The sequence below is a fragment of the Pollachius pollachius genome (genome assembly GCF_949987615.1).
Source record: "Pollachius pollachius genome assembly, chromosome: 2".
In the NCBI taxonomy this organism is placed as follows: Eukaryota; Metazoa; Chordata; class Actinopteri; order Gadiformes; family Gadidae; genus Pollachius; species Pollachius pollachius.
Genome location: NC_136935.1, coordinates 46,709,667 through 46,848,801, shown reverse-complemented (window position 1 = coordinate 46,848,801; position 139,135 = coordinate 46,709,667). Strand labels below are relative to the sequence as shown.

At 46.9% G+C, this 139,135-nt stretch overlaps 12 protein-coding genes and 1 long non-coding RNA gene across 24 annotated transcripts in view; all 13 read right to left on the bottom strand.

Moving 5' to 3' along the window:
• The window catches only part of slx4 (SLX4 structure-specific endonuclease subunit homolog), a 14,207-nt gene extending 7,615 nt beyond the window's left edge, over positions 1 to 6,592 (bottom strand). The window contains exons 1-9 of the mRNA XM_079729342.1: positions 5,865 to 6,592; positions 5,210 to 5,450; positions 4,302 to 4,541; positions 3,524 to 3,738; positions 2,720 to 3,021; positions 2,153 to 2,375; positions 1,346 to 1,536; positions 533 to 679; positions 1 to 143 (exon numbers count right to left, since the gene is read on the bottom strand). The exon at positions 1 to 143 is cut by the window's left edge and continues 30 nt beyond it. Of these exons, the coding sequence (XP_079585468.1) occupies positions 1 to 143; positions 533 to 679; positions 1,346 to 1,536; positions 2,153 to 2,375; positions 2,720 to 3,021; positions 3,524 to 3,738; positions 4,302 to 4,541; positions 5,210 to 5,450; positions 5,865 to 6,306 (2,144 nt within the window). The 5' untranslated portion in view covers positions 6,307 to 6,592. The remainder of the gene's footprint in view (positions 144 to 532; positions 680 to 1,345; positions 1,537 to 2,152; positions 2,376 to 2,719; positions 3,022 to 3,523; positions 3,739 to 4,301; positions 4,542 to 5,209; positions 5,451 to 5,864) is intronic.
• Positions 6,593 to 9,646: 3,054 nt separating this feature from the next.
• Positions 9,647 to 27,598, bottom strand: LOC307070942 (uncharacterized protein). 6 transcript variants are annotated; one of them, XR_013811597.1, is made up of 22 exons: positions 27,511 to 27,598; positions 25,862 to 26,104; positions 25,068 to 25,335; positions 22,294 to 22,407; positions 21,135 to 21,395; positions 20,400 to 20,502; positions 19,900 to 20,037; positions 19,390 to 19,507; positions 19,051 to 19,222; positions 18,573 to 18,675; positions 18,073 to 18,210; positions 17,563 to 17,680; positions 17,224 to 17,395; positions 16,746 to 16,848; positions 16,246 to 16,383; positions 15,736 to 15,853; positions 15,404 to 15,575; positions 15,007 to 15,069; positions 14,758 to 14,879; positions 14,102 to 14,224; positions 11,960 to 12,169; positions 10,273 to 10,413 (listed from the first exon to the last, which is right to left on the bottom strand). XR_013811597.1 is itself a non-coding variant. In XM_079729731.1 (20 exons), the coding sequence occupies exons 2-20, from the start codon at positions 26,072 to 26,074 to the stop codon at positions 9,976 to 9,978; spliced, it is 3,072 nt and encodes a 1,023-aa protein (XP_079585857.1). In that variant the 5' UTR covers positions 26,075 to 26,104; positions 27,511 to 27,598; the 3' UTR covers positions 9,647 to 9,975. The 6 variants fall into 6 exon arrangements, 4 of the variants coding, with proteins under 4 accessions (XP_079585857.1, XP_079585858.1, XP_079585859.1 ...); XR_013811598.1 differs by lacking the exon at positions 14,102 to 14,224; XM_079729731.1 differs by lacking the exons at positions 11,960 to 12,169; positions 14,102 to 14,224 and having other exon boundaries at positions 9,647 to 10,413.
• A 953-nt stretch (positions 27,599 to 28,551) lies between these two features.
• On the bottom strand, positions 28,552 to 29,766 carry LOC307071904 (histone lysine acetyltransferase CREBBP-like). Of its 2 annotated transcripts, none has more exons than XM_079731031.1 (2): positions 29,512 to 29,766; positions 28,552 to 29,118 (listed from the first exon to the last, which is right to left on the bottom strand). In XM_079731031.1, the coding sequence occupies exons 1-2, from the start codon at positions 29,587 to 29,589 to the stop codon at positions 28,759 to 28,761; spliced, it is 438 nt and encodes a 145-aa protein (XP_079587157.1). In that variant the 5' UTR covers positions 29,590 to 29,766; the 3' UTR covers positions 28,552 to 28,758. The 2 variants fall into 2 exon arrangements, with proteins under 2 accessions (XP_079587157.1, XP_079587158.1); XM_079731032.1 differs by having other exon boundaries at positions 28,552 to 29,115.
• Positions 29,767 to 30,601: 835 nt separating this feature from the next.
• LOC307070495 lies at positions 30,602 to 31,467 on the bottom strand. The gene is made up of 3 exons (XR_013811563.1): positions 31,389 to 31,467; positions 30,896 to 30,964; positions 30,602 to 30,740 (listed from the first exon to the last, which is right to left on the bottom strand). It is a non-coding gene; the product is annotated as an uncharacterized lncRNA (long non-coding RNA).
• A 20,149-nt stretch (positions 31,468 to 51,616) lies between these two features.
• Positions 51,617 to 56,235, bottom strand: LOC307070748 (histone lysine acetyltransferase CREBBP-like). Its single transcript, XM_079729368.1, has 3 exons — positions 56,149 to 56,235; positions 54,540 to 54,677; positions 51,617 to 54,172 (listed from the first exon to the last, which is right to left on the bottom strand). Exons 2-3 carry the CDS (start codon positions 54,645 to 54,647, stop codon positions 52,751 to 52,753), a joined length of 1,530 nt encoding a protein of 509 aa, XP_079585494.1. The 5' UTR covers positions 54,648 to 54,677; positions 56,149 to 56,235; the 3' UTR covers positions 51,617 to 52,750.
• Positions 56,236 to 57,064: 829 nt separating this feature from the next.
• LOC307070753 (histone lysine acetyltransferase CREBBP-like) lies at positions 57,065 to 58,354 on the bottom strand. Of its 2 annotated transcripts, none has more exons than XM_079729376.1 (2): positions 58,149 to 58,354; positions 57,065 to 57,753 (listed from the first exon to the last, which is right to left on the bottom strand). In XM_079729376.1, exons 1-2 carry the CDS (start codon positions 58,224 to 58,226, stop codon positions 57,394 to 57,396), a joined length of 438 nt encoding a protein of 145 aa, XP_079585502.1. In that variant the 5' UTR covers positions 58,227 to 58,354; the 3' UTR covers positions 57,065 to 57,393. The 2 variants fall into 2 exon arrangements, with proteins under 2 accessions (XP_079585502.1, XP_079585503.1); XM_079729377.1 differs by having other exon boundaries at positions 57,065 to 57,750.
• Positions 58,355 to 62,610: 4,256 nt separating this feature from the next.
• On the bottom strand, positions 62,611 to 67,276 carry LOC307070747 (histone lysine acetyltransferase CREBBP-like). 2 transcript variants are annotated; one of them, XR_013811574.1, is made up of 4 exons: positions 67,183 to 67,276; positions 65,583 to 65,720; positions 63,720 to 65,215; positions 62,611 to 63,281 (listed from the first exon to the last, which is right to left on the bottom strand). XR_013811574.1 is itself a non-coding variant. In XM_079729367.1 (3 exons), exons 2-3 carry the CDS (start codon positions 65,688 to 65,690, stop codon positions 63,788 to 63,790), a joined length of 1,536 nt encoding a protein of 511 aa, XP_079585493.1. In that variant the 5' UTR covers positions 65,691 to 65,720; positions 67,183 to 67,276; the 3' UTR covers positions 62,611 to 63,787. The 2 variants fall into 2 exon arrangements, 1 of the variants encoding a protein (XP_079585493.1); XM_079729367.1 differs by having other exon boundaries at positions 62,611 to 65,215.
• A 7,472-nt stretch (positions 67,277 to 74,748) lies between these two features.
• LOC307071397 (histone lysine acetyltransferase CREBBP-like) lies at positions 74,749 to 95,505 on the bottom strand. Its single transcript, XM_079730377.1, has 16 exons — positions 95,419 to 95,505; positions 93,763 to 94,005; positions 92,969 to 93,236; positions 90,194 to 90,307; positions 89,035 to 89,295; positions 88,300 to 88,402; positions 87,800 to 87,937; positions 87,290 to 87,407; positions 86,951 to 87,122; positions 86,554 to 86,616; positions 86,305 to 86,426; positions 85,649 to 85,771; positions 81,546 to 81,974; positions 80,293 to 80,310; positions 78,610 to 78,747; positions 74,749 to 78,096 (listed from the first exon to the last, which is right to left on the bottom strand). Exons 2-16 carry the CDS (start codon positions 93,973 to 93,975, stop codon positions 75,952 to 75,954), a joined length of 4,425 nt encoding a protein of 1,474 aa, XP_079586503.1. The 5' UTR covers positions 93,976 to 94,005; positions 95,419 to 95,505; the 3' UTR covers positions 74,749 to 75,951.
• Positions 95,506 to 96,333: 828 nt separating this feature from the next.
• On the bottom strand, positions 96,334 to 98,425 carry LOC307070751 (histone lysine acetyltransferase CREBBP-like). 3 transcript variants are annotated; one of them, XM_079729371.1, is made up of 3 exons: positions 98,335 to 98,425; positions 97,414 to 97,673; positions 96,334 to 97,022 (listed from the first exon to the last, which is right to left on the bottom strand). In XM_079729371.1, the coding sequence occupies exons 2-3, from the start codon at positions 97,489 to 97,491 to the stop codon at positions 96,663 to 96,665; spliced, it is 438 nt and encodes a 145-aa protein (XP_079585497.1). In that variant the 5' UTR covers positions 97,492 to 97,673; positions 98,335 to 98,425; the 3' UTR covers positions 96,334 to 96,662. The 3 variants fall into 3 exon arrangements, with proteins under 3 accessions (XP_079585497.1, XP_079585498.1, XP_079585499.1); XM_079729372.1 differs by having other exon boundaries at positions 96,334 to 97,019; XM_079729373.1 differs by having other exon boundaries at positions 96,334 to 97,673.
• A 3,107-nt stretch (positions 98,426 to 101,532) lies between these two features.
• LOC307071396 (histone lysine acetyltransferase CREBBP-like) lies at positions 101,533 to 122,305 on the bottom strand. Its single transcript, XM_079730376.1, has 15 exons — positions 122,197 to 122,305; positions 120,539 to 120,781; positions 119,745 to 120,012; positions 116,953 to 117,066; positions 115,794 to 116,054; positions 115,059 to 115,161; positions 114,559 to 114,696; positions 114,049 to 114,166; positions 113,710 to 113,881; positions 113,313 to 113,375; positions 113,064 to 113,185; positions 108,332 to 108,733; positions 107,052 to 107,069; positions 105,369 to 105,506; positions 101,533 to 104,855 (listed from the first exon to the last, which is right to left on the bottom strand). The coding sequence occupies exons 2-15, from the start codon at positions 120,749 to 120,751 to the stop codon at positions 102,711 to 102,713; spliced, it is 4,275 nt and encodes a 1,424-aa protein (XP_079586502.1). The 5' UTR covers positions 120,752 to 120,781; positions 122,197 to 122,305; the 3' UTR covers positions 101,533 to 102,710.
• An 807-nt stretch (positions 122,306 to 123,112) lies between these two features.
• On the bottom strand, positions 123,113 to 125,244 carry LOC307070750 (histone lysine acetyltransferase CREBBP-like). Its single transcript, XM_079729370.1, has 3 exons — positions 125,176 to 125,244; positions 124,359 to 124,496; positions 123,113 to 123,804 (listed from the first exon to the last, which is right to left on the bottom strand). The coding sequence occupies exons 2-3, from the start codon at positions 124,464 to 124,466 to the stop codon at positions 123,442 to 123,444; spliced, it is 471 nt and encodes a 156-aa protein (XP_079585496.1). The 5' UTR covers positions 124,467 to 124,496; positions 125,176 to 125,244; the 3' UTR covers positions 123,113 to 123,441.
• Positions 125,245 to 128,272: 3,028 nt separating this feature from the next.
• LOC307070749 (histone lysine acetyltransferase CREBBP-like) lies at positions 128,273 to 132,921 on the bottom strand. The gene is made up of 3 exons (XM_079729369.1): positions 132,843 to 132,921; positions 131,232 to 131,369; positions 128,273 to 130,864 (listed from the first exon to the last, which is right to left on the bottom strand). The coding sequence occupies exons 2-3, from the start codon at positions 131,337 to 131,339 to the stop codon at positions 129,449 to 129,451; spliced, it is 1,524 nt and encodes a 507-aa protein (XP_079585495.1). The 5' UTR covers positions 131,340 to 131,369; positions 132,843 to 132,921; the 3' UTR covers positions 128,273 to 129,448.
• Positions 132,922 to 133,758: 837 nt separating this feature from the next.
• LOC307070754 (histone lysine acetyltransferase CREBBP-like) lies at positions 133,759 to 135,051 on the bottom strand. 2 transcript variants are annotated; one of them, XM_079729378.1, is made up of 2 exons: positions 134,845 to 135,051; positions 133,759 to 134,447 (listed from the first exon to the last, which is right to left on the bottom strand). In XM_079729378.1, the coding sequence occupies exons 1-2, from the start codon at positions 134,920 to 134,922 to the stop codon at positions 134,088 to 134,090; spliced, it is 438 nt and encodes a 145-aa protein (XP_079585504.1). In that variant the 5' UTR covers positions 134,923 to 135,051; the 3' UTR covers positions 133,759 to 134,087. The 2 variants fall into 2 exon arrangements, with proteins under 2 accessions (XP_079585504.1, XP_079585505.1); XM_079729379.1 differs by having other exon boundaries at positions 133,759 to 134,444.
• Between the last annotated feature and the right edge of the window lie 4,084 nt (positions 135,052 to 139,135).

Sequence of the window (139,135 nt, the reverse complement as noted above, 5' to 3'; positions counted from 1 at the left end):
AGGGGCCCAGGGGCCGCAGGACACCGGCCAGTGTAGAGGTACTGCAGCAGGGCCAGCACGGCCTCCCCGGGACTCTCTCCGAGCAGCACCCGCTGGGTGCTGGGCAGGCCCTCCTCCTGCACCCCGAAGCCGGCGTCATGCACCTGGGAGACCCAGAGCGAACACGCAGGGTATATTGCTGTTGCTGGGGGTGCTGGGCGTGCTGCTGGTAGTACTGGTAATGCTGGGTCTTTTCCTGGTTTGATCATGTCAATACCGTTTCCCCCAAGCAGTCTTTTGTATAGCTAGCTTGTGCGTTAGCATTACTGCATGTTACTTTTTTTATTTCAGGTTATAAATTGCTGCATAATAAAAAGGGAAAATAAGTCCTATTTTCTCATTTTAAATGGTTTAACTTTGAAATGTACAGTTAATTGCAGTACATTGACAATATACCACCAATATATTGTCAATGTAAGAAGATACAGATATACACTGTATCAAAACTACAAATCTGCTTCCCTGTACAAATATATGCTGCTACGTAACTCACCATTTGGGCCAGCAGGGGGCAGCGGGCGTACAGCATGAACGAGTGGACGAAGAAGACCTCTCCGCTGTCCACCTGGACCTGCACGTCGCTGAGCTGAGGGTTGTTCACCATGCTGCTCAGGTCACATGACAGCCTGGACAGCGCCACCTAGTGACCAACATATCATTACACGTCACTCGTGTCATTAGGAGAAAGTACGATAAGTACGAAAGTAGGATAGAAGTGCTGTTTTCAAGAGCTGGCAGTGTCTACGGGTTACTTTGTTGACCTGGATTGAATCAAATTGAGCACATTCCTGCACAAAAAATGTTTGCAGTATTTCATTGGTCTAAGTTGTGTGACACAATAAAGTTTACTTCACTGGGGCAGTACACAATAACAACATTTCTTAAAAATGTGTCCGAGTTAGTCAAGAATTAACATCTGGATTCCGCGGGCCAATCCTACATTAAAATGTGTATGAAATAAAATCCTCAATATGACTCGCTCAAGAGACGAGATGCAGCAGAGAAGATAAGGACTATACACAACAAACGTCACAACAAACCCACAGCGGTAAACGAGAGCCTGGTTGATTTGAGTGAGTGCATCTTCGATCGTGAGTGATTCCTGATCTCTACCGCGTGAAGGAGGAACAGTATGTGCTGTGGCTACAGACAGTGTGTAACTGGTAAGTGGTTCCATTCCTGGGTTGCAGTAACTGAGAACGTGGATCCGCTCAACTTAATGTGTCTAAACGCTCCCTGACCATCTCTCTAACACAGGCCCTGGTGGATCCAGCCAATGGGTGCTGAAAGTGATGGGTCTCCTTACCGCCTCTCGCCGGCTTCTCTCTGGTTGGCCGCCCGGCCTTCCGGAGTCCCTGATTGGCTGGTTGGAGGCGGCGGTGTCCCCCCCCCCGGGGAGAAAGCCGCTGAGGCCCATCCTGGCGTGCGCCTCGCTCTTCTCTGGGACGAATCCGCTGAGCGGGAAGTCAGAGATGACGGCGGTGCCACCCGCCTCGTCTGGGGACAGATTATTACTGTTTACTCCTTTAGGAGGAACCTTCATCCAAGTCTAGTCGCTATGGAAACCAGTCCAGTGAGTATGAATGAAAGTCAGTTAATGACTATTTTCCATCCTGTGCGTCCGTGCTCGTCTGAACACGGGCCTGTGAGCCAAGGCTGCTCAATTATGGAAAAAATTATAATCACGATTATTTTGGTCAATATTGAATTCACGATTATTCAAACGCTTATTTTTTAGTTTGAAAACGTGATGCATTTATACTGCATTTCTCTCCAAAAAAAACACTTTGTAACTGAGAACTTAGAAATTTCCCCCTAAAAAAATACAAAATGTACTTCAAAAAAAAAGTTCAAATAGAAAATGATGTACAAATATGTAAACAGCTCTTCTGCAATTTCGAAAAACATAACATAATGAATAAAAAAAAAAAAACTACTTTTAAAAAAGATTCCTAAAAAAAAATCTCCATTATATTAGAAGGTCCGTCTGAGGGCGGGCTCCCCCCCTTATATTATATTATATTATTATTATCACGCTAAAAATTGGATTAATTGCACAGCCTTTCTGTGAGCAGAGCCCTAACCCTGTTCCTATGCCGTAGCAGACGTGTACCTCTGAGCCACTGGGACAGGGACCGGCCCTCCTCAGCCAGCTCCATCACGTCTCTCAGGGCCTGGCTGCCCACAGACAGCCGGCTGGTTCCAGACAACGATGGGGATGGACACCGGGGTGTCGGGGAGGGGAGAGGAGGAAGAGGCGTCATCTGGGGGTCTGCTTCGACGGGGGACTGGATGGAGGGTTCCGGAGGTACCTTGGCGATGGAGGCCACGGTTGTCTAGGAGAGGAGGGGGATTAAACGAAGCTTGGATCAAAAGGATTCTTAGGTATTGCCAAAGAAAGCATTTGAAGCTCCAACACCAATGTGCTTCATTTCACAGCGTTTCATGTCGGAACACAAGCTCAACAAACCGTTGCATACCAATGTTGGAGGGAAAGATAGACTTGGTGCACGACTATAAGTATAAAAAAAATCCGGAAACGAAGTCAAACAGTGCATCCCATGTAAACACAAAATGCATACAAATTATTGATCATCAGTGCTATGGAAATCTCCTGAAAAGAGCGACACTAATGCCCTGAGCATCTACAGGGTATCCGCCCCGGTCAGGTCAAACTCACCCCGGGGGGCTCCCTGGGCAGCAGGAGGTCCCGGAGCTCCAGGGTGTAGAACCGGGAGGGGTCGCGGGGGTCTGCGTCCTGCAGTGCGCTCCCGCTCCACAGGGGGCGAGCGGGAGCGGAAGGCAGCCTGCTGGGGGAACGGGGCGGCGTGGGCAGGGCGGGGGCGCGCTGCCGCAGCAGGAGAACACCGACCCGCTCCTGCACCCTGGTCCGAGCGGCCAGGGCGTCCTGGACGAGCAGGAGCGGCGGCGTCCTTGGGGGCCCGCCCTTCCTCCTCTTGCCTCCCTTCCTCCGGCCCTGACCTGCAGCCAACGGCAGGAACGCACGGCTTCAACGCCACCTCCCCTCTGACCCGGGGGTTAGGGCTGTGTGCGACCCATCGAATGTCGATCGCGATTTTGGTTTCTGAGGCAAACGTTCTCCAAACTAATATGAGCGAGTTTTACGTTTTTTTTTTTGCAAAAAATTAAACAGCTGGATACATTTTTGTACATTATTTGGGGATTTCTACATTTTCTATTTGGACATTTTGTGTCTTTTTTAAGGGGAGATTTCAAAGTTCTCAGTTACAAAGTGTTTTTTTTGGGGAGAAATTCGGAATAAATGCATGCAATGTTTTCAAACTCAAAAGTGATCGTTTGAATAATCGTGATTTCAATATTGACCAAAGTAATCGTGAGGATGACTGACGCACGCACGCACGTGCGTGCGTCAGTCATCCTCACGATTATTTTGGTCAATATTGAAATCACGATTATTCAAACGATCACTTGCACGCACGCACGCACGCACGCCCGCACGCACCTGCTTCTGGTCTCCACTGGAGACGAGGTGCCACGGCGGCCAACGCAGCGGCCGCCTCCTTCTCCAGCTCCTTCTCCCGCTCCAGCAGCGAGGAGGACAGAGCCAGGGCCACTTGGGTCTCCTCGTCCAGCGGCTGGGGCTTCTTCCTGGGCCTCTTCCTGGTGGGCAGGCTGGGCTCCGCTGGCTCTTTCCTTTTGGAGCCTCTGGATGCCCCACTGAGGAGGGACGGAGATACTTGGTACAGAGGTCGCTGGTTCAGAGGCAGAGCCGCAGCCTCTCCTTGGAGGTGTGGTGGCAGAAATACTTGTCGGATATGAAGTATTTTACACATTTTATAGTTAAGTATTCACGTACTCCGTTGCAAAAACAGCCGCGCACTGGTCAAACCCCCACAAGCCCCCAACCCGTACGTGCCAAAGCAGCGGTGACCAATGACGACGCACGGATGGTGCACGCATTTACATTTTACATCCAGGACATTTTGCTGACCCTTTTATCCAAAGCGACTTACAACAGTTAATGCACACATTCACACACCGACGGCGGAGTCGGCAACGCAAAGCGACAGCCAGCTCGTCGGGAGCAGGTAGGGTGAAGCGCCTTGCTCGGGGACACCGCGACGCTCAGCCAGGAGGGGCCGGCGATCAAACTAGCAACCTTACCAGCCGGTTACCGGCCAAACCCGCTCTACCCCCGGAGCCAAGCCGACCCCCAATGCATGTGTGACACTCAGAGCGTCCGGGACGCCCGGTCGTCATAATGACCCACGCCGGCTCACCGCAGGGGGCCGCTGCCGCCGCCGCCGCCGCCGCCGCCGTCGCCGCCCTGCACCTCGGCCGCCTGCCTCTGGAGGCACTGCAGCAGCACGGCCGGGGCCACGCCCATGTCTGCGGAGCAGCGCTTCAGGTGGGCCGCGCGGCTCTTCGGGGCCTTGAACCTCTGCCCGCAGATGGGGCAGTCGGCCACGCGTGGGGGGGGAGGGGGATGGGCGGGCCCTCGCTCCGTCTCGTCCAAACACCTGGCCGGTTGTGGGTGGACAGGAGCACACAGAGAACAAATGTGTTTAAAGGACAATAATAATAATAATTTGGCACTTGCAGAGTTGTAACGCTTTGTTTAACTTCATTCTTTATCGATTTAAAATGTTGTGATTTCGATATTTTTTCATATTCATTTATTTAATACATTAATACATATACATATTTATACATTATTTGTGAAAGGCACAAAGGAACGGATGGGGTTCAACCACATGGGGTGTATGTCCGGCTAAGGATTCCCAGGGTCTTAGGGCTTCAGAATTCATTTCTTCACTATAGCATATTATATATGCATACTTCAATAGACAAACTTTCCAAATGTAACTTTAATCCTGTTGTGAATCCTGTCATTTAACATTTTACAGTGAGAATAGAAAGAGAGAGAAAGAGCGAGAGAGAGCGAGAGAGAAAGTGAGAGAGAGAAAGCGAGAGAGAGTGAGAGAGAGAAAGAGCGAGAGTGAGAGAAAGCGTGAGCGCTTGGATAAGGTTTCTCAGGAATTCATGCTGGCACCACCACAGCGGACCTGCTTGTCACTCTACTTTGTTGTATTCTACTTCTGACCAAGGACTGTTTAACTGAATGCAATAGCAGCAACCATCACCCGCAGTAATACACGCTGAACATATGAAAGTGCTGACGGCGTACCTGTTGAGGTGCTGCCTGCGTCCCTCGGGGGTCATGTGGGACAGGTTCCGCTGGCACAGCTGACAGAAGAACAGGCCTCGGTCCTCCAGGGAGTCAATGCACTGCTGGTCCGGGTCCTGAGGCAAACAGAGGTCCAGTGGGGCCTGCCGCTCAGGGTCCTGGGGTGCCTGGGGGTCCTGGCCCGGCTGTAAACGGAGGGCCAGAGCGGCATCGCTGGACCCAGTCTCCCGCGGAGGCTCGTCTAGCAAAAACAAAGAGGAAGAGTTGGAAGATGTGATGAAGAAGATCCAATGGAGGGGAGGGGAGGGACTGGGGCTACGAGTGTTTGGCAGTTCCATGAGGTAAACAATGGAGGATTACTGGGGCTGAAGGGTGACTGAATACCTATTCAACACGCTAGATAGGGATGGAGGATAGGGATGTTATGATGCTCATATGATGGGTTGTGTACCCTAAGCAGATATCCTAATCCAGTAGGAATGTGGAAACAGGGAAAGAGAGATGGTAACTAGGGCTGCATCGGAAAATATTACAAGTGCCAAGATCCTAAAACATATAAAATGAAGGCAAAACAAATATACTCAGACATGCATCACTTTTAGCCGTGAAGTTCATTGTTTGGGATTATACGTTTGGTGGTTTTGTGGCTTCTGACCTTTTTCTTTTGGTTGCTTGGGGACCGCGTAGCTCCTGTCATCGTGTACCAGCATGTGTGGGCTGGCTCTCTTAAACTGCTGCATTCGCAACAGTACTTTGTCTTTGGCACGTTGGCCTCCCTCAACGACGTGCAGTGCTTCACCCGAATCCGTGGGCCCAGGTGGCCCACCATCTCCCGCATCACACAGGGCATATCCATTGACTAGGCTTTGCTCGGGTCGACGTGTTGGAGCCCAATCGCCTCCAGGACCGGGCTTGTATTCCGAAACAACGTCCTTCTTCTTGCGCGTCCTCTTACTCGGATCAGCAGTGACGTTCCTGGTCTGGCTGGAAGACTGGGGCTCTGCTTTCCTTGACAACACGGGATCACCTGCTTTCTTACGAACTCGTTTTAACAATTTAGAACAGATGTCTGCGAAATCCTGATCGGAGTCATCCATGAGACGCGGATTTCCCGAGGAGAAGCCTTCCCGTGTCTTTACGTTTGAGTTGTAGCTGCTATCTGCTCATGCTAACACACTACAGGAGACGGGGAGATCTTACTTTACTGAACATGATTTCATGATTTAGCATCGGCCCTCGCAGGGAGGTCAACTAAACGAAGCGGCGTCTGATAACGCTGATTCATATCAACGCATTCAGTGTAAGACAGTGCACAGCGATGGTTTGTTTTCAAACTACTCGGTTCGACCGCTTCGTTTCGCGTTTCCTGTCACGTGACCGCTCTTTTACATCATGTGATCTAAATGAAACGATGTACGATGCTGAAGATCTCTTCTACTCTGAGAGATGCGGGATGAGGTCCCCCGACGATGTGCTACGATATAAAGTTATAACAACGTTCAACCAAGCCCCAACCACAGCGAGATATACCAGCATCCAATGCGGAAGTAACAAACATTGCAGTAGCACCGGGTGGCCACTACGAGGTGGTACCAAAAGGGAGCACATCTTCGTTGACTCACATGTTAAACAGGCCGTTTTCACAGTCTTATTAAACCTATTTACAGCCTGGTCCAAAAAAACATTCTAGTCAGTATGTTTAGTTCATATCTCCATGACAACGCTGAGGGGGGTGAATTTTTTTTTAGGAGGCTAGTTTTTATTTTATTGGATGTTAAAATGTATGAATAATTAGGGGCGCGGCCTCTTGAGTGACAGCTAGCCGCTGACTCGCACTCTCTGTACGTCACCTAGATGGGCGGGAGACCAATGCCCTTTTTTGGTTAAAGGAAATGAGGCGGAGTCAAGCTATGACGAGTAAAACTATGACGAGTCAAACTAAGAGACGCGCATAAACCAAGAGAATTGGATGCAGTTGGAATAACTGAGGTCTGCCCGGACGCTACATCTATTTTATATACTATCTATGCGTTCAACACGCTGTAAACATTTATAGTATGATCGTTTTGACCACAGATAACACTTTCATGACAACGTGGAATGAACCGCGGTGAAGTTAGTTTCAGGTTAGATATTATTCTACGGATATTCAGTCCGGTTCCAGCCGCGACTTTACTGAGGTTTGCCCAGTGTTGGCAGCAGGAGAACGGTTAGCCACCTCCTTGAGCCTGGCGCTGAATCTCTGGGAACTGATTTAGGCAAGGACGGATTAACATGACCACGGGCCCTGGACACAAACCAGCCATGGACCCCTACCAACACGCAAATACACGCACTAGCACACCGAATTTGATCGAATATAACTCATGCAATCCACAATCACACACATTATAATGCAGCGCGCAGCCAGGAGAGAGATATGGAGCCAGTATCCTGCCATAATTCAAACCTGAAAAAAAAAGTGGAAAGGTTCGTAAAAACACCTTGTAAAAAAGGTTTTGCAACACTGAAAAAAGAGATTATAGCCTGGAAAAAAAATTAAAACATCTGCAAACATGATTTTGTGTTCTATTTTATCTTCTTCATCATTTTCAAATCTGGCACTGTTCTAACAGTGTATTTCATTGTTTCCCGGTTTTGAAACCTTGTAAATGGGATTGTGCAAACAGGTGTTCATACATTGAGAAATAAGTTTTAAAATGTTGAATATTTATTTTAAAAAACTTGTAAAGGTGTAAATTTACACCATTGCAATGTATTTTTTCAGAACTGACTTTTCAGCACTGACTTTTCAGAGATTTGACCACACAGGCGCAAGCTTTGAGTCACGTGATTATTGGCAGTGTTTTGTCGCGCATTCGTTTTGAAACTCCCTGACAGTCGAAGGTCTGAAATCGTTGATCGGCAAAAAGGAAAAAAAAAAAACGTTCCTGGGGGCGGGACCATTTGGCTCTAAACCTATTGGTTGCTCTCTGCTGACGTACATTCCAATCACGTGTGCCGTTGACCGGGCTGTGCGTGATTGACAGTGCTCTGCCGATGACAAGAATAACAAGCGACCTGCGCAGTTGATTTTGTTTTCCATTTTCTGGAACCATGGCTGGGTACGGAAACCGTAAAGGGACACCGGGGAAAATAAATAAAAAAATAACGTTTCTCGTGAGCACGAGAAAGTAACTGGTGAGCACGAGAAAGTGGCTTATAGGTCGGACTATGGTTGGAATGAAGCGGCCACCCATTCTTGACAGGCTGGGAACTTGATTCTTGCACACAACCGGACTCGTTCATTACTTCACTAAACTGACACGCACGCTATCGCTTAGGGTGACCAGATGTCCCGCTTTGTGCGGGACAGTCCCGCATTTCCATGACTTTGAACGCGTCCCGCAAATTGAGACGTTGTCCCGCATTGTTATTGACAGTCTGACTCGATTTTTTTTTTTTTGGAAATGCGTGATTTATCTTCTAGCATTTAATAAATAGCTGCGTGCGGAGACAGCAGGGCTGTCATCAGGTGCAGGGGCTGGTTGTTTGATCATGTCAGTCAATCAAACTGGGACGCGGGCGCCGGTTAAGGGCACGCCCACCACCAAGAAGCAATGCAAGGGCGATCCTAGTCAATCGCCTAGGGCGGCAAATGCGTTGAAGGCGCCCTCTGGTGGCGGCCTTTATTAATTATGAAATATAACTAAATAAGCGAAATAAAACACGTTTATCAAATATGTTTCTAAATAGAACGGACAAGGGGGGAACGGGGGATTATCTGTTATTGCGGACTGAAACCCCCACTGAAGGTCCCAGGTCGCCTCCTCTTCCCCCCACTTTGTCCCGCATTGTCCCGCTCAAACGTAGTCTTTGTCCCACTTCTGGTGAATTGGGATCTGGTCACCCTACTATCGCTCGCTCGTCGACCCCACACACACACACGCACACACACACACTGCCAGTGATATACGCACGATACTTCCCCGTGCTCATGAGATACTTTCTCGTGGTAGGAGGTCTGGCCCTTAGATTCTTTTTTTATTGCACACAGTTCATTTAAAGTTCAGTGTGCAACTTTTCAACCGGCTTTTATCTTCAAATGACATGTACACATCTGTAGTCCATGCTGATCGATAGTAAATTCAATGTTATCAATACATATACATACTCTACATTTGTATTTACAATTGATATATTAAACAAATAAAATATGTTGAAGCGGACGGACGCCTCTTTGTTTAAGATAATCATACATTGGGCCTCCCTCCCACTCACGCCACCCAGCCGATCGCGCTGCGCTAGTTGGTGTCCAACAGTCGCAGTAACAGTTACACTGTTACTGAAGTTTTAAATTCTGATAGTCATGGGGAGGGAGTCATTCTGAAGCCTTCAGAATTTACCAATATGGTTACAACCTAGTGAAACCACAGTAATAGAGGGAGACCATCCGGCTTAGAGACAAAGACAAAAAAGTATCCCATTTTATTTTAGAAATGAATGGATAACAGAAGAAATATGTGAATGACAGCGGGCGTGTAATGCGTTGCATGAGTGGTAGATATGGAGGGAAAGAACTGTGTGATGGTTAAGTAAAGCAACAGAAACCGATCCCAACCCAAATCCACGGGAACCAATCCCAACCCAGGGCAAACCAACGCCAAACAAACGGTCTCCATGAGGGAGACGTGCAATGAGCGTCGGGGAAAGAAGGGGACATGAGCGCCGCTGCACTGGGGGTCTGGGGCTGGTTGGAGAGCGGTTGCTGGGGCGTCTGAGGGGTGTTAGGCTGCGGGAGGGTGATGGGAGTTCGGCATGACCCGGCCCTGCATGGCGGCCATCCTCCACCTCATCATCCCCGCCCGGTGTAGCCGGTGCTTCCGAAACTTGTGCTTGATGTTGAGGCAGAAGGGGACGGGACACTTGTTCTCCTGGCAGTGCTTGGCGTGGAAGCAGCACAGGGCGATCAGCTGCTTGCACAAGGGGCAGCCGGTGTTGTTCTTGCGCTTGCAGCTCTTGTTGTGCTTCATCACCCTCTTCATCTTCTGGCAGGACGGCAGGGAGCAGTTGGCGTTGCGACACTGGCAGGCGTGGACCAGCGACTGGATGCAGCGCTGGATGTTCAGACGCCGGAGATCCTGGGGGCTCTTGGAGGCCACATCATCACTATTGGCCATTTTATGCTCCTCCATGATGTGGCAATGAACACGCAGGTCAATGTTCTGTCGGCAGAGAGGGAGAGAGGCCGAAAGAAACCATGAGTTAGTGTGGGGAAAAAGGGGTGATTTTCTATTTTGCAATCTATGAGCCAGGGATGCCAAGTGGTGCTCAATGCAGAACAAAAGGGGCGGAGCTTGACCCTCCACCTCTCTGGACCTAGTCCAGCTGATTGGGTTGTAGGTTATAGCCAATCAACCTAGTTATGGTGAGAGTAATGGTATGCAGGTTATGGTTAGGGTTTAGGTGATAGAGTATCAGTGAATCCACTGTTTCTGATGGAATCGAACACTATGGTTGACCACCATGGTCTCAATATCGAGAATGCAAAGAACGGACTTGTGGTCTTGGGGAGAACGTACTTGCTCTTCATACTTGGAAGAAGGAACTTGCAAGATCACGCAGAACGATGTTGACCGTTTGAGAAGGTGTTCTTGCTGGTATTGCGCACAGCACAGAGTCATAGTTGTAGTCATTACTCCTAGACACAACTATGCTTCTGTCTTTCTTCAACAGTTTGTTTTTTTGCTCCCATAACCCATAACATAAGACAGAGACAAACAAAAACACATACACTGGTTTAATAGTAGATGCCGTTTATGTGTTATTCTATGCAACCTGCACAGCCAAACTGTTTGAGGATCTATTTCCTGGGAATAGAAATGTCAAGCGTGAAAATTATGTGCAATCAGGGGCTGAGATGTAAACATTACCAATCCGGAATATGAATAATTAATACAGTTGCAAGCAACGATAACCGGGTCCTTCTATTTGGCGAGCATGGTGGCCATGGCCTAATGAATTCATCATAGTAAACATTGTTTGATTTAGATAGGTATGATACAATTGCATTTGTATGCCTTATAACTGGTTTACCGGAAGTAAACATATCAAAGTATTCATCAACAATGTTTCTAAAGTATACAGTGTCAAAATACACGTCAAAACGGACTTTTGAGAAATGATGTGTGTACCCCTTTAAGGCCCGGCCTGCGTTGGAGAGTGGCCTCGGTTGGCATAGGCAAACTTCCAACCAATGCATCCAATTATTATATTTTGTATATTTTGAAATATTAAAAAACAGATACACAAACGCACGGGTTTAATAGTAGATGCCGTTTATCTGTGATGTTCTGCCACCTGCTGGTAAAGTGGTGCATTAAGCTTAAGAGCAATTACTGTAGCTGACACTGTGACGTCATGGAATGAGATATCGAAAGCAAAGTTACAGGTTTCCGGTACCTTCTGAAGCTATGCTAGGTTGATAGAATAATGTTCGATAATTAACATAGTATATGTTATGAAACATCGTTGCCAGACTTAAGATCAGACAAGTCTATAGATCATGTGGCCCGCCGCATTTTGACCTCAGCTGTTTCTGAAAACATTATTGAAGTTTTTCCGAAAATATCTGAGCGCTGACGCAGAAACTAAGCAAAAGAAAACCTGCTGCTCATATGACGCTAACACACACACACACACACACACACACACACACACGCACGCACGCACGCGCGCGCGCCTGTTATACTATTATACGTGTCGTCTTACCCTCTTTCGGCAGCGATCCTCCAAATCAACGGTGGGTCGAGATCAGCTTCACACAGATTAAACTCCACACATCCACATACAGTTTCGTTTTAGGATGGGCTGGACCTGAGCCGGGAGGTGGAGCTGGACTAGTTCGTCCCTCTCCACCGAACAGCCTCCCACAGATGATGCGCCCAATGGTCGCCAATTATTCGAAATAAGTGTAAGATGCTGTTGGGTAGAGGAGAATTTTTCTAAATGTTAAATATGAGCGCTTCTCTTTCAGATGCACTTACTTTCTCTCTGACTCTCTTAACCTACTCACTTTTTTTTTATATAATCTGTTTTTAGAGATTCTTCTGTAAAACCTTTTGTGTAAGTGACTTGATTTTCTCACTGAGTCTGTGCTCTGTCTCTGCATCAAACAAGGCTCTCTGGGACATGTGGTAGGAGGTCTGGCCCTTAGATTCTTTTTTTATTGCACACAGTTCATTTAAAGTTCAGTGTGCAACTTTTCAACCGGCTTTTATCTTCAAATGACCTGTACACATCTGTAGTCCATGCTGATCGATAGTAAATTCAATGTTATCAATACATATACATACTATACATTTGTATATACAATTGATATATTCAACAAATAAAATATGTTGAAGCGGAAGGACGCCTCTTTGTTTAAAATAATCATACATTGGGCCTCCCTCCCACTCACGCCACCCAGCCGATCACGCTGCGCTAGTTGGTGTCCAACAGTCGCAGTAACAGTTACACTGTTACTGAAGTTTTAAATTCTGATAGTCATGGGGAGGGAGTCATTCTGAAGCCTTCAGACTTTACCAATATGGTTACAACCTAGTGAAACCACAGTAATAGAGGGAGACCATCCGGCTTAGAGACAAAGACAAAAAAGTATCCGATTTTGTTTTAGAAATGAATGGATAACAGAAGAAATATGTGAATGACAGCGGGCGCGTAATGCGTTGCATGAGTGGTAGATATGGAGGGAAAGAACTGTGTGATGGTTAAGTAAAGCAACAGAAACCGATCCCAACCCAAATCCACGGGAACCAATCCCAACCCAGGGCAAACCAACGCTAAACAAAGAGGGCCACCATCATGCCCTGGGCCTGGGACATCCGGGACGGGGACATGGCCATCTAAACGGCAGCACAGGAGGGCTGAGGTTAAGGACCCAGCAGGAGATTGTGATCTCCTTCTGCACCAGTCGTGCCAAAGCTGACGAGTCATGTGCCCGCAGTGACGATTTACATCCTACTGAGTACCCCCCAGCATCACGGACAGCTCACGAAAAATGTCTGCTCACTGAATTCGGCTGCATAAAGAATAAGAGCACACGCAAATACACACATACATATAGACGACTTTTAGACCAAACGTCTGTTTTCATGGCAATGTTTATCAACGGCCAAGAGCATGCCGTGTAGACCTTTCAGTGCGTGACTTTCCGTCCTGGATAAGAGGAAGGGGAGTGTATACTTTTTTTTTTCGTACTGATGCGTCAGTCAGCCACAGGACTGTGTGGGAAGGTAAATCTCAGATTCCTTCAGAGTCCCCCCTAGATCAATCCATGTACCCCACTTTGACAACCACTGCTGTATACCAAGAGCCGGTTTGGCTCCATTATAGACTATGGCCTTTTTTACATTATACTAAACTGGCCTAGCTCAACTCCGTTTGACTGGTCGTCCGTTTGCCCAGAGCGGCTGGGATATGGATCTCCATTCCAAAAGGGTTAGCAGCAGACTTTTTATATTACGTTTTATATTTATCTAAACATGTTTAGTTTCCTCATGTTGTTCTTGTTTGCATAAGGGATGCAAGAAAACCTCCAAAAACTGTGGTCCAGACCTAATGCTCTGAAGGCACTTTTATGGTGATCAAAAAATGTTCACGTAGTTTTCACCATCTGACATATCGAAAGTCAAATTTAATATGTTCTTTAAACAGTGGGGCTTTTTCTGTCACCTGCCCTTTACGATTTACTGCTAGCAGGACACACTTCTAAACTGAGATTTTAATGTTTCAGACATTTGGAAATATAGGGTTTAATCGCATTTAAGTGAGGCTCCTTAATAGGCAGGGTACTTTTTTATTTGCCTTTTGTGTAGAAATATTGACCACAGATGGCTCTATAGAGATTACCGTTGCCCAATGGCTCCTCGGCTGGGATGAACTGTTGACACACTGTGACACGTACCAGTCATCCATCTTTAGTGATCGGGAGGGTCGTTTGGAAAGTGAATATCTGCTAAATATCCAATTTCTCTTTAACAAAAACAAAAACAAAAAAAATGTAAAAAACGCATGAACTGCTATTGAAATGTGTGAAACTCTAAATACAAAAAACAACAGCCTTATGCTGATTTAAATTTCACTTTCAGTTTTCTTGCTGGGTGTTCCTGGTTCATTGAACGCGCAGGGAAGTCCTCCCACCCGGACCTGCCAGTAAGCCAACTAACCTTTTTCAGTTTCAACCACGAAGAAACCCTGGGAGACTATCATAAAAATTAGGGCACCTGCTTATCTTAGACTACTTGACCAACATTGGTTGAAAATAAGAAGCATGTTTTTTGTTATGATAAGCACATGCCCTCATTTTTTATGATAGTCTCCCGAGGTGAGCAAAGAGCCCGGTGACTAATTTGTCAACTAGCAGACTATTGGGCTCAGCCCTACTTGTAATAACCAGCACTTTGAGTGAATACACTCGAGTACCTCCCATTCGATTGAGCCTGCCGTCTGCTGTGCGTCTGTATGATAAACCAGCCTTGACAACCGGTGTCGGTGTGGCTACTGACCGCTGGCACGGAGCTCATGGTGATCTGCTGTGGGTGGTTCATCAGGGACGCGGCCCGCTGTGCCATGGGGGCCTGGGACATCGGGACGTTGGGAAGAGCCATAGTGTTGAACTGGTTGATCCCTGCAAAGAACAGTCAACCAGTCAATCAGTCTCATGAGAGCACATTATTCTTTGGCAGCAGTCACACACAAACAAACCAGATTGTACGGTCACAACGTGTGTTTACACAATAGGACAAGTGGCGCACCTTGGGGGACCTGCATGCGGTTCAGGATCTGATTTGGCACGTTGGGAAGAGGCACGGGACCGTCTGGAGGTAATGAAGGACAGCAGGAGGCATAATCAGAGGACCACAAGGACATTGTTTAACAGTCGTTGCTGCAAAGACCTTTCAGCCAGTCAAACTAAGCTGCGCGATGCGCTACAGTTGGATTTGTATGAACAGATATGAGTCGTAGAGTTAAACATTGAGCTCAAATCCCACACAAACAATAGATCTTTATCACTGTCACTTATCACTGTCACTCACAGAAAATGCTTCATTTTAGTTCTGGGGAGAGCCATTCCCTTAATGACTAACTTCTCCAGCTAACCTGCAAAATCAAAAGCACCCTCCCTGGTGGAGGTAGGGAAGGTCTACTTACTCTGTGGCCTGGGGCCCATGGCACTGGGCAGGGGGAGGCCAGGCGGCTGGCCCCCCTGTGCAGTCAGGGGGGCCTGATTAATGATCTGCTTCTGCAGCCGCGAGCGTCTCTTCTCCTCCAGTTCCTTCTGGATTTTATAGATCTTCTCAGCCAGGAAGTTGTAATACTCGTCCTACGGTGAGAGGAGGGAAATAAACCAGAATATATCAAATCAACTTTAGGAGTGTCTTTTGCTTTTCTTATCACTGCTTCACTGCAGAAGAGTCCGATGCCTTCCCAGAAGTGAAGCGGCCAAGGTTTGTCCTTGTGGCAGCCTGTTTCCAGAGACTCACCCTGCTGTTCGCCGACTCATACATGTCCCCTTCCACCTTCTTGGCGTAGGCCACCAGGTTCTCCATTCGCCTGTCCTTCAGGGCTACCGGGTCCGGAGTGGGGAATATGGCTTGTACTCTGTAGCCCGGGGAACACGAGAGAAGAGAGAGAGAGAGAGAGATAAGACAAAAGAGAGAGACAAGACAAGAGAGAGACAAAACGAGAGAGAGAGAGACAGAGACAGAGGTGGAGACGGAGAGGGAGAGATAGATGGAGATGAGATTCAGCAGTGTTACTTACAACAATACAAATGCACATATCCCAGGCCAACAACTTCCTCAGCAAATGACAAAGCCTGCAGTTGATCCAACTTCCCCACAAGAACTCTCTTACCGACAAGCATTCTTTGAACGCAATAAGAGATGATTTACAACCAGATATTGATAGCTGTTCCACTGTTCATGGGTGGTGCATGCAGTAGCCATGCATTGAAAGCATATCGAACATCTACTGCAGGTGTGTGTACGTACAGCTTGTGGACCAGGTGATTGCGGAGGTCCTGCGTCACGTGTTCATGCCACGTTTTCCTGGTACTGGTGGCGGAGAGGGGAGCTGCCGTGGGTAGGTTTCCCTTAGAGGCCACAGAAGAGCCGTCCGAGAGAAGCTGACTGGAGAGCCAAAGGCGGGTCGGTGGGAGAATCATAGGGAAAAACAGTGCATGTCAGTGCAGATCACTTCTAAAGCCTGTAATCCGTTAGATTCTTTAAGGGCTTGTCTGGCCCACATTATACAACACCCTGCAACCCTACAGCCAGAAACAAGTCCACAAGTCCAAGGGAAGAAACCTTGAAGAGGGAGCCCTCCTTCTTGGGATAGTTAGGAGTGCACTAAGGGTCAGATGTCTTTAAACTAATTTGATCATCCACTGTTGCATACGAAGAAGCTCTATAAATATATCCATCCCAGCAAAGTATTATGCAGAATGAATGAGGTTTCGGAAATTACAAAGACCCAATGATACAGGACTGACTTGTTAGTGTTGAACGTGTTGGGGAGGGAGGGGTCAGCATGGAGGTTGCTCGGGTTGGACGTGGGCCCGCCAATCCCTGTGCCTCCGGGGGCCATCTGGTTTCCTTTAATGACAGAGACATAGCATCGCATCATTTGAGATCCTTTGGATAAGGAGAAGAATCCTAGTTATTGTCATTGCACATGTACTACACAACAAAATGAGATCTCTGCATTTGACCCATCGGCAGCCTCTATTACTGCTGATGCCTTGGTCGAGTGCCCAAGCTGGAGTATAACCCAACATGTACATCTCAATGGTCTTTATGGTGCAGCCTCTTTGACTGCTGGTGCCTTGGTTGTGTGCCTTGGTTGATACACAGGTGTATAAACCCAACATGCATGTCTCTATGGTCTTTATGGTGTGCAAGGAAACTGGAGCATCCGGAGAAAACCCACGTGGGCACCCTCCCTGGTGGAGGTAGGGAAGGTCTACTTACTCTGTGGCCTGGGGCCCATGGCACTGGGCAGGGGGAGGCCAGGCGGCTGGCCCCCCTGTGCAGTCAGGGGGGCCTGATTAATGATCTGCTTCTGCAGCCGCGAGCGTCTCTTCTCCTCCAGTTCCTTCTGGATTTTATAGATCTTCTCAGCCAGGAAGTGGTAATACTCGTCCTACGGTGAGAGGAGGGAAATAAACCAGAATATATCAAATCAACTTTAGGAGTGTCTTTTGCTTTTCTTATCACTGCTTCACTGCAGATTCTACAAGAGTCCGATGCCTTCCCAGAAGTGAAGCGGCCAAGGTTTGTCCTTGTGGCAGCCTGTTTCCAGAGACTCACCATGCTGTTCGCCGACTCATACATGTCCCCTTCCACCTTCTTGGCGTAGGCCACCAGGTTCTCCATTCGCCTGTCCTTCAGGGCTGCCGGGTCCGGAGTGGGGAATATGGCTTGTACTCTGCAGCCCGGGGAACACGAGAGAAGAGAGAGAGAGAGAGAGATAAGACAAAAGAGAGAGACAAGACAAGAGAGAGACAAAACGAGAGAGAGAGAGACAGAGACAGAGGTGGAGACGGAGAGGGAGAGATAGAGGGAGATGAGATTCAGCAGTGTTACTTACAACAATACAAATGCACATATCCCAGGCCAACAACTTCCTCAGCAAATGACAAAGCCTGCAGTTGATCCAACTTCCCCACAAGAACTCTCTTACCGACAAGCATTCTTTGAACGCAATAAGAGATGATTTACAACCAGATATTGATAGCTGTTCCACTGTTCATGGGTGGTGCATGCAGTAGCCATGCATTGAAAGCATATCGAACATCTACTGCAGGTGTGTGTACGTACAGCTTGTGGACCAGGTGATTGCGGAGGTCCTGCGTCACGTGTTCATGCCACGTTTTCCTGGTACTGGTGGCGGAGAGGGGAGCTGCCGTGGGTAGGTTTCCCTTAGAGGCCACAGAAGAGCCGTCCGAGAGAAGCTGACTGGAGAGCCAAAGGCGGGTCGGTGGGAGAATCATAGGGAAAAACAGTGCATGTCAGTGCAGTTCACTTCTAAAGCCCGTAATCCGTTAGATTCTTTAAGGGCTTGTCTGGCCCACATTATACAACACCCTGCAACCCTACAGCCAGAAACAAGTCCACAAGTCCAAGGGAAGAAACCTTGAAGAGGGAGCCCTCCTTCTTGGGATAGTTAGGAGTGCACTAAGGGTCAGATGTCTTTAAACTAATTTGATCATCCACTGTTGCATACGAAGAAGCTCTATAAATATATCCATCCCAGCAAAGTATTATGCAGAATGAATGAGGTTTCGGAAATTACAAAGACCCAATGATACAGGACTGACTTGTTAGTGTTGAACGTGTTGGGGAGGGAGGGGTCAGCGTGGAGGTTGCTCGGGTTGGACGTGGGCCCGCCAATCCCTGTGCCTCCGGGGGCCATCTGGTTTCCTTTAATGACAGAGACATAGCATCGCATCATTTGAGATCCTTTGGATAAGGAGAAGAATCCTAGTTATTGTCATTGCACATGTACTACACAACAAAATGAGATCTCTGCATTTGACCCATCGGCAGCCTATATTACTGCTGATGCCTTGGTCGAGTGCCCAAGCTGGAGTATAACCCAACATGTACATCTCAATGGTCTTTATGGTGCAGCCTCTTTGACTGCTGGTGCCTTGGTTGTGTGCCTTGGTTGATACACAGGTGTATAAACCCAACATGCATGTCTCTATGGTCTTTATGGTGTGCAAGGAAACTGGAGCATCCGGAGAAAACCCACGTGGGCACCCTCCCTGGTGGAGGTAGGGAAGGTCTACTTACTCTGTGGCCTGGGGCCCATGGCACTGGGCAGGGGGAGGCCAGGCGGCTGGCCCCCCTGTGCAGTCAGGGGGGCCTGATTAATGATCTGCTTCTGCAGCCGCGAGCGTCTCTTCTCCTCCAGTTCCTTCTGGATTTTATAGATCTTCTCAGCCAGGAAGTGGTAATACTCGTCCTACGGTGAGAGGAGGGAAATAAACCAGAATATATCAAATCAACTTTAGGAGTGTCTTTTGCTTTTCTTATCACTGCTTCACTGCAGATTCTACAAGAGTCCGATGCCTTCCCAGAAGTGAAGCGGCCAAGGTTTGTCCTTGTGGCAGCCTGTTTCCAGAGACTCACCCTGCTGTTCGCCGACTCATACATGTCCCCTTCCACCTTCTTGGCGTAGGCCACCAGGTTCTCCATTCGCCTGTCCTTCAGGGCTACCGGGTCCGGAGTGGGGAATATGGCTTGTACTCTGTAGCCCGGGGAACACGAGAGAAGAGAGAGAGAGAGAGAGATAAGACAAAAGAGAGAGACAAGACAAGAGAGAGACAAAACGAGAGAGAGAGAGACAGAGACAGAGGTGGAGACGGAGAGGGAGAGATAGAGGGAGATGAGATTCAGCAGTGTTACTTACAACAATACAAATGCACATATCCCAGGCCAACAACTTCCTCAGCAAATGACAAAGCCTGCGGTTGATCCAACTTCACCACAAGAACTCTCTTACCGACAAGCATTCTTTGAACGCAATAAGAGATGATTTACAACCAGATATTGATAGCTGTTCCACTGTTCATGGGTGGTGCATGCAGTAGCCATGCATTGAAAGCATATCGAACATCTACTGCAGGTGTGTGTACGTACAGATTGTGGACCAGGTGATTGCGGAGGTCCTGCGTCACGTGTTCATGCCACGTTTTCCTGGTACTGGTGGCGGAGAGGGGAGCTGCCGTGGGTAGGTTTCCCTTAGAGGCCACAGAAGAGCCGTCCGAGAGAAGCTGACTGGAGAGCCAAAGGCGGGTCGGTGGGAGAATCATAGGGAAAAACAGTGCATGTAAGTGCATTTCACTTCTAAAGCCCGTAATACGTTAGATTCTCAAAAGGCTTGTCTGGCCCACATTATACAACACCCTGCAACCCTACAGCCAGAAACAAGTCCACAAGTCCAAGGGAAGAAACCTTGAAGAGGGAGCCCTCCTTCTTGGGATAGTTAGGAGTGCACTAAGGGTCAGATGTCTTTAAACTAATTTGATCATCCACTGTTGCATACGAAGAAGCTCTATAAATATATCCATCCCAGCAAAGTATTATGCAGAATGAATGAGGTTTCGGAAATTACAAAGACCCAATGATACAGGACTGACTTGTTAGTGTTGAACGTGTTGGGGAGGGAGGGGTCAGCGTGGAGGTTGCTCGGGTTGGACGTGGGCCCGCCAATCCCTGTGCCTCCGGGGGCCATCTGGTTTCCTTTAATGACAGAGACATAGCATCGCATCATTTGAGATCCTTTGGATAAGGAGAAGAATCCTAGTTATTGTCATTGCACATGTACTACACAACAAAATGAGATCTCTGCATTTGACCCATCGGCAGCCTATATTACTGCTGATGACTTGGTCGAGTGCCCAAGCTGGAGTATAACCCAACATGTACATCTCAATGGTCTTTATGGTGCAGCCTCTTTGACTGCTGGTGCCTTGGTTGTGTGCCTTGGTTGATACACAGGTGTATAAACCCAACATGCATGTCTCTATGGTCTTTATGGTGTGCAAGGAAACTGGAGCATCCGGAGAAAACCCACGTGGACACGGGGAGAACATACACACAGACACACACACACACACACCAACACACACACAAGGTCCCCCCGGCCTGGGTTCAGACCCAGGGCCTTCAGGCTGTGAGGCAGCACTGTGCCCCGGGCCATGACATCAATGTTTAACATTGTGAGATGTTAAATGGGTTTCCCTTTCACACCCTAAATATATAACGCAATAAACCAGGCGAAACAGGGAATAATAGTAGTTTGAGATCATTTAAGGGACTGTGGTATTATGAGTATTATGGGAATTGTTGGTGAGGTGGTAAACAAACTTTACCAATTGCATTGATGGGTCTCAACTGCTGCGGCAGTGTTTGCTGGGTTTGTGCGTTGGTCGCTCCTGACGTCTGCCCGGCCCCTTGAGCCTGGGTTTGCCCTGGTGTCTGGCTGCTGTAGGGCAGCCCCAAGGCCGCATAGGCCCTCTGCATGGAGCTGGGGTCTATGGGGGTTGAGGTGTTGATGGAAGGGGTGCTGGTCTGGCCAGCACCCACTGACGACATGGGATTGGGAAGACCTGTGTTGGGAGAGCTCAGCATGGCTGTGGAGGGAAAAGGAGTGGTTCAATACATTACTTTTGCATTGGAATCCAAATTGGGTAATTTGTATTGGCTGGAGAGAACAAGTATATTTTGCATCGAATCCAACTTGATCAAAGCATCTGGATTGCATTCTTCAAGTATTGATCATGTCTAATACATAGACGCTTAGAGACAAGCTACACACCCCTAGTATAATACCGTTGGTTTGAGACGCCAGAGCCTTAATCCAGTGCTTTGAACGGCAGAGAACTGAATAAATGCATAAATCCCTTTGGGGGACGTACCATTTACATATTTCCCTGGGTTCAGTTCTTGGAGAGAGCAATGGAGGAAACAGAGCGAAGAAATCTCAGAGTGGTTATTTGTTTTGGGGAAAGCACAAGCTGTGGCGTTGTTCTCACCCCCGTGCGAACAAACTAACGACCATAGAGGCTGGAGCACAGTGCCGAGTGCTGAAGGACACGTCGCAGAACATCAAGAGGAAGACAAACAAGGCCACAGGGCAAAAGTGAAGAGCAAGGCGGGTTGCACCCAACTCATTTTACAGAATAAACTGCAAATTGGTTTTGAGGGGGCAGCAGTCGAGAGAAAACAAAGACGTTTATACGTTGGGCCAGAGCCAATTAATCCACGATATAAGCGAACTTGAGACAAAAATAAAGACCATGAACAAGCATTTCAGTTCAGTACAGAGGAGGGCAGACGGCCAAAGATATGGTTCATGTGGAGCGTTTTTAAATTGGTACTAAAGTTGGGAGGACAGAAAGTTTGTGTTAAACATATGAATAATATAACATGACTTGTACGACTTCATCAGTATTTTTCTTCCATTATAAAGACAGACTTGTTTGATTTATTTGCTGTTGCAGACATGGGCCCAGGAGGCGGTGTACTCACGCTGCTGGGTGCGTTTGTCACTGGCGTTCTTCAGCGGCAGACACACAGGACAGTCGTGCCGTGTGCAGTTCTTCCAGTGAGAGATGATCTGTCTGGACGACGCACAGTGAGCCACTAGAGAGCGAGGCAGAGACAGAGAGACAGAGAGACAGAGTGACAGAGAGAGAGAGAGAGAGAGAGAGAGAGAGAGAAAGAGGAGTCAGAGAGCCAGTGAGCAAGCAAAAGGGAGGCAAAAGTTCAGATCTGCAGGTTGCCAGCATTCATCAAGGTCTCACTCACTTTTTCCTCACATTTTTTGATGTATGCCTGGAGTGACCGGCACTTGTTTATGCACAGAACACACCATCCAAACTCTTGCATGCTCCTCAGTAATACTCTAGGCAAAACAATAAGAACTAGATCTGCAGCAAAAGAATCAACTTGAGGCCACGGTCGGATGAACGTTTCCCACACGAGAAAAGGAATGTCCATGGTGTGAGATACAATCGCTTGTTCTGCTTTGGAGCTGTGGCTTGCTCAACAGTCTAGTAGCTAATCTGATGAACGATAGCAGCCTGGACATATGAGAGCCAGGGCCTGGAGCACATTGCCTCGCTGCCCAGCGAGCTGCTGCTGCATCAGCAGAAGGACAACGATTATGATGGCTTCAAGCTTTGTGGACAATGCGCAAATACATACAATTACACTGTTTACGCTTTCACAAAATGGAAACACTTTTGGCAGCTCCTCAAATTAAACTGACCTACGGGCCCTTTGCCTGTTTGGCTTCACTGAGCAATCACCTCATATTTAGACGACTCGTCCAAACTTAACAATAGCATCAATGAAGAAAAGCTCCCTCAGGTGAATTGTTAACCGACTACCAATGTCCTTGGTAAAAGCCGTAAAGGCATCAACAATTCAACCATGAGCTGTGTCTCTTTGGTAATTTGGGTAAAATTTTGATGATGAGGGCCAGGTTTACAGGAAATGAGCTGGCCCATTTGTTAGCATGAACACGGCCACATGAATTTAAACCTCGGTCTCCAATAGTTTGGCTCGCAACCATGTGGAGGGTGCCAGCGCAAAGCAGCAGATGACGCCAAATGTAAATGAGACTAGCTTCAGGGGAGTTGTTTAGCGCAATACTGGTAGTGACCAAGAAGGGTTAGGCGATGTAAAATCTCAACATTGCTAGCTTAAAACCTTGTGTGTGCAGGTTGGGACAATTAAATGGATGGAAATAGAATGGAATGAATACAATTATAAAAATGGGATTTTAAAGAGTTTGGACATCCCCAATGTCTGGACTGTCTTGAAAATTTCACACATTATTAGCTCCATGGATTGAGCCAGAATAAGGGCTGTCTCCAACTTAAGAATTGCGTTAGTTGACTAAAAGCATTCCATCCCGACTATTATTCAACTAGTCATCATCTAGTTTTCATGATCATGCTCTGATTCAGAGTTTTCTCAGAGAGGAGGGGCTACTCCTAGACAGTTGTCAGTGTGATTGAATCAATGTATTGCTCACAGCTCTGCAATGAAATAAGATTTGCCAATTTTAAATAGTAAAATATTTTCAATGTATCGCTCGATAACAAAATATATAAACAACTCTCGTTTTCAGATATTTTTGTGTGGAAATGTTATGCATGTATTCCAAAAATAATGTCTTCATCTACGACATCATCGAGTAGCCAAGTATCAAGTTTTGAGTTTATGATTTTTAATAGAAAAAGCGTCCTGTTTGTTCTAGCCTACACTCAAAACATGCATGTTCAGAGAAAGCAGTCCCCTATGTAGATATAAAGTATTCTTATGTATATATTAAACCATACTTCTCTCAAGTATGTTCCGCTAGGTGTTTTTCACCCATTGCAACTATACAAAATGTTGGTCTTAAATGTTAACCATTTAGATTCTACATCTGCTTCAAGTTATTATTTGAGATCAAATAACTGACAAGGAACTATAAATCAAGGCCTTCTTGTTTTGAAGGCGCCTCACAAAAACCAAAGATTTGATAGTTTCCAATGAACAAATACAGAAGTTCTATTTTAATGTTTGTTATACAGTCCATGTGCGCATCACACACACTGCTGATTTTTACTGCTTTTTAGGTTGACTGCCAGAGGGATACACAGAGATATCAATTTTGTAATCATTGGAGAATTCTCGAAAGTTGACTCATCAGGTTTAATTGCATTTCAGTTGTTGTTCAGTTGTACCCTGCTGTTCAGGGCTGGGTACTTTGTAAATGGCCTATCCTGTAGAAATATTCACAGAACGAAGACTTTAGAAAAGTGCTGCTGCCTGACTCCATGGCTGTTATAAAAAACTAGACACACTAGGACTCACTACAGGGATTGTGTCTTTAGTTCCCCGCGTCAGATCGTGGTCATTTGCAGCCTGAATCAGTGTTAAATATGATAGCCAGTAGGGTGGGTGAGGCCGCAGGGTGGGTGAGGCAGTAGGGTGGGGGAGGCACCAGGGTGGGTGAGGCGGCACGGTGGGTGAGGCCGCAGGGTGGGTGAGGCTGCAGTGTGGCGAGACGCAGCAGGATGGGTGAGGCAGTAGGGTGGGTGAGGCAGTAGGGTGGGTGAGGCAGTAGGGCGGGTGAGGCCGCAGGGTGGGTGAGGCCGAAGGGTGGGTGAGGCAGTAGGGTGGGTGAGGCAGTAGGGTGGGTGAGGCAGAAGGGCGGGTGAGGCTGCAGGGTGGGTGAGGCCGAAGGGTGGGTGAGGGTGCAGTGTGGGTGAACGTTCGGAACAACTGTGTGATGTGGAGACACTCACCCTGGCAGGACTTGCCGGCCTGGCAGTGGGTCATGTGGTTCAGCACGTTCTTCATGGTGCGACAGTGCGGGAGGGCACAGGCCCTCACCTCCCCGTTGGCCTGCTCTCGACGCTGGCACTTGTGTGCGTGGAGCAGCAGGACCAGCTGCTGCTGGATCAGCTTGCGCTTCTCCGGGTCAGCTGTGGGGACGGCCGCGGGCGCCGGCACGCCACTTGTACCGCCTCCCAGGGCCAACATGGCCGCCTGCTGCTGGGGTTGTTGCTGGAGCTGCGGAAGGAGAGGGGGACAGAAGGAACATGATGAGCCCGATACATTTATGTACCTCGGTGTCCAGATCACTGATGATCTGACGTGGTCTACCCACCTGGACACCATGGTAAAGAAAGCCAGACAGAGACTTTTCCATCTCAGGAGGCTGAAGAAATTCAGAGCATCAAAACCAGACCTGCAGAGCTTCTACACCTGCACCATTGAGAGCATGCTGACTGGGAACATCACCGCTTGGTATGGGAACACCACCATGCAGGACCATAAGGCTCTGCAGAGAGTTGTGCATTCAGCTTAGCGTATCATAGTGGGGGAAATCCCTAATCTAGGAGACATTTATATCAAGCGGTGCAAGGGCAGGACCACCAGAATACTGAAAGACCCCAGCCGGAATTACACTTCAAGTTAAGCAAAAGAAACCAATCCCAACCCAAATCAACAGGAAGCAATCCCAACCCAGGGCAAACCAATGCCAAACAAACTGGCTCCATCAGGGAGAGGCTGATCCACAATCAAGGGAATTTACCAGCTGTTCTGCAGGGGGGGGGGCCGTCTCGGCCTGCTGCAATGGCTGGTACTTGGCTTTTCTCTGCTTGATGAACGCTAAGGATGTTGAGGACTTGCAACTTGCCCTAGGCATGACCCTGCCCTGCATGATTGCCATCCTCCTTCTCCTCATCATCGTGGCCCGCTGCTGCTTCAACTTGGGATCCCTGTTGGCCATCTCATGCTCCTCCATGATGTAGCAATGAACACGCAGGTCAACGTCCTGACGGCAGAGAGGGAGAGAGGCCGAAAGAAACCATGAGTTAGTGTGGGGAAAAAGGAGGAGCAAAAGGGGCGGAGCTTGACCCTCCACCTCTCTGGACCTAGTCCAGCTGATTGGGTTTTAGGTCAAAGCCAATCAACCTAGTTACAGTGAGGGTTATGGTAAGGTTTACAGGTTATGGTTAGGTTTAGGTGATAGAGTATCAGTGAATCCACTGTTTCTGATGGAATTCGAACACCATGGTTGACCACCATGGTCTCAATACCGAGAATGCAAAGAACGGATTTGTGGTCTTGGGGAGAACGTACTTGCTCTTCATACTTGGAAGAAGGAACTTGCAAGATCACGCAGAACGATGTTGACTGTTTGAGAAGGTGTTCTTGCTGGTATTGCACACAGCACAGAGTCATAGCTGTAGTCATTACTCCTAGACACAACTATGCTTCTGTCTTTCTTCAACAGTTTGTTTTTTTGCTCCCATAACCCATAACATAAGACAGAGACAAACAAAAACACACACACATACACTGGTTTAATAGTAGATGCCGTTTATGTGTTATTCTATGCAACCTGCACAGCCAAACAGTTTGAGGATCTATTTCCTGGGAATAGAAATGTCAAGCGTGAAAATGATGTGCAATCAGGGGCTGAGATGTAAACATTACCAATCCGGAATATGAATAATTAATATAGTTGCAAGCAACGATAACCGGGTCCTTCTATTTGGCGAGCATGGTGGCAATGGCCTAATGAATTAATCATAGTAAACATTGTTTGATTTAGATAGGTATGATACAATTGCATAAGTATGCCTTATAACTGGTTTACCGGAAGTAAACATATCAAAGTATTCATCAACAATGTTTCTAAAGTATACAGTGTCAAAATACACATCAAAACGGACTTTTGATAAATGATGTGTGTACCCCTTTAAGGTCCGGCCTGCGTTGGAGAGTGGCCTCGGTTGGCATAGGCAAACTTCCAACCAATGCATCCAATTATTATATTTTGAATATTTTGAAATATTAAAAAACAGATACACAAACGCACGGGTTTAATAGTAGATGCCGTTTATCTGTGATGTTCTGCCACCTGCTGGTAAAGTGGTGCATTAAGCTTAAGAGCAATTACTGTAGCTGACACTGTGACGTCATGGAATGAGATATCGAAAGCAAAGTTACAGGTTTCCGGTACCTTCTGAAGCTATGCTAGGTTGATAGAATGTTCGATAATTAACATAGTATATGTTATGAAACATCGTTGCCAGACTTAAGATCAGACAAGTCTAAAATAGCTGACGCAGAAACTAAGCAAAAGAAAAACCTGCTGCTCATACGACGCTACCACACACACACACACACACACACGCGCGCGCGCCTGTTATACTATTATACGTGTCGTCTTACCCTCTTTCGGCAGCGATCCTCCAAATCAACGGTGGGTCGAGATCAGCTTCACACAGATTAAACTCCACACATCCGCATACAGTTTCGTTTTAGGATGGGCTGGACCTGAGCCGGAGGTGGAGCTGGCCTAGTTCGTCCCTCTCCACCGAACAGCCTCCCACAGATGATGCGCCCAATGGTCGCCAATTATTCGAAATAAGGGTAAGATGCTGTTGGGTAGAGGAGAATTTTTCTAAATGTTAAATATGAGCGCTTCTCTTTCAGATGCACTTACTTTCTCTCTGACTCTCTTTACCTACTCACTTTTTTTTTTTATATGATCTGCTTTTAGAGATTCTTCTGTAAAACCTTTTGCGTAAGTGACTTGATTTTCTCACTGAGTCTGTGCTCTGTCTCTGCATCAAACAAGGCTCTCTGGGACATGAGGTAGGAGGTCTGGCCCTTAGCTTCTTTTTTTTATTGCACACAGTTTATTTAAAGTTCAGTGTGCAACTTTTCAACTGGCTTTTATCTTCAAATGACCTGTACATATCTGTAGTCCATGCTGACCGATAGTAAATTCAAAGATGAGGACAAAGATGATAAATTCAAAGATGATTGATAACTAGTAAGTTATCAATACATATACATACTGTACATTTGTATTTACAATTGATATATTAAACAAATAAAATATGTTGAAGCGGACGGACGCCTCTTTGTTTAAGATAATCATACATTGGGCCTCCCTTCCACTCACGCCACCCAGCCGATCGCGCTGCGCTAGTTGGTGTCCAACAGTCGCAGTAACAGTTAGTTCACTGTTACTGAAGTTTTAAATTCTGATAGTCATGGGGAGGGAGTCATTCTGAAGCCTTCAGACTTCACCAATATGGTTACAACCTAGTGAAACCACAGTAATAGAGGGAGACCATCCGGCTTAGAGACAAAGACAAAAAAGTATCCGATTTTATTTTAGAAATGAATGGATAACAGAAGAAATATGTGAATGACAGCGGGCGTGTAATGCGTTGCATGAGTGGTAGATATGGATCGAAAGAACTGTGTGATGGTTAAGTAAAGCAACAGAAACCGATCCCAACCCAAATCCACGGGAACCAATCCCAACCCAGGGCAAACCAACGCCAAACAAACGGTCTCCATGAGGGAGACGTGCAATGAGCGTCGGGGAAAGAAGGGGACATGAGCGCCGCTGCACTGGGGGTCTGGGGCTGGTTGGAGAGCGGTTGCTGGGGCGTCTGAGGGGTGTTAGGCTGCGGGAGGGTGATGGGAGTTCGGCACAAGTTGCTGCAGCTGCTGCTGCCGCAACTTGTGCTTGATGTTGAGGCAGAAGGGGACGGGACACTTGTTCTCCTGGCAGTGCTTGGCGTGGTAGCAGCACAGGGCGATCAGCTGCTTGCACACGGGGCAGCCGGCGTTGGTCTTCTTCTTGCAGACCTTGGTGTGCTGCACCACCCTCTTCATCTTCTGGCAGGACGGCAGGGAGCAGTTGGCGTTGCGACACTGGCAGGCGTGGACCAGCGACTGGATGCAGCGCTGGATACTCAGACGCTGGAGATCCTGGGGGCTCTTGGTGGCCACATCATCACTATTAGCCATCTTAAGCTCCTCCATGATGTAGCAATGAACACACAGAAAGAAACCATAAGTTAGTGTTGGGAAAAGGGGGTGACTTTCTATTTGTATATTGTAAATATTGCATATTTTGCCATGTTAACAGTTTGAGACCATGTTCTTCCTGGTATTGCCCACAGCACAGATATATATATATATATAAATACATCAGATTGTATTTTAGCAATTAATGAAATATGTGAATGACAGTGGGCTTGTAATGCTTTGCATGAGTGGTAGATATGGAGGTAAGGACCTTTGTGTGGGTTAAGTAAAGCAAAAGAAACCAATCCCAACCCCAATCGACAGGAAGCAATCCAAACCCAGAGCAAACAAAAGCCAAACAAACGGTCTCCATCAGGGAGAGCCAGAATCAGGTGAAGCTACCAGCTGTTCTGCTGGGGGAGGAGCCGTCGGGGCCTGCTGCAACCGCCTGGCTGCTCTCTGCTTGACGAAAGCTGCCATGAGATGGGGGTTTGACCTCAGGATGTTGAGGACTTGCAACTTGCCTTAGGCATGACCCTGCCCTGCATGATTGCCATCCTCCTTCTCCTCATCATCGTGGCCCGCTGCTGCTTCAACTTGGGATCCCTGTTGGCCATCTCAAACTCCTCCATGATGTAGCAATGAACATGCAGGTCAACGCCCTGACGGCCGAGAGGGAGAGAGGCCAAAAGAAACCATGAGTTAGTGTGGGGAAAAAGGGGTGACTTTCTATTTTGCAATCTATGAGCCAGGGATGCCAAGTGGTGCTCAATGCAGAACAAAAGGGGCGGAGCTTGACCCTCCACCTCTCTGGACCTAGTCCAGCTGATTGGGTTGAGGTTATGTGTGTGTGTTATATAACACACACACACACACACACATACTTGTTTCTGTGACATGACGGGACACATGACCAACCACCTACATATGGGGACGTGCCTTTCTGAAGGTCGTAGAGACAAGTTAAAAACAGTTTCCTTTTTAAAAAAAAATCCTTATTATAGCCATTTGTTTATATTTTACCTAAGTCCTTTTTTTCAATTAAATGAAATTTACCTACATATGGGGACATTGTCAGATTTATATGACTTTTTGGGACTAGCATACACACACACAATTTTTCTCATCCAAACTAACAAATCAGGACAAAAATTAAATCTGGGTACTATGGGTACAACTTAATCAAACCATGTCGCAAACAAGTTAATCCCAATGAATGTTTTATTCAAGGTTTCATTTCACTTTGTGTTATGCATATAGCGGCTTTCAAGTTAATTATGTTTTCACTTGTATACATATACATAGACATGTATAAAAAGTCACAGTTGTCTGTAAATTAACAAAACTAATTTAGAACATGTTGCGTTGAGCAAAAGCAGAAGGGCAAGAACAGCCCTGCTCTGCTCGGACCTATTGGCTCATTTTTCTTTTCAGGGCAACAATACGGTTGTTGACGTAATACTTTATGCCAGACCAATTCCGATGTTTCAGTGCGACGGGTTCACTCAACAGACAAGACATGCAATGCCTCTTTCCAGGAACTTTACATCCCCTTATGTAGTCCATTAAATGTCTTTCAATTGCTTGGACTTCAGCAGTCTCCCACTTCCTCCTCAAGTTTACATTTGCACCTGGTAAGGAACATACAACAAAGAATGTTTTCACTCGAATTGTATATGCCAATAGACGCCTCAATTGATCGTTATCATTCAAAGCCATAATATACAATTGACCTCTTTAAATTTCTGAATCAACTGTCACTGTTACTCTGAATGTATTTCATTACTTGGTTTTGTGTGGCTCATGGTGGTTTGTAGGGTGGAATCAGGACTTTCTTCAAGTCTTTTCTGGGACCCTGTGAATAGATAAGGAAGTAGATTTCCTTAAGTTTCAAGCTTTAACTGAAGATGTGCATTAGTGAATGTTAAACATACAATTGTTTAAGTTTGCATTTATATTCATGTTAGAAACACATACAATAACAATACAGAATACATTACAAATAAAATATAAATAAATAAAATATCACTGAAGAGTAGAATTTGTGTTGGTACATCTAAACTCTGTAGCAGTGAGGAGGACTCCTATGTAGCAACTTAATCTGCTACTTTAAGTCAGTCACTATCATGATGACCCCCCCCCCCCCTCCCCTTCATGATTACGCCCAAAATATATTATCTCGATAGATCAAATAACACTGTGTAAGACCGGGCCTCTCAACAGTTACAAGGCAGAATACCAGCCCTTGGGGTTTACACCTGACTTGCTCCCCAACTCACGTTTCCGCGCTACACCTTGAGTCCTCTCACTGTGGATCGCACGCAGGTCAGCAGACTCCATCTCATCACTGGAACAATCTAACACATTAAATAGGATCATCAGATGGCGGTGCACAATGTAACTGAAAACCTTAAGTTAGACATTAACCCTCTCAAATAGACAAATACCAATTACATTGCTCAAAAACGTTTTGATTACCAATCAGGTTTTCGTCCTTGGAATGCGGCATTGAAGAGGATCCTTGATTCATTTTGTTCTGGGTCTGATGTAGGCCAGAAAACCCCTCCTCATCACTGGAAACACCACTGGACATGTCTAGCTCATCTAATTTGACAAAGCACAGGCCGCTTTGTTAAGTGACACTTATACAAAGTTTTAGGCTTGATATGACTTGACGTATAGTATCATTTTTAAGTAAGGTAAACTAGTAATGAAAATCAGGCATATTTCCCACAAAAATTACCTTGTGGGTTTATGATTATGTCATCTAGTCCTTTCCCTTGCAGCTCTGGTAGTCTTCCCTTTTCCATGGCAATGAGGATTTTACTGACTTTGGCCAATTCAAGAGTGCTCTCTGGGAGACGGTAGAATTCACGATGAATTCGAATGTCGTGCCCAAGAAAGCCGGCAAGTTGATCCAATTCATTTTCTTTCATATTGAGCATGGTAGATAAGGTTGCAACTTGCTTGCGTAGTTTGGTAGAAGAGAGGGTACCTGGGTTTTCTGCACCACAGGCCCTTGCATACTCACGAAAACAGTCTGCACCTCGATAATGTGTGAGAGCAGCTGGACGAGCAAACAGGTACTCATTTTCCATGGGTACTCCACATTTTTCCCTTTCCTCAATGAGGAGGTCTATGGCAGAAACCATATGAGGGGCTAACAGAACAGGGACCTTTCTCGCTCTTTTCCCACATATTTCCACCCTTTGAAAGTAATCACAAAGCTTCTTCTCATAAGCACTGAGTCCCAAAGCAATGTCTTTATGCATCTGTGTGTGATCCCTAGAAACATATGATTTCATCATCATTTTTGAAACCTCACCCTCCCTTCTCCTGTTAAACAGAATGACCTGGGTCAATGTCACTTTCGAGAGAATGGCAAAGTTCCTGGAATTTGGCTCAACCTGCAGGGCACTCGTTGCATTTTTCTGTTTGGAGGCAAGGAAGGAGTGTAGCTTCTTGACGTCTTCTGTGAAAGGCAGGACTTGAGGCTTGTTCCATTTAGCTTGAGCAAGAGTATTCAGTGCCCCAGCTGAAATGCACTCATTCCATTTTTTGTCGTAAATTGTTGAGAAGTTGCGAGCAGACTCTGCATCCTCTGCATTACCTACCATGAGTGCATTGCATTCTAAGATGTTTGCAATCTTCTTTAAACTATGTCCAAGTTTTACTGCCAGAGACCCAATTCCGAATAAGTTGCTTTCCTCATTGTATCCAGCCACAGATCTCACTGCATTTATTACATATCGGAAGTTGCAAGGCATGATGAAGTCTCGTAAGGTCTTCAAGGGTGTCACAGATCTCGCAGTGATGAGTAGTCTGGCTAATTCTCTCATCTTTTGACGTATGTTTTCTTTTCTTCCAGAAGTCGTTTTGCTTTTGTTGTACATCTGCTGTCCAAGAAGTAATATGTATCTTTCCCCTCTGACTACGGATGCAACCTCATCATTATTCATCTCACAGGCAATGTTCCATACAGCTTTACTTACATCCTCCGGTGGTGGTAGGGACAAGTAAGGGAGTGACTGAACCCTCTTTTTCCCAGTTTGTTGTTCTTGAGCTTTAGGTAGCAAAGGACAGTATCTCATGTGTCTCCACAATGTCTCTCTTGCATACATGCCTTGACAATGAATGCAGTGCTTGTAGTCTTCAGCTGTTTTTGCTTTGGTGGGCCGCCGTCGTGCCACCATCTCTCCTGTACCAGTGCTTGACACTTTTGCATTGTGTAAAAAGTTTCCTCTACTTGTCAGAATGCGTAAAAGCACTCTTCTTTCATGCGATTTCTTGTCAAAGCTAAATGCTTTTGCCACATCAGGCTCCCTGGAATGGACATGCTCAAGGTGTCTTGCTAGTTTAGATTTAGGCTTCTTACAGTAAAGACAGAATTGCTTTTTGTTGTATCTTCCATATTTTGCACTTGTTGATGACCTGTTTGGAATTGGTGTGACAGAAGGTAAGCTTTCCTCTGGTGGGCTACAACCATCCATGGGTTCTGAAGAAGCACAGCTCAAGCTTACTGATGTATTAGCCTTTGGATTGTGTGATGCAATTCTTGCTACTTTATGGCCCATAGCATTAATGTTGTTGAACTCTTTGCTGTGAGAGCTATCTGAAGAGTCACCATCTGTATCTGGGATGTAGTCTTTGTCACTATAGTCACTATTGTCACTATATTCATCCGAGATATCCAGGTCACCTGACACCTAAGGAAGAAAACAGTAGTATATTAGCAGATGCAATAGTAGTAGCAGTAGTAACACTAGCAGAGGTGTGTCCAACGTGAATAACTAGGACTCAGAGGTAGCGGTAGTAAATAAGAAGTAGTATAGTAGCAGCAGCAGTGGTGTTAGCAGTGGTGTAGTCTACGTGATATGCAGGTATACGCCGTATAACCACTAAGAAAGCTCCAGCATTTCCGTATGCCCACTTAGAAATGCGCAATGACAATCAATCAATCTATCAATTTCGATAGAGACAGAATTTCTCTTTATTTCATGAATGATAGTATGACACTTGTCACAGAACTGTCATACTTTCATTCACAAATTCAACCTGTTGCGCTGCCTCTGTCAAGAGTCGCACTTTTCAATGGAACGCAGCATCGTAGAGCGAGAGGCTTCGGTCCATCGCCCGTGCCCCGTCACCTAGCCACTACTGTGCGTTCACACCAAACGCGACGGGGCGACAAGATCCCATAGAAAGTAAACGTTGAGACGCGAATCGGGCGAATTTTTCACGAGAGAAAACCGGCGACAAGTTTGTCGCGCCACACTTTCGCCGTGCACAGGCGAGCGCGTTCACGAGGATTTGTGCCACGACAAATTCGCTCGAGTTGAAATACTTGAACTTCGACGCAAATTTTGCGTGATTACAGCCAATCAGCGTTCAACAGCGTGGCCACTGAGTGACATGTGTAACAGCCAATCAGCGTTCAACCGTCAAACTCAGTGCAGTGCAGTCCGGGGTGAACTGCAGCATGGAGAATGTGATTGCTGCCGTTTGCGACTCCCGGAGCTGATATACAGTAGTATAGGGTTTATATAGAAAACTTTTTTTTTTTATTGATGCTTTATAGTTTATTTGATGCTAGTGCCTAATGGTGATTTTAATTTGACTATTCATTGTCCTAGAAACTTATGATTAAGTGTTGAATAATCTGAATTACTTATGGTGGTTGTAGGCTACTGTATGCAACAGTGAGTGTGGCGGTGTTTTTAGGATCGGTGTCGAAGAGGCTAATAGGGAATCATCACAGTATACCCACTACAAAAACCTAGACTACACCACTGGGTGTTAGCAATGGTATAGTAGTGGCAGTAGTAGTATTAGTAGTAGCAGTAGTAGCAGTAGTGGTAGTAGCATAAGTAGTAGTGGCAGTATTAATATAGTATTAGTAAAAGTGGTAGTCAGACCAACTAGGACTCTCCTGCCATAGACATTTCATATCAAAACAATTTCAGGATTTAAACATACTGATAACAATCTCACACAATGCTTGGTTGTACCAAAATTGGGACATAGTAGTGAAGTAGTAGTAGTAGTAGTAGTGTTTTAGTAGTAGTAGTCCTAGCATTAGCAGTAGTAGTAGTCTGACCAATGTGAAAACCTAGGACTCTATGCCATATACATTTCATGTCAAAACAATTCCAGGACATACACCTACATATCTCACACGCTTAGACAATCCTTATAATCCATGTAATGTCGAAAACAGTTTAGGAAATAATGTTACATATCTCACACTCAAACATTCATTTAGCTGCAGTAGCAATTTCAATAGTATAGTCATTTTAGTGGTAAGTAGTAACAGTAATACTACATTAGAAGTAGCAGTAGGAGTATAGTTGTAGTATAGTTGTAGTAGGAGTAGTCAGACAAATGTGAATAACTAGGACTTAATGCTATTGACATTTAATGTCAAAACAAATTCAGGAAAAATGTACATATCCAACACTAGTTAGTGTCCCAACACTGACTATTGGGACATAGTAGTGTCATAGTCGTAGTAGTTACATACTAATACTATACGTAGTAGTAGTATAGTATTAGTATGTAATACACTTTTATACTTGAAGTCAGACCAACGTGAATAACTAGGACTCCATGCCATAGACATTTCATGGCAAAACTATTTCAGGACATAAACTTGCATTCTTCACACAATCCTTGAGGGAACAATATTTGGACATCAGAGTCAAATTTGGCAGCGGTAGCCGTAGTAGTAGGAACATTAAATGTAGTAGTAGAAGTAGTAGGAACAGTAGAAGTAGTAATAGTATAGTATTACCATACTAGTTGTATTAGTGGTTGTAGAAGTAGGAACAGTAGTAGTAGTAGTAGTAATAGTATAGTAGTAAAAGTACTACACTACTAGTTATTCGCAATAGTAGTAGTCAGAACCACGTGAATAACTAGGACTCTATGCCATAAACATTTAATGCCCAAATGATTTCAAAGCATAAACTTGCATATCTCACACTCACACAATCCTCGGTTGAACAATATTGGGACACGGAAGTGGAGTAGTAGCAATATTAGTGTAGGATAGTAGAAGTATTATAGTAGTAGTAATAGTAGCAATAGCAGTAGTCAGACCATTGTGAATAACAAGGACTCCATGCCATAGACATTTCATTGCAAAACAATTTCAGGACATAAACATACATATCTCACACACTTACACTATCCTCGGTTAAACAATGTTAGGACATCAGGGTAAAATTTTCATTCTGACAGAAGTCACACACTCTGGACAAAGTCAGTACATTTTTTACTTGTGACCATTTTTCACTAAGGAATGTTTATGTCAGTGTTTGAGGCAACCACAGTAGCCATATTTGGAGGTCCTTTCCAGCTCCCCATGGTAGTATCAAACGGCCACAATGTTGGACAGAATGTGTATAGGATCTAAGAATAACATGGGGGGAGTAGTGAAATAATGTGTGTACTCCTATATAGTCCTAGTTATTAGGAGATCATACCTGTGCATTTGCTGGAGGTTCACCGATCAGGGATCCATGGGTCTCGACAGACGTGCTGGATGCAGGTTGAGGCAAAGGGCTTGGCAGCTTTTCATAAGGAAAAAATCGGATTATTGAGTGCAATAGACACCAGCTTTACACAGTTGATCATTGTGGACCAAGTGATTGAATTGTATCATCTTTTCATCAACATTATTCAATAGCAGGTTGCTCCTCTTTATAAAATCTTGTATTCCTTCACAAAATCCAGATCACTTCCACCATGTGATCCCACACACACTGATGAAGCCTGTATGAAATCCCAGCCTCAAACACAAGCTAGAGGCATCAAATTGAAGATGGCATTCAAACCACAGAACCACCATTCTCAAATCAGTCCTTACCTGTACTTCCATGATGTGTGGTGTGCTAACAACTTCACAAGAAGATGTCAGATGCTCCTCTCCAACCTTGCGGTTGGCTGGAAGAAGAGGGGAGCTTGCAATCTATTTAGAAAAAGATGAATCCAATTAAGGGAGTACACACCAACTATTCAAACAGCAAATACTCAGTTCAATAATAAATACACTTTTATACTTGAAGTCAGACCAACGTGAATAACTAGGACTCCATGCCATAGACATTTCATGGCAAAACTATTTCAGGACAAAAACTTGCATACTTCACACAATCCTTGAGGGAACAATATTTGGACATCAGAGTCAAATTTGGCAGCGGTAGCCGTAGTAGTAGTAACATTAAATGTAGTTGTAGAAGTAGTAGGAACAGTAGAAGTAGTAATAGTATAGTATTACCATACTAGTTGTATTAGTGGTTGTAGAAGTAGGAACAGTAGTAGTAGTAATAGCATAGTAGTAAAAGTACTACACTAGTTATTCGCAATAGTAGTAGTCAGAACCACGTGAATAACTAGGACTCTATGCCATAAACATTTAATGCCCAAATGATTTCAAAGCATAAACTTGCATATCTCACACTCACACAATCCTCGGTTGAACAATATTGGGACACGGAAGTGGAGTAGTAGCAATATTAGTGTAGGATAGTAGAAGTATTATAGTAGTAGTAATAGTAGCAATAGTAGTAGTCAGACCATTGTGAATAACAAGGACTCCATGCCATAGACATTTCATTGCAAAACAATTTCAGGACATCAACATACATATCTCACACACTCACACTATCCTCGGTTAAACAATGTTAGGACATCAGGGTAAAATTTTCATTCTGACAGAAGTCACACACTCTGGACAAAGTCAGTACATTTTTTACTTGTGACCATTTTTCACTAAGGAATGTTTATGTCAGTGTTTGAGGCAACCACAGTAGCCATATTTGGAGGTCCTTTCCAGCTCCCCATGGTAGTATCAAACGGCCACAATGTTGGACAGAATGTGTATAGGATCTAAGAATAACATGGGGGGAGTAGTGAAATAATGTGTGTACTCCTATATAGTCCTAGTTATTAGGAGATCATACCTGTGCATTTGCTGGAGGTTCACCGATCAGGGATCCATGGGTCTCGACAGACGTGCTGGATGCAGGTTGAGGCAAAGGGCTTGGCAGCTTTTCATAAGGAAAAAATCGGATTATTGAGTGCAATAGACACCAGCTTTACACAGTTGATCATTGTGGACCAAGTGATTGAATTGTATCATCTTTTCATCAACATTATTCAATAGCAGGTTGCTCCTCTTTATAAAATCTTGTATTCCTTCACAAAATCCAGATCACTTCCACCATGTGATCCCACACACACTGATGAAGCCTGTATGAAATCCCAGCCTCAAACACAAGCTAGAGGCATCAAATTGAAGATGGCATTCAAACCACAGAACCACCATTCTCAAATCAGTCCTTACCTGTACTTCCATGATGTGTGGTGTGCTAACAACTTCACAAGAAGATGTCAGATGCTCCTCTCCAACCTTGCGGTTGGCTGGAAGAAGAGGGGAGCTTGCAATCTATTTAGAAAAAGATGAATCCAATTAAGGGAGTACACACCAACTATTCAAACAGCAAATACTCAGTTCAATAATAAATACACTTTTATACTTGAAGTCAGACCAACGTGAATAACTAGGACTCCATGCCATAGACATTTCATGGCAAAACTATTTCAGGACAAAAACTTGCATACTTCACACAATCCTTGAGGGAACAATATTTGGACATCAGAGTCAAATTTGGCAGCGGTAGCCGTAGTAGTAGTAACATTAAATGTAGTTGTAGAAGTAGTAGGAACAGTAGAAGTAGTAATAGTATAGTATTACCATACTAGTTGTATTAGTGGTTGTAGAAGTAGGAACAGTAGTAGTAGTAATAGCATAGTAGTAAAAGTACTACACTAGTTATTCGCAATAGTAGTAGTCAGAACCACGTGAATAACTAGGACTCTATGCCATAAACATTTAATGCCCAAATGATTTCAAAGCATAAACTTGCATATCTCACACTCACACAATCCTCGGTTGAACAATATTGGGACACGGAAGTGGAGTAGTAGCAATATTAGTGTAGGATAGTAGAAGTATTATAGTAGTAGTAATAGTAGCAATAGTAGTAGTCAGACCATTGTGAATAACAAGGACTCCATGCCATAGACATTTCATTGCAAAACAATTTCAGGACATCAACATACATATCTCACACACTCACACTATCCTCGGTTAAACAATGTTAGGACATCAGGGTAAAATTTTCATTCTGACAGAAGTCACACACTCTGGACAAAGTCAGTACATTTTTTACTTGTGACCATTTTTCACTAAGGAATGTTTATGTCAGTGTTTGAGGCAACCACAGTAGCCATATTTGGAGGTCCTTTCCAGCTCCCCATGGTAGTATCAAACGGCCACAATGTTGGACAGAATGTGTATAGGATCTAAGAATAACATGGGGGGAGTAGTGAAATAATGTGTGTACTCCTATATAGTCCTAGTTATTAGGAGATCATACCTGTGCATTTGCTGGAGGTTCACCGATCAGGGATCCATGGGTCTCGACAGACGTGCTGGATGCAGGTTGAGGCAAAGGGCTTGGCAGCTTTTCATAAGGAAAAAATCGGATTATTGAGTGCAATAGACACCAGCTTTACACAGTTGATCATTGTGGACCAAGTGATTGAATTGTATCATCTTTTCATCAACATTATTCAATAGCAGGTTGCTCCTCTTTATAAAATCTTGTATTCCTTCACAAAATCCAGATCACTTCCACCATGTGATCCCACACACACTGATGAAGCCTGTATGAAATCCCAGCCTCAAACACAAGCTAGAGGCATCAAATTGAAGATGGCATTCAAACCACAGAACCACCATTCTCAAATCAGTCCTTACCTGTACTTCCATGATGTGTGGTGTGCTAACAACTTCACAAGAAGATGTCAGATGCTCCTCTCCAACCTTGCGGTTGGCTGGAAGAAGAGGGGAGCTTGCAATCTATTTAGAAAAAGATGAATCCAATTAAGGGAGTACACACCAACAATTCAAACAGCAAATACTCAGTTCAATAATAAATACACTTTTATACTTGAAGTCAGACCAACGTGAATAACTAGGACTCCATGCCATAGACATTTCATGGCAAAACTATTTCAGGACAAAAACTTGCATACTTCACACAATCCTTGAGGGAACAATATTTGGACATCAGAGTCAAATTTGGCAGCGGTAGCCGTAGTAGTAGTAACATTAAATGTAGTTGTAGAAGTAGTAGGAACAGTAGAAGTAGTAATAGTATAGTATTACCATACTAGTTGTATTAGTGGTTGTAGAAGTAGGAACAGTAGTAGTAGTAATAGCATAGTAGTAAAAGTACTACACTAGTTATTCGCAATAGTTGTAGTCAGAACCACGTGAATAACTAGGACTCTATGCCATAAACATTTAATGCCCAAATGATTTCAAAGCATAAACTTGCATATCTCACACTCACACAATCCTCGGTTGAACAATATTGGGACACGGAAGTGGAGTAGTAGCAATATTAGTGTAGGATAGTAGAAGTATTATAGTAGTAGTAATAGTAGCAATAGTAGTAGTCAGACCATTGTGAATAACAAGGACTCCATGCCATAGACATTTCATTGCAAAACAATTTCAGGACATAAACATACATATCTCACACACTCACACTATCCTCGGTTAAACAATGTTAGGACATCAGGGTAAAATTTTCATTCTGACAGAAGTCACACACTCTGGACAAAGTCAGTACATTTTTTACTTGTGACCATTTTTCACTAAGGAATGTTTATGTCAGTGTTTGAGGCAACCACAGTAGCCATATTTTGGGGTCCTTTCCAGCTCCCCATGGTAGTATCAAACGGCCACAATGTTGGACAGAATGTGTATAGGATCTAAGAATAACATGGGGGGAGTAGTGAAATAATGTGTGTACTCCTATATAGTCCTAGTTATTAGGAGATCATACCTGTGCATTTGCTGGAGGTTCACCGATCAGGGATCCATGGGTCTCGACAGACGTGCTGGATGCAGGTTGAGGCAAAGGGCTTGGCAGCTTTTCATAAGGAAAAAATCGGATTATTGAGTGCAATAGACACCAGCTTTACACAGTTGATCATTGTGGACCAAGTGATTGAATTGTATCATCTTTTCATCAACATTATTCAATAGCAGGTTGCTCCTCTTTATAAAATCTTGTATTCCTTCACAAAATCCAGATCACTTCCACCATGTGATCCCACACACACTGATGAAGCCTGTATGAAATCCCAGCCTCAAACACAAGCTAGAGGCATCAAATTGAAGATGGCATTCAAACCACAGAACCACCATTCTCAAATCAGTCCTTACCTGTACTTCCATGATGTGTGGTGTGCTAACAACTTCACAAGAAGATGTCAGATGCTCCTCTCCAACCTTGCGGTTGGCTGGAAGAAGAGGGGAGCTTGCAATCTATTTAGAAAAAGATGAATCCAATTAAGGGAGTACACACCAACTATTCAAACAGCAAATACTCAGTTCAATAATAAATACACTTTTATACTTGAAGTCAGACCAACGTGAATAACTAGGACTCCATGCCATAGACATTTCATGGCAAAACTATTTCAGGACAAAAACTTGCATACTTCACACAATCCTTGAGGGAACAATATTTGGACATCAGAGTCAAATTTGGCAGCGGTAGCCGTAGTAGTAGTAACATTAAATGTAGTTGTAGAAGTAGTAGGAACAGTAGAAGTAGTAATAGTATAGTATTACCATACTAGTTGTATTAGTGGTTGTAGAAGTAGGAACAGTAGTAGTAGTAATAGCATAGTAGTAAAAGTACTACACTAGTTATTCGCAATAGTAGTAGTCAGAACCACGTGAATAACTAGGACTCTATGCCATAAACATTTAATGCCCAAATGATTTCAAAGCATAAACTTGCATATCTCACACTCACACAATCCTCGGTTGAACAATATTGGGACACGGAAGTGGAGTAGTAGCAATATTAGTGTAGGATAGTAGAAGTATTATAGTAGTAGTAATAGTAGCAATAGTAGTAGTCAGACCATTGTGAATAACAAGGACTCCATGCCATAGACATTTCATTGCAAAACAATTTCAGGACATCAACATACATATCTCACACACTCACACTATCCTCGGTTAAACAATGTTAGGACATCAGGGTAAAATTTTCATTCTGACAGAAGTCACACACTCTGGACAAAGTCAGTACATTTTTTACTTGTGACCATTTTTCACTAAGGAATGTTTATGTCAGTGTTTGAGGCAACCACAGTAGCCATATTTGGAGGTCCTTTCCAGCTCCCCATGGTAGTATCAAACGGCCACAATGTTGGACAGAATGTGTATAGGATCTAAGAATAACATGGGGGGAGTAGTGAAATAATGTGTGTACTCCTATATAGTCCTAGTTATTAGGAGATCATACCTGTGCATTTGCTGGAGGTTCACCGATCAGGGATCCATGGGTCTCGACAGACGTGCTGGATGCAGGTTGAGGCAAAGGGCTTGGCAGCTTTTCATAAGGAAAAAATCGGATTATTGAGTGCAATAGACACCAGCTTTACACAGTTGATCATTGTGGACCAAGTGATTGAATTGTATCATCTTTTCATCAACATTATTCAATAGCAGGTTGCTCCTCTTTATAAAATCTTGTATTCCTTCACAAAATCCAGATCACTTCCACCATGTGATCCCACACACACTGATGAAGCCTGTATGAAATCCCAGCCTCAAACACAAGCTAGAGGCATCAAATTGAAGATGGCATTCAAACCACAGAACCACCATTCTCAAATCAGTCCTTACCTGTACTTCCATGATGTGTGGTGTGCTAACAACTTCACAAGAAGATGTCAGATGCTCCTCTCCAACCTTGCGGTTGGCTGGAAGAAGAGGGGAGCTTGCAATCTATTTAGAAAAAGATGAATCCAATTAAGGGAGTACACACCAACAATTCAAACAGCAAATACTCAGTTCAATAATAAATACACTTTTATACTTGAAGTCAGACCAACGTGAATAACTAGGACTCCATGCCATAGACATTTCATGGCAAAACTATTTCAGGACAAAAACTTGCATACTTCACACAATCCTTGAGGGAACAATATTTGGACATCAGAGTCAAATTTGGCAGCGGTAGCCGTAGTAGTAGTAACATTAAATGTAGTTGTAGAAGTAGTAGGAACAGTAGAAGTAGTAATAGTATAGTATTACCATACTAGTTGTATTAGTGGTTGTAGAAGTAGGAACAGTAGTAGTAGTAATAGCATAGTAGTAAAAGTACTACACTAGTTATTCGCAATAGTTGTAGTCAGAACCACGTGAATAACTAGGACTCTATGCCATAAACATTTAATGCCCAAATGATTTCAAAGCATAAACTTGCATATCTCACACTCACACAATCCTCGGTTGAACAATATTGGGACACGGAAGTGGAGTAGTAGCAATATTAGTGTAGGATAGTAGAAGTATTATAGTAGTAGTAATAGTAGCAATAGTAGTAGTCAGACCATTGTGAATAACAAGGACTCCATGCCATAGACATTTCATTGCAAAACAATTTCAGGACATAAACATACATATCTCACACACTCACACTATCCTCGGTTAAACAATGTTAGGACATCAGGGTAAAATTTTCATTCTGACAGAAGTCACACACTCTGGACAAAGTCAGTACATTTTTTACTTGTGACCATTTTTCACTAAGGAATGTTTATGTCAGTGTTTGAGGCAACCACAGTAGCCATATTTTGGGGTCCTTTCCAGCTCCCCATGGTAGTATCAAACGGCCACAATGTTGGACAGAATGTGTATAGGATCTAAGAATAACATGGGGGGAGTAGTGAAATAATGTGTGTACTCCTATATAGTCCTAGTTATTAGGAGATCATACCTGTGCATTTGCTGGAGGTTCACCGATCAGGGATCCATGGGTCTCGACAGACGTGCTGGATGCAGGTTGAGGCAAAGGGCTTGGCAGCTTTTCATGAGGAGAATGTGGTTAATTTATTGCAAAGTCCACCAGCATGCAAAAATTCAGTCACAGTTTTATACTGTGAAAGTGGCTGTATTTAGCTGTTTGATGACAGCCCATCAACCCACTCACTTTAACATTAACACTTCAATACACTTCAATACACTTCAAACACACGCTGATCCTTAAAGATTGATACAATTCAAGAAATAGTCATATTTGTGTATAAATACAATTACTGTATGTATATAATTAACATTTACTTACTAATGCACGCCATGGCCAGTTGCGATCCCCATAGTTAAATCTGATCTCTGACCCTGAGGCTATATTGTCAATAGCAAATAAACAGAGATGAGGTTTGCCTCCAACAAGGATTATTTTGTATCTGCCATTGGGCGATTTATGGTCATCATTGACCAGCCGTCCCAATGATCCGTCTTCCTTCGATGCATCAATGCTAACAGGGAGATTATATATAGAAAAATGTACAGTGAGACAAACACAAAATTCTAATGGAAGTCAATTCATCTTTCACGATCCATTCACAGTTCTAACTCCCAGGTAACATTTGAACATCAAAGTTATTGAAATTCTTGTGCTGTAATGGCTGAGTACAATACAGAGGATATCAGATCTAACCAAATCTATTACTTATATTTACTGAGAATTTTAGCTGATGGTGTCCAACTTACCACCAGTAACCACCGTTCCACTGAAAATCAAACAAGAAGGCTTGCTCTTTGTCTGAGTATTTCTTCTGTCTTGCACTGCACTCATGCTGTGAGATAAGTTCCCCTCGATATTCGGCTAGAAAACAACCCCTTTCAATGGGTACACGTGCAAAAACACCTCTTCCTATTAAAAGGGCATACAAGTATTCACTAGTTTAGTATAAAACAAGTCCCTGAAATGCACGTTCATTATGTCCAACCATTTTTACATTTAAATTCATGTTTACAAGTAATTGTCTGTAAATGCACACAATGACTTGTTTTACAGATAATTTTCATGGCAATATAACTTGACAGATTCCTTACATTTGCTAAGGAAAAAATAGGATAAGGTATAGAGTATGTATAGATATATCAATAGCATATAGAGCACAGCTCACTAGCACAAGTAATGACATCCACTTCTGATCCCTACAGATAAGAGAACAGTAATAGAAAATGTTAAATTATAAATGTCACCAACCTTTATTGGTGTCAATGAACCTCTCCTCCAAGAAAGGTTTATCAATGGCAGATATGACATGTTCTAAAGCATCCTTCTCTGGAGTAAGACGTTGTCTTCTTTTTGACATATTAGGTACAGAATTTCTAGCGGGAAGAAATATATACCAAAGTAAATTGCAGAACAGGCACAATATTCAAAATATTGACCAATCGGGAAAATTGGTCAATATTTTGGGAAAATTGACCAATCGCGGTTTGATTTTAAGCTCCCGCTCTCTCGCTCTCTCTCTCTCTTGCAGCGACACGCTGTCATTCATTCATATTTCAGCGCTGACAGAGCGGACAGCGCTGGCTCTTCGTCGTATTTGACTCCGTACAGCAACAATATAATGATGATAATTTTAATAAGTGTGCCCCCAGACCCCCCTACAGTGGTTCAGTTTGCAAGCATGGTGTGTGTGTGGGTGTGTTAGATAGATAGCGCGTCTGGCACACGCGTGCCAGACGCACAGAGGCATGCGTAAAACAGCAATTTTGACCTTCATGCTGTTTAGTAAATTTTCGTTTCTGTTGGATTTTTGTGCCTAATATGGAGCCGTTTTGGTCCATGTTTGTAAGTCTTTTTCCCCACATATTTTCATATAACAAACAAACGGGGTCGGAGTGTGTGATTTGAAAACCACCACGGTCTGCTTCCCGTTCACGCATCGCCTCCTTCAGATGCCTGCCGAGACTTTGTGTTTATTTGTTTTAAAACATGAAAATGTAAGAACAGGAGCCGGTCGGACTACTGAAGGCCTAGCTGTAGTGCTCACGGTTCGCCACGAATATAATGTCACTATTTTACGATTACTTTGCAGCTACGCTGCGCTCGTTAGTAGGCCTATGATATAGGCCTACTGAATATAATCGATGTATTTATCAAGTCAAAGGCTATATTGTACAATTTGAAAGACTTTGAGAGACATTGGGTAGCCTATAATTGATAGATGCGTAGAGAATATTAATATTTTTTTCCGTTGCGCACTTCAGAAGCACTCGTGACTAAACTAGGCCTACTGCAGGCTTGGTGAATGACAAAACATAGAAACATACAAATTGCGGTTGAGGTGAACAAATATTGGACAAACGTATTGCTGCATATTTACATCAACACAAGTATAATGATGAACATACCTCCGCTTGTTCTGCGTCTGCTTCTCTTCTAAGGTCAAGGACGGTATTCTTGTCGTTTTCGCGGGAAATGTAAGGTAGGTCAATTTTCCCGCCAACCTTTCCCCGCGTCGTGGTCTAATAGGCCTATCTCACAAAAATCGGAAATGACGTCACACCGGGTAAACATTCTTCCGCGAAGTCATTTTTGTATTGCCGTCAATGCAAAAATGGACCGTTTCTTCGCCACTTCTCTGGTGGGTTTTCCCAAGTTGCGATTTGAGGATTTGCGGCAGCTTTTCAAGCTGACACCCGTTTATACACATCTGTTTTTTTCAGGGCTGTGGTGTAGCTGTTCCAGTCAAAACGACTGGGAACAGCTCCAGTATTTTTATTTTTTTTATATTCATATTTATTTTATTATATTCATATTTATATTCCCGCACTACTCAGACACATATTCATATTTATATTTATATTCCCACACTACAAATTCCACGCTGTCACTTTACTGGTTACATGTAGCATGTTGTTGTTGTTTTTAATGTTGTTATTATTGTCGCTCTATGTTGCACCTTATGTTCTTGGGAAACGCTATTTCATCTCACTGTATACTGTGTATATGGCTGAAATGACAATAAATTATCTTGAATCTTGAATCTAGTATTCAGCCTAGCACTCCCGTCGGTATAATCAGCCGCTGAGAAATACCGACTACAGACCAGTGTACTCCCCTTCTGAATCACGAAATTAACTCTTTCATCCCGTCTGATCGCCCTGACCCACTGCTGTCTTTGGTCTGTATTAGTTGGGAAGTCGTGGATATGCAAATACGGTTGTTTTTGTTTGGAATTGGCGCATAGAGGTACACAACAGAAGCTCTTGTTTTTTGACTGCGCCATTGTCAAATATCATGGACTACGCGACCGGAAGTCACTTTACCCGGTGAAGGCAAAATCGAACGCCGAACCAGGAAGTTGTGAGATAGGCCCATTGTTGGGGGAGGAGTTACCCTACAACCAGCCTAGCGAGACGATGATGCAGGACGCCGATGCGCGAGAATCTAACAGCATGATGGCGGTCCAACGGTCGTTTGAAGCGTTGCCACGGTGCCGGGGTCTAAATATAGCTAACTTTGACGCGAAATTATTTCAATCAATTTTGGTTATGGCGATATTGCCTGGACTGCAATGTTGTTGTAGTCTTGTATTAGTATTAATAGTATTAATACAATGCGAATTTCAGTTAGGAGGTAGGAGTGTGTGATCAGGAAAATATGAAATGTCAGGACATAAAGTCACGTGACCGCAAAGTGTTTGAAAGTCCCAAATGTCACCACTAGTTGGCGTTCACACAGTTAAGCAAAAACCTACACACACTTACACAAAATATTTCCGGAAATCATGAAAATTTAGGACAAGTGAGATTCTTGCACTAGATGCATTATTTAAGGCTGGGGATCACTGTGGTATGGTCAGAAAAGTCAGGACCATGATTTTGTCCTGAGATTTCAACACGTCCTGACTTTGTTGGTGTTTGTCCAGAGATTTGTCCCAACTTTTCATGAAAACAAACACACACACACACACACACAATAGTAGATGCCGTTTATGTGTGATGTTGTGCCATCTGCTGGTAAGATGGTGCATTACGCTTAAGAGTAATTACTGTAACTGACACTGTGACTTCATGGAATGAGATATCGAAACCAAACTGTTGTTTTTTGGGAGGGGCCCTCTATGTGAATGGAAAGTTACAGGTTTCTGCTACCTTCTGAAGCTTTGATAGGTTGATAGAATAATGTTCGATGATTTACATATATGTTATCAAACATCGTTGCCAGATTTCAGATCAGACAAGTCTATAGATCATGTGGCCCACATTTTGACTTTAGTTGATTCTGAGAACATTATTTAAGTTTTTCCGAAAATATCTGAACCCTGACGCGGAAACTAACCAAAAAAAACACACGCGCACAAACACACACACGTTATACTATTATACTTGTCCGGGAAGCCTTACCCTCTTACGGCAGCGATCCTCCAAATCAACGGTGGTCCAGATCAGCTCAACACAGATTGAACTCCAAAAATCCGCACACACTTTCGTTATAGGATGGGCTGCAAACGTGTTTTAGGTGCCACCTATTGTCAACTAAAAGGAATTACCCGATTATATTAGACATTAATATAAAACTATTTACAAACTCTTCCCCACAACCCAAAGCGGATCCTAAACAGGAGGACCCATTTATAAAAATGTATTCTGGATTAAATCTAGGTTCAGCTCCAGCCGCAGGCATGGCCTCCGGTGAGAGTCATATGTACCTGCCGTTAAGGCGGCTGCAAGCAGGTACGTGTGTGGCCTGAAGAGTCTGCAGAGGCACTCAAGGACTGTTTCAACACCACATATTGGAATATGTTTAAGCAGGCTGCCACCCACAATCACTCCACTGACCTCCAGGAATACAGTGACACTGTCACTGCCTTCATCACCAAGTGCACTGAGGATGTAACAGAACTGAAGACCATCACCGTGCGGGCCAATCAGAAGCCGTGGCTGACAGGGGAGGTGTACAGGCTCCCGAAGGCTCGGAACGCTGCCTTCACGGCAGGAGATGTGGAGGGCCTGAGAACAGCTAGGGCCAACCTGTCCCGCGGCATCAGAGAGGCAAAGAGACAGTACTCCAAGAAGATTTCCCACCGCTTCAGCAACAGCGGAGACACACGGAGCCTGTGGCGGGGGCTACAGATCATCACAGACTACAATCCCCCACCGCGGACCTGCGATAGCACCATCTCTCTGCTGAACGAGCTGAACACCTTCCTCGCTCGATTCGAGGCACAGAACACCACACCTGCACAAGAGTCCCCTCCCCCTCCTGATGACCTGGTGTTGACGCTGTCCCCAGACAGTGTGAGGAGATCATTCTGCAGGATCAATGGTCATAAAGCCACTGGTCCTTATAACATCCCTGGTCGTGTGTTGAGGGACTGTGCGGGGGAACTCACAGATGTCTTTACAGACATTTTTAACATCGCGCTGAGGCAGGCTGTGGTCCCCACGTGCTTCAAAGCCATCACCATCATCCTGGTCCCGAAGAAATCGACTCCTACCGTCCGGTTGCACTCACTCCCATCTTAATGAAGTGGTGAACGGCTGGTCATGCAACACATTGTCATGCAAGACAAAGCAGGTACAAAAATACACACTCCCTGATTGGCCTGATTGCGAGCAGGTGCCCGCAATCAGACCCAAACAACCTAGCAGATCCGGTGTGCTCCCAACATGTCCATACTCCACCTGCAGGCCAGACGCCGCACGCCCCCCCAAATAGATATAGCTAGGGTGTATTTGAAATTGAAGGTTTTTGATACAGGTTTTACAGACCTCTGATATGTTTAAATTGGTGGATACAATTCTAGACCTGAACTACGAGAGTAACGTGAAACGTTTTGTTTTTTTGTGAAGGGGAAGTATCAATAAATGGTGACAAGTCTCTCCTCCCCCCCCTCCCTGGACCCCTTCCAGTTTGCATATCGGTCAAAACGCTCGACCAATGATGCCATCTCCACTGCCTTCCACGCAGCTCTCACACACCTGGACACCAAAGACCCCTACGTCAGAATGCTGTTCATCGATTTTAGCTCAGCATTCAACACCATCATCCCCCAACAACTTATTCACAAACTGGACCGGCTGGGGCTGAACACCTCACTGTGCAACTGGCTGTTAGACTTCCTGACTGGAAGACCACAGGCTGTTAGGGTCGGCAGAAACACATCCAGCACAATCACAGTGAATACGGGCCCCCCGCCCCCCCAAGGATGTGTACTCAGGAAGCGGAGGAGAGCTAAAGCCCCGGGCCCCCATCATGCGCACTTTTCATAGAGGCACTGTCGAGAGCATCCTAACCAGCTGCATCCCGGTGTGGTACGGCGCCTTGCACCTCATCCTGCCGCAGGTCCCTCCAGCGCATCGTGAGAGCGGCCGAGGAGATCATTGGTGCCACTCTCCCCTCCCTTGAGGACATATGAAGCACCCGCCTCACCCGCAAAGCCCTCTGCATTGCAGGTGATCCCACCCACCTGCCACAATGCCTCTTCAACCTGCTGCCCTCAGGGAGGAGGCTGCGGATACTCCAGGCCAGGACCACCAGACTGAAAAACAGCTTCATGCACCAGGCTGTCAGAATGCTCAAACTCCCTCCCCACTCTGCCCCCCCCCCCACCGTTCCCCTTCTGCCTCCTTCTCACTGAAAGCCATGGACTCTGCCCCCCCCCCCCCCAATCAACACTGAAATCTGTAATTTGCAACTTTCCTTTTTTGCACTATGCACCAATACCAGTCTCGTGTCTGTCCTTGTGTATGTACTATGTATATTTTTAAACATTTATTTATTTGATGTATTTTGCACCATTGGGGTTGGAGAGTATTGTTATTTCGATCCTCAGTATGTCCTGTACATATTGCTGAATAGACATAAAAAATGACTGAAGTTTTAGGTTTTCTAGGACCCTGGTTTTTCGTGACAGACATGATTGGCGAAGGAATCTCGTGAGAAACCAAATAATTCATGAACGTATTTTGCAACGCCACCCTACGACCAATAAACTTGGCCTTGCAGGCGCACATGGACAGGATGAACGGCAGCTGTCATTGTTTAAGGTTAGGACTTGAACAGTAAGGTCAACGCCAGCGAGCCGAGGGGCGAGTTATTCACTCTCAGTGGCTGGGTCATCTCATTCATTTGGAGAGGTCCCGTTCTATTTCATTGGAGTTATTATTAAGGATGTATTATTGACGAGTTTGGGTCAGCTACCTGGTTAGATATAAACAACTAGAATGCAATACATTTTTCCTCCACTGTCTTATAATTAACTCAGGGGTTCGACTGTCATTCGGGGTTGCCGAATATGCAGTCCTTATCTCACAAGATCCGTAGTTTGCTTAATCAGAGTCAACTGAGGGGGTCCATGCGACACAGCTCTCCACCACAAACATTATAAGCCTTATTGTTTCTATTTGCCACTCAAACGTTATCTTCCTGCACCACTGATCATGCAGAAATGAAGATAAAGGTGTGCAACTCAAGCATTTGACCCCATCTGAACAAGAATGTGCTCTGGCCAGTATGATGTACCTACGGCTCAAACTCCAAGGTCCCCATAGTGGGCCGTTCAGTTAAAGCTGCTTACTTACAAGTTGTTTTTTTCTGTTGCACAGTTTATTTAACAATATGGTATACAAGTAAGAAATGAGTCTTTAACCAGTCTATACAGTGATTTCATTCTCTCTTCCTTATATTTATAGTATTTTGCTTAATAACTTGCATGATTTACAATAGGAGAAAAGCTTATCCCCCAATTCAAGTTTTTCGTGGGAGAGGAATAAGGGTTGATAACTTTCCGTTTGTCCGCGTTCATCTCCAAACAGACAGCCATTCCATCTCAGCTTAGAGGGCTGGTCTTTTTTCGAGCTCTTTACAATTTACATTTTAGTGACAAAAAAAACAAAACAACGCACGTTCCCCCCCACGCCCCCACATTAAAGCAATCATGTTCACCCACACAATGAATGATCTGTTCCCCAAGCCGCCGACGTTGCGGACAACAATCAGTTTGTTTTCAGCTTGCGAAGTGGCATCACCGTGTCGGGGCTTGGAGTCTGCGTCAGTGTCATCATGTGCGCCTGCATACATGTCCTTGTGTAACAAAAAAAAATAAACTGACTTTGTCCATTTCCTATTTCAGTATTATGAGCGAGTGCTGCTCAGACACAACAAGAAAAGGGGGAATTCTTCCTTCCTGCACCACGCGTCGTCCGGCAGAGAGCTAGAGACACAAGGCTGCAATGACCAGGAATGAGTTTAAAGAGAACCTGGCCCATAACAAAAACAAATCATTTTACAGTTTCAAACACAAAAACGGTACTTTTTTTCCCAAAAGGTACAAAATAAAAACGTATGAATAACATTAATTGCAGTTTGCGCATTTTTTTTCTTAAAAAAAATACATGAGAAAGGCATGAAAGCATACCAAAACAAAACCAAAATAGAACAAATATCGAGCACATTTGGTCTCAACCAAAAATATATATATATATTCTTTGTGATTCAACTGATTTTAAGTTTTATTTGCAAATCCCTCAACATTTTAAGAAATGTTGATATTGGTTTCTCATCATCTCTCCCCCCCCCCACCCCCCAACGTATCCCGTGTACAACTGTTTCAACTTTTTACACGTCAGTACAAAAAGTGTTCTCAACTTTAGAAAGACGAACAGAGCCCTCTGACAGACGGAGAGTCCAGGGTGCAGGACGGGGAACAAATGGCACACAACTCGGTGCTGCTACAACCCCTCCACAAACTTCTCTAAAGTGTCCCCGGTCGCGTCTCCCCCCGACCCCAAGTCCCCGCCGAGCCCCCCCCTGGCGGGGGTGTTGAGCTGCGGCAGCATGGCGCTCTGCTCCGGGGCCCCCATGTGTCCCGGCTCCAGGGGCCCTCCGAGGCCCGGCCGGGGGGACCCTGCGTGTTGGGGGGAGGGCTGGGGCTGCTGCAGGGGGCTGGAATGTAGCGGTGGCTGTTGCGAGGTGGGACACGGGGACTGGGCGGACACCGGGGATCGAACCTGGTTACCGAGCGTGTTGGCCAGGGCGGGTGGCCCGGGCAGGTGGGCGCCGCCCTGGGGCTGCAGGTGTGACTGGGGGCTCATGGCGCCCGGCGAGCCCATCTGCTGCTTGAGGACGGCTTGTTGCTGCTGGGGGAGCTGCTGCTGCTGCTGCTGCTGCTGCTGGAGCAGGCGCTGATGGAGCAAGTTCTGGGGGGAGTCCATCCCGATGCCGGCCTGGCCGATTTGAGCCATGGGAGGGAGCTGGCCCATGGCTCCTGTGGCTGCTCCTGAACCTGTCTGCATGGCCAGCTGCTGCTGGATGCGGAGCTGGGAGTAGGGGGCTGCCGTGCCCTGGGCTTGCGGTGGGAACTGGCCAGGGTGCCCTTGAGGCATCACTCCCTGCTGCTGCTGCTGCTGCTGCTGCTGCCTTAAAAGCTGCCGACGGTAGAGCTCCTGGATCTGCGCGTTGGAGTTGTGAGCTGGGTTTATCAGCTGTCCCTGGGGGCCCAATGCAGTCATGCCTGGGTTGGCGGGCTGCTGTGTTTGTTGCAGGGGCATTCCAGGCCTTTGCACAGCCACTCCCTGCATGGCCAGGGCCTGCAGGGCCGGTAAGCCTGCTGGCTGCTGCTGTTGCTGCTGCCCCACTTGCTGTGGCGGCTGGGGCTGGTTGGCGTTGTACCTGGCCGTTCTCTGCTTGATGAAAGCTGCCATGAGCTGGGGGTTGGACTTGAGGATGTTGAGGACTTGCTGCTGCTGCTGTGGTGAGCTGGGAGACTTGAGCGTGCGGAGGAGGTCCTGGAGCGCGTTGGGGGCGATGTTGCCGGGTCTCTGCGGGGTTTGTGGCCGGACACCGGGCTGCTGAGGAACCAGCATCCTCTGGGCCTGCTGCCCTTGGGGCATCATGGCTCTCTGCATGGTCAGGGCCTGTTGTGGGGACTGACCGGGAGCCAGGCCTGGTTGCTGAGGCTGTGCCCCCTGCATTTGGCCCCCGCCTCCAGGCCACTGTCCTGGGGCTATGTTGGGTTGCATCACCTGCGGGGCCCGGGGCCCTGGTACCATCTGCATCGGCGCTTGCATGGGTCCGGCCGTACGCTGCGGCTGCTGCGGGCTGATGGGCAGGCCGTTCACGTTGACTCGGTAGTTCTGCTGGTTCTGCTGGGCCTGAGCCAGATATATATATAAATACATCAGATTGTATTTTAGCAATTAATGAAATATGTGAATGACAGTGGGCTTGTAATGCTTTGCATGAGTGGTAGATATGGAGGTAAGGACCTTTGTGTGGGTTAAGTAAAGCAAAAGAAACCAATCCCAACCCCAATCGACAGGAAGCAATCCAAACCCAGAGCAAACAAAAGCCAAACAAACGGTCTCCATCAGGGAGAGCCAGAATCAGGTGAAGCTACCAGCTGTTCTGCTGGGGGAGGAGCCGTCGGGGCCTGCTGCAACCGCCTGGCTGCTCTCTGCTTGACGAAAGCTGCCATGAGATGGGGGTTTGACCTCAGGATGTTGAGGACTTGCAACTTACCTTAGGCATGACCCTGCCCTGCATGATTGCCATCCTCCTTCTCCTCATCATCGTGGCCCGCTGCTGCTTCAACTTGGGATCCCTGTTGGCCATCTCATGCTCCTCCATGATGTAGCAATGAACACGCAGGTCAACGCCCTGATGGCCGAGAGGGAGTGAGGCGGAAAGAAACCATGAGTTAGTGTGGGGAAAAAGGGGTGACTTTCTATTTTGCATCTATCTATCTATGAGCCAGGGATGCCAAGTGGTGCTCAATGCAGAACAAAAGGGGCGGAGCTTGACCCTCCACCTCTCTGGACATAGTCCAGCTGATTGGGTTGTAGGTTATAGCCAATCAACCTAGTTATGGTGAGAGTAATGGTATGCAGGTTATGGTTAGGGTTTAGGTGATAAAGTATCAGTGAATCCACTGTTTCTGATGGAATCGAACACTATGGTTGACCACCATGGTCTCAATACAGAGAATGCAAAGAACGGACTTGTGGTCTTGGGGAGAACGTACTTGCTCTTCATACTTGGAAGAAGGAACTTGCAAGATCACGCAGAACGATGTTGACAGTTTGAGAAGGTGGTCTTGCTGGTATTGCACACAGCACAGAGTCATAGCTGTAGTCATTACTCCTAGACACAACTATGCTTCTGTCTTTCTTCAACAGTTTGTTTTTTTGCTCCCATAACCCATAACATAAGACAGAGACAAACAAAAACACACACACATACACTGGTTTAATAGTAGATGCCGTTTATGTGTTATTCTATGCAACCTGCACAGCCAAACTGTTTGAGGATCTATTTCCTGGGAATAGAAATGTCAAGCGTGAAAATGATGTGCAATCAGGGGCTGAGATGTAAACATTACCAATCCGGAATATGAATAATTAATATAGTTGCAAGCAACGATAACCGGGTCCTTCTATTTGGCGAGCATGGTTGCAATGGCCTAATGAATTCATCATAGTAAACATTGTTTGATTTAGATAGGTATGATACAATTGCATAAGTATGCCTTATAACTGGTTTACCGGAAGTAAACATATCAAAGTATTCATCAACAATGTTTCTAAAGTATACAGTGTCAAAATACACGTCAAAACGGACTTTTGAGAAATGATGTGTGTACCCCTTTAAGGTCCGGCCTGCGTTGGAGAGTGGCCTCGGTTGGCATAGGCAAACTTCCAACCAATGCATCCAATTATTATATTTTGAATATTTTGAAATATTAAAAAACAGATACACAAACGCACGGGTTTAATAGTAGATGCCGTTTATCTGTGATGTTCTGCCACCTGCTGGTAAAGTGGTGCATTAAGCTTAAGAGCAATTACTGTAGCTGACACTGTGACGTCATGGAATGAGATATCGAAAGCAAAGTTACAGGTTTCCGGTACCTTCTGAAGCTATGCTAGGTTGATAGAATGTTCGATAATTAACATAGTATATGTTATGAAACATCGTTGCCAGACTTAAGATCAGACAAGTCTAAAATATCTGAGTGCTGACGCAGAAACTAAGCAAAAGAAAAACCTGCTGCTCATACGACGCTACCACACACACACACACACACACACACGCGCGCGCGCCTGTTATACTATTATACGTGTCGTCTTACCCTCTTTCGGCAGCGATCCTCCAAATCAACGGTGGGTCGAGATCAGCTTCACACAGATTAAACTCCACACATCCGCATACAGTTTCGTTTTAGGATGGGCTGGACCTGAGCCGGAGGTGGAGCTGGCCTAGTTCGTCCCTCTCCACCGAACAGCCTCCCACAGATGATGCGCCCAATGGTCGCCAATTATTCGAAATAAGGGTAAGATGCTGTTGGGTAGAGGAGAATTTTTCTAAATGTTAAATATGAGCGCTTCTCTTTCAGATGCACCTACTTTCTCTCTGACTCTCTTTACCTACTCACTTTTTTTTTTAATATGATCTGCTTTTAGAGATTCTTCTGTAAAACCTTTTGTGTAAGTGACTTGATTTTCTCACTGAGTCTGTGCTCTGTCTCTGCATCAAACAAGGCTCTCTGGGACATGAGGTAGGAGGTCTGGCCCTTAGCTTCTTTTTTTTATTGCACACAGTTTATTTAAAGTTCAGTGTGCAACTTTTCAACTGGCTTTTATCTTCAAATGACCTGTACATATCTGTAGTCCATGCTGACCGATAGTAAATTCAAAGATGAGGACAAAGATGATAAATTCAAAGATGATTGATAACTAGTAAGTTATCAATACATATACATACTGTACATTTGTATTTACAATTGATATATTAAACAAATAAAATATGTTGAAGCGGACGGACGCCTCTTTGTTTAAGATAATCATACATTGGGCCTCCCTTCCACTCACGCCACCCAGCCGATCACGCTGCGCTAGTTGGTGTCCAACAGTCGCAGTAACAGTTACACTGTTACTGAAGTTTTAAATTCTGATAGTCATGGGGAGGGAGTCATTCTGAAGCCTTCAGACTTTACCAATATGGTTACAACCTAGTGAAACCACAGTAATAGAGGGAGACCATCCGGCTTAGAGACAAAGACAAAAAAGTATCCCATTTTATTTTAGAAATGAATGGATAACAGAAGAAATATGTGAATGACAGCGGGCGTGTAATGCGTTGCATGAGTGGTAGATATGGAGGGAAAGAACTGTGTGATGGTTAAGTAAAGCAACAGAAACCGATCCCAACCCAAATCCACGGGAACCAATCCCAACCCAGGGCAAACCAACGCCAAACAAACGGTCTCCATGAGGGAGACGTGCAATGAGCGTCGGGGAAAGAAGGGGACATGAGCGCCGCTGCACTGGGGGTCTGGGGCTGGTTGGAGAGCGGTTGCTGGGGCGTCTGAGGGGTGTTAGGCTGCGGGAGGGTGATGGGAGTTCGGCACAAGTTGCTGCAGCTGCTGCTGCCGAAACTTGTGCTTGATGTTGAGGCAGAAGGGGACGGGACACTTGTTCTCCTGGCAGTGCTTGGCGTGGTAGCAGCACAGGGCGATCAGCTGCTTGCACACGGGGCAGCCGGCGTTGGTCTTCTTCTTGCAGACCTTGGTGTGCTGCACCACCCTCTTCATCTTCTGGCAGGACGGCAGGGAGCAGTTGGCGTTGCGACACTGGCAGGCGTGGACCAGCGACTGGATGCAGCGCTGGATACTCAGACGCTGGAGATCCTGGGGGCTCTTGGTGGCCACATCATCACTATTAGCCATCTTAAGCTCCTCCATGATGTAGCAATGAACACACAGAAAGAAACCATAAGTTAGTGTTGGGAAAAGGGGGTGACTTTCTATTTGTATATTGTAAATATTGCATATTTTGCCATGTTAACAGTTTGAGACCATGTTCTTCCTGGTATTGCCCACAGCACAGATATATATATATATATATAAATACATCAGATTGTATTTTAGCAATTAATGAAATATGTGAATGACAGTGGGCTTGTAATGCTTTGCATGAGTGGTAGATATGGAGGTAAGGACCTTTGTGTGGGTTAAGTAAAGCAAAAGAAACCAATCCCAACCCCAATCGACAGGAAGCAATCCAAACCCAGAGCAAACAAAAGCCAAACAAACGGTCTCCATCAGGGAGAGCCAGAATCAGGTGAAGCTACCAGCTGTTCTGCTGGGGGAGGAGCCGTCGGGGCCTGCTGCAACCGCCTGGCTGCTCTCTGCTTGACGAAAGCTGCCATGAGATGGGGGTTTGACCTCAGGATGTTGAGGACTTGCAACTTGCCTTAGGCATGACCCTGCCCTGCATGATTGCCATCCTCCTTCTCCTCATCATCGTGGCCCGCTGCTGCTTCAACTTGGGATCCCTGTTGGCCATCTCATGCTCCTCCATGATGTAGCAATGAACACGCAGGTCAACGTCCTGACGGCCGAGAGGGAGAGAGGCCAAAAGAAACCATGAGTTAGTGTGGGGAAAAAGGGGTGACTTTCTATTTTGCAATCTATGAGCCAGGGATGCCAAGTGGTGCTCAATGCAGAACAAAAGGGGCGGAGCTTGACCGTCCACCTCTCTGGACCTAGTCCAGCTGATTGGGTTGAGGTTATGTGTGTGTGTTATATAACACACACACACACACACACACACACACACACACACACACACACACACACACACACACACACAATAGTAGATGCCGTTTATGTGTGATGTTGTGCCATCTGCTGGTAAAATGGTGCATTACGCTTAAGAGTAATTACTGTAACTGACACTGTGACTTCATGGAATGAGATATCGAAACCAAACTGTTGTTTTTTGGGAGGGGACCTCTATGTGAATGGAAAGTTACAGGTTTCTGCTACCTTCTGAAGCTTTGATAGGTTGATAGAATAATGTTCGATGATTTACATATATGTTATCAAACATCGTTGCCAGATTTCAGATCAGACAAGTCTATAGATCATGTGGCCCACATTTTGACTTTAGTTGATTCTGAGAACATTATTTAAGTTTTTCCGAAAATATCTGAACCAAACGCACACACGTTATACTATTATACTTGTCCGGGAAGCCTTACCCTCTTACGGCAGCGATCCTCCAAATCAACGGTGGTCCAGATCAGCTCAACACAGATTGAACTCCACAAATCCGCACACACTTTCGTTATAGGATGGGCTGCAAACGTGTTTTAGGTGCCACCTATTGTCAACTAAAAGGAATTACCCGATTATATTAGACATTAATATAAAACTATTTACAAACTCTTCCCCACAACCCAAAGCGGATCCTAAACAGGAGGACCCATTTATAAAAATGTATTCTGGATTAAATCTAGGTTCAGCTCCAGCCGCAGGCATGGCCTCCGGTGAGAGTCATATGTACCTGCCGTTAAGGCGGCTGCAAGCAGGTACGTGTGTGGCCTGAGGAGTCTGCAGAGGCACTCAAGGACTGTTTCAACACCACATATTGGAATATGTTTAAGCAGGCTGCCACCCACAATCACTCCACTGACCTCCAGGAATACAGTGACACTGTCACTGCCTTCATCACCAAGTGCACTGAGGATGTAACAGAACTGAAGACCATCACCGTACGGACCAATCAGAAGCCGTGGCTGACAGGGGAGGTGTACAGGCTCCCGAAGGCTCGGAACGCTGCCTTCACGGCAGGAGATGTGGAGGGCCTGAGAACAGCTAGGGCCAACCTGTCCCGCGGCATCAGAGAGGCAAAGAGGCAGTACTCCAAGAAGATTTCCCACCGCTTCAGCAACAGCGGAGACACACGGAGCCTGTGGCGGGGGCTACAGATCATCACAGACTACAATCCCCCACCGCGGACCTGCGATAGCACCATCTCTCTGCTGCACGAGCTGAACACCTTCCTCGCTCGATTCGAGGCACAGAACACCACACCTGCACAAGAGTCCCCTCCCCCTCCTGATGACCTGGTGTTGACGCTGTCCCCAGACAGTGTGAGGAGATCATTCTGCAGGATCAATGGTCATAAAGCCACTGGTCCTCATAACATCCCTGGTCGTGTGTTGAGGGACTGTGCGGGGGAACTCACAGATGTCTTTACAGACATTTTTAACATCGCGCTGAGGCAGGCTGTGGTCCCCACGTGCTTCAAAGCCATCACCATCATCCTGGTCCCGAAGAAATCGACTCCTACCGTCCGGTTGCACTCACTCCCATCTTAATGAAGTGGTGAACGGCTGGTCATGCAACACATTGTCATGCAAGACAAAGCAGGTACAAAAATACACACTCCCTGATTGGCCTGATTGCGAGCAGGTGCCCGCAATCAGACCCAAACAACCTAGCAGATCCGGTGTGCTCCCAACATGTCCATACTCCACCTGCAGGCCAGACGCCGCACGCCCCCCCAAATAGATATAGCTAGGGTGTATTTGAAATTGAAGGTTTTTGATACAGGTTTAACAGACCTCTGATATGTTTAAATTGGTGGATACAATTCTAGACCTGAACTACGAGAGTAACGTGAAACGTTTTGTTTTTTGTGAAGGGGAAGTATCAATAAATGGTGACAAGTCTCTCCTCCCCCCCTCCCTGGACCCCTTCCAGTTTGCATATCGGTCAAAACGCTCGACCAATGATGCCATCTCCACTGCCTTCCACGCAGCTCTCACACACTTGGACACCAAAGACCCCTACGTCAGAATGCTGTTCATCGATTTTAGCTCAGCATTCAACACCATCATCCCCCAACAACTTATTCACAAACTGGACCGGCTGGGGCTGAACACCTCACTGTGCAACTGGCTGTTGAACTTCCTGACCGGAAGACCACAGGCTGTTAGGGTCGGCAGAAACACATCCAGCACAATCACAGTGAATACGGGCCCCCCGCCCCCCCAAGGATGTGTACTAAGCCCCCTCCTCTTCACCCTGACTGCACTCAATCACACATTTCCAACCTGTTTGTGAAGTTTGCGGATGACACAACTGTGGTGGGTCTCATCAGCAACGGGGATGAGTCACACTACAGGGGCGAGGTGTGCCGCCTGGCCCTGTGGTGTAAAAACAACAACCTCTCTCTGAACATCGAGAAGACAAAGGAGATTGTAGTAGACTACAGGAGAAAGCGCACCCAGCATGCTCCTCTGACCATCGACCGTGCTGCAGTGGAGAGGGCGAGCAGCACCAGGTTTCTGGGTGTGCACGTCGCAGAAGACCTTTCCTGGACCACCAACATCGCATCGCTAGCCAAGAAGGCTCAACAGCGCCTTTACTTTCTCAGGAAACGGAGGAGAGCTAAAGCCCCGGGCCCCCATCATGTGCACTTTTCATAGAGGCACTGTCGAGAGCATCCTAACCAGCTGCATCCCGGTGTGGTACGGCGCCTTGCACCTCATCCTGCCGCAGGTCCCTCCAGCGCATCGTGAGAGCGGCCGAGGAGATCATTGGTGCCACTCTCCCCTCCCTTGAGGACATATGAAGCACCCGCCTCACCCGCAAAGCCCTCTGCATTGCAGGTGATCCCACCCACCTGCCACAATGCCTCTTCAACCTGCTGCCCTCAGGGAGGAGGCTGCGGATTCTCCAGGCCAGGACCACCAGACTGAAAAACAGCTTCATGCACCAGGCTGTCAGAATGCTCAAACTCCCCCCCCCCCCCCCCCGTTCCCCTTCTGCCTCCTTCTCACTGAAAGCCATGGACTCTGCCCCCCCCCCCCCAGATCAACACTGAAATCTGTAATTTGCAACTTTCCTTTTTTGCACTATGCACCAATACCAGTCTCGTGTCTGTCCTTGTGTATGTACTATGTATATTTTTAAACATTTATTTATTTGATGTATTTTGCACCATTGGGGTTGGAGAGTATTGTTATTTCGATCCTCAGTATGTCCTGTACATATTGCTGAATAGACATAAAAAATGACTGAAGTTTTAGGTTTTCTAGGACCCTGGTTTTTCGTGACAGACATGATTGGCGAAGGAATCTCGTGAGAAACCAAATAATTCATGAACGTATTTTGCAACGCCACCCTACGACCAATAAACTTGGCCTTGCAGGCGCACATGGACAGGATGAACGGCAGCTGTCATTGTTTAAGGTTAGGACTTGAACAGTAAGGTCAACGCCAGCGAGCCGAGGGGCGAGTTATTCACTCTCAGTGGCTGGGTCATCTCATTCATTTGGAGAGGTCCCGTTCTATTTCATTGGAGTTATTATTAAGGATGTATTATTGACGAGTTTGGGTCAGCTACCTGGTTAGATATAAACAATTAGAATGCAATACATTTTTCCTCCACTGTCTTATAATTAACTCAGGGGTTCGACTGTCATTCGGGGTTGCCGAATATGCAGTCCTTATCTCACAAGATCCGTAGTTTGCTTAATCAGAGTCAACTGAGGGGGTCCATGCGACACAGCTCTCCACCACAAACATTATAAGCCTTATTGTTTCTATTTGCCACTCAAACGTTATCTTCCTGCACCACTGATCATGCAGAAATAAAGATATAGGTGTGCAACTCAAGCATTTGACCCCATCTGAACAAGAATGTGCTCTGGCCAGTATGATGTACCTACGGCTCAAACTCCAAGGTCCCCATAGTGGGCCGTTCAGTTAAAGCTGCTTACTTACAAGTTGTTTTTTTCTGTTGCACAGTTTATTTAACAATATGGTATACAAGTAAGAAATGAGTCTTTAACCAGTCTATACAGTGATTTCATTCTCTCTTCCTTATATTTATAGTATTTTGCTTAGTAACTTGCATGATTTACAATAGGAGAAAAGCTTATCCCCCAATTCAAGTTTTTCGTGGGAGAGGAATAAGGGTTGATAACTTTCCGGTTGTCCGCGTTCATCTCCAAACCCGCTCACATCTTGGTGTGATAACTAATCGGGACACTGTCAGACAGCCATTCCATCTCAGCTTAGAGGGCTGGTCTTTTTTCGAGCTCTTTACAATTTACATTTTAGTGACAAAAAAAACAAAACAACGCACGTTCCCCCCCACGCCCCCACATTAAAGCAATCATGTTCACCCACACAATGAATGATCTGCTCCCCAAGCCGCCGACGTTGCGGACAACAATCAGTTTGTTTTCAGCTTGCGAAGTGGCATCACCGTGTCGGGGCTTGGAGTCTGCGTCAGTGTCATCATGTGCGCCTGCATACATGTCCTTGTGTAACAAAAAAAAATTAACTGACTTTGTCCATTTCCTATTTCAGTATTATGAGCGAGTGCTGCTCAGACACAACAAGAAAAGGGGGAATTCTTCCTTCCTGCATCACGCGTCGTCCGGCAGAGAGCTAGAGACACAAGGCTGCAATGACCAGGAATGAGTTTAAAGAGAACCTGGCCCATAACAAAAACAAATCATTTTACAGTTTCAAACACAAAAACTGTACTTTTTTTCCCAAAAGGTACAAAATAAAAATGTATGAATAACATTAATTGCAGTTTGCGCATTTTTTTTCTTAAAAAAAATACATGAGAAAGGCATGAAAGCATACCAAAACAAAACCAAAATAGAACAAATATCGAGCACATTTGGTCTCAACCAAAAATATATATATATATTCTTTGTGATTCAACTGATTTTAAGAACCCCATTTGCAAATCCCTAAACATTTTAAGAAATGTTGATATTGGTTTCTCATCATCTCTCCCCCCCCCCCACCCCCCAACGTATCCCGTGTACAACTGTTTCAACTTTTTACACGTCGGTACAAAAAGTGTTCTCAACTTTAGAAAGACGAACAGAGCCCTCTGACAGACGGAGAGTCCAGGATGCAGGACGGGGAACAAATGGCACACAACTCGGTGCTGCTACAACCCCTCCACAAACTTCTCTAAAGTGTCCCCGGTCGCGTCTCCCCCCGACCCCAAGTCCCCGCCGAGCCCCCCCCTGGCGGGGGTGTTGAGCTGCGGCAGCATGGCGCTCTGCTCCGGGGCCCCCATGTGTCCCGGCTCCAGGGGCCCTCCGAGGCCCGGCCGGGGGGACCCTGCGTGTTGGGGGGAGGGCTGGGGCTGCTGCAGGGGGCTGGAATGTAGCGGTGGCTGTTGCGAGGCGGGACACGGGGACTGGGCGGACACCGGGGATCGAACCTGGTTACCGAGCGTGTTGGCCAGGGCGGGTGGCCCGGGCAGGTGGGCGCCGCCCTGGGGCTGCAGGTGTGACTGGGGGCTCATGGCGCCCGGCGAGCCCATCTGCTGCTTGAGGACGGCTTGTTGCTGCTGGGGGAGCTGCTGCTGCTGCTGCTGCTGCTGGAGCAGGCGCTGATGGAGCAAGTTCTGGGGGGAGTCCATCCCGATGCCGGCCTGGCCGATTTGAGCCATGGGAGGGAGCTGGCCCATGGCTCCTGTGGCTGCTCCTGAACCTGTCTGCATGGCCAGCTGCTGCTGGATGCGGAGCTGGGAGTAGGGGGCTGCCGTGCCCTGGGCTTGCGGTGGGAACTGGCCAGGGTGCCCTTGAGGCATCACTCCCTGCTGCTGCTGCTGCTGCTGCTGCTGCCTTAAAAGCTGCCGACGGTAGAGCTCCTGGATCTGCGCGTTGGAGTTGTGAGCTGGGTTTATCAGCTGGACAGCTGACAGCTGGGGGCCCAATGCAGTCATGCCTGGGTTGGCGGGCTGCTGTGTTTGTTGCAGGGGCATTCCAGGCCTTTGCACAGCCACTCCCTGCATGGCCAGGGCCTGCAGGGCCGGTAAGCCTGCTGGCTGCTGCTGTTGCTGCTGCCCCACTTGCTGTGGCGGCTGGGGCTGGTTGGCGTTGTACCTGGCCGTTCTCTGCTTGATGAAAGCTGCCATGAGCTGGGGGTTGGACTTGAGGATGTTGAGGACTTGCTGCTGCTGCTGTGGTGAGCTGGGAAACTTGAGCGTGCGGAGGAGGTCCTGGAGCGCGTTGGGGGCGATGTTGCCGGGTCTCTGCGGGGTTTGTGGCCGGACACCGGGCTGCTGAGGAACCAGCATCCTCTGGGCCTGCTGCCCTTGGGGCATCATGGCTCTCTGCATGGTCAGGGCCTGTTGTGGGGACTGACCGGGAGCCAGGCCTGGTTGCTGAGGCTGTGCCGCCTGCATTTGGCCCCCGCCTCCAGGCCACTGTCCTGGGGCTATGTTGGGTTGCATCACCTGCGGGGCCCGGGGCCCTGGTACCATCTGCATCGGCGCTTGCATGGGTCCGGCCGTACGCTGCGGCTGCTGCGGGCTGATGGGCAGGCCGTTCACGTTGACTCGGTAGTTCTGCTGGTTCTGCTGGGCCTGAGCCAGATATATATATAAATACATCAGATTGTATTTTAGCAATTAATGAAATATGTGAATGACAGTGGGCTTGTAATGCTTTGCATGAGTGGTAGATATGGAGGTAAGGACCTTTGTGTGGGTTAAGTAAAGCAAAAGAAACCAATCCCAACCCCAATCGACAGGAAGCAATCCAAACCCAGAGCAAACAAAAGCCAAACAAACGCTCTCCATCAGGGAGAGCCAGAATCAGGTGAAGCTACCAGCTGTTCTGCTGGGGGAGGAGCCGTCGGGGCCTGCTGCAACCGCCTGGCTGCTCTCTGCTTGACGAAAGCTGCCATGAGATGGGGGTTTGACCTCAGGATGTTGAGGACTTGCAACTTACCTTAGGCATGACCCTGCCCTGCATGATTGCCATCCTCCTTCTCCTCATCATCGTGGCCCGCTGCTGCTTCAACTTGGGATCCCTGTTGGCCATCTCATGCTCCTCCATGATGTAGCAATGAACACGCAGGTCAACGCCCTGATGGCCGAGAGGGAGTGAGGCGGAAAGAAACCATGAGTTAGTGTGGGGAAAAAGGGGTGACTTTCTATTTTGCAATCTATGAGCCAGGGATGCCAAGTGGTGCTCAATGCAGAACAAAAGGGGCGGAGCTTGACCCTCCACCTCTCTGGACATAGTCCAGCTGATTGGGTTGTAGGTTATAGCCAATCAACCTAGTTATGGTGAGAGTAATGGTATGCAGGTTATGGTTAGGGTTTAGGTGATAAAGTATCAGTGAATCCACTGTTTCTGATGGAATCGAACACTATGGTTGACCACCATGGTCTCAATACCGAGAATGCAAAGAACGGACTTGTGGTCTTGGGGAGAACGTACTTGCTCTTCATACTTGGAAGAAGGAACTTGCAAGATCACGCAGAACGATGTTGACAGTTTGAGAAGGTGGTCTTGCTGGTATTGCACACAGCACAGAGTCATAGCTGTAGTCATTACTCCTAGACACAACTATGCTTCTGTCTTTCTTCAACAGTTTGTTTTTTTGCTCCCATAACCCATAACATAAGACAGAGACAAACAAAAACACACACACATACACTGGTTTAATAGTAGATGCCGTTTATGTGTTATTCTATGCAACCTGCACAGCCAAACTGTTTGAGGATCTATTTCCTGGGAATAGAAATGTCAAGCGTGAAAATGATGTGCAATCAGGGGCTGAGATGTAAACATTACCAATCCGGAATATGAATAATTAATATAGTTGCAAGCAACGATAACCGGGTCCTTCTATTTGGCGAGCATGGTGGCAATGGCCTAATGAATTAATCATAGTAAACATTGTTTGATTTAGATAGGTATGATACAATTGCATAAGTATGCCTTATAACTGGTTTACCGGAAGTAAACATATCAAAGTATTCATCAACAATGTTTCTAAAGTATACAGTGTCAAAATACACGTCAAAACGGACTTTTGATAAATGATGTGTGTACCCCTTTAAGGTCCGGCCTGCGTTGGAGAGTGGCCTCGGTTGGCATAGGCAAACTTCCAACCAATGCATCCAATTATTATATTTTGAATATTTTGAAATATTAAAAAACAGATACACAAACGCACGGGTTTAATAGTAGATGCCGTTTATCTGTGATGTTCTGCCACCTGCTGGTAAAGTGGTGCATAAAGCTTAAGAGCAATTACTGTAGCTGACACTGTGACGTCATGGAATGAGATATCGAAAGCAAAGTTACAGGTTTCCGGTACCTTCTGAAGCTATGCTAGGTTGATAGAATGTTCGATAATTAACATAGTATATGTTATGAAACATCGTTGCCAGACTTAAGATCAGACAAGTCTAAAATATCTGAGTGCTGACGCAGAAACTAAGCAAAAGAAAAACCTGCTGCTCATACGACGCTACCACACACACACACACACACACACGCGCGCGCGCCTGTTATACTATTATACGTGTCGTCTTACCCTCTTTCGGCAGCGATCCTCCAAATCAAAGGTGGGTCGGGATCAGCTTCACACAGATTAAACTCCACACATCCGCATACAGTTTCGTTTTAGGATGGGCTGGACCTGAGCCGGAGGTGGAGCTGGACTAGTTCGTCCCTCTCCACCGAACAGCCTCCCACAGATGATGCGCCCAATGGTTGCCAATTATTCGAAATAAGGGTAAGATGCTGTTGGGTAGAGGAGAATTTTTCTAAATGTTAAATATGAGCGATTCTCTTTCAGATGCACTTACTTTCTCTCTGACTCTCTTTACCTACTCACTTTTTTTTTTAATATGATCTGCTTTTAGAGATTCTTCTGTAAAACCTTTTGTGTAAGTGACTTGATTTTCTCACTGAGTCTGTGCTCTGTCTCTGCATCAAACAAGGCTCTCTGGGACATGAGGTAGGAGGTCTGGCCCTTAGCTTCTTTTTTTTATTGCACACAGTTTATTTAAAGTTCAGTGTGCAACTTTTCAACTGGCTTTTATCTTCAAATGACCTGTACATATCTGTAGTCCATGCTGACCGATAGTAAATTCAAAGATGAGGACAAAGATGATAAATTCAAAGATGATTGATAACTAGTAAGTTATCAATACATATACATACTGTACATTTGTATTTACAATTGATATATTAAACAAATAAAATATGTTGAAGCGGACGGACGCCTCTTTGTTTAAGATAATCATACATTGGGCCTCCCTTCCACTCACGCCACCCAGCCGATCGCGCTGCGCTAGTTGGTGTCCAACAGTCGCAGTAACAGTTACACTGTTACTGAAGTTTTAAATTCTGATAGTCATGGGGAGGGAGTCATTCTGAAGCCTTCAGACTTTACCAATATGGTTACAACCTAGTGAAACCACAGTAATAGAGGGAGACCATCCGGCTTAGAGACAAAGACAAAAAAGTATCCGATTTTATTTTAGAAATGAATGGATAACAGAAGAAATATGTGAATGACAGCGGGCGTGTAATGCGTTGCATGAGTGGTAGATATGGAGGGAAAGAACTGTGTGATGGTTAAGTAAAGCAACAGAAACCGATCCCAACCCAAATCCACGGGAACCAATCCCAACCCAGGGCAAACCAACGCCAAACAAACGGTCTCCATGAGGGAGACGTGCAATGAGCGTCGGGGAAAGAAGGGGACATGAGCGCCGCTGCACTGGGGGTCTGGGGCTGGTTGGAGAGCGGTTGCTGGGGCGTCTGAGGGGTGTTAGGCTGCGGGAGGGTGATGGGAGTTCGGCATGACCCGGCCCTGCATGGCGGCCATCCTCCACCTCATCATCCCCGCCCGGTGTAGCCGGTGCTTCCGAAACTTGTGCTTGATGTTGAGGCAGAAGGGGACGGGACACTTGTTCTCCTGGCAGTGCTTGGCGTGGTAGCAGCACAGGGTGATCAGCTGCTTGCACACGGGGCAGCCGGCGTTGGTCTTCTTCTTGCAGACCTTGGTGTGCTGCACCACCCTCTTCATCTTCTGGCAGGACGGCAGGGAGCAGTTGGCGTTGCGACACTGGCAGGCGTGGACCAGCGACTGGATGCAGCGCTGGATACTCAGACGCTGGAGATCCTGGGGGCTCTTGGTGGCCACATCATCACTATTAGCCATCTTTAGCTCCTCCATGATGTAGCAATGAACACACAGAAAGAAACCATAAGTTAGTGTTGGGAAAAGGGGGTGACTTTCTATTTGTATATTGTAAATATTGCATATTTTGCCATGTTAACAGTTTGAGACCATGTTCTTCCTGGTATTGCCCACAGCACAGATATATATATATATATATAAATACATCAGATTGTATTTTAGCAATTAATGAAATATGTGAATGACAGTGGGCTTGTAATGCTTTGCATGAGTGGTAGATATGGAGGTAAGGACCTTTGTGTGGGTTAAGTAAAGCAAAAGAAACCAATCCCAACCCCAATCGACAGGAAGCAATCCAAACCCAGAGCAAACAAAAGCCAAACAAACGGTCTCCATCAGGGAGAGCCAGAATCAGGTGAAGCTACCAGCTGTTCTGCTGGGGGAGGAGCCGTCGGGGCCTGCTGCAACCGCCTGGCTGCTCTCTGCTTGACGAAAGCTGCCATGAGATGGGGGTTTGACCTCAGGATGTTGAGGACTTGCAACTTGCCTTAGGCATGACCCTGCCCTGCATGATTGCCAACCGCTCTCCAACCAGCCTCCTCATCATCGTGGCCCGCTGCTGCTTCAACTTGGGATCCCTGTTGGCCATCTCAAACTCCTCCATGATGTAGCAATGAACATGCAGGTCAACGCCCTGACGGCCGAGAGGGAGAGAGGCCAAAAGAAACCATGAGTTAGTGTGGGGAAAAAGGGGTGACTTTCTATTTTGCAATCTATGAGCCAGGGATGCCAAGTGGTGCTCAATGCAGAACAAAAGGGGCGGAGCTTGACCGTCCACCTCTCTGGACCTAGTCCAGCTGATTGGGTTGAGGTTATGTGTGTGTGTTATATAACACACACACACACACACAATAGTAGGTGCCGTTTATGTGTGATGTTGTGCCATCTGCTGGTAAAATGGTGCATTACGCTTAAGAGTAATTACTGTAACTGACACTGACTTCATGGAATGAGATATCGAAACCAAACTGTTGTTTTTTGGGAAGGGCCCTCTATGTGAATGGAAAGTTACAGGTTTCTGCTACCTTCTGAAGCTTTGATAGGTTGATAGAATAATGTTCGATGATTTACATATATGTTATCAAACATCGTTGCCAGATTTCAGATCAGACAAGTCTATAGATCATGTGGCCCACATTTTGACTTTAGTTGATTCTGAGAACATTATTTAAGTTTTTCCGAAAATTTCTGAACCCTGACGAGGAAACTAACCAAAAAAAACACACGCGCACAAACACACACACGTTATACTATTATACTTGTCCGGGAAGCCTTACCCTCTTACGGCAGCGATCCTCCAAATCAACGGTGGTCCAGATCAGCTCAACACAGATTGAACTCCACAAATCCGCACACACTTTCGTTATAGGATGGGCTGCAAACGTGTTTTAGGTGCCACCTATTGTCAACTAAAAGGAATTACCCGATTATATTAGACATTAATATAAAACTATTTACAAACTCTTCCCCACAACCCAAAGCGGATCCTAAACAGGAGGACCCATTTATAAAAATGTATTCTGGATTAAATCTAGGTTCAGCTCCAGCCGCAGGCATGGCCTCCGGTGAGAGTCATATGTTCCTGCCGTTAGGGCGGCTGCAAGCAGGTACGTGTGTGGCCTGAAGAGTCTGCAGAGGCACTCAAGGACTGTTTCAACACCACATATTGGAATATGTTTAAGCAGGCTGCCACCCACAATCACTCCACTGACCTCCAGGAATACAGTGACACTGTCACTGCCTTCATCACCAAGTGCACTGAGGATGTAACAGAACTGAAGACCATCACCGTGCGGGCCAATCAGAAGCCGTGGCTGACAGGGGAGGTGTACAGGCTCCCGAAGGCTCGGAACGCTGCCTTCACGGCAGGAGATGTGGAGGGCCTGAGAACAGCTAGGGCCAACCTGTCCCGCGGCATCAGAGAGGCAAAGAGGCAGTACTCCAAGAAGATTTCCCACCGCTTCAGCAACAGCGGAGACACACGGAGCCTGTGGCGGGGGCTACAGATCATCACAGACTACAATCCCCCACCGCGGACCTGCGATAGCACCATCTCTCTGCTGAACGAGCTGAACACCTTCCTCGCTCGATTCGAGGCACAGAACACCACACCTGCACAAGAGTCCCCTCCCCCTCCTGATGACCTGGTGTTGACGCTGTCCCCAGACAGTGTGAGGAGATCATCGCCATCCTACAGAGTGCATCAGTCAAGAATCTTGGGGTCCTGTTCGACCCTCAACTGTGCTTCAACCAACATGTTAGAAGCATAACTAGAATTGCCTTTTTTCATCTGAGAAACATTGCAAGAATCAGACCAATGTTATCTGCAGCGGATGCAGAGACACTGATTCATGCATTTGTTTCATCAAGACTGGATTATTGCAATGCACTGTTCTCGGGACTACCAAAATCTACCACAAAAAGTCTACAGCTTGTACAGAATGCTGCAGCTAGACTGCTGACCAGAACGAGAAGGTTTGATCATATCACACCTATTCTCGCCTCTCTGCACTGGCTACCAATAACTTTCAGATCGGACTTTAAGGTGCTACTGCTAACCTATAAAGCCGTGCATGGATCTTCTCCATCCTACCTGAAGGACCTGATCATTCCTTATAGTCCTTCTCGGTCCCTCCGGTCTTCGGGAGCTGGCCTTCTTTCACTGCCGAAGGTTAAAAAGAAATCGGCCGGACAGAGAGCGTTTGCCTATCGAGCCCCCTTCCTATGGAATAGGCTGCCACAAGTGATCAGGGAAGCTGACTCTGTGGAGCTATTCAAAGGAAAGCTCAAAACGCACCTCTACGATCTTGCATTTGGAACATAGGATTGTGAAAACGATTGTGAAAATGCGAAGTGAAGACCACTCTGGTTGTTTGTGTTGTTAATGCAGTATACATTCCCGCTATGTACTGTTCCGTTCTAATTCACTATTCAGTCTGTTCTAGCATGTTGCGGTGACTGGACTGGATGCCTGGACTCTCCTCATGGTCAACCGGCCAGCACCACATCACCATTTTTGTGCATGTATTTACCTGTATGTCAATTATGGCACCCATTGCACTCCTGACCATCCCTGGAAGAAGGATCCCCCACTATGCGTTTCTTCTCAAGATTTCTTCCTTGCTAATTTCAAGGGAGTTTTTTCTTGCCCTTGTGGGAGCTTGGGTAAAGGGGGGTGTCATAAATATTTGACTTGTTAAGCCCTTTGAGACTGTAATGGTGATTAAGGGCTATACAAATAAAATTGAATTGAATTGAATTGAATCATTCTGCAGGATCAATGGTCATAAAGCCACTGGTCCTTATAACATCCCTGGTCGTGTGTTGAGGGACTGTGCGGGGGAACTCACAGATGTCTTTACAGACATTTTTAACATCGCTCTGAGGCAGGCTGTGGTCCCCACGTGCTTCAAAGCCATCACCATCATCCTGGTCCCGAAGAAATCGACTCCTACCTTCCGGTTGCACTCACTCCCATCTTAATGAAGTGGTGAACGGCTGGTCATGCAACACATTGTCATGCAAGACAAAGCAGGTACAAAAATACACACTCCCTGATTGGCCTGATTGCGAGCAGGTGCCCGCAATCAGACCCAAACAACCTAGCAGATCCGGTGTGCTCCCAACATGTCCATACTCCACCTGCAGGCCAGACGCCGCACGCCCCCCCAAATAGATATAGCTAGGGTGTATTTGAAATTGAAGGTTTTTGATACAGGTTTAACAGACCTCTGATATGTTTAAATTGGTGGATACAATTCTAGACCTGAACTACGAGAGTAACGTGAAACGTTTTGTTTTTTTGTGAAGGGGAAGTATCAATAAATGGTGACAAGTCTCTCCTCCCCCCCCTCCCTGGACCCCTTCCAGTTTGCATATCGGTCAAAACGCTCGACCAATGATGCCATCTCCACTGCCTTCCACGCAGCTCTCACACACCTGGACACCAAAGACCCCTACGTCAGAATGCTGTTCATCGATTTTAGCTCAGCATTCAACACCATCATCCCCCAACAACTTATTCACAAACTGGACCGGCTGGGGCTGAACACCTCACTGTGCAACTGGCTGTTGGACTTCCTGACCGGAAGACCACAGGCTGTTAGGGTCGGCAGAAACACATCCAGCACAATCACAGTGAATACGGGCCCCCCGCCCCCCCAAGGATGTGTACTAAGCCCCCTCCTCTTCACCCTGACTGCACTCAATCACACACTTCCAACCTGTTTGTGAAGTTTGCGGATGACACAACTGTGGTGGGTCTCATCAGCAACGGGGATGAGTCACACTACAGGGGCGAGGTGTGCCGCCTGGCCCTGTGGTGTAAAAACAACCTCTCACTGAACATCGAGAAGACAAAGGAGATTGTAGTAGACTACAGGAGAAAGCGCACCCAGCATGCTCCTCTGACCATCGACCGTGCTGCAGTGGAGAGGGTGAGCAGCACCAGGTTTCTGGGTGTGCACGTCGCAGAAGACCTTTCCTGGACCACCAACATCGCATCGCTAGCCAAGAAGGCTCAACAGCGCCTTTACTTTCTCAGGAAACGGAGGAGAGCTAAAGCCCCGGGCCCCCATCATGTGCACTTTTCATAGAGGCACTGTCGAGAGCATCCTAACCAGCTGCATCCTGGTGTGGTACGGCGCCTTGCACCTCATCCTGCCGCAGGTCCCTCCAGCGCATCGTGAGAGCGGCCGAGGAGATCATTGGTGCCACTCTCCCCTCCCTTGAGGACATATGAAGCACCCGCCTCACCCGCAAAGCCCTCTGCATTGCAGGTGATCCCACCCACCTGCCACAATGCCTCTTCAACCTGCTGCCCTCAGGGAGGAGGCTGCGGATTCTCCAGGCCAGGACCACCAGACTGAAAAACAGCTTCATGCACCAGGCTGTCAGAATGCTCAAACTCCCCCCCCCCCCCCCCGTTCCCCTTCTGCCTCCTTCTCACTGAAAGCCATGGACTCTGCCCCCCCCCCCCCCCCAGATCAACACTGAAATCTGTAATTTGCAACTTTCCTTTTTTGCACTATGCACCAATACCAGTCTCGTGTCTGTCCTTGTGTATGTAGTATGTATATTTTTAAACATTTATTTATTTGATGTATTTTGCACCATTGGGGTTGGAGAGTATTGTTATTTCGATCCTCAGTATGTCCTGTACATATTGCTGAATAGACATAAAAAATGACTGAAGTTTTAGGTTTTCTAGGACCCTGGTTTTTCGTGACAGACATGATTGGCGAAGGAATCTCGTGAGAAACCAAATAATTCATGAACGTATTTTGCAACGCCACCCTACGACCAATAAACTTGGCCTTGCAGGCGCACATGGACAGGAAGAACGGCAGCTGTCATTGTTTAAGGTTAGGACTTGAACAGTAAGGTCAACGCCAGCGAGCCGAGGGGCGAGTTATTCACTCTCAGTGGCTGGGTCATCTCATTCATTTGGAGAGGTCCCGTTCTATTTCATTGGAGTTATTATTAAGGATGTATTATTGACGAGTTTGGGTCAGCTACCTGGTTAGATATAAACAACTAGAATGCAATACATTTTTCCTCCACTGTCTTATAATTAACTCAGGGGTTCGACTGTCATTCGGGGTTGCCGAATATGCAGTCCTTATCTCACAAGATCCGTAGTTTGCTTAATCAGAGTCAACTGAGGGGGTTCATGCGACACAGCTCTCCACCACAAACATTATAAGCCTTATTGTTTCTATTTGCCACTCAAACGTTATCTTCCTGCACCACTGATCATGCAGAAATGAAGATAAAGGTGTGCAACTCAAGCATTTGACCCCATCTGAACAAGAATGTGCTCTGGCCAGTATGATGTACCTACGGCTCAAACTCAAAGGTCCCCATAGTGGGCCGTTCAGTTAAAGCTGCTTACTTACAAGTTGTTTTTTTCTGTTGCACAGTTTATTTAACAATATGGTATACAAGTAAGAAATGAGTCTTTAACCAGTCTATACAGTGATTTCATTCTCTCTTCCTTATATTTATAGTATTTTGCTTAATAACTTGCATGATTTACAATAGGAGAAAAGCTTATCCCCCAATTCAAGTTTTTCGTGGGAGAGGAATAAGGGTTGATAACTTTCCGGTTGTCCGCGTTCATCTCCAAACCCGCTCACATCTTGGTGTGATAACTAATCGGGACACTGTCAGACAGCCATTCCATCTCAGCTTAGAGGGCTGGTCTTTTTTCGAGCTCTTTACAATTTACATTTTAGTGACAAAAAAAACAAAACAACGCACGTTCCCCCCCACGCCCCCACATTAAAGCAATCATGTTCACCCACACAATGAATGATCTGCTCCCCAAGCCGCCGACGTTGCGGACAACAATCAGTTTGTTTTCAGCTTGCGAAGTGGCATCACCGTGTCGGGGCTTGGAGTCTGCGTCAGTGTCATCATGTGCGCCTGCATACATGTCCTTGTGTAACAAAAAAAAATAAACTGACTTTGTCCATTTCCTATTTCAGTATTATGAGCGAGTGCTGCTCAGACACAACAAGAAAAGGGGGAATTCTTCCTTCCTGCACCACGCGTCGTCCGGCAGAGAGCTAGAGACACAAGGCTGCAATGACCAGGAATGAGTTTAAAGAGAACCTGGCCCATAACAAAAACAAATCATTTTACAGTTTCAAACACAAAAACGGTACTTTTTTTCCCAAAAGGTACAAAATAAAAATGTATGAATAACATTAATTGCAGTTTGCGCATTTTTTTTCTTAAAAAAAATACATGAGAAAGGCATGAAAGCATACCAAAACAAAACCAAAATAGAACAAATATCGAGCACATTTGGTCTCAACCAAAAATATATATATATATTCTTTGTGATTCAACTGATTTTAAGAACCCCATTTGCAAATCCCTCAACATTTTAAGAAATGTTGATATTGGTTTCTCATCATCTCTCTCCCCCCCCCCCCCCCCCCCAACGTATCCCGTGTACAACTGTTTCAACTTTTTACACGTCAGTACAAAAAGTGTTCTCAACTTTAGAAAGACGAACAGAGCCCTCTGACAGACGGAGAGTCCAGGGTGCAGGACGGGGAACAAATGGCACACAACTCGGTGCTGCTACAACCCCTCCACAAACTTCTCTAAAGTGTCCCCGGTCGCGTCTCCCCCCGACCCCAAGTCCCCGCCGAGCCCCCCCCTGGCGGGGGTGTTGAGCTGCGGCAGCATGGCGCTCTGCTCCGGGGCCCCCATGTGTCCCGGCTCCAGGGGCCCTCCGAGGCCCGGCCGGGGGGACCCTGCGTGTTGGGGGGAGGGCTGGGGCTGCTGCAGGGGGCTGGAATGTAGCGGTGGCTGTTGCGAGGCGGGACACGGGGACTGGGCGGACACCGGGGATCGAACCTGGTTACCGAGCGTGTTGGCCAGGGCGGGTGGCCCGGGCAGGTGGGCGCCGCCCTGGGGCTGCAGGTGTGACTGGGGGCTCATGGCGCCCGGCGAGCCCATCTGCTGCTTGAGGACGGCTTGTTGCTGCTGGGGGAGCTGCTGCTGCTGCTGCTGCTGCTGCTGCTGGAGCAGGCGCTGATGGAGCAAGTTCTGGGGGGAGTCCATCCCGATGCCGGCCTGGCCGATTTGAGCCATGGGAGGGAGCTGGCCCATGGCTCCTGTGGCTGCTCCTGAACCTGTCTGCATGGCCAGCTGCTGCTGGATGCGGAGCTGGGAGTAGGGGGCTGCCGTGCCCTGGGCTTGCGGTGGGAACTGGCCAGGGTGCCCTTGAGGCATCACTCCCTGCTGCTGCTGCTGCTGCTGCTGCTGCTGCTGCCTTAAAAGCTGCCGACGGTAGAGCTCCTGGATCTGCGCGTTGGAGTTGTGAGCTGGGTTTATCAGCTGTCCCTGGGGGCCCAATGCAGTCATGCCTGGGTTGGCGGGCTGCTGTGTTTGTTGCAGGGTCATTCCAGGCCTTTGCACAGCCACTCCCTGCATGGCCAGGGCCTGCAGGGCCGGTAAGCCTGGTGGCTGCTGCTGCCCCACTTGCTGTGGCGGCTGGGGCTGGTTGGCGTGGTACTTGGCCGTTCTCTGCTTGATGAAAGCTGCCATGAGCTGGGGGTTGGACTTGAGGATGTTGAGGACTTGCTGCTGCTGCTGTGGTGAGCTGGGAGACTTGAGCGTGCGGAGGAGGTCCTGGAGCGCGTTGGGGGCGATGTTGCCGGGTCTCTGCGGGGTTTGTGGCCGGACACCGGGCTGCTGAGGAACCAGCATCCTCTGGGCCTGCTGCCCTTGGGGCATCATGGCTCTCTGCATGGTCAGGGCCTGTTGTGGGGACTGACCGGGAGCCAGGCCTGGTTGCTGAGGCTGTGCCGCCTGCATTTGGCCCCCGCCTCCAGGCCACTGTCCTGGGGCTATGTTGGGTTGCATCACCTGCGGGGCCCGGGGCCCTGGTACCATCTGCATCGGCGCTTGCATGGGTCCGGCCGTACGCTGCGGCTGCTGCGGGCTGATGGGCAGGCCGTTCACGTTGACTCGGTAGTTCTGCTGGTTCTGCTGGGCCTGAGCCATCAGCTCAATGTGCCGGGCCATCTTAATGGCGGCCAGCGGCGGCTGCTGCTGCTGCTGCTGTAGGGGCTGGGGTTGAGGTGGGGCGGGCTGTGGGAGAGGGGACTGCTGCTGGTACAGAGGTGAGGCCTGGGGGCCAGGCTTACCCTGAGACACCGGAGCTGGAGGCTGGCCATTTCGCGGAGTGTTGGGGAAGGAAGGGGACATGACAGCCGCTGCACTGGGGGTCTGGGGCTGGTTGGACAGCGGTTGCTGGGGCGTCTGAGGGGTGCTAGGCTGGGGGAGGGGGTTGGGAGTGCTGGGGGTGCTGGAGGCTGGTGGGGACGGAAGAGCCATGACCCGGCCCTGCATGGTGGCCATCCTCCTCCTCATCATCTGCGCCTGCTGCAGCCGGTGCTGCAGCTGCTGCTGCCGCAACTTGTGCTTGATGTTGAGGCAGAAGGGGACGGGACACTTGTTCTCCTGGCAGTGTTTGGCGTGGTAGCAGCACAGGGCGATCAGCTGCTTGCACACGGGGCAGCCGCCGTTGGTCTTCTTCTTGCAGACCTTGGTGTGCTGCATCACCCTCTTCATCTTCTTGCAGGACGGCAGGGAGCAGTTGGCGTTGCGACACTGGCAGGCGTGGACCAGCGACTGGATGCAGCGCTGGATGCTCAGACGCCTGCTCTCCTGGGGGCTCTTGGCGGCCACATCATCACTATTAGCCATCTTAAGCTCCTCCATGATGTAGCAATGAACACACAGAAAGAAACCATAAGTTAGTGTTGGGAAAAGGGGGTGACTTTCTATTTGTATATTGTAAATATTGCATATTTTGCCATGTTAACAGTTTGAGACCATGTTCTTCCTGGTATTGCCCACAGCACAGATATATATATTTATAAATACATCAGATTGTATTTTAGCAATTAATGAAATATGTGAATGACAGTGGGCTTGTAATGCTTTGCATGAGTGGTAGATATGGAGGTAAGGACCTTTGTGTGGGTTAAGTAAAGCAAAAGAAACCAATCCCAACCCCAATCGACAGGAAGCAATCCAAACCCAGAGCAAACAAAAGCCAAACAAACGGTCTCCATCAGGGAGAGCCAGAATCAGGTGAAGCTACCAGCTGTTCTGCTGGGGGAGGAGCCGTCGGGGCCTGCTGCAACCGCCTGGCTGCTCTCTGCTTGACGAAAGCTGCAATGAGATGGGGGTTTGACCTCAGGATGTTGAGGACTTGCAACTTACCTTAGGCATGACCCTGCCCTGCATGATTGCCATCCTCCTTCTCCTCATCATCGTGGCCCGCTGCTGCTTCAACTTGGGATCCCTGTTGGCCATCTCATGCTCCTCCATGATGTAGCAATGAACACGCAGGTCAACGCCCTGATGGCCGAGAGGGAGTGAGGCGGAAAGAAACCATGAATTAGTGTGGGGAAAAAGGGGTGACTTTCTATTTTGCAATCTATGAGCCAGGGATGCCAAGTGGTGCTCAATGCAGAACAAAAGGGGCGGAGCTTGACCCTCCACCTCTCTGGACATAGTCCAGCTGATTGGGTTGTAGGTTATAGCCAATCAACCTAGTTATGGTGAGAGTAATGGTATGCAGGTTATGGTTAGGGTTTAGGTGATAAAGTATCAGTGAATCCACTGTTTCTGATGGAATCGAACACTATGGTTGACCACCATGGTCTCAATACCGAGAATGCAAAGAACGGACTTGTGGTCTTGGGGAGAACGTACTTGCTCTTCATACTTGGAAGAAGGAACTTGCAAGATCACGCAGAACGATGTTGACAGTTTGAGAAGGTGGTCTTGCTGGTATTGCGCACAGCACAGAGTCATAGTTGTAGTCATTACTCCTAGACACAACTATGCTTCTGTCTTTCTTCAACAGTTTGTTTTTTTGCTCCCATAACCCATAACATAAGACCGAGACAAACAAAAACCCACACACATACACTGGTTTAATAGTAGATGCCGTTTATGTGTTATTCTATGCAACCTGCACAGCCAAACAGTTTGATGATTTATTTCCTGGGAATAGAAATGTCAAGCGTGAAAATGATGTGCAATCAGGGGCTGAGATGTAAACATTACCAATCCGGAATATGAATAATTAATACAATTGCAAGCAACGATAACGGGGTCCTTCTATTTGGCGAGCATGGTGGCCATGGCCTAATGAATTCATCATAGTAAACATTGTTTGATTTAGATAGGTATGATACAATTGCATTTGTATGCCTTATAACTGGTTTACCGGAAGTAAACATATCAAAGTATTCATCAACAATGTTTCTAAAGTATACAGTGTCAAAATACACGTCAAAACGGACTTTTGAGGAATGATGTGTGTACCTCTTTAAGGTCCGGCCTGCGTTGGAGAGTGGCCTCGGTTGGCATAGGCAAACTTCCAACCAATGCATCCAATTATTATATTTTGAATATTTTGAAATATTAAAAAACAGATACACAAACGCACGGGTTTAATAGTAGATGCCGTTTATCTGTGATGTTCTGCCACCTGCTGGTAAAGTGGTGCATTAAGCTTAAGAGCAATTACTGTAGCTGACACTGTGACGTCATGGAATGAGATATCGAAAGCAAAGTTACAGGTTTCCGGTACCTTCTGAAGCTATGCTAGGTTGATAGAATAATGTTCGATAATTAACATAGTATATGTTATGAAACATCGTTGCCAGACTTAAGATCAGACAAGTCTATAGATCATGTGGCCCGCCGCATTTTGACCTCAGCTGTTTCTGAAAACATTATTGAAGTTTTTCCGAAAATATCTGAGCGCTGACGCAGAAACTAAGCAAAAGAAAAACCTGCTGCTCATACGACGCTACCACACACACACCCACACACACACACACACACACACACACGCGCGCGCCTGTTATACTAGTATACGTGTCGTCTTACCCTCTTTCGGCAGCGATCCTCCAAATCAACGGTGGGTCGAGATCAGCTTCACACAGATTAAACTCCACACATCCGCATACAGTTTCGTTTTAGGATGGGCTGGACCTGAGCCGGAGGTGGAGCTGGACTAGTTCGTCCCTCTCCACCGAACAGCCTCCCACAGATGATGCGCCCAATGGTCGCCAATTATTCGAAATAAGGGTGAGATGCTGTTGGGTAGAGGAGAATTTTTCTAAATGTTAAATATGAGCGCTTCTCTTTCAGATGCACTTACTTTCTCTCTGACTCTCTTTACCTACTCACTTTTTTTTTAATATAATCTGTTTTTAGAGATTCTTCTGTAAAACCTTTTGTGTAAGTGACTTGATTTTCTCACTGAGTCTGTGCTCTGTCTCTGCATCAAACAAGGCTCTCTGGGACATGAGGTAGGAGGTCTGGCCCTTAGCTTCTTTTTTTTATTGCACACAGTTTATTTAAAGTTCAGTGTGCAACTTTTCAACTGGCTTTTATCTTTAAATGACCTGTACATATCTGTAGTCCATGCTGACCGATAGTAAATTCAAAGATGAGGACAAAGATGATAAATTCAAAGATGATTGATAACTAGTAAGTTATCAATACATATACATACTGTACATTTGTATTTACAATTGATATATTAAACAAATAAAATATGTTGAAGCGGACGGACGCCTCTTTGTTTAAGATAATCATACATTGGGCCTCCCTCCCACTCACGCCACCCAGCCGATCGCGCTGCGCTAGTTGGTGTCCAACAGTCGCAGTAACAGTTATACTGTTACTGAAGTTTTAAATTCTGATAGTCATGGGGAGGGAGTCATTCTGAAGCCTTCAGACTTTACCAATATGGTTACAACCTAGTGAAACCACAGTAATAGAGGGAGACCATCCGGCTTAGAGACAAAGACAAAAAAGTATCCGATTTTATTTTAGAAATGAATGGATAACAGAAGAAATATGTGAATGACAGCGGGCGTGTAATGCGTTGCATGAGTGGTAGATATGGAGGGAAAGAACTGTGTGATGGTTAAGTAAAGCAACAGAAACCGATCCCAACCCAAATCCACGGGAACCAATCCCAACCCAGGGCAAACCAACGCCAAACAAACGGTCTCCATGAGGGAGACGTGCAATGAGCGTCGGGGAAAGAAGGGGACATGAGCGCCGCTGCACTGGGGGTCTGGGGCTGGTTGGAGAGCGGTTGCTGGGGCGTCTGAGGGGTGTTAGGCTGCGGGAGGGTGATGGGAGTTCGGCATGACCCGGCCCTGCATGGCGGCCATCCTCCACCTCATCATCCCCGCCCGGTGTAGCCGGTGCTTCCGAAACTTGTGCTTGATGTTGAGGCAGAAGGGGACGGGACACTTGTTCTCCTGGCAGTGCTTGGCGTGGAAGCAGCACAGGGCGATCAGCTGCTTGCACAAGGGGCAGCCGGTGTTGTTCTTGCGCTTGCAGCTCTTGTTGTGCTTCATCACCCTCTTCATCTTCTGGCAGGACGGCAGGGAGCAGTTGGCGTTGCGACACTGGCAGGCGTGGACCAGCGACTGGATGCAGCGCTGGATGTTCAGACGCCGGAGATCCTGGGGGCTCTTGGAGGCCACATCATCACTATTGGCCATTTTATGCTCCTCCATGATGTGGCAATGAACACGCAGGTCAATGTTCTGTCGGCAGAGAGGGAGAGAGGCCGAAAGAAACCATGAGTTAGTGTGGGGAAAAAGGGGTGATTTTCTATTTTGCAATCTATGAGCCAGGGATGCCAAGTGGTGCTCAATGCAGAACAAAAGGGGCGGAGCTTGACCGTCCACCTCTCTGGACCTAGTCCAGCTGATTGGGTTGTAGGTTATAGCCAATCAACCTAGTTATGGTGAGAGTAATGGTATGCAGGTTATGGTTAGGGTTTAGGTGATAGAGTATCAGTGAATCCACTGTTTCTGATGGAATCGAACACTATGGTTGACCACCATGGTCTCAATATCGAGAATGCAAAGAACGGACTTGTGGTCTTGGGGAGAACGTACTTGCTCTTCATACTTGGAAGAAGGAACTTGCAAGATCACGCAGAACGATGTTGACCGTTTGAGAAGGTGTTCTTGCTGGTATTGCGCACAGCACAGAGTCATGGTTGTAGTCATTACTCCTAGACACAACTATGCTTCTGTCTTTCTTCAACAGTTTGTTTTTTTGCTCCCATAACCCATTACATAAGACAGAGACAAACAAAAACACATACACTGGTTTAATAGTAGATGCCGTTTATGTGATATTCTATGCAACCTGCACAGCCAAACTGTTTGAGGATCTATTTCCTGGGAATAGAAATGTCAAGCGTGAAAATTATGTGCAATCAGGGGCTGAGATGTAAACATTACCAATCCGGAATATGAATAATTAATACAGTTGCAAGCAACGATAACCGGGTCCTTCTATTTGGCGAGCATGGTGGCCATGGCCTAATGAATTCATCATAGTAAACATTGTTTGATTTAGATAGGTATGATACAATTGCATTTGTATGCCTTATAACTGGTTTACCGGAAGTAAACATATCAAAGTATTCATCAACAATGTTTCTAAAGTATACAGTGTCAAAATACACGTCAAAACGGACTTTTGAGAAATGATGTGTGTACCCCTTTAAGGCCCGGCCTGCGTTGGAGAGTGGCCTCGGTTGGCATAGGCAAACTTCCAACCAATGCATCCAATTATTATATTTTGTATATTTTGAAATATTAAAAAACAGATACACAAACGCACGGGTTTAATAGTAGATGCCGTTTATCTGTGATGTTCTGCCACCTGCTGGTAAAGTGGTGCATTAAGCTTAAGAGCAATTACTGTAGCTGACACTGTGACGTCATGGAATGAGATATCGAAAGCAAAGGTACAGGTTTCCGGTACCTTCTGAAGCTATGCTAGGTTGATAGAATAATGTTCGATAATTAACATAGTATATGTTATGAAACGTCGTTGCCAGACTTAAGATCAGACAAGTCTATAGATCATGTGGCCCGCCGCATTTTGACCTTAGTTGTTTCTGAGAACATTATTGAAGTTTTTCCGAAAATATCTGAGCGCTGACGCAGAAACTAAGCAAAAGAAAACCTGCTGCTCATATGACGCTAACACACACACACACACACACGCACGCACGCACGCGCGCGCGCCTGTTATACTATTATACGTGTCGTCTTACCCTCTTTCGGCAGCGATCCTACAAATCAACGGTGGGTCGAGATCAGCTTCACACAGATTAAACTCCACACATCCACATACAGTTTCGTTTTAGGATGGGCTGGACCTGAGCCGGGAGGTGGAGCTGGACTAGTTCGTCCCTCTCCACCGAACAGCCTCCCACAGATGATGCGCCCAATGGTCGCCAATTATTCGAAATAAGTGTAAGATGCTGTTGGGTAGAGGAGAATTTTTCTAAATGTTAAGTATGAGCGCTTCTCTTTCAGATGCACTTACTTTCTCTCTGACTCTCTTAACCTACTCACTTTTTTTTTATATAATCTGTTTTTAGAGATTCTTCTGTAAAACCTTTTGTGTAAGTGACTTGATTTTCTCACTGAGTCTGTGCTCTGTCTCTGCATCAAACAAGGCTCTCTGGGACATGTGGTAGGAGGTCTGGCCCTTAGATTCTTTTTTTATTGCACACAGTTCATTTAAAGTTCAGTGTGCAACTTTTCAACCGGCTTTTATCTTCAAATGACCTGTACACATCTGTAGTCCATGCTGATCGATAGTAAATTCAATGTTATCAATACATATACATACTATACATTTGTATATATAATTGATATATTCAACAAATAAAATATGTTGAAGCGGACGGACGCCTCTTTGTTTAAAATAATCATACATTGGGCCTCCCTCCCACTCACGCCACCCAGCCGATCATGCTGCGCTAGTTGGTGTCCAACAGTCGCAGTAACAGTTACACTGTTACTGAAGTTTTAAATTCTGATAGTCATGGGGAGGGAGTCATTCTGAAGCCTTCAGACTTTACCAATATGGTTACAACCTAGTGAAACCACAGTAATAGAGGGAGACCATCCGGCTTAGAGACAAAGACAAAAAAGTATCCGATTTTGTTTTAGAAATGAATGGATAACAGAAGAAATATGTGAATGACAGCGGGCGCGTAATGCGTTGCATGAGTGGTAGATATGGAGGGAAAGAACTGTGTGATGGTTAAGTAAAGCAACAGAAACCGATCCCAACCCAAATCCACGGGAACCAATCCCAACCCAGGGCAAACCAACGCTAAACAAAGAGGGCCACCATCATGCCCTGGGCCTGGGACATCCGGGACGGGGACATGGCCATCTAAACGGCAGCACAGGAGGGCTGAGGTTAAGGACCCAGCAGGAGATTGTGATCTCCTTCTGCACCAGTCGTGCCAAAGCTGACGAGTCATGTGCCCGCAGTGACGATTTACATCCTACTGAGTACCCCCCAGCATCACGGACAGCTCACGAAAAATGTCTGCTCACTGAATTCGGCTGCATAAAGAATAAGAGCACACGCAAATACACACATACATATAGACGACTTTTAGACCAAACGTCTGTTTTCATGGCAATGTTTATCAACGGCCAAGAGCATGCCGTGTAGACCTTTCAGTGCGTGACTTTCCGTCCTGGATAAGAGGAAGGGGAGTGTATACTTTTTTTTTTCGTACTGATGCGTCAGTCAGCCACAGGACTGTGTGGGAAGGTAAATCTCAGATTCCTTCAGAGTCCCCCCTAGATCAATCCATGTACCCCACTTTGACAACCACTGCTGTATACCAAGAGCCGGTTTGGCTCCATTATAGACTATGGCCTTTTTTACATTATACTAAACTGGCCTAGCTCAACTCCGTTTGACTGGTCGTCCGTTTGCCCAGAGCGGCTGGGATATGGATCTCCATTCCAAAAGGGTTAGCAGCAGACTTTTTATATTACGTTTTATATTTATCTAAACATGTTTAGTTTCCTCATGTTGTTCTTGTTTGCATAAGGGATGCAAGAAAACCTCCAAAAACTGTGGTCCAGACCTAATGCTCTGAAGGCACTTTTATGGTGATCAAAAAATGTTCACGTAGTTTTCACCATCTGACATATCGAAAGTCAAATTTAATATGTTCTTTAAACAGTGGGGCTTTTTCTGTCACCTGCCCTTTACGATTTACTGCTAGCAGGACACACTTCTAAACTGAGATTTTAATGTTTCAGACATTTGGAAATATAGGGTTTAATCGCATTTAAGTGAGGCTCCTTAATAGGCAGGGTACTTTTTTATTTGCCTTTTGTGTAGAAATATTGACCACAGATGGCTCTATAGAGATTACCGTTGCCCAATGGCTCCTCGGCTGGGATGAACTGTTGACACACTGTGACACGTACCAGTCATCCATCTTTAGTGATCGGGAGGGTCGTTTGGAAAGTAAATATCTGCTAAATATCCAATTTCTCTTTAACAAAAACAAAAACAAAAAAAATGTAAAAAACGCATGAACTGCTATTGAAATGTGTGAAACTCTAAATACAAAAAACAACAGCCTTATGCTGATTTAAATTTCACTTTCAGTTTTCTTGCTGGGTGTTCCTGGTTCATTGAACGCGCAGGGAAGTCCTCCCACCCGGACCTGCCAGTAAGCCAACTAACCTTTTTCAGTTTCAACCACGAAGAAACCCTGGGAGACTATCATAAAAATTAGGGCACCTGCTTATCTTAGACTACTTGACCAACATTGGTTGAAAATAAGAAGCATGTTTTTTGTTATGATAAGCACATGCCCTCATTTTTTATGATAGTCTCCCGAGGTGAGCAAAGAGCCCGGTGACTAATTTGTCAACTAGCAGACTATTGGGCTCAGCCCTACTTGTAATAACCAGCACTTTGAGTGAATACACTCGAGTACCTCCCATTCGATTGAGCCTGCCGTCTGCTGTGCGTCTGTATGATAAACCAGCCTTGACAACCGGTGTCGGTGTGGCTACTGACCGCTGGCACGGAGCTCATGGTGATCTGCTGTGGGTGGTTCATCAGGGACGCGGCCCGCTGTGCCATGGGGGCCTGGGACATCGGGACGTTGGGAAGAGCCATAGTGTTGAACTGGTTGATCCCTGCAAAGAACAGTCAACCAGTCAATCAGTCTCATGAGAGCACATTATTCTTTGGCAGCAGTCACACACAAACAAACCAGATTGTACGGTCACAACGTGTGTTTACACAATAGGACAAGTGGCGCACCTTGGGGGACCTGCATGCGGTTCAGGATCTGATTTGGCACGTTGGGAAGAGGCACGGGACCGTCTGGAGGTAATGAAGGACAGCAGGAGACATAATCAGAGGACCACAAGGACATTGTTTAACAGTCGTTGCTGCAAAGACCTTTCAGCCAGTCAAACTAAGCTGCGCGATGCGCTACAGTTGGATTTGTATGAACAGATATGAGTCGTAGAGTTAAACATTGAGCTCAAATCCCACACAAACAATAGATCTTTATCACTGTCACTTATCACTGTCACTCACAGAAAATGCTTCATTTTAGTTCTGGGGAGAGCCATTCCCTTAATGACTAACTTCTCCAGCTAACCTGCAAAATCAAAAGCACCCTCCCTGGTGGAGGTAGGGAAGGTCTACTTACTCTGTGGCCTGGGGCCCATGGCACTGGGCAGGGGGAGGCCAGGCGGCTGGCCCCCCTGTGCAGTCAGGGGGGCCTGATTAATGATCTGCTTCTGCAGCCGCGAGCGTCTCTTCTCCTCCAGTTCCTTCTGGATTTTATAGATCTTCTCAGCCAGGAAGTGGTAATACTCGTACTACGGTGAGAGGAGGGAAATAAACCAGAATATATCAAATCAACTTTAGGAGTGTCTTTTGCTTTTCTTATCACTGCTTCACTGCAGATTCTACAAGAGTCCGATGCCTTCCCAGAAGTGAAGCGGCCAAGGTTTGTCCTTGTGGCAGCCTGTTTCCAGAGACTCACCCTGCTGTTCGCCGACTCATACATGTCCCCTTCCACCTTCTTGGCGTAGGCCACCAGGTTCTCCATTCGCCTGTCCTTCAGGGCTGCCGGGTCCGGAGTGGGGAATATGGCTTGTACTCTGCAGCCCGGGGAACACGAGAGAAGAGAGAGAGAGAGAGAGATAAGACAAAAGAGAGAGACAAGACAAGAGAGAGACAAAACGAGAGAGAGAGAGACAGAGACAGAGGTGGAGACGGAGAGGGAGAGATAGAGGGAGATGAGATTCAGCAGTGTTACTTACAACAATACAAATGCACATATCCCAGGCCAACAACTTCCTCAGCAAATGACAAAGCCTGCAGTTGATCCAACTTCCCCACAAGAACTCTCTTACCGACAAGCATTCTTTGAACGCAATAAGAGATGATTTACAACCAGATATTGATAGCTGTTCCACTGTTCATGGGTGGTGCATGCAGTAGCCATGCATTGAAAGCATATCGAACATCTACTGCAGGTGTGTGTACGTACAGCTTGTGGACCAGGTGATTGCGGAGGTCTTGCGTCACGTGTTCATGCCACGTTTTCCTGGTACTGGTGGCGGAGAGGGGAGCTGCCGTGGGTAGGTTTCCCTTAGAGGCCACAGAAGAGCCGTCCGAGAGAAGCTGACTGGAGAGCCAAAGGCGGGTCGGTGGGAGAATCATAGGGAAAAACAGTGCATGTCAGTGCAGTTCACTTCTAAAGCCCGTAATCCGTTAGATTCTTTAAGGGCTTGTCTGGCCCACATTATACAACACCCTGCAACCCTACAGCCAGAAACAAGTCCACAAGTCCAAGGGAAGAAACCTTGAAGAGGGAGCCCTCCTTCTTGGGATAGTTAGGAGTGCACTAAGGGTCAGATGTCTTTAAACTAATTTGATCATCCACTGTTGCATACGAAGAAGCTCTATAAATATATCCATCCCAGCAAAGTATTATGCAGAATGAATGAGGTTTCGGAAATTACAAAGACCCAATGATACAGGACTGACTTGTTAGTGTTGAACGTGTTGGGGAGGGAGGGGTCAGCGTGGAGGTTGCTCGGGTTGGACGTGGGCCCGCCAATCCCTGTGCCTCCGGGGGCCATCTGGTTTCCTTTAATGACAGAGACATAGCATCGCATCATTTGAGATCCTTTGGATAAGGAGAAGAATCCTAGTTATTGTCATTGCACATGTACTACACAACAAAATGAGATCTCTGCATTTGACCCATCGGCAGCCTATATTACTGCTGATGCCTTGGTCGAGTGCCCAAGCTGGAGTATAACCCAACATGTACATCTCAATGGTCTTTATGGTGCAGCCTCTTTGACTGCTGGTGCCTTGGTTGTGTGCCTTGGTTGATACACAGGTGTATAAACCCAACATGCATGTCTCTATGGTCTTTATGGTGTGCAAGGAAACTGGAGCATCCGGAGAAAACCCACGTGGACACGGGGAGAACATACACACAGACACACACACACACACACCAACACACACACAAGGTCCCCCCGGCCTGGGTTCAGACCCAGGGCCTTCAGGCTGTGAGGCAGCACTGTGCCCCGGGCCATGACATCAATGTTTAACATTGTGAGATGTTAAATGGGTTTCCCTTTCACACCCTAAATATATAACGCAATAAACCAGGCGAAACAGGGAATAATAGTAGTTTGAGATCATTTAAGGGACTGTGGTATTATGAGTATTATGGGAATTGTTGGTGAAGTGGTAAACAAACTTTACCAATTGCATTGATGGGTCTCAACTGCTGCGGCAGTGTTTGCTGGGTTTGTGCGTTGGTCGCTCCTGACGTCTGCCCGGCCCCTTGAGCCTGGGTTTGCCCTGGTGTCTGGCTGCTGTAGGGCAGCCCCAAGGCCGCATAGGCCCTCTGCATGGAGCTGGGGTCTATGGGGGTTGAGGTGTTGATGGAAGGGGTGCTGGTCTGGCCAGCACCCACTGACGACATGGGATTGGGAAGACCTGTGTTGGGAGAGCTCAGCATGGCTGTGGAGGGAAAAGGAGTGGTTCAATACATTACTTTTGCATTGGAATCCAAATTGGGTAATTTGTATTGGCTGGAGAGAACAAGTATATTTTGCACCGAATCCAACTTGATCAAAGCATCTGGATTGCATTCTTCAAGTATTGATCATGTCTAATACATAGACGCTTAGAGACAAGCTACACACCCCTAGTATAATACCGTTGGTTTGAGACGCCAGAGCCTTAATCCAGTGCTTTGAACGGCAGAGAACTGAATAAATGCATAAATCCCTTTGGGGGACGTACCATTTACATATTTCCCTGGGTTCAGTTCTTGGAGAGAGCAATGGAGGAAACAGAGCGAAGAAATCTCAGAGTGGTTATTTGTTTTGGGGAAAGCACAAGCTGTGGCGTTGTTCTCACCCCCGTGCGAACAAACTAACGACCATAGAGGCTGGAGCACAGTGCCGAGTGCTGAAGGACACGTCGCAGAACATCAAGAGGAAGACAAACAAGGCCACAGGGCAAAAGTGAAGAGCAAGGCGGGTTGCACCCAACTCATTTTACAGAATAAACTGCAAATTGGTTTTGAGGGGGCAGCAGTCGAGAGAAAACAAAGACGTTTATACGTTGGGCCAGAGCCAATTAATCCACGATGTAAGCGAACTTGAGACAAAAATAAAGACCATGAACAAGCATTTCAGTTCAGTACAGAGGAGGGCAGACGGCCAAAGATATGGTTCATGTGGAGCGTTTTTAAATTGGTACTAAAGTTGGGAGGACAGAAAGTTTGTGTTAAACATATGAATAATATAACATGACTTGTACGACTTCATCAGTATTTTTCTTCCATTATAAAGACAGACTTGTTTGATTTATTTGCTGTTGCAGACATGGGCCCAGGAGGCGGTGTACTCACGCTGCTGGGTGCGTTTGTCACTGGCGTTCTTCAGCGGCAGACACACAGGACAGTCGTGCCGTGTGCAGTTCTTCCAGTGAGAGATGATCTGTCTGGACGACGCACAGTGAGCCACTAGAGAGCGAGGCAGAGACAGAGAGACAGAGAGACAGAGTGACAGAGAGAGAGAGAGAGAGAGAGAGAGAGAGAGAGAAAGAGGAGTCAGAGAGCCAGTGAGCAAGCAAAAGGGAGGCAAAAGTTCAGATCTGCAGGTTGCCAGCATTCATCAAGGTCTCACTCACTTTTTCCTCACATTTTTTGATGTATGCCTGGAGTGACCGGCACTTGTTTATGCACAGAACACACCATCCAAACTCTTGCATGCTCCTCAGTAATACTCTAGGCAAAACAATAAGAACTAGATCTGCAGCAAAAGAATCAACTTGAGGCCACGGTCGGATGAACGTTTCCCACACGAGAAAAGGAATGTCCATGGTGTGAGATACAATCGCTTGTTCTGCTTTGGAGCTGTGGCTTGCTCAACAGTCTAGTAGCTAATCTGATGAACGATAGCAGCCTGGACATATGAGAGCCAGGGCCTGGAGCACATTGCCTCGCTGCCCAGCGAGCTGCTGCTGCATCAGCAGAAGGACAACGATTATGATGGCTTCAAGCTTTGTGGACAATGCGCAAATACATACAATTACACTGTTTACGCTTTCACAAAATGGAAACACTTTTGGCAGCTCCTCAAATTAAACTGACCTACGGGCCCTTTGCCTGTTTGGCTTCACTGAGCAATCACCTCATATTTAGACGACTCGGCCAAACTTAACAATAGCATCAATGAAGAAAAGCTCCCTCAGGTGAATTGTTAACCGACTACCAATGTCCTTGTGAGAGCCGTAAAGGCATCAACAATTCAACCATGAGCTGTGTCTCTTTGGTAATTTGGGTAAAATTTTGATGATGAGGGCCAGGTTTACAGGAAATGAGCTGGCCCATTTGTTAGCATGAACACGGCCACATGAATTTAAACCTCGGTCTCCAATAGTTTGGCTCGCAACCATGTGGAGGGTGCCAGAGCAAAGCAGCAGATGACGCCAAATGTAAATGAGACTAGCTTCAGGGGAGTTGTTTAGCGCAATACTGGTAGTGACCAAGAAGGGTTAGGCGATGTAAAATCTCAACATTGCTAGCTTAAAACCTTGTGTGTGCAGGTTGGGACAATTAAATGGATGGAAATAGAATGGAATGAATACAATTATAAAAATGGGATTTTAAAGAGTTTGGACATCCCCAATGTCTGGACTGTCTTGAAAATTTCACACATTATTAGCTCCATGGATTGAGCCAGAATAAGGGCTGTCTCCAACTTAAGAATTGCGTTAGTTGACTAAAAGCATTCCATCCCGACTATTATTCAACTAGTCATCATCTAGTTTTCATGATCATGCTCTGATTCAGAGTTTTCTCAGAGAGGAGGGGCTACTCCTAGACAGTTGTCAGTGTGATTGAATCAATGTATTGCTCACAGCTCTGCAATGAAATAAGATTTGCCAATTTTAAATAGTAAAATATTTTCAATGTATCGCTCGATAACAAAATATATAAACAACTCTCGTTTTCAGATATTTTTGTGTGGAAATGTTATGCATGTATTCCAAAAATAATGTCTTCATCTACGACATCATCGAGTAGCCAAGTATCAAGTTTTGAGTTTATGATTTTTAATAGAAAAAGCGTCCTGTTTGTTCTAGCCTACACTCAAAACATGCATGTTCAGAGAAAGCAGTCCCCTATGTAGATATAAAGTATTCTTATGTATATATTAAACCATACTTCTCTCAAGTATGTTCCGCTAGGTGTTTTTCACCCATTGCAACTATACAAAATGTTGGTCTTAAATGTTAACCATTTAGATTCTACATCTGCTTCAAGTTATTATTTGAGATCAAATAACTGACAAGGAACTATAAATCAAGGCCTTCTTGTTTTGAAGGCGCCTCACAAAAACCAAAGATTTGATAGTTTCCAATGAACAAATACAGAAGTTCTATTTTAATGTTTGTTATACAGTCCATGTGCGCATCACACACACTGCTGATTTTTACTGCTTTTTAGGTTGACTGCCAGAGGGATACACAGAGATATCAATTTTGTAATCATTGGAGAATTCTCGAAAGTTGACTCATCAGGTTTAATTGCATTTCAGTTGTTGTTCAGTTGTACCCTGCTGTTCAGGGCTGGGTACTTTGTAAATGGCCTATCCTGTAGAAATATTCACAGAACGAAGACTTTAGAAAAGTGCTGCTGCCTGACTCCATGGCTGTTATAAAAAACTAGACACACTAGGACTCACTACAGGGATTGTGTCTTTAGTTCCCCGCGTCAGATCGTGGTCATTTGCAGCCTGAATCAGTGTTAAATATGATAGCCAGTAGGGTGGGTGAGGCCGCAGGGTGGGTGAGGCAGTAGGGTGGGGGAGGCACCAGGGTGGGTGAGGCGGCACGGTGGGTGAGGCCGCAGGGTGGGTGAGGCTGCAGTGTGGCGAGACGCAGCAGGATGGGTGAGGCAGTAGGGTGGGTGAGGCAGTAGGGTGGGTGAGGCAGTAGGGCGGGTGAGGCCGCAGGGTGGGTGAGGCCGAAGGGTGGGTGAGGCAGTAGGGTGGGTGAGGCAGTAGGGTGGGTGAGGCAGAAGGGCGGGTGAGGCTGCAGGGTGGGTGAGGCCGAAGGGTGGGTGAGGGTGCAGTGTGGGTGAACGTTCGGAACAACTGTGTGATGTGGAGACACTCACCCTGGCAGGACTTGCCGGCCTGGCAGTGGGTCATGTGGTTCAGCACGTTCTTCATGGTGCGACAGTGCGGGAGGGCACAGGCCCTCACCTCCCCGTTGGCCTGCTCTCGACGCTGGCACTTGTGTGCGTGGAGCAGTAGGACCAGCTGCTGCTGGATCAGCTTGCGCTTCTCCGGGTCAGCTGTGGGGACGGCCGCGGGCGCCGGCACGCCACTTGTACCGCCTCCCAGGGCCAACATGGCCGCCTGCTGCTGGGGTTGTTGCTGGAGCTGCGGAAGGAGAGGGGGACAGAAGGAACATGATGAGCCCGATACATTTATGTACCTCGGTGTCCAGATCACTGATGATCTGACGTGGTCTACCCACCTGGACACCATGGTAAAGAAAGCCAGACAGAGACTTTTCCATCTCAGGAGGCTGAAGAAATTCAGAGCATCAAAACCAGACCTGCAGAGCTTCTACACCTGCACCATTGAGAGCATGCTGACTGGGAACATCACCGCTTGGTATGGGAACACCACCATGCAGGACCATAAGGCTCTGCAGAGAGTTGTGCATTCAGCTTAGCGTATCATAGTGGGGGAAATCCCTAATCTAGGAGACATTTATATCAAGCGGTGCAAGGGCAGGACCACCAGAATACTGAAAGACCCCAGCCGGAATTACACTTCAAGTTAAGCAAAAGAAACCAATCCCAACCCAAATCAACAGGAAGCAATCCCAACCCAGGGCAAACCAATGCCAAACAAACTGGCTCCATCAGGGAGAGGCTGATCCACAATCAAGGGAATTTACCAGCTGTTCTGCAGGGGGGGGGGCCGTCTCGGCCTGCTGCAATGGCTGGTACTTGGCTTTTCTCTGCTTGATGAACGCTAAGGATGTTGAGGACTTGCAACTTGCCCTAGGCATGACCCTGCCCTGCATGATTGCCATCCTCCTTCTCCTCATCATCGTGGCCCGCTGCTGCTTCAACTTGGGATCCCTGTTGGCCATCTCATGCTCCTCCATGATGTAGCAATGAACACGCAGGTCAACGTCCTGACGGCAGAGAGGGAGAGAGGCCGAAAGAAACCATGAGTTAGTGTGGGGAAAAAGGAGGAGCAAAAGGGGCGGAGCTTGACCCTCCACCTCTCTGGACCTAGTCCAGCTGATTGGGTTTTAGGTCAAAGCCAATCAACCTAGTTACAGTGAGGGTTATGGTAAGGTTTACAGGTTATGGTTAGGTTTAGGTGATAGAGTATCAGTGAATCCACTGTTTCTGATGGAATTCGAACACCATGGTTGACCACCATGGTCTCAATACCGAGAATGCAAAGAACGGATTTGTGGTCTTGGGGAGAACGTACTTGCTCTTCATACTTGGAAGAAGGAACTTGCAAGATCACGCAGAACGATGTTGACTGTTTGAGAAGGTGTTCTTGCTGGTATTGCACACAGCACAGAGTCATAGCTGTAGTCATTACTCCTAGACACAACTATGCTTCTGTCTTTCTTCAACAGTTTGTTTTTTTGCTCCCATAACCCATAACATAAGACAGAGACAAACAAAAACACACACACATACACTGGTTTAATAGTAGATGCCGTTTATGTGTTATTCTATGCAACCTGCACAGCCAAACAGTTTGAGGATCTATTTCCTGGGAATAGAAATGTCAAGCGTGAAAATGATGTGCAATCAGGGGCTGAGATGTAAACATTACCAATCCGGAATATGAATAATTAATATAGTTGCAAGCAACGATAACCGGGTCCTTCTATTTGGCGAGCATGGTGGCAATGGCCTAATGAATTAATCATAGTAAACATTGTTTGATTTAGATAGGTATGATACAATTGCATAAGTATGCCTTATAACTGGTTTACCGGAAGTAAACATATCAAAGTATTCATCAACAATGTTTCTAAAGTATACAGTGTCAAAATACACGTCAAAACGGACTTTTGATAAATGATGTGTGTACCCCTTTAAGGTCCGGCCTGCGTTGGAGAGTGGCCTCGGTTGGCATAGGCAAACTTCCAACCAATGCATCCAATTATTATATTTTGAATATTTTGAAATATTAAAAAACAGATACACAAACGCACGGGTTTAATAGTAGATGCCGTTTATCTGTGATGTTCTGCCACCTGCTGGTAAAGTGGTGCATTAAGCTTAAGAGCAATTACTGTAGCTGACACTGTGACGTCATGGAATGAGATATCGAAAGCAAAGTTACAGGTTTCCGGTACCTTCTGAAGCTATGCTAGGTTGATAGAATGTTCGATAATTAACATAGTATATGTTATGAAACATCGTTGCCAGACTTAAGATCAGACAAGTCTAAAATATCTGAGCGCTGACGCAGAAACTAAGCAAAAGAAAAACCTGCTGCTCATACGACGCTACCACACACACACACACACACACACGCGCGCGCGCCTGTTATACTATTATACGTGTCGTCTTACCCTCTTTCGGCAGCGATCCTCCAAATAAACGGTGGGTCGAGATCAGCTTCACACAGATTAAACTCCACACATCCGCATACAGTTTCGTTTTAGGATGGGCTGGACCTGAGCCGGAGGTGGAGCTGGACTAGTTCGTCCCTCTCCACCGAACAGCCTCCCACAGATGATGCGCCCAATGGTCGCCAATTAATCGAAATAAGGGTGAGATGCTGTTGGGTAGAGGAGAATTTTTCTAAATGTTAAATATGAGCGCTTCTCTTTCAGATGCACTTACTTTCTCTCTGACTCTCTTTACCTACTCACTTTTTTTTTAATATAATCTGTTTTTAGAGATTCTTCTGTAAAACCTTTTGTGTAAGTGACTTGATTTTCTCACTGAGTCTGTGCTCTGTCTCTGCATCAAACAAGGCTCTCTGGGACATGAGGTAGGAGGTCTGGCCCTTAGCTTCTTTTTTTTATTGCACACAGTTTATTTAAAGTTCAGTGTGCAACTTTTCAACTGGCTTTTATCTTTAAATGACCTGTACATATCTGTAGTCCATGCTGACCGATAGTAAATTCAAAGATGAGGACAAAGATGATAAATTCAAAGATGATTGATAACTAGTAAGTTATCAATACATATACATACTGTACATTTGTATTTACAATTGATATATTAAACAAATAAAATATGTTGAAGCGGACGGACGCCTCTTTGTTTAAGATAATCATACATTGGGCCTCCCTTCCACTCACGCCACCCAGCCGATCGCGCTGCGCTAGTTGGTGTCCAACAGTCGCAGTAACAGTTACACTGTTACTGAAGTTTTAAATTCTGATAGTCATGGGGAGGGAGTCATTCTGAAGCCTTCAGACTTCACCAATATGGTTACAACCTAGTGAAACCACAGTAATAGAGGGAGACCATCCGGCTTAGAGACAAAGACAAAAAAGTATCCGATTTTATTTTAGAAATGAATGGATAACAGAAGAAATATGTGAATGACAGCGGGCGTGTAATGCGTTGCATGAGTGGTAGATATGGAGGGAAAGAACTGTGTGATGGTTAAGTAAAGCAACAGAAACCGATCCCAACCCAAATCCACGGGAACCAATCCCAACCCAGGGCAAACCAACGGCAAACAAACGGTCTCCATGAGGGAGACGTGCAATGAGCGTCGGGGAAAGAAGGGGACATGAGCGCCGCTGCACTGGGGGTCTGGGGCTGGTTGGAGAGCGGTTGCTGGGGCGTCTGAGGGGTGTTAGGCTGCGGGAGGGTGATGGGAGTTCGGCACAAGTTGCTGCAGCTGCTGCTGCCGCAACTTGTGCTTGATGTTGAGGCAGAAGGGGACGGGACACTTGTTCTCCTGGCAGTGCTTGGCGTGGTAGCAGCACAGGGCGATCAGCTGCTTGCACACGGGGCAGCCGGCGTTGGTCTTCTTCTTGCAGACCTTGGTGTGCTGCACCACCCTCTTCATCTTCTGGCAGGACGGCAGGGAGCAGTTGGCGTTGCGACACTGGCAGGCGTGGACCAGCGACTGGATGCAGCGCTGGATACTCAGACGCTGGAGATCCTGGGGGCTCTTGGTGGCCACATCATCACTATTAGCCATCTTAAGCTCCTCCATGATGTAGCAATGAACACACAGAAAGAAACCATAAGTTAGTGTTGGGAAAAGGGGGTGACTTTCTATTTGTATATTGTAAATATTGCATATTTTGCCATGTTAACAGTTTGAGACCATGTTCTTCCTGGTATTGCCCACAGCACAGATATATATATATATAAATACATCAGATTGTATTTTAGCAATTAATGAAATATGTGAATGACAGTGGGCTTGTAATGCTTTGCATGAGTGGTAGATATGGAGGTAAGGACCTTTGTGTGGGTTAAGTAAAGCAAAAGAAACCAATCCCAACCCCAATCGACAGGAAGCAATCCAAACCCAGAGCAAACAAAAGCCAAACAAACGGTCTCCATCAGGGAGAGCCAGAATCAGGTGAAGCTACCAGCTGTTCTGCTGGGGGAGGAGCCGTCGGGGCCTGCTGCAACCGCCTGGCTGCTCTCTGCTTGACGAAAGCTGCCATGAGATGGGGGTTTGACCTCAGGATGTTGAGGACTTGCAACTTGCCTTAGGCATGACCCTGCCCTGCATGATTGCCATCCTCCTTCTCCTCATCATCGTGGCCCGCTGCTGCTTCAACTTGGGATCCCTGTTGGCCATCTCAAACTCCTCCATGATGTAGCAATGAACATGCAGGTCAACGCCCTGACGGCCGAGAGGGAGAGAGGCCAAAAGAAACCATGAGTTAGTGTGGGGAAAAAGGGGTGACTTTCTATTTTGCAATCTATGAGCCAGGGATGCCAAGTGGTGCTCAATGCAGAACAAAAGGGGCGGAGCTTGACCCTCCACCTCTCTGGACCTAGTCCAGCTGATTGGGTTGAGGTTATGTGTGTGTGTTATAACACACACACACACACACACACACACACACACACACAATAGTAGATGCCGTTTATGTGTGATGTTGTGCCATCTGCTGGTAAGATGGTGCATTACGCTTAAGAGTAATTACTGTAACTGACACTGTGACTTCATGGAATGAGATATCGAAACCAAACTGTTGTTTTTTGGGAGGGGCCCTCTATGTGAATGGAAAGTTACAGGTTTCTGCTACCTTCTGAAGCTTTGATAGGTTGATAGAATAATGTTCGATGATTTACATATATGTTATCAAACATCGTTGCCAGATTTCAGATCAGACAAGTCTATAGATCATGTGGCCCACATTTTGACTTTAGTTGATTCTGAGAACATTATTTAAGTTTTTCCGAAAATATCTGAACCCTGACGCGGAAACTAACCAAAAAAAACACACGCGCACAAACACACACACGTTATACTATTATACTTGTCCGGGAAGCCTTACCCTCTTACGGCAGCGATCCTCCAAATCAACGGTGGTCCAGATCAGCTCAACACAGATTGAACTCCAAAAATCCGCACACACTTTCGTTATAGGATGGGCTGCAAACGTGTTTTAGGTGCCACCTATTGTCAACTAAAAGGAATTACCCGATTATATTAGACATTAATATAAAACTATTTACAAACTCTTCCCCACAACCCAAAGCGGATCCTAAACAGGAGGACCCATTTATAAAAATGTATTCTGGATTAAATCTAGGTTCAGCTCCAGCCGCAGGCATGGCCTCCGGTGAGAGTCATATGTACCTGCCGTTAAGGCGGCTGCAAGCAGGTACGTGTGTGGCCTGAAGAGTCTGCAGAGGCACTCAAGGACTGTTTCAACACCACATATTGGAATATGTTTAAGCAGGCTGCCACCCACAATCACTCCACTGACCTCCAGGAATACAGTGACACTGTCACTGCCTTCATCACCAAGTGCACTGAGGATGTAACAGAACTGAAGACCATCACCGTGCGGGCCAATCAGAAGCCGTGGCTGACAGGGGAGGTGTACAGGCTCCCGAAGGCTCGGAACGCTGCCTTCACGGCAGGAGATGTGGAGGGCCTGAGAACAGCTAGGGCCAACCTGTCCCGCGGCATCAGAGAGGCAAAGAGACAGTACTCCAAGAAGATTTCCCACCGCTTCAGCAACAGCGGAGACACACGGAGCCTGTGGCGGGGGCTACAGATCATCACAGACTACAATCCCCCACCGCGGACCTGCGATAGCACCATCTCTCTGCTGAACGAGCTGAACACCTTCCTCGCTCGATTCGAGGCACAGAACACCACACCTGCACAAGAGTCCCCTCCCCCTCCTGATGACCTGGTGTTGACGCTGTCCCCAGACAGTGTGAGGAGATCATTCTGCAGGATCAATGGTCATAAAGCCACTGGACCTTATAACATCCCTGGTCGTGTGTTGAGGGACTGTGCGGGGGAACTCACAGATGTCTTTACAGACATTTTTAACATCGCGCTGAGGCAGGCTGTGGTCCCCACGTGCTTCAAAGCCATCACCATCATCCTGGTCCCGAAGAAATCGACTCCTACCGTCCGGTTGCACTCACTCCCATCTTAATGAAGTGGTGAACGGCTGGTCATGCAACACATTGTCATGCAAGACAAAGCAGGTACAAAAATACACACTCCCTGATTGGCCTGATTGCGAGCAGGTGCCCGCAATCAGACCCAAACAACCTAGCAGATCCGGTGTGCTCCCAACATGTCCATACTCCACCTGCAGGCCAGACGCCGCACGCCCCCCCAAATAGATATAGCTAGGGTGTATTTGAAATTGAAGGTTTTTGATACAGGTTTTACAGACCTCTGATATGTTTAAATTGGTGGATACAATTCTAGACCTGAACTACGAGAGTAACGTGAAACGTTTTGTTTTTTTGTGAAGGGGAAGTATCAATAAATGGTGACAAGTCTCTCCTCCCCCCCCTCCCTGGACCCCTTCCAGTTTGCATATCGGTCAAAACGCTCGACCAATGATGCCATCTCCACTGCCTTCCACGCAGCTCTCACACACCTGGACACCAAAGACCCCTACGTCAGAATGCTGTTCATCGATTTTAGCTCAGCATTCAACACCATCATCCCCCAACAACTTATTCACAAACTGGACCGGCTGGGGCTGAACACCTCACTGTGCAACTGGCTGTTAGACTTCCTGACTGGAAGACCACAGGCTGTTAGGGTCGGCAGAAACACATCCAGCACAATCACAGTGAATACGGGCCCCCCGCCCCCCCAAGGATGTGTACTCAGGAAGCGGAGGAGAGCTAAAGCCCCGGGCCCCCATCATGCGCACTTTTCATAGAGGCACTGTCGAGAGCATCCTAACCAGCTGCATCCCGGTGTGGTACGGCGCCTTGCACCTCATCCTGCCGCAGGTCCCTCCAGCGCATCGTGAGAGCGGCCGAGGAGATCATTGGTGCCACTCTCCCCTCCCTTGAGGACATATGAAGCACCCGCCTCACCCGCAAAGCCCTCTGCATTGCAGGTGATCCCACCCACCTGCCACAATGCCTCTTCAACCTGCTGCCCTCAGGGAGGAGGCTGCGGATTCTCCAGGCCAGGACCACCAGACTGAAAAACAGCTTCATGCACCAGGCTGTCAGAATGCTCAAACTCCCTCCCCACTCTGCCCCCCCCCCCCACCGTTCCCCTTCTGCCTCCTTCTCACTGAAAGCCATGGACTCTGCCCCCCCCCCCCCCCAGATCAACACTGAAATCTGTAATTTGCAACTTTCCTTTTTTGCACTATGCACCAATACCAGTCTCGTGTCTGTCCTTGTGTATGTACTATGTATATTTTTAAACATTTATTTATTTGATGTATTTTGCACCATTGGGGTTGGAGAGTATTGTTATTTCGATCCTCAGTATGTCCTGTACATATTGCTGAATAGACATAAAAAATGACTGAAGTTTTAGGTTTTCTAGGACCCTGGTTTTTCGTGACAGACATGATTGGCGAAGGAATCTCGTGAGAAACCAAATAATTCATGAACGTATTTTGCAACGCCACCCTACGACCAATAAACTTGGCCTTGCAGGCGCACATGGACAGGAGGAACGGCAGCTGTCATTGTTTAAGGTTAGGACTTGAACAGTAAGGTCAACGCCAGCGAGCCGAGGGGCGAGTTATTCACTCTCAGTGGCTGGGTCATCTCATTCATTTGGAGAGGTCCCGTTCTATTTCATTGGAGTTATTATTAAGGATGTATTATTGACGAGTTTGGGTCAGCTACCTGGTTAGATATAAACAATTAGAATGCAATACATTTTTCCTCCACTGTCTTATAATTAACTCAGGGGTTCGACTGTCATTCGGGGTTGCCGAATATGCAGTCCTTATCTCACAAGATCCGTAGTTTGCTTAATCAGAGTCAACTGAGGGGGTCCATGCGACACAGCTCTCCACCACAAACATTATAAGCCTTATTGTTTCTATTTGCCACTCAAACGTTATCTTCCTGCACCACTGATCATGCAGAAATAAAGATAAAGGTGTGCAACTCAAGCATTTGACCCCATCTGAACAAGAATGTGCTCTGGCCAGTATGATGTACCTACGGCTCAAACTCCAAGGTCCCCATAGTGGGCCGTTCAGTTAAAGCTGCTTACTTACAAGTTGTTTTTTTCTGTTGCACAGTTTATTTAACAATATGGTATACAAGTAAGAAATGAGTCTTTAACCAGTCTATACAGTGATTTCATTCTCTCTTCCTTATATTTATAGTATTTTGCTTAGTAACTTGCATGATTTACAATAGGAGAAAAGCTTATCCCCCAATTCAAGTTTTTCGTGGGAGAGGAATAAGGGTTGATAACTTTCCGGTTGTCCGCGTTCATCTCCAAACCCGCTCACATCTTGGTGTGATAACTAATCGGGACACTGTCAGACAGCCATTCCATCTCAGCTTAGAGGGCTGGTCTTTTTTCGAGCTCTTTACAATTTACATTTTAGTGACAAAAAAAACAAAACAACGCACGTTCCCCCCCACGCCCCCACATTAAAGCAATCATGTTCACCCACACAATGAATGATCTGCTCCCCAAGCCGCCGACGTTGCGGACAACAATCAGTTTGTTTTCAGCTTGCGAAGTGGCATCACCGTGTCGGGGCTTGGAGTCTGCGTCAGTGTCATCATGTGCGCCTGCATACATGTCCTTGTGTAACAAAAAAAAATTAACTGACTTTGTCCATTTCCTATTTCAGTATTATGAGCGAGTGCTGCTCAGACACAACAAGAAAAGGGGGAATTCTTCCTTCCTGCACCACGCGTCGTCCGGCAGAGAGCTAGAGACACAAGGCTGCAATGACCAGGAATGAGTTTAAAGAGAACCTGGCCCATAACAAAAACAAATCATTTTACAGTTTCAAACACAAAAACGGTACTTTTTTTCCCAAAAGGTACAAAATAAAAATGTATGAATAACATTAATTGCAGTTTGCGCATTTTTTTTCTTAAAAAAAATACATGAGAAAGGCATGAAAGCATACCAAAACAAAACCAAAATAGAACAAATATCGAGCACATTTGGTCTCAACCAAAAATATATATATATATTCTTTGTGATTCAACTGATTTTAAGAACCCCATTTGCAAATCCCTCAACATTTTAAGAAATGTTGATATTGGTTTCTCATCATCTCTCCCCCCCCCCCCACCCCCCAACGTATCCCGTGTACAACTGTTTCAACTTTTTACACGTCAGTACAAAAAGTGTTCTCAACTTTAGAAAGACGAACAGAGCCCTCTGACAGACGGAGAGTCCAGGGTGCAGGACGGGGAACAAATGGCACACAACTCGGTGCTGCTACAACCCCTCCACAAACTTCTCTAAAGTGTCCCCGGTCGCGTCTCCCCCCGACCCCAAGTCCCCGCCGAGCCCCCCCCTGGCGGGGGTGTTGAGCTGCGGCAGCATGGCGCTCTGCTCCGGGGCCCCCATGTGTCCCGGCTCCAGGGGCCCTCCGAGGCCCGGCCGGGGGGACCCTGCGTGTTGGGGGGAGGGCTGGGGCTGCTGCAGGGGGCTGGAATGTAGCGGTGGCTGTTGCGAGGCGGGACACGGGGACTGGGCGGACACCGGGGATCGAACCTGGTTACCGAGCGTGTTGGCCAGGGCGGGTGGCCCGGGCAGGTGGGCGCCGCCCTGGGGCTGCAGGTGTGACTGGGGGCTCATGGCGCCCGGCGAGCCCATCTGCTGCTTGAGGACGGCTTGTTGCTGCTGGGGGAGCTGCTGCTGCTGCTGCTGCTGCTGCTGCTGGAGCAGGCGCTGATGGAGCAAGTTCTGGGGGGAGTCCATCCCGATGCCGGCCTGGCCGATTTGAGCCATGGGAGGGAGCTGGCCCATGGCTCCTGTGGCTGCTCCTGAACCTGTCTGCATGGCCAGCTGCTGCTGGATGCGGAGCTGGGAGTAGGGGGCTGCCGTGCCCTGGGCTTGCGGTGGGAACTGGCCAGGGTGCCCTTGAGGCATCACTCCCTGCTGCTGCTGCTGCTGCTGCTGCTGCTGCTGCCTTAAAAGCTGCCGACGGTAGAGCTCCTGGATCTGCGCGTTGGAGTTGTGAGCTGGGTTTATCAGCTGTCCCTGGGGGCCCAATGCAGTCATGCCTGGGTTGGCGGGCTGCTGTGTTTGTTGCAGGGTCATTCCAGGCCTTTGCACAGCCACTCCCTGCATGGCCAGGGCCTGCAGGGCCGGTAAGCCTGGTGGCTGCTGCTGCCCCACTTGCTGTGGCGGCTGGGGCTGGTTGGCGTGGTACTTGGCCGTTCTCTGCTTGATGAAAGCTGCCATGAGCTGGGGGTTGGACTTGAGGATGTTGAGGACTTGCTGCTGCTGCTGTGGTGAGCTGGGAGACTTGAGCGTGCGGAGGAGGTCCTGGAGCGCGTTGGGGGCGATGTTGCCGGGTCTCTGCGGGGTTTGTGGCCGGACACCGGGCTGCTGAGGAACCAGCATCCTCTGGGCCTGCTGCCCTTGGGGCATCATGGCTCTCTGCATGGTCAGGGCCTGTTGTGGGGACTGACCGGGAGCCAGGCCTGGTTGCTGAGGCTGTGCCGCCTGCATTTGGCCCCCGCCTCCAGGCCACTGTCCTGGGGCTATGTTGGGTTGCATCACCTGCGGGGCCCGGGGCCCTGGTACCATCTGCATCGGCGCTTGCATGGGTCCGGCCGTACGCTGCGGCTGCTGCGGGCTGATGGGCAGGCCGTTCACGTTGACTCGGTAGTTCTGCTGGTTCTGCTGGGCCTGAGCCATCAGCTCAATGTGCCGGGCCATCTTAATGGCGGCCAGCGGCGGCTGCTGCTGCTGCTGCTGTAGGGGCTGGGGTTGAGGTGGGGCGGGCTGTGGGAGAGGGGACTGCTGCTGGTACAGAGGTGAGGCCTGGGGGCCAGGCTTACCCTGAGACACCGGAGCTGGAGGCTGGCCATTTCGCGGAGTGTTGGGGAAGGAAGGGGACATGACAGCCGCTGCACTGGGGGTCTGGGGCTGGTTGGACAGCGGTTGCTGGGGCGTCTGAGGGGTGCTAGGCTGGGGGAGGGGGTTGGGAGTGCTGGGGGTGCTGGAGGCTGGTGGGGACGGAAGAGCCATGACCCGGCCCTGCATGGTGGCCATCCTCCTCCTCATCATCTGCGCCTGCTGCAGCCGGTGCTGCAGCTGCTGCTGCCGCAACTTGTGCTTGATGTTGAGGCAGAAGGGGACGGGACACTTGTTCTCCTGGCAGTGTTTGGCGTGGTAGCAGCACAGGGCGATCAGCTGCTTGCACACGGGGCAGCCGCCGTTGGTCTTCTTCTTGCAGACCTTGGTGTGCTGCACCACCCTCTTCATCTTCTTGCAGGACGGCAGGGAGCAGTTGGCGTTGCGACACTGGCAGGCGTGGACCAGCGACTGGATGCAGCGCTGGATGCTCAGACGCCTGCTCTCCTGGGGGCTCTTGGCGGCCACATCATCACTATTAGCCATCTTAAGCTCCTCCATGATGTAGCAATGAACACACAGAAAGAAACCATAAGTTAGTGTTGGGAAAAGGGGGTGACTTTCTATTTGTATATTGTAAATATTGCATATTTTGCCATGTTAACAGTTTGAGACCATGTTCTTCCTGGTATTGCCCACAGCACAGATATATATATTTATAAATACATCAGATTGTATTTTAGCAATTAATGAAATATGTGAATGACAGTGGGCTTGTAATGCTTTGCATGAGTGGTAGATATGGAGGTAAGGACCTTTGTGTGGGTTAAGTAAAGCAAAAGAAACCAATCCCAACCCCAATCGACAGGAAGCAATCCAAACCCAGAGCAAACAAAAGCCAAACAAACGGTCTCCATCAGGGAGAGCCAGAATCAGGTGAAGCTACCAGCTGTTCTGCTGGGGGAGGAGCCGTCGGGGCCTGCTGCAACCGCCTGGCTGCTCTCTGCTTGACGAAAGCTGCAATGAGATGGGGGTTTGACCTCAGGATGTTGAGGACTTGCAACTTACCTTAGGCATGACCCTGCCCTGCATGATTGCCATCCTCCTTCTCCTCATCATCGTGGCCCGCTGCTGCTTCAACTTGGGATCCCTGTTGGCCATCTCATGCTCCTCCATGATGTAGCAATGAACACGCAGGTCAACGCCCTGATGGCCGAGAGGGAGTGAGGCGGAAAGAAACCATGAATTAGTGTGGGGAAAAAGGGGTGACTTTCTATTTTGCAATCTATGAGCCAGGGATGCCAAGTGGTGCTCAATGCAGAACAAAAGGGGCGGAGCTTGACCCTCCACCTCTCTGGACATAGTCCAGCTGATTGGGTTGTAGGTTATAGCCAATCAACCTAGTTATGGTGAGAGTAATGGTATGCAGGTTATGGTTAGGGTTTAGGTGATAAAGTATCAGTGAATCCACTGTTTCTGATGGAATCGAACACTATGGTTGACCACCATGGTCTCAATACCGAGAATGCAAAGAACGGACTTGTGGTCTTGGGGAGAACGTACTTGCTCTTCATACTTGGAAGAAGGAACTTGCAAGATCACGCAGAACGATGTTGACAGTTTGAGAAGGTGGTCTTGCTGGTATTGCGCACAGCACAGAGTCATAGTTGTAGTCATTACTCCTAGACACAACTATGCTTCTGTCTTTCTTCAACAGTTTGTTTTTTTGCTCCCATAACCCATAACATAAGACCGAGACAAACAAAAACCCACACACATACACTGGTTTAATAGTAGATGCCGTTTATGTGTTATTCTATGCAACCTGCACAGCCAAACAGTTTGATGATTTATTTCCTGGGAATAGAAATGTCAAGCGTGAAAATGATGTGCAATCAGGGGCTGAGATGTAAACATTACCAATCCGGAATATGAATAATTAATACAATTGCAAGCAACGATAACGGGGTCCTTCTATTTGGCGAGCATGGTGGCCATGGCCTAATGAATTCATCATAGTAAACATTGTTTGATTTAGATAGGTATGATACAATTGCATTTGTATGCCTTATAACTGGTTTACCGGAAGTAAACATATCAAAGTATTCATCAACAATGTTTCTAAAGTATACAGTGTCAAAATACACGTCAAAACGGACTTTTGAGGAATGATGTGTGTACCTCTTTAAGGTCCGGCCTGCGTTGGAGAGTGGCCTCGGTTGGCATAGGCAAACTTCCAACCAATGCATCCAATTATTATATTTTGAATATTTTGAAATATTAAAAAACAGATACACAAACGCACGGGTTTAATAGTAGATGCCGTTTATCTGTGATGTTCTGCCACCTGCTGGTAAAGTGGTGCATTAAGCTTAAGAGCAATTACTGTAGCTGACACTGTGACGTCATGGAATGAGATATCGAAAGCAAAGTTACAGGTTTCCGGTACCTTCTGAAGCTATGCTAGGTTGATAGAATAATGTTCGATAATTAACATAGTATATGTTATGAAACATCGTTGCCAGACTTAAGATCAGACAAGTCTATAGATCATGTGGCCCGCCGCATTTTGACCTCAGCTGTTTCTGAAAACATTATTGAAGTTTTTCCGAAAATATCTGAGCGCTGACGCAGAAACTAAGCAAAAGAAAAACCTGCTGCTCATACGACGCTACCACACACACACCCACACACACACACACACACACACACACGCGCGCGCCTGTTATACTAGTATACGTGTCGTCTTACCCTCTTTCGGCAGCGATCCTACAAATCAACGGTGGGTCGAGATCAGCTTCACACAGATTAAACTCCACACATCCGCATACAGTTTCGTTTTAGGATGGGCTGGACCTGAGCCGGAGGTGGAGCTGGACTAGTTCGTCCCTCTCCACCGAACAGCCTCCCACAGATGATGCGCCCAATGGTCGCCAATTATTCGAAATAAGGGTGAGATGCTGTTGGGTAGAGGAGAATTTTTCTAAATGTTAAATATGAGCGCTTCTCTTTCAGATGCACTTACTTTCTCTCTGACTCTCTTTACCTACTCACTTTTTTTTTAATATAATCTGTTTTTAGAGATTCTTCTGTAAAACCTTTTGTGTAAGTGACTTGATTTTCTCACTGAGTCTGTGCTCTGTCTCTGCATCAAACAAGGCTCTCTGGGACATGAGGTAGGAGGTCTGGCCCTTAGCTTCTTTTTTTTATTGCACACAGTTTATTTAAAGTTCAGTGTGCAACTTTTCAACTGGCTTTTATCTTTAAATGACCTGTACATATCTGTAGTCCATGCTGACCGATAGTAAATTCAAAGATGAGGACAAAGATGATAAATTCAAAGATGATTGATAACTAGTAAGTTATCAATACATATACATACTGTACATTTGTATTTACAATTGATATATTAAACAAATAAAATATGTTGAAGCGGACGGACGCCTCTTTGTTTAAGATAATCATACATTGGGCCTCCCTCCCACTCACGCCACCCAGCCGATCGCGCTGCGCTAGTTGGTGTCCAACAGTCGCAGTAACAGTTATACTGTTACTGAAGTTTTAAATTCTGATAGTCATGGGGAGGGAGTCATTCTGAAGCCTTCAGACTTTACCAATATGGTTACAACCTAGTGAAACCACAGTAATAGAGGGAGACCATCCGGCTTAGAGACAAAGACAAAAAAGTATCCGATTTTATTTTAGAAATGAATGGATAACAGAAGAAATATGTGAATGACAGCGGGCGTGTAATGCGTTGCATGAGTGGTAGATATGGAGGGAAAGAACTGTGTGATGGTTAAGTAAAGCAACAGAAACCGATCCCAACCCAAATCCACGGGAACCAATCCCAACCCAGGGCAAACCAACGCCAAACAAACGGTCTCCATGAGGGAGACGTGCAATGAGCGTCGGGGAAAGAAGGGGACATGAGCGCCGCTGCACTGGGGGTCTGGGGCTGGTTGGAGAGCGGTTGCTGGGGCGTCTGAGGGGTGTTAGGCTGCGGGAGGGTGATGGGAGTTCGGCATGACCCGGCCCTGCATGGCGGCCATCCTCCACCTCATCATCCCCGCCCGGTGTAGCCGGTGCTTCCGAAACTTGTGCTTGATGTTGAGGCAGAAGGGGACGGGACACTTGTTCTCCTGGCAGTGCTTGGCGTGGAAGCAGCACAGGGCGATCAGCTGCTTGCACAAGGGGCAGCCGGTGTTGTTCTTGCGCTTGCAGCTCTTGTTGTGCTTCATCACCCTCTTCATCTTCTGGCAGGACGGCAGGGAGCAGTTGGCGTTGCGACACTGGCAGGCGTGGACCAGCGACTGGATGCAGCGCTGGATGTTCAGACGCCGGAGATCCTGGGGGCTCTTGGAGGCCACATCATCACTATTGGCCATTTTATGCTCCTCCATGATGTGGCAATGAACACGCAGGTCAATGTTCTGTCGGCAGAGAGGGAGAGAGGCCGAAAGAAACCATGAGTTAGTGTGGGGAAAAAGGGGTGATTTTCTATTTTGCAATCTATGAGCCAGGGATGCCAAGTGGTGCTCAATGCAGAACAAAAGGGGCGGAGCTTGACCGTCCACCTCTCTGGACCTAGTCCAGCTGATTGGGTTGTAGGTTATAGCCAATCAACCTAGTTATGGTGAGAGTAATGGTATGCAGGTTATGGTTAGGGTTTAGGTGATAGAGTATCAGTGAATCCACTGTTTCTGATGGAATCGAACACTATGGTTGACCACCATGGTCTCAATATCGAGAATGCAAAGAACGGACTTGTGGTCTTGGGGAGAACGTACTTGCTCTTCATACTTGGAAGAAGGAACTTGCAAGATCACGCAGAACGATGTTGACCGTTTGAGAAGGTGTTCTTGCTGGTATTGCGCACAGCACAGAGTCATGGTTGTAGTCATTACTCCTAGACACAACTATGCTTCTGTCTTTCTTCAACAGTTTGTTTTTTTGCTCCCATAACCCATTACATAAGACAGAGACAAACAAAAACACATACACTGGTTTAATAGTAGATGCCGTTTATGTGATATTCTATGCAACCTGCACAGCCAAACTGTTTGAGGATCTATTTCCTGGGAATAGAAATGTCAAGCGTGAAAATTATGTGCAATCAGGGGCTGAGATGTAAACATTACCAATCCGGAATATGAATAATTAATACAGTTGCAAGCAACGATAACCGGGTCCTTCTATTTGGCGAGCATGGTGGCCATGGCCTAATGAATTCATCATAGTAAACATTGTTTGATTTAGATAGGTATGATACAATTGCATTTGTATGCCTTATAACTGGTTTACCGGAAGTAAACATATCAAAGTATTCATCAACAATGTTTCTAAAGTATACAGTGTCAAAATACACGTCAAAACGGACTTTTGAGAAATGATGTGTGTACCCCTTTAAGGCCCGGCCTGCGTTGGAGAGTGGCCTCGGTTGGCATAGGCAAACTTCCAACCAATGCATCCAATTATTATATTTTGTATATTTTGAAATATTAAAAAACAGATACACAAACGCACGGGTTTAATAGTAGATGCCGTTTATCTGTGATGTTCTGCCACCTGCTGGTAAAGTGGTGCATTAAGCTTAAGAGCAATTACTGTAGCTGACACTGTGACGTCATGGAATGAGATATCGAAAGCAAAGGTACAGGTTTCCGGTACCTTCTGAAGCTATGCTAGGTTGATAGAATAATGTTCGATAATTAACATAGTATATGTTATGAAACGTCGTTGCCAGACTTAAGATCAGACAAGTCTATAGATCATGTGGCCCGCCGCATTTTGACCTTAGTTGTTTCTGAGAACATTATTGAAGTTTTTCCGAAAATATCTGAGCGCTGACGCAGAAACTAAGCAAAAGAAAACCTGCTGCTCATATGACGCTAACACACACACACACACACACGCACGCACGCACGCGCGCGCGCCTGTTATACTATTATACGTGTCGTCTTACCCTCTTTCGGCAGCGATCCTACAAATCAACGGTGGGTCGAGATCAGCTTCACACAGATTAAACTCCACACATCCACATACAGTTTCGTTTTAGGATGGGCTGGACCTGAGCCGGGAGGTGGAGCTGGACTAGTTCGTCCCTCTCCACCGAACAGCCTCCCACAGATGATGCGCCCAATGGTCGCCAATTATTCGAAATAAGTGTAAGATGCTGTTGGGTAGAGGAGAATTTTTCTAAATGTTAAGTATGAGCGCTTCTCTTTCAGATGCACTTACTTTCTCTCTGACTCTCTTAACCTACTCACTTTTTTTTTATATAATCTGTTTTTAGAGATTCTTCTGTAAAACCTTTTGTGTAAGTGACTTGATTTTCTCACTGAGTCTGTGCTCTGTCTCTGCATCAAACAAGGCTCTCTGGGACATGTGGTAGGAGGTCTGGCCCTTAGATTCTTTTTTTATTGCACACAGTTCATTTAAAGTTCAGTGTGCAACTTTTCAACCGGCTTTTATCTTCAAATGACCTGTACACATCTGTAGTCCATGCTGATCGATAGTAAATTCAATGTTATCAATACATATACATACTATACATTTGTATATACAATTGATATATTCAACAAATAAAATATGTTGAAGCGGACGGACGCCTCTTTGTTTAAAATAATCATACATTGGGCCTCCCTCCCACTCACGCCACCCAGCCGATCATGCTGCGCTAGTTGGTGTCCAACAGTCGCAGTAACAGTTACACTGTTACTGAAGTTTTAAATTCTGATAGTCATGGGGAGGGAGTCATTCTGAAGCCTTCAGACTTTACCAATATGGTTACAACCTAGTGAAACCACAGTAATAGAGGGAGACCATCCGGCTTAGAGACAAAGACAAAAAAGTATCCGATTTTGTTTTAGAAATGAATGGATAACAGAAGAAATATGTGAATGACAGCGGGCGCGTAATGCGTTGCATGAGTGGTAGATATGGAGGGAAAGAACTGTGTGATGGTTAAGTAAAGCAACAGAAACCGATCCCAACCCAAATCCACGGGAACCAATCCCAACCCAGGGCAAACCAACGCTAAACAAAGAGGGCCACCATCATGCCCTGGGCCTGGGACATCCGGGACGGGGACATGGCCATCTAAACGGCAGCACAGGAGGGCTGAGGTTAAGGACCCAGCAGGAGATTGTGATCTCCTTCTGCACCAGTCGTGCCAAAGCTGACGAGTCATGTGCCCGCAGTGACGATTTACATCCTACTGAGTACCCCCCAGCATCACGGACAGCTCACGAAAAATGTCTGCTCACTGAATTCGGCTGCATAAAGAATAAGAGCACACGCAAATACACACATACATATAGACGACTTTTAGACCAAACGTCTGTTTTCATGGCAATGTTTATCAACGGCCAAGAGCATGCCGTGTAGACCTTTCAGTGCGTGACTTTCCGTCCTGGATAAGAGGAAGGGGAGTGTATACTTTTTTTTTTCGTACTGATGCGTCAGTCAGCCACAGGACTGTGTGGGAAGGTAAATCTCAGATTCCTTCAGAGTCCCCCCTAGATCAATCCATGTACCCCACTTTGACAACCACTGCTGTATACCAAGAGCCGGTTTGGCTCCATTATAGACTATGGCCTTTTTTACATTATACTAAACTGGCCTAGCTCAACTCCGTTTGACTGGTCGTCCGTTTGCCCAGAGCGGCTGGGATATGGATCTCCATTCCAAAAGGGTTAGCAGCAGACTTTTTATATTACGTTTTATATTTATCTAAACATGTTTAGTTTCCTCATGTTGTTCTTGTTTGCATAAGGGATGCAAGAAAACCTCCAAAAACTGTGGTCCAGACCTAATGCTCTGAAGGCACTTTTATGGTGATCAAAAAATGTTCACGTAGTTTTCACCATCTGACATATCGAAAGTCAAATTTAATATGTTCTTTAAACAGTGGGGCTTTTTCTGTCACCTGCCCTTTACGATTTACTGCTAGCAGGACACACTTCTAAACTGAGATTTTAATGTTTCAGACATTTGGAAATATAGGGTTTAATCGCATTTAAGTGAGGCTCCTTAATAGGCAGGGTACTTTTTTATTTGCCTTTTGTGTAGAAATATTGACCACAGATGGCTCTATAGAGATTACCGTTGCCCAATGGCTCCTCGGCTGGGATGAACTGTTGACACACTGTGACACGTACCAGTCATCCATCTTTAGTGATCGGGAGGGTCGTTTGGAAAGTAAATATCTGCTAAATATCCAATTTCTCTTTAACAAAAACAAAAACAAAAAAAATGTAAAAAACGCATGAACTGCTATTGAAATGTGTGAAACTCTAAATACAAAAAACAACAGCCTTATGCTGATTTAAATTTCACTTTCAGTTTTCTTGCTGGGTGTTCCTGGTTCATTGAACGCGCAGGGAAGTCCTCCCACCCGGACCTGCCAGTAAGCCAACTAACCTTTTTCAGTTTCAACCACGAAGAAACCCTGGGAGACTATCATAAAAATTAGGGCACCTGCTTATCTTAGACTACTTGACCAACATTGGTTGAAAATAAGAAGCATGTTTTTTGTTATGATAAGCACATGCCCTCATTTTTTATGATAGTCTCCCGAGGTGAGCAAAGAGCCCGGTGACTAATTTGTCAACTAGCAGACTATTGGGCTCAGCCCTACTTGTAATAACCAGCACTTTGAGTGAATACACTCGAGTACCTCCCATTCGATTGAGCCTGCCGTCTGCTGTGCGTCTGTATGATAAACCAGCCTTGACAACCGGTGTCGGTGTGGCTACTGACCGCTGGCACGGAGCTCATGGTGATCTGCTGTGGGTGGTTCATCAGGGACGCGGCCCGCTGTGCCATGGGGGCCTGGGACATCGGGACGTTGGGAAGAGCCATAGTGTTGAACTGGTTGATCCCTGCAAAGAACAGTCAACCAGTCAATCAGTCTCATGAGAGCACATTATTCTTTGGCAGCAGTCACACACAAACAAACCAGATTGTACGGTCACAACGTGTGTTTACACAATAGGACAAGTGGCGCACCTTGGGGGACCTGCATGCGGTTCAGGATCTGATTTGGCACGTTGGGAAGAGGCACGGGACCGTCTGGAGGTAATGAAGGACAGCAGGAGACATAATCAGAGGACCACAAGGACATTGTTTAACAGTCGTTGCTGCAAAGACCTTTCAGCCAGTCAAACTAAGCTGCGCGATGCGCTACAGTTGGATTTGTATGAACAGATATGAGTCGTAGAGTTAAACATTGAGCTCAAATCCCACACAAACAATAGATCTTTATCACTGTCACTTATCACTGTCACTCACAGAAAATGCTTCATTTTAGTTCTGGGGAGAGCCATTCCCTTAATGACTAACTTCTCCAGCTAACCTGCAAAATCAAAAGCACCCTCCCTGGTGGAGGTAGGGAAGGTCTACTTACTCTGTGGCCTGGGGCCCATGGCACTGGGCAGGGGGAGGCCAGGCGGCTGGCCCCCCTGTGCAGTCAGGGGGGCCTGATTAATGATCTGCTTCTGCAGCCGCGAGCGTCTCTTCTCCTCCAGTTCCTTCTGGATTTTATAGATCTTCTCAGCCAGGAAGTGGTAATACTCGTACTACGGTGAGAGGAGGGAAATAAACCAGAATATATCAAATCAACTTTAGGAGTGTCTTTTGCTTTTCTTATCACTGCTTCACTGCAGATTCTACAAGAGTCCGATGCCTTCCCAGAAGTGAAGCGGCCAAGGTTTGTCCTTGTGGCAGCCTGTTTCCAGAGACTCACCCTGCTGTTCGCCGACTCATACATGTCCCCTTCCACCTTCTTGGCGTAGGCCACCAGGTTCTCCATTCGCCTGTCCTTCAGGGCTGCCGGGTCCGGAGTGGGGAATATGGCTTGTACTCTGCAGCCCGGGGAACACGAGAGAAGAGAGAGAGAGAGAGAGATAAGACAAAAGAGAGAGACAAGACAAGAGAGAGACAAAACGAGAGAGAGAGAGACAGAGACAGAGGTGGAGACGGAGAGGGAGAGATAGAGGGAGATGAGATTCAGCAGTGTTACTTACAACAATACAAATGCACATATCCCAGGCCAACAACTTCCTCAGCAAATGACAAAGCCTGCAGTTGATCCAACTTCCCCACAAGAACTCTCTTACCGACAAGCATTCTTTGAACGCAATAAGAGATGATTTACAACCAGATATTGATAGCTGTTCCACTGTTCATGGGTGGTGCATGCAGTAGCCATGCATTGAAAGCATATCGAACATCTACTGCAGGTGTGTGTACGTACAGCTTGTGGACCAGGTGATTGCGGAGGTCTTGCGTCACGTGTTCATGCCACGTTTTCCTGGTACTGGTGGCGGAGAGGGGAGCTGCCGTGGGTAGGTTTCCCTTAGAGGCCACAGAAGAGCCGTCCGAGAGAAGCTGACTGGAGAGCCAAAGGCGGGTCGGTGGGAGAATCATAGGGAAAAACAGTGCATGTCAGTGCAGTTCACTTCTAAAGCCCGTAATCCGTTAGATTCTTTAAGGGCTTGTCTGGCCCACATTATACAACACCCTGCAACCCTACAGCCAGAAACAAGTCCACAAGTCCAAGGGAAGAAACCTTGAAGAGGGAGCCCTCCTTCTTGGGATAGTTAGGAGTGCACTAAGGGTCAGATGTCTTTAAACTAATTTGATCATCCACTGTTGCATACGAAGAAGCTCTATAAATATATCCATCCCAGCAAAGTATTATGCAGAATGAATGAGGTTTCGGAAATTACAAAGACCCAATGATACAGGACTGACTTGTTAGTGTTGAACGTGTTGGGGAGGGAGGGGTCAGCGTGGAGGTTGCTCGGGTTGGACGTGGGCCCGCCAATCCCTGTGCCTCCGGGGGCCATCTGGTTTCCTTTAATGACAGAGACATAGCATCGCATCATTTGAGATCCTTTGGATAAGGAGAAGAATCCTAGTTATTGTCATTGCACATGTACTACACAACAAAATGAGATCTCTGCATTTGACCCATCGGCAGCCTATATTACTGCTGATGCCTTGGTCGAGTGCCCAAGCTGGAGTATAACCCAACATGTACATCTCAATGGTCTTTATGGTGCAGCCTCTTTGACTGCTGGTGCCTTGGTTGTGTGCCTTGGTTGATACACAGGTGTATAAACCCAACATGCATGTCTCTATGGTCTTTATGGTGTGCAAGGAAACTGGAGCATCCGGAGAAAACCCACGTGGACACGGGGAGAACATACACACAGACACACACACACACACACCAACACACACACAAGGTCCCCCCGGCCTGGGTTCAGACCCAGGGCCTTCAGGCTGTGAGGCAGCACTGTGCCCCGGGCCATGACATCAATGTTTAACATTGTGAGATGTTAAATGGGTTTCCCTTTCACACCCTAAATATATAACGCAATAAACCAGGCGAAACAGGGAATAATAGTAGTTTGAGATCATTTAAGGGACTGTGGTATTATGAGTATTATGGGAATTGTTGGTGAAGTGGTAAACAAACTTTACCAATTGCATTGATGGGTCTCAACTGCTGCGGCAGTGTTTGCTGGGTTTGTGCGTTGGTCGCTCCTGACGTCTGCCCGGCCCCTTGAGCCTGGGTTTGCCCTGGTGTCTGGCTGCTGTAGGGCAGCCCCAAGGCCGCATAGGCCCTCTGCATGGAGCTGGGGTCTATGGGGGTTGAGGTGTTGATGGAAGGGGTGCTGGTCTGGCCAGCACCCACTGACGACATGGGATTGGGAAGACCTGTGTTGGGAGAGCTCAGCATGGCTGTGGAGGGAAAAGGAGTGGTTCAATACATTACTTTTGCATTGGAATCCAAATTGGGTAATTTGTATTGGCTGGAGAGAACAAGTATATTTTGCACCGAATCCAACTTGATCAAAGCATCTGGATTGCATTCTTCAAGTATTGATCATGTCTAATACATAGACGCTTAGAGACAAGCTACACACCCCTAGTATAATACCGTTGGTTTGAGACGCCAGAGCCTTAATCCAGTGCTTTGAACGGCAGAGAACTGAATAAATGCATAAATCCCTTTGGGGGACGTACCATTTACATATTTCCCTGGGTTCAGTTCTTGGAGAGAGCAATGGAGGAAACAGAGCGAAGAAATCTCAGAGTGGTTATTTGTTTTGGGGAAAGCACAAGCTGTGGCGTTGTTCTCACCCCCGTGCGAACAAACTAACGACCATAGAGGCTGGAGCACAGTGCCGAGTGCTGAAGGACACGTCGCAGAACATCAAGAGGAAGACAAACAAGGCCACAGGGCAAAAGTGAAGAGCAAGGCGGGTTGCACCCAACTCATTTTACAGAATAAACTGCAAATTGGTTTTGAGGGGGCAGCAGTCGAGAGAAAACAAAGACGTTTATACGTTGGGCCAGAGCCAATTAATCCACGATGTAAGCGAACTTGAGACAAAAATAAAGACCATGAACAAGCATTTCAGTTCAGTACAGAGGAGGGCAGACGGCCAAAGATATGGTTCATGTGGAGCGTTTTTAAATTGGTACTAAAGTTGGGAGGACAGAAAGTTTGTGTTAAACATATGAATAATATAACATGACTTGTACGACTTCATCAGTATTTTTCTTCCATTATAAAGACAGACTTGTTTGATTTATTTGCTGTTGCAGACATGGGCCCAGGAGGCGGTGTACTCACGCTGCTGGGTGCGTTTGTCACTGGCGTTCTTCAGCGGCAGACACACAGGACAGTCGTGCCGTGTGCAGTTCTTCCAGTGAGAGATGATCTGTCTGGACGACGCACAGTGAGCCACTAGAGAGCGAGGCAGAGACAGAGAGACAGAGAGACAGAGTGACAGAGAGAGAGAGAGAGAGAGAGAGAGAGAGAGAGAAAGAGGAGTCAGAGAGCCAGTGAGCAAGCAAAAGGGAGGCAAAAGTTCAGATCTGCAGGTTGCCAGCATTCATCAAGGTCTCACTCACTTTTTCCTCACATTTTTTGATGTATGCCTGGAGTGACCGGCACTTGTTTATGCACAGAACACACCATCCAAACTCTTGCATGCTCCTCAGTAATACTCTAGGCAAAACAATAAGAACTAGATCTGCAGCAAAAGAATCAACTTGAGGCCACGGTCGGATGAACGTTTCCCACACGAGAAAAGGAATGTCCATGGTGTGAGATACAATCGCTTGTTCTGCTTTGGAGCTGTGGCTTGCTCAACAGTCTAGTAGCTAATCTGATGAACGATAGCAGCCTGGACATATGAGAGCCAGGGCCTGGAGCACATTGCCTCGCTGCCCAGCGAGCTGCTGCTGCATCAGCAGAAGGACAACGATTATGATGGCTTCAAGCTTTGTGGACAATGCGCAAATACATACAATTACACTGTTTACGCTTTCACAAAATGGAAACACTTTTGGCAGCTCCTCAAATTAAACTGACCTACGGGCCCTTTGCCTGTTTGGCTTCACTGAGCAATCACCTCATATTTAGACGACTCGTCCAAACTTAACAATAGCATCAATGAAGAAAAGCTCCCTCAGGTGAATTGTTAACCGACTACCAATGTCCTTGTGAGAGCCGTAAAGGCATCAACAATTCAACCATGAGCTGTGTCTCTTTGGTAATTTGGGTAAAATTTTGATGATGAGGGCCAGGTTTACAGGAAATGAGCTGGCCCATTTGTTAGCATGAACACGGCCACATGAATTTAAACCTCGGTCTCCAATAGTTTGGCTCGCAACCATGCGGAGGGTGCCAGCGCAAAGCAGCAGATGACGCCAAATGTAAATGAGACTAGCTTCAGGGGAGTTGTTTAGCGCAATACTGGTAGTGACCAAGAAGGGTTAGGCGATGTAAAATCTCAACATTGCTAGCTTAAAACCTTGTGTGTGCAGGTTGGGACAATTAAATGGATGGAAATAGAATGGAATGAATACAATTATAAAAATGGGATTTTAAAGAGTTTGGACATCCCCAATGTCTGGACTGTCTTGAAAATTTCACACATTATTAGCTCCATGGATTGAGCCAGAATAAGGGCTGTCTCCAACTTAAGAATTGCGTTAGTTGACTAAAAGCATTCCATCCCGACTATTATTCAACTAGTCATCATCTAGTTTTCATGATCATGCTCTGATTCAGAGTTTTCTCAGAGAGGAGGGGCTACTCCTAGACAGTTGTCAGTGTGATTGAATCAATGTATTGCTCACAGCTCTGCAATGAAATAAGATTTGCCAATTTTAAATAGTAAAATATTTTCAATGTATCGCTCGATAACAAAATATATAAACAACTCTCGTTTTCAGATATTTTTGTGTGGAAATGTTATGCATGTATTCCAAAAATAATGTCTTCATCTACGACATCATCGAGTAGCCAAGTATCAAGTTTTGAGTTTATGATTTTTAATAGAAAAAGCGTCCTGTTTGTTCTAGCCTACACTCAAAACATGCATGTTCAGAGAAAGCAGTCCCCTATGTAGATATAAAGTATTCTTATGTATATATTAAACCATACTTCTCTCAAGTATGTTCCGCTAGGTGTTTTTCACCCATTGCAACTATACAAAATGTTGGTCTTAAATGTTAACCATTTAGATTCTACATCTGCTTCAAGTTATTATTTGAGATCAAATAACTGACAAGGAACTATAAATCAAGGCCTTCTTGTTTTGAAGGCGCCTCACAAAAACCAAAGATTTGATAGTTTCCAATGAACAAATACAGAAGTTCTATTTTAATGTTTGTTATACAGTCCATGTGCGCATCACACACACTGCTGATTTTTACTGCTTTTTAGGTTGACTGCCAGAGGGATACACAGAGATATCAATTTTGTAATCATTGGAGAATTCTCGAAAGTTGACTCATCAGGTTTAATTGCATTTCAGTTGTTGTTCAGTTGTACCCTGCTGTTCAGGGCTGGGTACTTTGTAAATGGCCTATCCTGTAGAAATATTCACAGAACGAAGACTTTAGAAAAGTGCTGCTGCCTGACTCCATGGCTGTTATAAAAAACTAGACACACTAGGACTCACTACAGGGATTGTGTCTTTAGTTCCCCGCGTCAGATCGTGGTCATTTGCAGCCTGAATCAGTGTTAAATATGATAGCCAGTAGGGTGGGTGAGGCCGCAGGGTGGGTGAGGCCGCAGGGTGGGTGAGGCAGTAGGGTGGGGGAGGCACCAGGGTGGGTGAGGCGGCACGGTGGGTGAGGCCGCAGGGTGGGTGAGGCTGCAGTGTGGCGAGACGCAGCAGGATGGGTGAGGCAGTAGGGTGGGTGAGGCAGTAGGGTGGGTGAGGCAGTAGGGCGGGTGAGGCCGCAGGGTGGGTGAGGCCGAAGGGTGGGTGAGGCAGTAGGGTGGGTGAGGCAGTAGGGTGGGTGAGGCAGAAGGGCGGGTGAGGCTGCAGGGTGGGTGAGGCCGAAGGGTGGGTGAGGGTGCAGTGTGGGTGAACATTCGGAACAACTGTGTGATGTGGAGACACTCACCCTGGCAGGACTTGCCGGCCTGGCAGTGGGTCATGTGGTTCAGCACGTTCTTCATGGTGCGACAGTGCGGGAGGGCACAGGCCCTCACCTCCCCGTTGGCCTGCTCTCGACGCTGGCACTTGTGTGCGTGGAGCAGCAGGACCAGCTGCTGCTGGATCAGCTTGCGCTTCTCCGGGTCAGCTGTGGGGACGGCCGCGGGCGCCGGCACGCCACTTGTACCGCCTCCCAGGGCCAACATGGCCGCCTGCTGCTGGGGTTGTTGCTGGAGCTGCGGAAGGAGAGGGGGACAGAAGGAACATGATGAGCCCGATACATTTATGTACCTCGGTGTCCAGATCACTGATGATCTGACGTGGTCTACCCACCTGGACACCATGGTAAAGAAAGCCAGACAGAGACTTTTCCATCTCAGGAGGCTGAAGAAATTCAGAGCATCAAAACCAGACCTGCAGAGCTTCTACACCTGCACCATTGAGAGCATGCTGACTGGGAACATCACCGCTTGGTATGGGAACACCACCATGCAGGACCATAAGGCTCTGCAGAGAGTTGTGCATTCAGCTTAGCGTATCATAGTGGGGGAAATCCCTAATCTAGGAGACATTTATATCAAGCGGTGCAAGGGCAGGACCACCAGAATACTGAAAGACCCCAGCCGGAATTACACTTCAAGTTAAGCAAAAGAAACCAATCCCAACCCAAATCAACAGGAAGCAATCCCAACCCAGGGCAAACCAATGCCAAACAAACTGGCTCCATCAGGGAGAGGCTGATCCACAATCAAGGGAATTTACCAGCTGTTCTGCAGGGGGGGGGGCCGTCTCGGCCTGCTGCAATGGCTGGTACTTGGCTTTCCTCTGCTTGATGAACGCTAAGGATGTTGAGGACTTGCAACTTGCCCTAGGCATGACCCTGCCCTGCATGATTGCCATCCTCCTTCTCCTCATCATCGTGGCCCGCTGCTGCTTCAACTTGGGATCCCTGTTGGCCATCTCATGCTCCTCCATGATGTAGCAATGAACACGCAGGTCAACGTCCTGACGGCAGAGAGGGAGAGAGGCCGAAAGAAACCATGAGTTAGTGTGGGGAAAAAGGAGGAGCAAAAGGGGCGGAGCTTGACCCTCCACCTCTCTGGACCTAGTCCAGCTGATTGGGTTTTAGGTCAAAGCCAATCAACCTAGTTACAGTGAGGGTTATGGTAAGGTTTACAGGTTATGGTTAGGTTTAGGTGATAGAGTATCAGTGAATCCACTGTTTCTGATGGAATTCGAACACCATGGTTGACCACCATGGTCTCAATACCGAGAATGCAAAGAACGGATTTGTGGTCTTGGGGAGAACGTACTTGCTCTTCATACTTGGAAGAAGGAACTTGCAAGATCACGCAGAACGATGTTGACTGTTTGAGAAGGTGTTCTTGCTGGTATTGCACACAGCACAGAGTCATAGCTGTAGTCATTACTCCTAGACACAACTATGCTTCTGTCTTTCTTCAACAGTTTGTTTTTTTGCTCCCATAACCCATAACATAAGACAGAGACAAACAAAAACACACACACATACACTGGTTTAATAGTAGATGCCGTTTATGTGTTATTCTATGCAACCTGCACAGCCAAACAGTTTGAGGATCTATTTCCTGGGAATAGAAATGTCAAGCGTGAAAATGATGTGCAATCAGGGGCTGAGATGTAAACATTACCAATCCGGAATATGAATAATTAATATAGTTGCAAGCAACGATAACCGGGTCCTTCTATTTGGCGAGCATGGTGGCAATGGCCTAATGAATTAATCATAGTAAACATTGTTTGATTTAGATAGGTATGATACAATTGCATAAGTATGCCTTATAACTGGTTTACCGGAAGTAAACATATCAAAGTATTCATCAACAATGTTTCTAAAGTATACAGTGTCAAAATACACGTCAAAACGGACTTTTGATAAATGATGTGTGTACCCCTTTAAGGTCCGGCCTGCGTTGGAGAGTGGCCTCGGTTGGCATAGGCAAACTTCCAACCAATGCATCCAATTATTATATTTTGAATATTTTGAAATATTAAAAAACAGATACACAAACGCACGGGTTTAATAGTAGATGCCGTTTATCTGTGATGTTCTGCCACCTGCTGGTAAAGTGGTGCATTAAGCTTAAGAGCAATTACTGTAGCTGACACTGTGACGTCATGGAATGAGATATCGAAAGCAAAGTTACAGGTTTCCGGTACCTTCTGAAGCTATGCTAGGTTGATAGAATGTTCGATAATTAACATAGTATATGTTATGAAACATCGTTGCCAGACTTAAGATCAGACAAGTCTAAAATATCTGAGCGCTGACGCAGAAACTAAGCAAAAGAAAAACCTGCTGCTCATACGACGCTACCACACACACACACACACACACACACGCGCGCGCGCCTGTTATACTATTAAACGTGTCGTCTTACCCTCTTTCGGCAGCGATCCTCCAAATCAACGGTGGGTCGAGATCAGCTTCACACAGATTAAACTCCACACATCCGCATACAGTTTCGTTTTAGGATGGGCTGGACCTGAGCCGGAGGTGGAGCTGGCCTAGTTCGTCCCTCTCCACCGAACAGCCTCCCACAGATGATGCGCCCAATGGTCGCCAATTATTCGAAATAAGGGTAAGATGCTGTTGGGTAGAGGAGAATTTTTCTAAATGTTAAATATGAGCGCTTCTCTTTCAGATGCACTTACTTTCTCTCTGACTCTCTTTACCTACTCACTTTTTTTTTAAATATGATCTGCTTTTAGAGATTCTTCTGTAAAACCTTTTGTGTAAGTGACTTGATTTTCTCACTGAGTCTGTGCTCTGTCTCTGCATCAAACAAGGCTCTCTGGGACATGAGGTAGGAGGTCTGTCCCTTAGCTTCTTTTTTTTATTGCACACAGTTTATTTAAAGTTCAGTGTGCAACTTTTCAACTGGCTTTTATCTTCAAATGACCTGTACACATCTGTAGTCCATGCTGACCGATAGTAAATTCAAAGATGAGGACAAAGATGATAAATTCAAAGATGATTGATAACTAGTAAGTTATCAATACATATACATACTGTACATTTGTATTTACAATTGATATATTAAACAAATAAAATATGTTGAAGCGGACGGACGCCTCTTTGTTTAAGATAATCATACATTGGGCCTCCCTTCCACTCACGCCACCCAGCCGATCGCGCTGCGCTAGTTGGTGTCCAACAGTCGCAGTAACAGTTACACTGTTACTGAAGTTTTAAATTCTGATAGTCATGGGGAGGGAGTCATTCTGAAGCCTTCAGACTTTACCAATATGGTTACAACCTAGTGAAACCACAGTAATAGAGGGAGACCATCCGGCTTAGAGACAAAGACAAAAAAGTATCCCATTTTATTTTAGAAATGAATGGATAACAGAAGAAATATGTGAATGACAGCGGGCGTGTAATGCGTTGCATGAGTGGTAGATATGGAGGGAAAGAACTGTGTGATGGTTAAGTAAAGCAACAGAAACCGATCCCAACCCAAATCCACGGGAACCAATCCCAACCCAGGGCAAACCAACGCCAAACAAACGGTCTCCATGAGGGAGACGTGCAATGAGCGTCGGGGAAAGAAGGGGACATGAGCGCCGCTGCACTGGGGGTCTGGGGCTGGTTGGAGAGCGGTTGCTGGGGCGTCTGAGGGGTGTTAGGCTGCGGGAGGGTGATGGGAGTTCGGCATGACCCGGCCCTGCATGGCGGCCATCCTCCACCTCATCATCCCCGCCCGGTGTAGCCGGTGCTTCCGAAACTTGTGCTTGATGTTGAGGCAGAAGGGGACGGGACACTTGTTCTCCTGGCAGTGCTTGGCGTGGTAGCAGCACAGGGCGATCAGCTGCTTGCACACGGGGCAGCCGGCGTTGGTCTTCTTCTTGCAGACCTTGGTGTGCTGCACCACCCTCTTCATCTTCTGGCAGGACGGCAGGGAGCAGTTGGCGTTGCGACACTGGCAGGCGTGGACCAGCGACTGGATGCAGCGCTGGATGTTCAGACGCCGGAGATCCTGGGGGCTCTTGGAGGCCACATCATCACTATTAGCCATCTTAAGCTCCTCCATGATGTAGCAATGAACACACAGAAAGAAACCATAAGTTAGTGTTGGGAAAAGGGGGTGACTTTCTATTTGTATATTGTAAATATTGCATATTTTGCCATGTTAACAGTTTGAGACCATGTTCTTCCTGGTATTGCCCACAGCACAGATATATATATATATATAAATACATCAGATTGTATTTTAGCAATTAATGAAATATGTGAATGACAGTGGGCTTGTAATGCTTTGCATGAGTGGTAGATATGGAGGTAAGGACCTTTGTGTGGGTTAAGTAAAGCAAAAGAAACCAATCCCAACCCCAATCGACAGGAAGCAATCCAAACCCAGAGCAAACAAAAGCCAAACAAACGGTCTCCATCAGGGAGAGCCAGAATCAGGTGAAGCTACCAGCTGTTCTGCTGGGGGAGGAGCCGTCGGGGCCTGCTGCAACCGCCTGGCTGCTCTCTGCTTGACGAAAGCTGCCATGAGATGGGGGTTTGACCTCAGGATGTTGAGAAATTGCAACTTGCCTTAGGCATGACCCTGCCCTGCATGATTGCCATCCTCCTTCTCCTCATCATCGTGGCCCGCTGCTGCTTCAACTTGGGATCCCTGTTGGCCATCTCAAACTCCTCCATGATGTAGCAATGAACATGCAGGTCAACGCCCTGACGGCCGAGAGGGAGAGAGGCCAAAAGAAACCATGAGTTAGTGTGGGGAAAAAGGGGTGACTTTCTATTTTGCAATCTATGAGCCAGGGATGCCAAGTGGTGCTCAATGCAGAACAAAAGGGGCGGAGCTTGACCGTCCACCTCTCTGGACCTAGTCCAGCTGATTGGGTTGAGGTTATGTGTGTGTGTTATATAACACACACACACACACACACACACACACACACACACACACACACACACACACAATAGTAGATGCCGTTTATGTGTGATGTTGTTCCATCTGCTGGTAAAATGGTGCATTACGCTTAAGAGTAATTACTGTAACTGACACTGTGACTTCATGGAATGAGATATCGAAACCAAACTGTTGTTTTTTGGGAGGGGCCCTCTATGTGAATGGAAAGTTACAGGTTTCTGCTACCTTCTGAAGCTTTGATAGGTTGATAGAATAATGTTCGATGATTTACATATATGTTATCAAACATCGTTGCCAGATTTCAGATCAGACAAGTCTATAGATCATGTGGCCCACACTTTGACTTTAGTTGATTCTGAGAACATTATTTAAGTTTTTCCGAAAATATCTGAACCCTGACGCGGAAACTAACCAAAAAAAGCACACGCGCACAAACGCACACACGTTATACTATTATACTTGTCCGGGAAGCCTTACCCTCTTACGGCAGCGATCCTCCAAATCAACGGTGGTCCAGATCAGCTCAACACAGATTGAACTCCACAAATCCGCACACACTTTCGTTATAGGATGGGCTGCAAACGTGTTTTAGGTGCCACCTATTGTCAACTAAAAGGAATTACCCGATTATATTAGACATTAATATAAAACTATTTACAAACTCTTCCCCACAACCCAAAGCGGATCCTAAACAGGAGGACCCATTTATAAAAATGTATTCTGGATTAAATCTAGGTTCAGCTCCAGCCGCAGGCATGGCCTCCGGTGAGAGTCATATGTTCCTGCCGTTAAGGCGGCTGCAAGCAGGTACGTGTGTGGCCTGAGGAGTCTGCAGAGGCACTCAAGGACTGTTTCAACACCACATATTGGAATATGTTTAAGCAGGCTGCCACCCACAATCACTCCACTGACCTCCAGGAATACAGTGACACTGTCACTGCCTTCATCACCAAGTGCACTGAGGATGTAACAGAACTGAAGACCATCACCGTGCGGGCCAATCAGAAGCCGTGGCTGACAGGGGAGGTGTACAGGCTCCCGAAGGCTCGGAACGCTGCCTTCACGGCAGGAGATGTGGAGGGCCTGAGAACAGCTAGGGCCAACCTGTCCCGCGGCATCAGAGAGGCAAAGAGGCAGTACTCCAAGAAGATTTCCCACCGCTTCAGCAACAGCGGAGACACACGGAGCCTGTGGCGGGGGCTACAGATCATCACAGACTACAATCCCCCACCGCGGACCTGCGATAGCACCATCTCTCTGCTGCACGAGCTGAACACCTTCCTCGCTCGATTCGAGGCACAGAACACCACACCTGCACAAGAGTCCCCTCCCCCTCCTGATGACCTGGTGTTGACGCTGTCCCCAGACAGTGTGAGGAGATCATTCTGCAGGATCAATGGTCATAAAGCCACTGGTCCTCATAACATCCCTGGTCGTGTGTTGAGGGACTGTGCGGGGGAACTCACAGATGTCTTTACAGACATTTTTAACATCGCGCTGAGGCAGGCTGTGGTCCCCACGTGCTTCAAAGCCATCACCATCATCCTGGTCCCGAAGAAATCGACTCCTACCGTCCGGTTGCACTCACTCCCATCTTAATGAAGTGGTGAACGGCTGGTCATGCAACACATTGTCATGCAAGACAAAGCAGGTACAAAAATACACACTCCCTGATTGGCCTGATTGCGAGCAGGTGCCCGCAATCAGACCCAAACAACCTAGCAGATCCGGTGTGCTCCCAACATGTCCATACTCCACCTGCAGGCCAGACGCCGCACGCCCCCCCAAATAGATATAGCTAGGGTGTATTTGAAATTGAAGGTTTCAAATACACCCTAGCTATATCTATTCAAGTCTCTCCTCCCCCCCTCCCTGGACCCCTTCCAGTTTGCATATCGGTCAAAACGCTCGACCAATGATGCCATCTCCACTGCCTTCCACGCAGCTCTCACACACCTGGACACCAAAGACCCCTACGTCAGAATGCTGTTCATCGATTTTAGCTCAGCATTCAACACCATCATCCCCCAACAACTTATTCACAAACTGGACCGGCTGGGGCTGAACACCTCACTGTGCAACTGGCTGTTGGACTTCCTGACCGGAAGACCACAGGCTGTTAGGGTCGGCAGAAACACATCCAGCACAATCACAGTGAATACGGGCCCCCCGCCCCCCCAAGGATGTGTACTCAGGAAGCGGAGGAGAGCTAAAGCCCCGGGCCCCCATCATGTGCACTTTTCATAGAGGCACTGTCGAGAGCATCCTAACCAGCTGCATCCCGGTGTGGTACGGCGCCTTGCACCTCATCCTGCCGCAGGTCCCTCCAGCGCATCGTGAGAGCGGCCGAGGAGATCATTGGTGCCACTCTCCCCTCCCTTGAGGACATATGAAGCACCCGCCTCACCCGCAAAGCCCTCTGCATTGCAGGTGATCCCACCCACCTGCCACAATGCCTCTTCAACCTGCTGCCCTCAGGGAGGAGGCTGCGGATACTCCAGGCCAGGACCACCAGACTGAAAAACAGCTTCATGCACCAGGCTGTCAGAATGCTCAAACTCCCTCCCCACTCTGCCCCCCCCCCCCACCGTTCCCCTTCTGCCTCCTTCTCACTGAAAGCCATGGACTCTGCCCCCCCCCCCCCCAATCAACACTGAAATCTGTAATTTGCAACTTTCCTTTTTTGCACTATGCACCAATACCAGTCTCGTGTCTGTCCTTGTGTATGTACTATGTATATTTTTAAACATTTATTTATTTGATGTATTTTGCACCATTGGGGTTGGAGAGTATTGTTATTTCGATCCTCAGTATGTCCTGTACATATTGCTGAATAGACATAAAAAATGACTGAAGTTTTAGGTTTTCTAGGACCCTGGTTTTTCGTGACAGACATGATTGGCGAAGGAATCTCGTGAGAAACCAAATAATTCATGAACGTATTTTGCAACGCCACCCTACGACCAATAAACTTGGCCTTGCAGGCGCACATGGACAGGATGAACGGCAGCTGTCATTGTTTAAGGTTAGGACTTGAACAGTAAGGTCAACGCCAGCGAGCCGAGGGGCGAGTTATTCACTCTCAGTGGCTGGGTCATCTCATTCATTTGGAGAGGTCCCGTTCTATTTCATTGGAGTTATTATTAAGGATGTATTATTGACGAGTTTGGGTCAGCTACCTGGTTAGATATAAACAATTAGAATGCAATACATTTTTCCTCCACTGTCTTATAATTAACTCAGGGGTTCGACTGTCATTCGGGGTTGCCGAATATGCAGTCCTTATCTCACAAGATCCGTAGTTTGCTTAATCAGAGTCAACTGAGGGGGTCCATGCGACACAGCTCTCCACCACAAACATTATAAGCCTTATTGTTTCTATTTGCCACTCAAACGTTATCTTCCTGCACCACTGATCATGCAGAAATAAAGATAAAGGTGTGCAACTCAAGCATTTGACCCCATCTGAACAAGAATGTGCTCTGGCCAGTATGATGTACCTACGGCTCAAACTCCAAGGTCCCCATAGTGGGCCGTTCAGTTAAAGCTGCTTACTTACAAGTTGTTTTTTTCTGTTGCACAGTTTATTTAACAATATGGTATACAAGTAAGAAATGAGTCTTTAACCAGTCTATACAGTGATTTCATTCTCTCTTCCTTATATTTATAGTATTTTGCTTAGTAACTTGCATGATTTACAATAGGAGAAAAGCTTATCCCCCAATTCAAGTTTTTCGTGGGAGAGGAATAAGGGTTGATAACTTTCCGGTTGTCCGCGTTCATCTCCAAACCCGCTCACATCTTGGTGTGATAACTAATCGGGACACTGTCAGACAGCCATTCCATCTCAGCTTAGAGGGCTGGTCTTTTTTCGAGCTCTTTACAATTTACATTTTAGTGACAAAAAAAACAAAACAACGCACGTTCCCCCCCACGCCCCCACATTAAAGCAATCATGTTCACCCACACAATGAATGATCTGCTCCCCAAGCCGCCGACGTTGCGGACAACAATCAGTTTGTTTTCAGCTTGCGAAGTGGCATCACCGTGTCGGGGCTTGGAGTCTGCGTCAGTGTCATCATGTGCGCCTGCATACATGTCCTTGTGTAACAAAAAAAAATTAACTGACTTTGTCCATTTCCTATTTCAGTATTATGAGCGAGTGCTGCTCAGACACAACAAGAAAAGGGGGAATTCTTCCTTCCTGCACCACGCGTCGTCCGGCAGAGAGCTAGAGACACAAGGCTGCAATGACCAGGAATGAGTTTAAAGAGAACCTGGCCCATAACAAAAACAAATCATTTTACAGTTTCAAACACAAAAACGGTACTTTTTTTCCCAAAAGGTACAAAATAAAAATGTATGAATAACATTAATTGCAGTTTGCGCATTTTTTTTCTTAAAAAAAATACATGAGAAAGGCATGAAAGCATACCAAAACAAAACCAAAATAGAACAAATATCGAGCACATTTGGTCTCAACCAAAAATATATATATATATTCTTTGTGATTCAACTGATTTTAAGAACCCCATTTGCAAATCCCTCAACATTTTAAGAAATGTTGATATTGGTTTCTCATCATCTCTCCCCCCCCCCACCCCCCAACGTATCCCGTGTACAACTGTTTCAACTTTTTACACGTCAGTACAAAAAGTGTTCTCAACTTTAGAAAGACGAACAGAGCCCTCTGACAGACGGAGAGTCCAGGGTGCAGGACGGGGAACAAATGGCACACAACTCGGTGCTGCTACAACCCCTCCACAAACTTCTCTAAAGTGTCCCCGGTCGCGTCTCCCCCCGACCCCAAGTCCCCGCCGAGCCCCCCCCTGGCGGGGGTGTTGAGCTGCGGCAGCATGGCGCTCTGCTCCGGGGCCCCCATGTGTCCCGGCTCCAGGGGCCCTCCGAGGCCCGGCCGGGGGGACCCTGCGTGTTGGGGGGAGGGCTGGGGCTGCTGCAGGGGGCTGGAATGTAGCGGTGGCTGTTGCGAGGCGGGACACGGGGACTGGGCGGACACCGGGGATCGAACCTGGTTACCGAGCGTGTTGGCCAGGGCGGGTGGCCCGGGCAGGTGGGCGCCGCCCTGGGGCTGCAGGTGTGACTGGGGGCTCATGGCGCCCGGCGAGCCCATCTGCTGCTTGAGGACGGCTTGTTGCTGCTGGGGGAGCTGCTGCTGCTGCTGCTGCTGCTGGAGCAGGCGCTGATGGAGCAAGTTCTGGGGGGAGTCCATCCCGATGCCGGCCTGGCCGATTTGAGCCATGGGAGGGAGCTGGCCCATGGCTCCTGTGGCTGCTCCTGAACCTGTCTGCATGGCCAGCTGCTGCTGGATGCGGAGCTGGGAGTAGGGGGCTGCCGTGCCCTGGGCTTGCGGTGGGAACTGGCCAGGGTGCCCTTGAGGCATCACTCCCTGCTGCTGCTGCTGCTGCTGCTGCCTTAAAAGCTGCCGACGGTAGAGCTCCTGGATCTGCGCGTTGGAGTTGTGAGCTGGGTTTATCAGCTGTCCCTGGGGGCCCAATGCAGTCATGCCTGGGTTGGCGGGCTGCTGTGTTTGTTGCAGGGGCATTCCAGGCCTTTGCACAGCCACTCCCTGCATGGCCAGGGCCTGCAGGGCCGGTAAGCCTGGTGGCTGCTGCTGTTGCTGCTGCCCCACTTGCTGTGGCGGCTGGGGCTGGTTGGCGTTGTACCTGGCCGTTCTCTGCTTGATGAAAGCTGCCATGAGCTGGGGGTTGGACTTGAGGATGTTGAGGACTTGCTGCTGCTGCTGTGGTGAGCTGGGAGACTTGAGCGTGCGGAGGAGGTCCTGGAGCGCGTTGGGGGCGATGTTGCCGGGTCTCTGCGGGGTTTGTGGCCGGACACCGGGCTGCTGAGGAACCAGCATCCTCTGGGCCTGCTGCCCTTGGGGCATCATGGCTCTCTGCATGGTCAGGGCCTGTTGTGGGGACTGACCGGGAGCCAGGCCTGGTTGCTGAGGCTGTGCCGCCTGCATTTGGCCCCCGCCTCCAGGCCACTGTCCTGGGGCTATGTTGGGTTGCATCACCTGCGGGGCCCGGGGCCCTGGTACCATCTGCATCGGCGCTTGCATGGGTCCGGCCGTACGCTGCGGCTGCTGCGGGCTGATGGGCAGGCCGTTCACGTTGACTCGGTAGTTCTGCTGGTTCTGCTGGGCCTGAGCCAGATATATATATAAATACATCAGATTGTATTTTAGCAATTAATGAAATATGTGAATGACAGTGGGCTTGTAATGCTTTGCATGAGTGGTAGATATGGAGGTAAGGACCTTTGTGTGGGTTAAGTAAAGCAAAAGAAACCAATCCCAACCCCAATCGACAGGAAGCAATCCAAACCCAGAGCAAACAAAAGCCAAACAAACGGTCTCCATCAGGGAGAGCCAGAATCAGGTGAAGCTACCAGCTGTTCTGCTGGGGGAGGAGCCGTCGGGGCCTGCTGCAACCGCCTGGCTGCTCTCTGCTTGACGAAAGCTGCCATGAGATGGGGGTTTGACCTCAGGATGTTGAGGACTTGCAACTTACCTTAGGCATGACCCTGCCCTGCATGATTGCCATCCTCCTTCTCCTCATCATCGTGGCCCGCTGCTGCTTCAACTTGGGATCCCTGTTGGCCATCTCATGCTCCTCCATGATGTAGCAATGAACACGCAGGTCAACGCCCTGATGGCCGAGAGGGAGTGAGGCGGAAAGAAACCATGAGTTAGTGTGGGGAAAAAGGGGTGACTTTCTATTTTGCAATCTATGAGCCAGGGATGCCAAGTGGTGCTCAATGCAGAACAAAAGGGGCGGAGCTTGACCCTCCACCTCTCTGGACATAGTCCAGCTGATTGGGTTGTAGGTTATAGCCAATCAACCTAGTTATGGTGAGAGTAATGGTATGCAGGTTATGGTTAGGGTTTAGGTGATAAAGTATCAGTGAATCCACTGTTTCTGATGGAATCGAAAACTATGGTTGACCACCATGGTCTCAATACCGAGAATGCAAAGAACGGACTTGTGGTCTTGGGGAGAACGTACTTGCTCTTCATACTTGGAAGAAGGAACTTGCAAGATCACGCAGAACGATGTTGACAGTTTGAGAAGGTGGTCTTGCTGGTATTGCACACAGCACAGAGTCATAGCTGTAGTCATTACTCCTAGACACAACTATGCTTCTGTCTTTCTTCAACAGTTTGTTTTTTTGCTCCCATAACCCATAACATAAGACAGAGACAAACAAAAACACACACACATACACTGGTTTAATAGTAGATGCCGTTTATGTGTTATTCTATGCAACCTGCACAGCCAAACTGTTTGAGGATCTATTTCCTGGGAATAGAAATGTCAAGCGTGAAAATGATGTGCAATCAGGGGCTGAGATGTAAACATTACCAATCCGGAATATGAATAATTAATATGGTTGCAAGCAACGATAACCGGGTCCTTCTATTTGGCGAGCATGGTGGCAATGGCCTAATGAATTCATCATAGTAAACATTGTTTGATTTAGATAGGTATGATACAATTGCATAAGTATGCCTTATAACTGGTTTACCGGAAGTAAACATATCAAAGTATTCATCAACAATGTTTCTAAAGTATACAGTGTCAAAATACACGTCAAAACGGACTTTTGAGAAATGATGTGTGTACCCCTTTAAGGTCCGGCCTGCGTTGGAGAGTGGCCTCGGTTGGCATAGGCAAACTTCCAACCAATGCATCCAATTATTATATTTTGAATATTTTGAAATATTAAAAAACAGATACACAAACGCACGGGTTTAATAGTAGATGCCGTTTATCTGTGATGTTCTGCCACCTGCTGGTAAAGTGGTGCATTAAGCTTAAGAGCAATTACTGTAGCTGACACTGTGACGTCATGGAATGAGATATCGAAAGCAAAGTTACAGGTTTCCGGTACCTTCTGAAGCTATGCTAGGTTGATAGAATAATGTTCGATAATTAACATAGCATATGTTATGAAACATCGTTGCCAGACTTAAGATCAGACAAGTCTAAAATATCTGAGCGCTGACGCAGAAACTAAGCAAAAGAAAAACCTGCTGCTCATACCACGCTACCACACACACACACACACACACACACCCACACGCGCGCGCGCCTGTTATACTATTATACGTGTCGTCTTACCCTCTTTCGGCAGCGATCCTCCAAATCAACGGTGGGTCGGGATCAGCTTCACACAGATTAAACTCCACACATCCGCATACAGTTTCGTTTTAGGATGGGCTGGACCTGAGCCGGAGGTGGAGCTGGACTAGTTCGTCCCTCTCCACCGAACAGCCTCCCACAGATGATGCGCCCAATGGTTGCCAATTATTCGAAATAAGGGTAAGATGCTGTTGGGTAGAGGAGAATTTTTCTAAATGTTAAATATGAGCGATTCTCTTTCAGATGCACTTACTTTCTCTCTGACTCTCTTTACCTACTCACTTTTTTTTTTAATATGATCTGCTTTTAGAGATTCTTCTGTAAAACCTTTTGTGTAAGTGACTTGATTTTCTCACTGAGTCTGTGCTCTGTCTCTGCATCAAACAAGGCTCTCTGGGACATGAGGTAGGAGGTCTGGCCCTTAGCTTCTTTTTTTTATTGCACACAGTTTATTTAAAGTTCAGTGTGCAACTTTTCAACTGGCTTTTATCTTCAAATGACCTGTACATATCTGTAGTCCATGCTGACCGATAGTAAATTCAAAGATGAGGACAAAGATGATAAATTCAAAGATGATTGATAACTAGTAAGTTATCAATACATATACATACTGTACATTTGTATTTACAATTGATATATTAAACAAATAAAATATGTTGAAGCGGACGGACGCCTCTTTGTTTAAGATAATCATACATTGGGCCTCCCTTCCACTCACGCCACCCAGCCGATCGCGCTGCGCTAGTTGGTGTCCAACAGTCGCAGTAACAGTTACACTGTTACTGAAGTTTTAAATTCTGATAGTCATGGGGAGGGAGTCATTCTGAAGCCTTCAGACTTTACCAATATGGTTACAACCTAGTGAAACCACAGTAATAGAGGGAGACCATCCGGCTTAGAGACAAAGACAAAAAAGTATCCCATTTTATTTTAGAAATGAATGGATAACAGAAGAAATATGTGAATGACAGCGGGCGTGTAATGCGTTGCATGAGTGGTAGATATGGAGGGAAAGAACTGTGTGATGGTTAAGTAAAGCAACAGAAACCGATCCCAACCCAAATCCACGGGAACCAATCCCAACCCAGGGCAAACCAACGCCAAACAAACGGTCTCCATGAGGGAGACGTGCAATGAGCGTCGGGGAAAGAAGGGGACATGAGCGCCGCTGCACTGGGGGTCTGGGGCTGGTTGGAGAGCGGTTGCTGGGGCGTCTGAGGGGTGTTAGGCTGCGGGAGGGTGATGGGAGTTCGGCACAAGTTGCTGCAGCTGCTGCTGCCGCAACTTGTGCTTGATGTTGAGGCAGAAGGGGACGGGACACTTGTTCTCCTGGCAGTGCTTGGCGTGGTAGCAGCACAGGGCGATCAGCTGCTTGCACACGGGGCAGCCGGCGTTGGTCTTCTTCTTGCAGACCTTGGTGTGCTGCACCACCCTCTTCATCTTCTGGCAGGACGGCAGGGAGCAGTTGGCGTTGCGACACTGGCAGGCGTGGACCAGCGACTGGATGCAGCGCTGGATACTCAGACGCTGGAGATCCTGGGGGCTCTTGGTGGCCACATCATCACTATTAGCCATCTTAAGCTCCTCCATGATGTAGCAATGAACACACAGAAAGAAACCATAAGTTAGTGTTGGGAAAAGGGGGTGACTTTCTATTTGTATATTGTAAATATTGCATATTTTGCCATGTTAACAGTTTGAGACCATGTTCTTCCTGGTATTGCCCACAGCACAGATATATATATATATATATATAAATACATCAGATTGTATTTTAGCAATTAATGAAATATGTGAATGACAGTGGGCTTGTAATGCTTTGCATGAGTGGTAGATATGGAGGTAAGGACCTTTGTGTGGGTTAAGTAAAGCAAAAGAAACCAATCCCAACCCCAATCGACAGGAAGCAATCCAAACCCAGAGCAAACAAAAGCCAAACAAACGGTCTCCATCAGGGAGAGCCAGAATCAGGTGAAGCTACCAGCTGTTCTGCTGGGGGAGGAGCCGTCGGGGCCTGCTGCAACCGCCTGGCTGCTCTCTGCTTGACGAAAGCTGCCATGAGATGGGGGTTTGACCTCAGGATGTTGAGGACTTGCAACTTGCCTTAGGCATGACCCTGCCCTGCATGATTGCCATCCTCCTTCTCCTCATCATCGTGGCCCGCTGCTGCTTCAACTTGGGATCCCTGTTGGCCATCTCAAACTCCTCCATGATGTAGCAATGAACACGCAGGTCAACGCCCTGACGGCCGAGAGGGAGAGAGGCCAAAAGAAACCATGAGTTAGTGTGGGGAAAAAGGGGTGACTTTCTATTTTGCAATCTATGAGCCAGGGATGCCAAGTGGTGCTCAATGCAGAACAAAAGGAGCGGAGCTTGACCGTCCACCTCTCTGGACCTAGTCCAGCTGATTGGGTTGAGGTTATGTGTGTGTGTTATATAACACACACACACACACACACACAATAGTAGGTGCCGTTTATGTGTGATGTTGTGCCATCTGCTGGTAAAATGGTGCATTACGCTTAAGAGTAATTACTGTAACTGACACTGTGACTTCATGGAATGAGATATCGAAACCAAACTGTTGTTTTTTGGGAAGGGCCCTCTATGTGAATGGAAAGTTACAGGTTTCTGCTACCTTCTGAAGCTTTGATAGGTTGATAGAATAATGTTCGATGATTTACATATATGTTATCAAACATCGTTGCCAGATTTCAGATCAGACAAGTCTATAGATCATGTGGCCCACATTTTGACTTTAGTTGATTCTGAGAACATTATTTAAGTTTTTCCGAAAATATCTGAACCCTGACGCGGAAACTAACCAAAAAAAACACACGCGCACAAACACACACACGTTATACTATTATACTTGTCCGGGAAGCCTTACCCTCTTACGGCAGCGATCCTCCAAATCAACGGTGGTCCAGATCAGCTCAACACAGATTGAACTCCACAAATCCGCACACACTTTCGTTATAGGATGGGCTGCAAACGTGTTTTAGGTGCCACCTATTGTCAACTAAAAGGAATTATCCGATTATATTAGACATTAATATAAAACTATTTACAAACTCTTCCCCACAACCCAAAGCGGATCCTAAACAGGAGGACCCATTTATAAAAATGTATTCTGGATTAAATCTAGGTTCAGCTCCAGCCGCAGGCATGGCCTCCGGTGAGAGTCATATGTACCTGCCGTTAAGGCGGCTGCAAGCAGGTACGTGTGTGGCCTGAGGAGTCTGCAGAGGCACTCAAGGACTGTTTCAACACCACATATTGGAATATGTTTAAGCAGGCTGCCACCCACAATCACTCCACTGACCTCCAGGAACAGTGACACTGTCACTGCCTTCATCACCAAGTGCACTGAGGATGTAACAGAACTGAAGACCATCACCGTGCGGGCCAATCAGAAGCCGTGGCTGACAGGGGAGGTGTACAGGCTCCCGAAGGCTCGGAACGCTGCCTTCACGGCAGGAGATGTGGAGGGCCTGAGAACAGCTAGGGCCAACCTGTCCCGCGGCATCAGAGAGGCAAAGAGGCAGTACTCCAAGAAGATTTCCCACCGCTTCAGCAACAGCGGAGACACACGGAGCCTGTGGCGGGGGCTACAGATCATCACAGACTACAATCCCCCACCGCGGACCTGCGATAGCACCATCTCTCTGCTGCACGAGCTGAACACCTTCCTCGCTCGATTCGAGGCACAGAACACCACACCTGCACAAGAGTCCCCTCCCCCTCCTGATGACCTGGTGTTGACGCTGTCCCCAGACAGTGTGAGGAGATCATTCTGCAGGATCAATGGTCATAAAGCCACTGGTCCTTATAACATCCCTGGTCGTGTGTTGAGGGACTGTGCGGGGGAACTCACAGATGTCTTTACAGACATTTTTAACATCGCGCTGAGGCAGGCTGTGGTCCCCACGTGCTTCAAAGCCATCACCATCATCCTGGTCCCGAAGAAATCGACTCCTACCGTCCGGTTGCACTCACTCCCATCTTAATGAAGTGGTGAACGGCTGGTCATGCAACACATTGTCATGCAAGACAAAGCAGGTACAAAAATACACACTCCCTGATTGGCCTGATTGCGAGCAGGTGCCCGCAATCAGACCCAAACAACCTAGCAGATCCGGTGTGCTCCCAACATGTCCATACTCCACCTGCAGGCCAGACGCCGCACGCCCCCCCAAATAGATATAGCTAGGGTGTATTTGAAATTTAAGGTTTTTGATACAGGTTTTACAGACCTCTGATATGTTTAAATTGGTGGATACAATTCTAGACCTGAACTACGAGAGTAACGTGAAACGTTTTGTTTTTTTGTGAAGGGGAAGTATCAATAAATGGTGACAAGTCTCTCCTCCCCCCCCTCCCTGGACCCCTTCCAGTTTGCATATCGGTCAAAACGCTCGACCAATGATGCCATCTCCACTGCCTTCCACGCAGCTCTCATACACCTGGACACCAAAGACCCCTACGTCAGAATGCTGTTCATCGATTTTAGCTCAGCATTCAACACCATCATCCCCCAACAACTTATTCACAAACTGGACCGGCTGGGGCTGAACACCTCACTGTGCAACTGGCTGTTGAACTTCCTGACCGGAAGACCACAGGCTGTTAGGGTCGGCAGAAACACATCCAGCACAATCACAGTGAATACGGGCCCCCCGCCCCCCCAAGGATGTGTACTAAGCCCCCTCCTCTTCACCCTGACTGCACTCAATCACACACTTCCAACCTGTTTGTGAAGTTTGCGGATGACACAACTGTGGTGGGTCTCATCAGCAACGGGGATGAGTCACACTACAGGGGCGAGGTGTGCCGCCTGGCCCTGTGGTGTAAAAACAACAACCTCTCTCTGAACATCGAGAAGACAAATGAGATTGTAGTAGACTACAGGAGAAAGCGCACCCAGCATGCTCCTCTGACCATCGACCGTGCTGCAGTGGAGAGGGCGAGCAGCACCAGGTTTCTGGGTGTGCACGTCGCAGAAGACCTTTCCTGGACCACCAACATCGCATCGCTAGCCAAGAAGGCTCAACAGCGCCTTTACTTTCTCAGGAAACGGAGGAGAGCTAAAGCCCCGGGCCCCCATCATGTGCACTTTTCATAGAGGCACTGTCGAGAGCATCCTAACCAGCTGCATCCTGGTGTGGTACGGCGCCTTGCACCTCATCCTGCCGCAGGTCCCTCCAGCGCATCGTGAGAGCGGCCGAGGAGATCATTGGTGCCACTCTCCCCTCCCTTGAGGACATATGAAGCACCCGCCTCACCCGCAAAGCCCTCTGCATTGCAGGTGATCCCACCCACCTGCCACAATGCCTCTTCAACCTGCTGCCCTCAGGGAGGAGGCTGCGGATTCTCCAGGCCAGGACCACCAGACTGAAAAACAGCTTCATGCACCAGGCTGTCAGAATGCTCAAACTCCCCCCCCCCCCCCCCCCCCCCCCCGTTCCCCTTCTGCCTCCTTCTCACTGAAAGCCATGGACTCTGCCCCCCCCCCCAGATCAACACTGAAATCTGTAATTTGCAACTTTCCTTTTTTGCACTATGCACCAATACCAGTCTCGTGTCTGTCCTTGTGTATGTACTATGTATATTTTTAAACATTTATTTATTTGATGTATTTTGCACCATTGGGGTTGGAGAGTATTGTTATTTCGATCCTCAGTATGTCCTGTACATATTGCTGAATAGACATAAAAAATGACTGAAGTTTTAGGTTTTCTAGGACCCTGGTTTTTCGTGACAGACATGATTGGCGAAGGAATCTCGTGAGAAACCAAATAATTCATGAACGTATTTTGCAACGCCACCCTACGACCAATAAACTTGGCCTTGCAGGCGCACATGGACAGGATGAACGGCAGCTGTCATTGTTTAAGGTTAGGACTTGAACAGTAAGGTCAACGCCAGCGAGCCGAGGGGCGAGTTATTCACTCTCAGTGGCTGGGTCATCTCATTCATTTGGAGAGGTCCCGTTCTATTTCATTGGAGTTATTATTAAGGATGTATTATTGACGAGTTTGGGTCAGCTACCTGGTTAGATATAAACAACTAGAATGCAATACATTTTTCCTCCACTGTCTTATAATTAACTCAGGGGTTCGACTGTCATTCGGGGTTGCCGAATATGCAGTCCTTATCTCACAAGATCCGTAGTTTGCTTAATCAGAGTCAACTGAGGGGGTCCATGCGACACAGCTCTCCACCACAAACATTATAAGCCTTATTGTTTCTATTTGCCACTCAAACGTTAT

What these genes read in the sequence shown, in the direction of transcription:
- LOC307070754 (XM_079729378.1), bottom strand. Translation starts at nt 134,922, where the DNA reads ATGGCAGCTTTCGTCAAGCAGAGAGCAGCCAGGCGGTTGCAGCAGGCC. An exon ending in CTCCCCCAGCAGAACAGCTG is followed by an intron (nt 134,448 to 134,844) that starts GTAGCTTCACCT and finishes TACATCATGGAG; the next exon opens with GAGCTTAAGATGGCTAATAG.
- LOC307070747 (XM_079729367.1), bottom strand. Translation starts at nt 65,690, where the DNA reads ATGGAGGAGCATGAGATGGCCAACAGGGATCCCAAGTTGAAGCAGCAG. An exon ending in AGGGCAGGGTCATGCCTAAG is followed by an intron (nt 65,216 to 65,582) that starts GTAAGTTGCAAG and finishes TATCTGGCTCAG; the next exon opens with GCCCAGCAGAACCAGCAGAA.
- LOC307071397 (XM_079730377.1), bottom strand. Translation starts at nt 93,975, where the DNA reads ATGGAGGAGCATGAGATGGCCAACAGGGATCCCAAGTTGAAGCAGCAG. An exon ending in CCCCCCCTGCAGAACAGCTG is followed by an intron (nt 93,237 to 93,762) that starts GTAAATTCCCTT and finishes CTCCTTCCGCAG; the next exon opens with CTCCAGCAACAACCCCAGCA. An exon ending in CGAGGAGCCATTGGGCAACG is followed by an intron (nt 81,975 to 85,648) that starts GTAATCTCTATA and finishes CTCTGCCGACAG; the next exon opens with AACATTGACCTGCGTGTTCA.
- LOC307070750 (XM_079729370.1), bottom strand. Translation starts at nt 124,466, where the DNA reads ATGGAGGAGTTTGAGATGGCCAACAGGGATCCCAAGTTGAAGCAGCAG. An exon ending in AGGGCAGGGTCATGCCTAAG is followed by an intron (nt 123,805 to 124,358) that starts GCAAGTTGCAAT and finishes GTGGCCTCCAAG; the next exon opens with AGCCCCCAGGATCTCCGGCG.
- LOC307070751 (XM_079729371.1), bottom strand. Translation starts at nt 97,491, where the DNA reads ATGGCAGCTTTCGTCAAGCAGAGAGCAGCCAGGCGGTTGCAGCAGGCC. An exon ending in CTCCCCCAGCAGAACAGCTG is followed by an intron (nt 97,023 to 97,413) that starts GTAGCTTCACCT and finishes TACATCATGGAG; the next exon opens with GAGCTTAAGATGGCTAATAG.
- LOC307071904 (XM_079731031.1), bottom strand. Translation starts at nt 29,589, where the DNA reads ATGGCAGCTTTCGTCAAGCAGAGAGCAGCCAGGCGGTTGCAGCAGGCC. An exon ending in CTCCCCCAGCAGAACAGCTG is followed by an intron (nt 29,119 to 29,511) that starts GTAGCTTCACCT and finishes TACATCATGGAG; the next exon opens with GAGCTTAAGATGGCTAATAG.
- LOC307070942 (XM_079729731.1), bottom strand. Translation starts at nt 26,074, where the DNA reads ATGGAGGAGCATGAGATGGCCAACAGGGATCCCAAGTTGAAGCAGCAG. An exon ending in CCCCCCCTGCAGAACAGCTG is followed by an intron (nt 25,336 to 25,861) that starts GTAAATTCCCTT and finishes CTCCTTCCGCAG; the next exon opens with CTCCAGCAACAACCCCAGCA. An exon ending in ATGAGTCGGCGAACAGCATG is followed by an intron (nt 17,396 to 17,562) that starts GTGAGTCTCTGG and finishes CTCTCACCGTAG; the next exon opens with GACGAGTATTACCACTTCCT.
- LOC307071396 (XM_079730376.1), bottom strand. Translation starts at nt 120,751, where the DNA reads ATGGAGGAGCATGAGATGGCCAACAGGGATCCCAAGTTGAAGCAGCAG. An exon ending in CATGGGCCCCAGGCCACAGA is followed by an intron (nt 113,376 to 113,709) that starts GTAAGTAGACCT and finishes CATTACCTCCAG; the next exon opens with ACGGTCCCGTGCCTCTTCCC. An exon ending in AGGGCAGGGTCATGCCTAAG is followed by an intron (nt 104,856 to 105,368) that starts GTAAGTTGCAAG and finishes TACATCATGGAG; the next exon opens with GAGCTTAAGATGGCTAATAG.
- LOC307070748 (XM_079729368.1), bottom strand. Translation starts at nt 54,647, where the DNA reads ATGGAGGAGCATGAGATGGCCAACAGGGATCCCAAGTTGAAGCAGCAG. An exon ending in AGGGCAGGGTCATGCCTAAG is followed by an intron (nt 54,173 to 54,539) that starts GTAAGTTGCAAG and finishes TATCTGGCTCAG; the next exon opens with GCCCAGCAGAACCAGCAGAA.
- LOC307070753 (XM_079729376.1), bottom strand. Translation starts at nt 58,226, where the DNA reads ATGGCAGCTTTCGTCAAGCAGAGAGCAGCCAGGCGGTTGCAGCAGGCC. An exon ending in CTCCCCCAGCAGAACAGCTG is followed by an intron (nt 57,754 to 58,148) that starts GTAGCTTCACCT and finishes TACATCATGGAG; the next exon opens with GAGCTTAAGATGGCTAATAG.
- LOC307070749 (XM_079729369.1), bottom strand. Translation starts at nt 131,339, where the DNA reads ATGGAGGAGCATGAGATGGCCAACAGGGATCCCAAGTTGAAGCAGCAG. An exon ending in AGGGCAGGGTCATGCCTAAG is followed by an intron (nt 130,865 to 131,231) that starts GTAAGTTGCAAG and finishes TATCTGGCTCAG; the next exon opens with GCCCAGCAGAACCAGCAGAA.